This window comes from Microcebus murinus, chromosome 21 (genome assembly GCF_040939455.1).
Source record: "Microcebus murinus isolate Inina chromosome 21, M.murinus_Inina_mat1.0, whole genome shotgun sequence".
Classification (NCBI taxonomy): Eukaryota; Metazoa; Chordata; class Mammalia; order Primates; family Cheirogaleidae; genus Microcebus; species Microcebus murinus.
The window spans coordinates 37,625,841-37,747,736 of record NC_134124.1 but is presented as its reverse complement, the minus strand read 5'-3'; the positions used below and the strand labels follow the sequence as shown (position 1 = coordinate 37,747,736).

The following is a 121,896-nucleotide window of genomic DNA, read 5'->3' as shown; positions in this document are numbered from 1 at the left end:
CGGGGGCTGCGGGGGGCTGCGGGGGCTGCGGGGGGCTGCGGGGGGCTGCGGGCCTCGCCAGCGGCGACAGGAGCGCTTTCAGCAGCAGCCGCGTCCCGGTTTCCCGCGGCCTCAGCAGTCCCAGCAGCGCCAGGCAGCCGCCTCTCCCGTCTGACGCTCAGCGTCACCATCTCCCTGCGAAAGGGCGAACCTCTAGAGGAGTTTTTAGATCGCGCGGCACATTTTAGAGCTGCGTCCCTCCCGGCGCACAGCCCTACCCTGGCACCGCAGAGCAGGCCTCGGGGAGCTCTCGGGCGTCTGTGTCGCGGGTGTGCCTCTGTCCCTCAATTCTTGGGAACGGCGTAAATGCGAGCGAATGGCTGCCCGTCCGCGCCGGCCTCGCCCGCGCCGCCCTCCCCCGCGCCGGCCTCCCCCGCGCCGGCCTCCCCCGCGCCGGCCTCGCCCGCGCCGCCCTCGCCCGCGCCGCCCTCGCCCGCGCCGCCCTCGCCCGCGCCGCCGGGCCCTGACGCCCATTCCCGCAGCACGCCGTGGGGGCCGAGCACCTACTGTGCGCCAGGCGCTGTGCGGGCGCTGTCCCCCCGGCCCTCCCGGAGCACAGCAAGGCCGAGGCCCTTCTGGGCCGAGGGCATCGTTCGGCTTGCACCACGTGCCGGCCCCAGACCTTCGCGGCGTGAAGCAACAGGGCACCTACTGTTCACGACCCTGCGGATCAGCCAAGCGGCTCTGCTGTTCTGGGCAAGCGTGGCCGGTCTTGGCCGGGCTCGTTCAAGCACCTGTGGTCACCTGGCGGGCTGGGGACTGGCTGGCCCCTGTTGGCTGGGCGACGAGGGTGACTGGGCCATGGGCCTGTCAGCATCCAGCAGGGAGGGTAGGCTTGGTCACACGGCCATGTGAACATCATGGCATAGCATCACTCCCGCGATCAGTCAAAGCAAGTCACAAAGCCAGCTCAGATTTAGGGAATGTGGGGGAATTGCAAAGTTGCATTGCAAACGCGCACGGCTGTGGCGAGGAGGGCAAAATTGGAGCCAGTTGTGCATCAATTTAGCACACACAGAAGAAACACAAAGGGAAATGCCCGATACCAGCATATAGCCCGTTCCAAGAGCCATGGCGTGGTTGGACTGTGGGATTCAAGAGGGAAAGGGGCTCTGTAGGTCAGACTGAAGAGCTAAAACTTTCACCCAAGGGCAGTGGGGAGCCAAGAAGGGTGTTAGGCAGAGGAGTGAGGTCCAACTTCACTTTAGAACACTTTGATGGCCACAGCCTTTCTCAATCCAGACCTCTGGTGATAGTCGTCTGGGAGAATTCCAACAGTGGGGAGACTACATAGTGAAAACACAGGTCTGTTTAAAATGCACCCCTCTATGCCTTCCTCAGAGGTAAACATTGCTCTTGCCCTGGTAGGAGTCCTTCCAGACCTCTGGGCCTTCACACACACACACACACACACACACACACGCACGCACGCGCGCGCGCATGCGCGTTTTGTCTTCTCAGAAGTGGGAACATATTCTACAAACACATTCTGGTTTTTTCATTTTCATTGCTGCATACTATTCCACAGTGCAAAAGACCACAGTTTACTCACCTATTCTCCACCTGATGGGTATCTAGGCTGTTTTGAATTTTTCTGAGATTGCAGCGAACATTCCTGTATGTCAGTGTGAAAGCTTCTCTCAGATTTATACGGAGGGCGAAATGGGTGGTTGGTGGAGTGAGCGCGTCCTCAGCTGTATGAGGCGCTGCCGAAGCTCTGTCCACGGCGGCGGGACTCTGCCCGCAGCCAGCACCCTGCACCCTTGGCAGCCACGTCGGCAGCGACCGCAGTCTTTGTCATTCTGCGGGGCGTCAAATGCAGCCTCTTCCTTGTCTTGGTCCACGTTCCCGTTTAGATGGCTACAGAGAGTCTACAGAAAGGGACTATTCATTTAGGCCCTGGGAACTAACTTGGAAGTTCTATTTTTTTTTTTAATTTCAGAATATTATGGGAATACAAATATTTTGGTTACATATATTGCTTTTGTGCCACCTAAGCCAGAGCTACAAGCGTGCCCATCCCCCATTGTGCCCCTCACCCATTAGTTGTGAATTTACCATCCTCTTATCCCCTCCCTGCTGCCCGGAACCCGATGAATATCCCTTCCATGTGCGCACCTAAGCGTTAACCAGTTAGTACCAATTTGCTGGTGAGTGCACGTGGTGCGTGTTTTTCCATTCTTGTGATACTTCGCTTAGTAGAATGGGCTCCAGCTCTATCCAGGATAATACAAGGGGTGCTAGATCACCGTTGTTTTGCTGGCTGAGTAGAACTGCATGGCATACAAATACCACATTTTATTAATCTCATGTACTGATGGGCACTTGGGTTGTTTCCACATCTTTGCGATTGTGAATTGTGCTGCTATAAACATTCGAGTGCAGGTGTCTTTATTTTAGAATGTCTTTTTACCCTTGGGTAGATGTCTACTAGGATTGCTGGATCAAATGGTAGTTTTATTTTTAGTTCTTTGAGGTATCTCCATACTATTTCCACAGGGGCTAAACTAGGTTGCAGTCCCACCAGCAGTGTAGGAGTGTTCCTCTCTCTCCGCATCCACGCCAGCATTTGTTGTTTGGGGACTTTTTGGTAAAAGCCATTCTCACTGGAGTTAAGTGATATCTCATTGTGGTTTTGATTTGCGTTTCCCTACCGATTAGAGATGTTGAGCAATTTTTTATATGTTTGTGGCATATTTTTTTCTTTTCCAAATAACGCAGCCTGCTTCTAGACACAGAGGTGGAGCTGCTGGGCTCCAGGGAACCCAGCCCACAGTGGGCGCGCCCCAATTTCCCGCGCGGGGCAGTGGGGGCCTGGCTCCTGCATCATTGCCAACACTTCAATTTGTGTCAATTTGATGGGAAAAACTTCAGTATTTCATCATGGTTTCTGTTTGAATTTCCCTGATGTCTGGAAGTTAAGCATATTTTTTCCTGTATTTATTAGTCTTTAAGAGTGAATTGCCTATTTATATTCTTTGTTCATTTTCCCAGCGGACATTGCTCTTATTTGTGAAGACTTCTGCTAAACAATTTTATTTAAAAATTGATCTTTCGGAGGCGGGAGGATCGCTCAAGGTCAGGAGTTCAAAACCAGCCTGAGCGAGACCCTGTCTCTACAAATTAAAAAAATTAAAAAAAAAAAAATTGATCTTTCATCCCTTACTCACTTATTTCTCAAACAACAAAACAAAAGGAGGCCCAGGCCCAGAGAGCCGGGCTAAGCTGGGAGAAGCTGCCGCCCCACCCGGGCGTGCCTGCTCGCGGCCTGCCTTGGGAGAGACCCAGCCGGCAGCGGCCTGCGAACGGGAGCAGACCCGGGCCGCCCACCGGCTGGGGTCAGAGGCCTTGGCAGCCACAGGTGCCCCGATTCCCCATCAGCACCACCGGCCCTGGAGGATCAGGTGGCACGCCCCATCGTTTTGCTGTGGGGGCCAAGAGGTCACACAGGAGTGGGTGGCAGGGCTGGCGTGACCCGCCCTAACCCTGCGGCCCCAGCCCGCGGCTCTGGGCCCAGCCCAATCAGGGCTGATTGGAGCGGCGCGTGGCTGCGGGTATATAGCGAGCGGGCACGCGGCGGCGCCACGCCCGCCAGTCGGCACCGCTGCCAGGATGAGCGCTCCTGGGGGCATCGCCAGCGAAGCCGCGCCCTCCTCGACGTCCATGGCAGGGTCATCGGGGTCCCCTGGGTCTGAAAAGCCAGGTGAGCAAGAGGAGGCGGCCCCTCCCGCAGCCCTGCAGCCCATTCCTGGCGTCCGCGCCCTGCCCCCACCTGGCAGGCAGCCAGGCCCTGGCAGCTGCAGGTTCCACAGCCCAGCCCATCGGGCAGAAAAGCGGATGCCACAGGTGGCAGGGCCAGGCAGGGAAGAGGGTGCGCCGAGCAGGGCCTGGCAGCGGAGCCCGTTCCCTCCCGGCAGGGCTGCGGCCTGGCTGGAGGCCGGAGCCGCTCCAGGGCGGGCTCCCCCTGCACCCCCTTGGCGCTCACAGCCGTCCGGCTCTCTGGGCACGGGTGTCCGCCGGCTCGTCCCCTTGAAGAGCTCCCAGCCTGACCCGGAAGCCCGTTTAATAGCAGATGCCACTAAACGCGGCCTGCGCTGTAATGGCGGTAACCAGAGGGCTGTAGGAGCCCAGAGGGGCCTGGCCGCCCTGGGGGAGGCGAGCCCTGAAAGGGTGGGTAATCCTCGCCCAGGGAGGCGCTCTGAATATTTGCAAAGGCTCTGGGGTGGGGGAGGAGGGGTCCCAGTGCCAAGGGTACAAGGACAGACTTGCTCGCTCTTCATTGGGAAGGCGTCTGGATCAAGGTGCTTTTTGAGCCTTCAAGGACAATGAAAGCAGCGGGGGTGACCATGGGCAGAGGGCCGCCCCAGGCAGGGAGCGCAGCGCAGGCCAGGCGCAGGCGAGCCTGCTGGCCGCGGAGGGCCGGGCGGTCAGACCGGCCCCCAAGGCGCGCCGCAGGCCGGTCGGCTCTTACTGGGAAGGCCGCGGGGAGCCCTGGAGGGTCTCCAGCAGGGCCGGGCTGTGCAGTGCAGTGAGGAGAATGGTCGGAAGGGAAGGAGGTGGCAGGAGGAGGCTGGGGCTGTGGGGACAGAGAGAAGCTTATGGAGAGATGTGGAGTGGATGTGGTGGGGGAAGGGGCGAGAATGGCCCCTGGGTTCTTGCTTGGACGTCTGGGTAGGTAGGGGCAGTGGTGGGGCAGTCCTGGGACGGAAGATGGAGGGCAAGTTGGGGGAGGCAGGGGAGGACATACAGCTCCTGGTATATAGCAGGCACTGACTGACTGCTGAAGTGAGGGGCTAGGGAGGGAGGGGCAGGCCTGGGGCAGACCCTCGGGAGTGTCCCTCTGGGATGGACATGGTTTGGGGGAGGCAGGGGAGGGCTTGCAGCTGCCACCTGAGGTCAGGCCGAGGGCTCTTGGGAAACCGTGTAACACTGAGGCTGGGAGGGCTCAGATCTAGGCCCCTCCCCACTGTACAGATGGCAAGAACGAGGCCCAGAGGGGAGAGTGGAACTCCCGAGGTTCTGGGAGTGACCCAGGCCTCTGCCAACGCACAGGCTTTGGCCCCAAAATGTATGTTCCCAGGCACTTGGCTCTTCCTGGCCAGGTGGCGGAAGGTTGGCTTGAATTAGGTCTCTTCATAATTTCGCTCTAGATCTAGGGTTTCAGGTGGGTCTTTTTTGTATTTGAAAAAAAATTTAATATATTGCAACCAATTTTTCTTTTTAAGTCTTGAAATTCTGCAAATTGATCAGAAGCCACCATTTCCAATTACCACTTTTACATCCTGTTTCATATTTAAATCCCTTTTATGCACCTAGTGGTGACTAACACTTTCTCATACTTCTGCCCCCAACCTATTGGCCCTGTTCTCCCTGGAAACTTTTAAAAAATAACAACTCATTGAGAAATAATTCACATACCATACAATTTACCCATTTAAAGCATTTCACAGAGTTGTGTATCCGTCTTCACAATCAATTTTAGAATATTGTCATCACCTTTAAAAACACCTGCGCCCATCAGCAGTCTATAATCCCCACCTGTGGCCCTGGGACACCATGGATCTTTCTGCATCTGTGGATTTGCTCAGTCTGGACACTTCTTATAAATGCAACCACTCAATACATGGCTTTTGTGACTGGCTTTTTCCACTTTGTGTGCTTTTAGGGTTCATCCTGGTAGCATGTGTCAGTGCTTCATTCCTTTTTATGGCTAAATCCGTTGAATGGATACGTCACATTTTGTTTATAATTCATCTGTCATTCATCACGGACATTTCAGCTACCCCCATCTTTTGGTTATTACAGTTAATACTGCTGTGAACATTCATGTACAAATTTTTGTGTGGACATGTTTCCATTTCTCTCCGGTATATACCTAGGAGTGAAATTCTTTCATGAATTTTTATTATGAAAACTTTCAAACAGATGCAAAAGAATGTTATGTGGCTCCCACCCCCTGCACCCGTCACACAACTTCAACGATGCCATCAGTTCTAGGCTATTCTTGTTTCATCAACTGGGTTATTTCAAAGCAAACGCTGGGCTTATCTTTTCATCTGTAAATAGCCCAGTATTTATCTTTAACAGATAAGAATCTTTTAAAAAGTAGTTGCAATACCATTAGCACACCTGAAACAATTGATATTATCCTTAATACCATCCAATATTTCTTCCCAGTGTTAACATTTATCGGGTTCCCCCCCCCCCACTGGGTTGTCTAAATCCTGCTCTGAGTCTGAGCAGGGAGCCCCGCTGCACCTGGTGGAGGTTTCCGAAGTATCTCCCATCTATAGGGCACCTCCTACTCTCTTTCCTGCCTGTTTGTTCATAGAAAACACGAGGTGGTGTGCCGTCACAGGCCGGGTTCGGCTGAGACGGGCTCATAGAGCCCCTGCAGGTCCTGTAAACTGGCACTGAGATCTAGACCAGGGCTGGGACCTTTCCATGTTGGAAGGCCGCATTGACTTAGCTGTAATCAAATAAGGCCACATTCAAGAAACTTCAATTAGACACACTTAAAAATGTATATTATTTTGTAAAAATCTGGTTGCCTCTATGTACTATGTACTTAATATGTACTTAATAATTTCAAAAAATGAAAACTAATTTTAAAGTTAACCTTTTAATGACTTTGTTATATCTGCTTTTTGTTGGAAAGCACGTGAATATTTGGTTGCAGCATGGAGGTCCGCAGTTTCAGTTGATCCTCTGGATGGGGGTCAGTCATTGTGACCTTACCGGTGTCTTGACTCGGGTTGGGGTTGGGTAGGAGAATGTTGATTTGCAGCCATAAGTGGTTGAAAAGTGAGAAAGCATTTTTCAGGCATGTTGCCAACTCGTGGGTATTCTGCATTTTTCCGTATGTCACTTGGATCTTTCTTAGCATCAAACAATGACTTTAAAATGTCATCTGAGAGCTCAATCAACTCCACCTGTAGTTCTTCAGGTGCCTTGGTGCTATCAACTAGGTGAAGCTGAAATGTTGATTTGAGTGCGATGTCATGTTTCTCAAAGTGAAGCTTTCATTGTATTCTCCAATTAATAGGTAGATAACAGCTGTGTACTCTTCAAATGACTTGCATATCTCATCTTGCCCATCAATGACCTTTGCTAACTGGGAAAAATGTTCATCCAAGATTTCCTTTTGAAGTGTTTTGAAAGAAAGCTTTTCTGAAATACTTGGGTTTTTTGCCACATATCATATTTAGACTTAGTTTTACCTTGCAAAGAAATATTCAAGTCACTTTAATTTGACATGACATCACACAGAAATGCTGCATTCCTATAGAAATCTTCTTTCAATAATTCACATTGATTCTGTTATTCATAAAATGTATCTGTTCTCACAGAAATAAAATTGTGACTAACACCTGTCCCTGTGACAGCCAATGCAGTTTGTAGTGATATGGCAAGTCCACACTGAATACCTCATGGCTCAACTTTAGCTTGTCACAAAACTGACAATGTCTTTTTTGCATTTGCATGAATATAGTTAACAATGCTTTAACTTGTTGCAAAGTGTCCCTTAAAATAGTAGCTTCAGCACAGATTTTGCTGACACAAGATACAATGAAAAGAAATGAGAGCATCTGGATCTGTTAATACTTTTTAAAAAAATTGTGCAATAAACCCTTCATGTTTTCCTGTCATGGAAGGTGCACCCTCTATACGTACACTCACTAAATTTACCAAATTCAGTCCAACTTCACCACATTCATCTGGAAGGTTGTTGAAGATACCTGTTCCCTGTGTTCTATTTGCAGGAGTGCCCAAAGTGAGTAACCCTTCATAGCAAAGAAAATCTTCTGTTATGACCAGAATGAAGTTTGAAACCTGTGCTGAGTCAGTAGTATCAGTTGATTCATCCAAAGCAATTGAATAATTTATATTTTCCTTTTGAACTATTGCATGAAGTTCTTTAAGTTGAAGGCTGATTTATGCTGCCGATCAGTTATGGTTTTCCTTGAAAGAGGCAGTTATTTGTACTTGGAAATGTTATCTGGGTCTAAGCATCCTGCAATGTCAACAATGCATTCTTTCACGATTGCTACATCACTGAATGGCTTCATTTTTTTCCCCCTAAGTATATAAGCTACTTTATAAGTTGCATCAGTGGCATCATTTCCAGGTCTTATTGCTGCTTGAAAGAATTGTCTTTACTTTTACTTTTCATTTTTTAATTTCTATAGTATAAACTTTCATGCCTCTGCCTCTGATTTAAAATATTTGTGGTCCTTATGAATATATAAAGCTGATGAGCATTGAATTTCTTTAATGTTGGTATTGTAGTATCACAAAACAAGCAAATCATATCTTTGGCAGAAGCAAGATAATACTGCAATTCCCAATCCTCATTTAAAAATCCGTTTTCTTCATCGTTCTCTTGATCTTTGACATGGGCTATTAAGCAGACAGAATTAAAAAATACTGTCAAGCTATGCAGCTATTCACAAATTTCACTTCAAACAAACACAGTGCACTATTGTCAAAAGCTGGCAACAGACTGGTGTACTCGACCCCATAAACCACTGCCAGCCAGCCTCGTGCGGGAGTGGCGCCAGTCAGGCAGGGAAAGTGAGCACTAAATCATGAGCATAGCAGCCGTCCATTTAGCCCTTATGGCTTACTAATGTTCTAATTGAGCCGGTCAATCTGGGAGGATTATGTTGTTGAAACTTATTTTTTATTCTTTGGTATTTTAAATACATTCGTTTTCAAAATAAAAATGTAGAAGACAAACAAAAATGCATTAATAAAAATAAAAGGACTTGTTCTGTAAAATCTAGATTCGGTCAAGAAGCTGTGTTTAGGGACCTGGAGGGCCACAGTTCCCCCACTCTGTTCTGGACAATCGATCTGATGTAGGTTTGGTTTTGTTTTTTTAGGAAAATGTGTGTGTGTGTGTGTGTGTGTGTGTGTGTATGTTTTTATTTTTGTGTGTGTGAGACAGTCTCTGCTCTGTCACCCTGGCTAGAGTGCAGTGGCATCATCATAGCTCACTACAACCTCAAACTCCTGGGCTTGAGTGATCCTCCTGCCCCAGCCTCCTGAACAGCTGGGACTACAGGCACACACTGCCACACCCAGCTAACTTTTCTATTTTTAGTGAAGGTGTTAAAGGCTAGTCTTGCTCAGGCTGGTCTCAAACCTCCCGAGCTCAAGCAATTCTTCTTGGCCTCCCAGAGCGCTAGGATTATAGGTGTGAGCCATTGCGCCCGGCCGGGAGTATGTACCTCTTTACAAAGAGACTGGGCTTCATCAGGCAAGGTGGCCGTCCTTTTTGGGCCAACTGTCGGTGTGGGGATGGGGGTAGGCGTATCTATCTGGTCTTCGGAGCCCCCTCCCCCGGGCCTTGCCGGTGTCTGCTGAAGTGCTGGGCCCACGTTCTTGGCGACTGGGCCTGAGGGTGGTGGGGGCTCTGGTGACGTTGTTGTCTGCCCACAGGCCGGAGGACCTTCCAGGTGGGCCGCCGCAACCCGCCGACGCTGCACATGGTGCTAGAGGCGCTGCAGGCCGGGGAGCAGCGCCAGGGCATGTCGGTGGTGGCCATCAAACGCTACATCCTGCACAAGTACCCAACGGTGGACGTCACCCGCTTCAAGCACCTGCTGAAGCAGGCCCTGGCTACGGGCGAGCACCGCGGCCTCCTTGCCAGGCCGCTCCACTCCAAGGCCAAGGGGGCCACTGGCAGCTTCAGGGTGAGCGCGGGGGCGGAGTGTCGGCGCCTGTTCTCCGGCTCTGCCCGGAGCGCCTTTCTCCCCCTGTCCTCTCTTGCTCTTCCTGTGCCCTCCACAGGGATGCCCCTCCTCCGGGAAGGCCGGGGCTGCTCCTCTGAGCCCCCACCCTCCTGGGCCCCGAGGGTGTCAGGGAGTAGGGCCGGTCACTGTGCTTGCTTCTGGGTCCTGGTGTGCAGCCCCGGAACACCTCTCGAGGCCAGGAGCCTTCCTGAGCTGCCACGTCCTCCCCTTCTACGGCAGAGGGTCTCGTCCCGGCAAGGAAGCTCGGGAGGGACCTGTCCAGGGTCTCCCACAAGTGGGGGCAGGTTTGGGACAAAATGGAACCCTGGCATCATGACGGCCATTGGCCTCCAGGAAAACCTCGTTGCTGTGACCTGGAGCCTTGCTCAGCAACCGGCACACAGCTTCTCTGATGGTCGCTGTCGGTGGAGCACTCGGAACACTCCCGGCTTACCACGTGCTGGTCCCCTTGGTTACTGGGTGATGGATCACGGGAAGTCCCACCCCACGGGACCCCTGGGCATGGGTCAGCCTGGACTCAGGTCATGGCCAGGCCAGGTGGGGTGGAAAAGCAAGAGGGGCTGAGGGGGGAGGAGGCAGGGAGGGGACTCTGGGGTCCTGGTGTTGGGGGTGTGTGCTGGCGGGTGGGGCTGGGACTCGTTTCTGGTCTTGGTGGGTGATGGGGAGCCGCGAGGGTTTGGGGACAGAGTAGTGGCATCAGCTGGGCTCAGTGGGCAGGGACCACCCGTCTGCCAGGAGCCCTCACTCGCCCCTGACCCTCACACCCTGTGCCCTCGATGACAGCCCATGTACACATGAGACATGGCTGGAGGAAGTTGTGAGCTCAGAGCGCCCCTGAAGCCCGGTTCTGCTGGGCACGGGGCGGGGGCGGCCCAGAGCCGCAATCCTTGGGAAAGGCGAGCAGGTGCGTGGGGGTCGGGAGGCCCGTGGGCTATGTCTCCGGGGACAGGGTGGAAGAAGGGCCAGGCATTTAGGAGGTGGCTGTGACTCTTCACCCTTTGCCCTCGACCACCTTCTTAGCCCCCTCTTTTGGACTGGGGCCTCCCTGGAGTCTTGCAGAGGGCGTAGGGGCACAAGGAACCCAGAACAGCTGCCCTCGAGCCCACCCCGACACTGTCCTCCTCCAGTTAGTTCCTAAGCACAAGAGGAAAATCCGGCCCAGGAGGACAGCTGCCTCGGTGGCCCCCAGGGGAGCTGGGGAGGCCAAGGAGAAGGCCCCCAAGAAACCAAGGGCAGCAGAGAAGGGCCCTCCCAGCTTGGACAAGGTGGAAAAGGCAGCCGAGGAGCCTGGAGAAGTGAGGAAGGCGCCTCCCAAACCACGTGCAGCCAAGCAGAAGGCCCCCAAGAAAGGCAACAAGGCCAAGGACACCAAGGCAAAACTGGTTGAGGCTGGGAAGGCCCCCCCAAAGCCAGACAAGACCACACGGGCCCCTTCCAGTTCCAGCGGGCTCAGCGGGAAGTCAAAGGACGAAGGCAGCAGGAACGGCCAAGGTGGGTGTGGGGGTGGGAGTGGGGCACGCGGGCTGGCGTCTGCGGCAGCTGCGGTGGGACGGAGGGTCCGGCTCTGGGGCAGGGGGGTGTGCTTACCTAGCGAATGTGCTCTGAGCACTTGGCTTGACCTGGAGGGACAGAGGACTCATGACAGCTGGTCAGGAAATGGAGCAAACAGTTCAAGGACAGTGAAGAAGAAAACAGACCAGGAGCCTGGCTCATTCCTGAGGTGGCAGGGGTCAGAGAAGGCTTCCTGGAGGAGGTGTCCCAAGCAGGAGAAATGCCTGTGCAAAGGCCTGGAGCCATAAAGAAGTTAGAACTTTCAAGGAACCGCATGTGTTCTGTCTGCAGTGTCGGGAGGGAGAAGCTGCGAAGGGCAGCTGGAGCCTGGACCTTATCTGGGCAATGAGGAGCCATGGAAGGATTGGGACAGGGAGCAGCTGGGGTCAGAGCTAGTATTTAAAATGTATCCTGACTGCTGTGTGGAAGACAGACCAGAGGCTGACAGGCCTGATGGAGCTGTGGTGTGGGTGGGCGTGGAGCAGGGCTCTGCCTGTGCTTTGCGGGGAGCAAGGGGCCCAGGCCATCCCCACCCCCGGGAGGGGCCACTGTGATCTCCAGCTTGCGCACTAGGGCACCAGGGGCTCTGAGTGGCCAACTTGCCCCATGTTACACAGCCAAGTAAGGACCTGGGACCCAGGCAGGAAGGGGGCTCCGGAGCCCCTGAGCCTTCCTGCCCACGTGACACCCTGCCCCAACTTGCAGGAGATGCCGAGGTCCACGGGAAGATCAAATCTGAGAGCAAGAGTTCAAAACCCACAGCCAGCAAGGTAGGTGCCTGTGTGACTTCCTGGTCTGCTGCCCGCCCTGACCACGCCAGAGCTCGGGTGGCCCACGTCCAGCCCCCCGCAGAGGTCAGCAGGGGGAGGGGGAGATACCTTCTTTCTGGCCCTCCCGCACCCTGGGGGTCACCATCCCCCTTTCACTGAGGCTTAGAGAGGAGAGGCCAGGTGTCCAAAGCCACCGGGGCTGGGACTTCAAGCCTACCCCTGAGGGTGCTAGCTGTGTGCCCAGCCCTGCCCTGCCCAGTTCCACCTCCTTGCTCCACGTCTCTTGCTTATAGGTCAAGAATGGGGCTGTTCCCCCAACCAGGAAGAAGATAGTGGCCAAGGCCCCTCAAGGGGCAGCTGCCCAGGGGTCTAGGGAGGGGCCAAATGCCAGGGCAGATTTTCCTGCTAAGGGCAGTGGGTCCACGACGGCACCTGCAGCCCTGGCCACGAAGACGGAGGCCCCCATGGGCCCAAGAAAGCCCGGGCAGCCCGTTAGGGCCTTGGCGGCCAAGGCGCTTAGCAAGAGGGCCGAAGCCTAGACCCCAAAGTGCGGGCAGAGACTAAGAGCTCGAGTTTTTATTCCCCAGCGAACTGTTACCGTATTTATTTAACCTATAGTTTGTATCAATAAAGACTTTTGTTTTTCCTCACAAATTGGTGTGGCTGGAGCCTTGAGGTTCAAGGGTTTGGCCATTCGGTCTGTGTAAACACCCACTGAGTGCCTACTGTTTCCTGCGCTGGGGCAGACTGGGATGTGAAGGGCTGGGCGAGGTGGGCTCAGGCCCTGGGAGCTGCAGGAGGGGCTCTAACCCAGCCCCAGCCCCAGCCCCAGCCCGAGAGAGCCAGGACTGCCTCCGGAGGACGGAGATTTGATCTCGAATGTCTAGCAGTTGCAGAAAGGGGAGGAGAGGAAGTCGCAGGCAGAGGGTGCCGCATGAGGGGGGTGTGGTTGGAGGATGGGGGTTTGAGGCTTTGAGAGGAGCATTTTGGGGAGGTAGGCCTGAGCCACTGGGGTAGGGGATGGGAAGGCCTGCAGGGCAGAGGTGAGGGGCAGTGGGGAGCTAGGGAGGGTCGCAGGCAGGGGTGATGGTGCGTGTGTCCAGAAGCAGCACGTTGGCTGCGGAAAGGAGGGATGAGAGGAGCTGGAGACGACTCGGCGACTGCTCAGGAGCACGACTGGTGGCCAGGCACCGCTGTAGGAGACAGGCCCCATGGCCCAGCGCCCTCAGGGCGGGCGGGTCTGCAGAGGCAGACGGGCTGGCCGCTGTGTCAGGGAGGGGCGGGGAGGCCTGTCTGGAGGGGAGGCCCCGGCCAGCCCAGCCCTGGGCAGGGAAGGTGCGCGGCCCTGAGACGAGCGTGCTGGCGGGCTCAGGAGCGAGAGGATGGCCGTGTGGCCGGAGCCAGTGAGGACAGTAGCGGGCTGAGGTCTGGCGCTTGTGGACATCCCTGGCCCCCTCCCAGCAGGAGTTGGCGTCTGTGTCCCCGCCCCTTGAGTCTGGGCTCCACGACTGCCCCACCGACAGAATCCGGCGGCAACGACCCTGTCGACGTCTGCGCCCTGCCCTAAGGGACTGGCAGCTTCTACTCGCGTCTTTCGGGTTTTGGTCTTTGATACTCCTCGAACTCGGCCACCGTTCTTGGCTGAGCCCATGGCTCGTGGGGGGACTAGGCGCCCAGTTCTCGGCCCTGGCCCGGCTCACGCCCGCGGGCAGCAACGTGCCGCCAGGCGCACGCATCCGGGAGCTGGGGCTTTAGCCCCGCCTCCCTTCCAGGTCCTGCACAATTGCAGGTCCATGAGCAAAACAAGTGGTTGCTGCTGTTTTAAGCCATGGGTGCTGGGAGGTTTGTCACCAGAACAGGGCTGTAGGGTAGATAAGGGCCAGGTCACCAAGGGCCTTGTCCGCCAAGAGGAAATGTGTTGGGCTTTATCTCTGCTGTCGTAGGGAGCCATTGGAGGCCAGTGAGCAGCGGTCACTGCAGGGGGCATGGGGTGTTGGGCTTTATCTCTGCTGTCGTAGGGAGCCATTGGAGGCCAGTGAGCAGCGGTCACTGCAGGGGGCATGGGGTAGCCAGAGAGGCCGGTGACGAGGCTCCTGCCGCAGGCTGGGGAGGGAGGGTGGTGGCCGGCCGGGAGGAGGCTCATGGAGAGAGGGCTGGCTGGTGGGTCCTGGGTAGGAGCTGAAGGTAGTTTGGGATCAGCTGACACGCTGGATGTAGAAGGGGTTGAAGCCGAGCACAGAGTTTGGGTCTAGACAGCATCATTCGTGAGATGAGTAAGCTCGATGGGACTTGAGAAGGGTGCAGGGAAGGAAAGGGGTGGGGAGGGAAACTGAGGCTGCCAGCATGGGGCGTGAGCCTGCTCCCTCGTGCCCCTGCTTTGTTCCCTCCACCCTCTCCTCCCAGAGGCCCCAGGAGGCTTTGTCTAGCTTTGCTGGCAGCTTCCCTGGGCTGTCTGTGATGTGGCTGCCTCGGGAGCAGACGGGTGGGGGCTGGGCTGCTGCTTCCCCTGGGGGCTCTGCTTCTGCCTTGGTTCCTACGCGGCTTGGCTGGGGGCTCTGGGAGTCACCTCTAGGTGTCTCGCAAGTCACGTCCCTTATCAGCAATGGTTTCTCCCCTTCTTTGTGAGGGAGTTTAGCTCCAGGATGCTACAGCAGGGTCCCCAGCCCGCTGGGACCATCAGAGTCCTCAGACTGCCCACCAGTCCTCAGGGCCCCAGGCCAGGGTCGTAGACAGTGTGTGGAAGTTGGCCACCTTCTGTGCTGAGAAGCGACCTGGGAAACTAGAGATTTCCTTCATTTGCAAATGAATTTCTAAATTCCAGGAATGAATTGCATGTTAATCAGACATTAAGACAGTCTGTGGAATATTTAATGACACAGAAAGATGTCACTGACATATTGTTGGGAGGAAAATTCAGGTTGCAAAACGGTGTGTACCCCCAGCCCGAGTTTCCGTCTCACCCCTGGCCCCAACGCTCGCGAGGGGCGGGGCTGCAGACGCCACCAAGGTCAGGGCGGTGCGGCCTTTTTCTTCGTGCTTCTCGTGCTCCCTGCATTTCTCTGGGAAATGTGCATTCATTCTAGAATCACACCCTCCCCCTGCCCCCCTCAAACACTATCAAATGTGCCGATAACTTAGAAAATCTGCTGCTTAATAAAAAGGAACCGATGTTCAGAATAGAAAATTTGAAAGATATAAAGATCTCTCCACCCAGAAGCCACTATAGGAAAGAGCTATTTTTAAAGTGAAAGGTTGTTTACTTTTCTCACTTTTCTGTTCTCATTAATTCTAGAACTGGTATTTGTGGGATTTTGTTTAAATTTTGTGAATCTTTTGTCCAAGTTCTTGTTCTCGACCAATATGCATGTAACTATTTTTCCCTCACGAATGCAGAAAATGAAGCGGACTTTGTTCAGCCGGGGCCTGGGGTTGCTAGTGATCTCTTTCTGGGGTGCGGGACGAACTTCACCCCCAGCTCAGCCAGGAGCCAGAGTCAGGCCCCTGCCCTGCGGGCTGTGGGGAAGGGCCTGCCTGCCGGGAACACAGTCCAGGATTAAGCTAGGTTTGGGGAAACGGCCTGTTTCCTTGTCTGAAAAAGGGTTCACACATTTTTCACGCTGAGAAATTCAAGGCAAGTACGTAAATGTCAGTTCCCTTTCCAGGGTGGTCACCTTTGACCTCTCCACACAACTTGGGGCCGCCGTGGAGACTCTGACCGGAGGAGGGCTGGGACAGAGGAACAGTGTCCCCTCCTGGTTGTGTGACCTGGGAAGGTCCCCACCTTGCTGAGACTCAGTGGTGTCCGGTTGCCGAGTGGGAACTGTGCTCCCCGCAGGCTCGTGTGCACGTCAGCTGGGCCCAGCCTGGGCGGGGAGCACACGGCAGCCGCGCCACCCTCCCGGGTCCCCGGGGCGGTCACGGAGTCCAAGGAAGGTCAGCTCTGGGCTGGCCATGGCGCACGCACAGCCTGCGTGGCCTCACCCCACCGTCCCGCCCCTGGCTGCCTCCTCAGACCCCAGCAGGTGCCAGCCAAGCCTTGGCGTGGCTGGGGCAGGACGGGAGCCCGGCCCGCCCGCCTTCCTGCCACAGACGGGCAGAGCGGCTGCCCGTGCCCGCGTGGCCAGCTCCGGACAAAGGCTGGAGCCCACAGCAGGTTTTCCCGTCAGGCTTTTATTATAAAGAAGGTTCCAGAGGGTCCTGGCCACCCTCCCTCCAGCCCCAGTGGGCTCCGAGCCAGTCCCGGCGCTGGCTGGTGGCCACGAGGGGCACTGCGGGCGGGGCGGGCGGGCGGCACTCTCAGGGCGCCGAGGGGTCTCTGGCAGCCGCCTGCTCTCTGGGACAGTCATTCCAGTGTTGGTCGGGAGCCTTCGGGACCCTCCCGGTCCTCTGCTCAAGCGGCAGCTATTCACAGTCGGCGCATAAGTTTTTTAATATATAAAAGCTTTTTAAAAAACAACAAAAAGTGGTGCCATCTTTAGAAACACTTCCAGCAAGATGGAGTAGCCCAGCTACAGCCAGTCGCAAGCCGCCTTCCCCGGGGCCAGGAACCCTGAGCACCTGCCCCCCACCCCCGCGGCCAGCGGGCACTGCCCACTCTGCCAACGGCCGCTGCAGCAGCAAACACCAAACTGCTGGAAACCGTCGGTGGCCAAGGTCCTCTGGGTGAGGGGAGCAGAACCTTTCGGTGCTCGAAGCAGGAACCAGTCGAGGGCTGGTTCGAGGAGCCCCTGCGCCAGCTGGGTGAGGTAGCGTTTCTGGGCTGCGGCCTCGGGGCAGGTGGCCTCTCCCGCTTGTGCTGGGCCACCTGGACGGGCGGGCGCGCTCAGCAGGGCGAGTGGGTGGGCAGGGTCCAGGCTGCGCTGGGTGCACAGGGAGCCTTACCAGGCACTGGCTGCGGCATTCAAGCCCCCATCCATCCCTGAGGCAGTCTGGGGGTGGGTGGGAGGGGACGGAGGTGCCCAAGGGGCCAGGGCTCAGAGCGGCCCCTCCTCTTCTGCCCGCCCCAGCCACCCCTGCTCAGCGTGTCCCAGCCGAGGCAGGGACACCAGGCCCAGTGGGCAGCCTGTGTCTCCAGCAGCAGCTCCGACGGCTCTTTCCCGTGCGGTCAGGCCTCACTGTAGCACTCGTAGATGTTGTCCTCCATCAGAGCCACCACCTGCTCAAACTTGTGCTGCAGCTGTGTCCTCCGGGCCGTGGGGTTGGCCTCCAGGGCGGTCATGATCTGAGGGGAGCCACAGGGTCAGCTGGGGGTGAGGGGTGCCACCTTGGCTCTCGGGGGAGGACACATCCCCAAATGTCCACCACTAGTGGCCGGCATGAAGTGTGAACGTCCCAGGGTGCCTGTATGTGGGAAGGAAGCCCACCTGCCTGGGGCGGGTGCCTGGCCTGGGGCTTCGTACTCACCTGCGGGCGATACCTCTTGGCATATTTATAAATCTCTGCCATGGCCACGTTGGTGTTGAACTCGTTCTGGTATTTCTATAAGAAACGGGAAGGCAGGAAGTCTGGGTGGTGACCCAGTGGTCAAAGCAGGACGCACCCCAGCAGGGCTGGCTGCTGCATACCCCCCGCAACCTCCCAGTTGGGTAGACAGGCCCCTCAAGTCCTGTGCATGAAGATGGCTTCCTGGACCCCAAACTCTCCTCTCCTCTCTGGGAAGGACCCTCGCGCCCCAAGCTCTGGGGAAAATGAGCCGTGGAGTAGCAGGTGCACGAGAGGAAGCCGTGGCCCCCCAAGAAATGCCATCTGCGCCCCCGCTCTGGTCTGGGGGGCAGCGAGGCCCAGGCCACCGACTCGCAGCCCGTCAGCCCAAGTGCCGCACCCGCGACTCCTCGGCCAGGTGGGCGTTCATCTCCTGCTCGCTGAGCGGGGCCATGTCCTGGATCTGCTTGTAGTAGCGCTGCACGGTTTTCCGGTACTCGGGAATCTCCTTGGCGTACAGCAGCTTGTTGGTTGGCGAGTCCTGGGCAGCGGGGAGGGAGGGAGTCAGACAGCAGGTGGGGGCTGGACGGAGCTGCTCTGTTTCTGGACAAGCTCTCATCTCTCCTGCCACGTTAATGGCCGCATTGGGCGTGGTGTCACTGAGCGTCACCCTCTCTGCCAGCCTTGGAGCGGGGGCTCCTCACTCCCTCCCTCTGCCGCCCTATTCATGGGACCCCTGCCCTACTTTCCCGGGACTGTCAGGGCAATGGCCTAGAGTGGAACCTATTTCTTCCAGGGCAGGAGTGCGCTGGCTGGGCCAGCTCTTGGCCGCTCGCAGCCAGTTCGACATGACAAGGACGTGTCCTTGTTGGGCTGCAGGTCTCAGTGGCTACGGCCTCTGCAAGCCCGAGTGCTGGCTCGGTGGTGCGTTTCCCACCACGTGCTCCTGGCGCCTGCAGGCAAAGAGCGCCAGGACCTTCCCGGTTCTCAGCCATGGGTGTCCCGCCACTGAGATAGAACGTGAGAAGTGACAGCTTTCTCTCTGCCTCCCCCTCTCGTGCTGTCTCTGAGATGCACGCTAAACGACGGCTGTGCCGCCCTAGTCCTGCGGCCCAGCTCTGATCACACAATCCCAGCCCTGCCCACGCAACCAGGGCTCTCCGCCCGCCTGGGCTCGGGCCACTCCCCCTGCCTAGGGGGCTGTCCTCCTGCATCTCCACCCTCTCCCCTCAGACACCTGCGCCTCCCTCCTGCGTGTGTCACGGGTCCTGGCCACCTGTTTCCCCTTTGCCCGCCCTTCACGGAATGCCCTGCTCAAATGGCTCTGGGCCTTCAGGGGCCGCTGCCCGGAGCCTGGCCTGATCCTGACCATGTCGTGCCCAACCAAGCAGGTTGTCCCCGCGCGCGGGCAGCCCCACGCGCACGGGCTGCCCCACGCCTGGCTCTCTGGCTTAAATGCCAGAGCTGGTGCCAGGCACGCCTGAGGCGAGTGCCGTCGGTCTACAGTGATAGTTTCTGATGGCAGGTGCCCGTTTCCTCCCCTGCTGAATGGCCTGCATGACCCATCCATGCCACTCCCCAGACCTGGGCTCCTTCGGTTCCCTCCCAGAAGGGTCTCTCTGAGGCCCGGGCTGCCGACCTTGCCCAGCTGCAGGTCGGAGATGGAGCAGGCGTCAATGAAGGCCTGTGCGATGACCGAGAGGCAGGCGTCGATGTGGTCCGTCTTGTCGATGTCAAAGACAAACTGGGGGTTCTTCAGGATGTTCACCCAGAACCGGAGAGGAAGGCTGTGGGGCGGGTGGCAGGGCAGGGTGAGCCCACCCACCCCAGCGGGGGCAGGAGAGCCGGTGGCGAGGGAGGCAGGCCAGGTGGCCCTGGAGGAGGGAGGTGGCTCTGGCCCTTGAGGCCGGTGGAGCCCGGGCGCAAGACATGACCTTTGGGGCCTGAGTGTGCCCACCCTGGCCAGCAGGGCAGCAGCGGCCGAGAGCAGGGTTTTGTGGATCTCCCTCCGCGCCCCCGCCAGCCGCCTCAGCTCTCACGAGGGAGCCCATCCAGGCCCTGGTTCTCATTAGAAGCCCCCCCACCGCTGCGCTGCGGCCCTGGCTCCTCCCCCTCACCCCCGGCAGCAGCAGGAAGTCCAGCTTTAGCACAGGGGCCACCAAGGAGCGGTGGGGCAATGGGGTGCCTGCAGCCTCATCCTCGTCCTTGGGAGGCCAGAGAGGGCTGGTAACACCCCCACCCCACCCCAGGGCCACCCTGTGACTTGGCGTGCTGGGCGTGTGGATCCCCAGAGCTCGGAGAAGTTCCTGCAACTCCAGAAGTTCCGGAAACTTCTGGGCCGGTGGCATTGTTTTCTGAGGGTCAGACTGAGTTTCTAACAACCTCTTGGTTGTGTGTGTGGCAGGTGTGTGACCACGGAAAGCTAAGACGTGCCTCAAAGGAGGGTGGCTATGAACTGGACATGGAATTCAGATCATGGGGGCTGAGGCTGGTTCTGCCACCCAGGGCTGCGGAGCTTGGGCAGCTGCTGCTTCCCTGTGAGCCTCAGTGTTCTCATCTGTACGTTAATTCTTACAATTACAGTGGGTTTCTTTGATTGCTCTGGTTTTATAGCTAGGGGAAACTGAAGCACAGGGAGGTTAAGTCACTTGCCCAAGATCACACAGCTGGGAAATGGGAGAGGAGGGACTGACCCCAGCAGGTGGCGGGGACAGAGGCTGGGCTCTGAAGGCCCAGGCCACAGCCCTCCCCACCTGGCTGCCCGCCCCCCACCTGTTGGTCTTCCAGATGTGCAGGGTGTCGGGGTCTGAGATCCCCCTCTTCTCAGCCTGCTCCTCCAGGAAGTCGAAGAAGTACTTGACAGCCAGTGGGGGCTTGTCTTCACGAATGGTCAGGATGGCCTTGAACAGGTCATCCAGAAACTTCTGCAGCGTGCCCTGTGGGGAGCAGGGTGGCCCCATCAGCCCAGGCCCTTGCGCAGAGGGTGAGCGGGCACCCTGGTGGCTCTGGGGCACCCCTCTGCTCAGGCTGCCCCCCTGGGAAGCCACATGGCATCAGGCTGGTCACCTAACCTCTCTGGACCTGTTTTCTTGTCTGAGAAATGGGCAAGTGAAACCTGCCTTGGGGTGTTGCAAGGACTGATCAAGACACTCGGGCACGGAGCTGAGGATACGGGCTGTAGGGTGCTGGCTCCGCCACCGAGCCATGTGACCTTGGGGACATCACTGGCCGCCCGTGACGGGGCTAATACTGAATCGGTCAGGCATCTTTCCTGGCCGTGGGCAATGCCTCCTCAGGAGTGGCCCTAAGCCCTCAGCCGCTTGCCCCGAGAGCTCACCCGGCCCACGGAGACGATGGGGAGAGCTCGCACCCCTCCCCCAGGCCTGTGAGAAGCTGACCCTCTAGGATGCTGGCCGCCGGAGCTGGGCTGGGCCCTGCACCCACTGCACACCAGGGAGACTGAGGCTGGGCCCACCTTGGTAGACAGCAGGCGTGTCAGGTAGATCTCTGGTAGCACCTTCTTGCGGTGGCTTTGCCGGTGGGACTTCCTAGGCTCAGCCAGCTCGTCTGTAGGCAGCACCTGGGAGGCCAGGCGGCGTCAGCGCGGCACCAGGCACCTCCCTGGGAGGCCGTTCTGTGCCCACGGGCACCTGGCTCTGCCAGGCAGCTAGGCACACAGGGCTGTGGCTTCCTCCTGACTCTGGCCCATCCCCACCCCCACCCCCACCCCCAGCCTTTCCCAGGGCCTCGGAGAACTTTTCCCAGAGGCCCAGGGCTGCAAAGCCAAGGCCACACCCAGTGAGGGGCTGGATCCCCCAGGGCCCCAGGCCAGGCACTCACCAAATGGAAATACTTCTCCGTGTCCAAGTCCTTCACTGTAAGAGGAAAAACACACACGATAAATAAACAAGGGAGAGGAGCGGGGAGAGCAAGAAGCGGAGAGAAACAGAGGAAAATGGAGAGAGCCCAAGAGACACGTAGAGAGGATGAGACAGAGACAGAGATGCAGAGACACACAGAGACAGAGGGAAGAGCGAGGTCCGGGGAGACACGCAGAGAACGGGACAGAACGAGGCAGAGGGAGACACTCAGAGTGACGGAGAGACACAGGGAGGGAGAGAGATGGGAGAGACAGTCACAGAGGGAGAAGGGGGAGGCCCCGAGTGGGCAGGGCTGGCTGCCCTCAGCCGCAGCACAGCCCCCTGCTGCAGGGGGAGACCCAAACTCTGCCCTCGACCTCGGGAGGGGACCTGAGCCCAGAGGAGCTCAGGCTGTGGGCATGGCAGTGGTGGCCAGGCCTGGGGCATCTGATGGGGCACTTGGCCGCGGCCCGAAGCCCAGATGGGCATGCCAGCCTCCCCTCTGGCCTGGCGGCCGCCCAGACCTCCAAGAACCACATTCCGCCCTCCCGGGGCCTCTCCCCAGCTGCCGCAGGAAATCAGCGTGAGGAGGCCTGGCCGCAGGCCCTGCCCAGGCAGTACTGGAGCAGAGGAGGCTGGCCTGGTCCCCCCACCACAGCCCGGCCCAGCCCTATCCTCTTGGAGCCTCGGTTTCCCCACTGGGGTGTGGGACGGAAGCACCCCTGCTCCACGTGCGCCCTGCTACCTCTGCTCAGTGTGTTGTCCTTCTTGTCTATGAGGCTCATGGCCAGGGAGGCACCTTCCGGGATCTGATGGGAGGGGAGAGGCTGAGGTCAGAGGTCAGAGGTCAGAGTGGATGGGGCTGGAGGTGCGGGTGGGGAGGGGCCGCACCTTGTAGTGGGCGAGGGTGTTAAGCTTCTTGCGGCCGTCCTCCACCACCGAGGTGTCGTCCAGGTCCCGCAGGATGTAGCTCTGCGTGCTCGAGGCGAACCACTCTGCAGCGCAAGGAGCAGGCCGTCAGGGCCACGGCCTCGTAGGGAGTGGCCTCTGTTTCCCCACGTGTGAAATGGGGACTCGGAGAAAGAGCTGGGGGGCGGGTGTGGGGGTGCAAAGTGCCAGGGTGGTGGCACGGAGCAGGGGCTCTGAAACGACCTCACCCACAGGGTTCGCGAGTGCCAGTTCTGAACTGAGAAAAGGCACCAGGCACGGAAGCGGCCACACGCCTTCCACGGCACCCACTGCCCTTGGGACAAAGCCCACGTGCCCGGCTCTCCCTTCTGGGCTCCAGGGGGTGCAGCGCTGGCCCCAGTGGTCACCCCGACTTCCCTGCTCTATGCGGACAACTGCCATACCCGTCTCCTCACCGTAAGGGCCGGTGCTCAGAACAGGGCCCGGCACAGAGCGACTGCTGAGGAAAGGCCTACCTACGGCCTTGGGAACAAGTGGCCTCAGCCTCCTGGCTAACCAAGGCTCCGATGCACCCTTCAACACCCACTCTGACGTCCCTCCTCGGGGGGCCTTTCCCGCACGCGTTCCCGCGGTTGCCCGCGGCTTGCTCACGCTGCAGGACCTGTCTCCCATAGCATACAGGCAGCTCGCAGTGGACACCCGTCTGCTCGTGTGTCACCCGGGCCACGGTTAGTGCACACACGCCGAGTGAGAAGCGTGCTCTGGCCACGGCAGGGCCGTCCCGGCTGAAGCAGCCCAACACGGAGGCGCCCCCGCCACCCCCACCCACCGAGGTCGACGTCCTCTACGCGCGGCCACTGGGAGTAGGGCACGTTCTTGCAGAAGGCTTCCAGAATCTTCTCCTTCACCTGCGTCAGCGTGTCGGTGTCCATGGCCCGCACGCTCAGCGAGTCCATGCCGCAGCCCTGGAAGGACACGTTCAGGTTCTGCAGGAGGGAAGCAGGGGCAGCGTCAGCGAGTGGCGAGTGGCCTGCCTGGGGCTGGGTCAGGCGGAGGCCAGGCCTGCGGCCCCCTGCCCCCACCCGGCTCACCCGGGGCTTGGCCTCGATGTTCTCCCGCAGCAGCCACTCCTCGTTGAGCGTGTAGCGGGCCTTGCCCGTGATGGCGTCGATGGAGCCCTTGTTGACCTGCTGCTTGATGGCGCGCAGGAGCAGGAAGAACGGCTCCCCGACCGTTTCCTGGCGGCAGGGCAGGGGCTATCAGGGGCCAAGGCCCACCCCCCACAGGCCACCTCCCACAGCACGGGGCTATCAGGGGCCAAGGCCCACCCCCCACAGGCCACCTCCCACAGCACGGGGCTATCAGGGGCCAAGGCCAGCCCCTCCACGGCACAGGGCTATCAGGGTCCAAGGCCAGCCCCTCTGCCTCCTGGCCTGCCCCCCCCAGGCCACCCCCCACTGCACGGCACGGGGCTATGAGGGGCCAAGGCCAGCCCCTCCGCCTCCCGGACCGCCCCCCACGGGCCACCCCCCACGGCACAGGGCTATCAGGGGCCAAGGCCCGCCCCCCACAGGCCACCCCCCCACGGCATGGGGCTATCAGGGGCCAAGGCCAGCCCCTCCACGGCACAGGGCTATCAGGGTCCAAGGCCAGCCCCTCTGCCTCCCGGCCTGCCCCCCACAGGCCACCCCCCACTGCACTGCACGGGGCTATGAGGGGCCAAGGCCAGCCCCTCCGCCTCCCGGACTGCCCCCCACGGGCCACCCACCACGGCACAGGGCTATAAGGGGCCAAGGCTGGCCCCCCACAGGCCACCCCCCATGGCACAGGGCTATCAGGGGCCAAGGCCAGCCCCTCTGCCTCCCGGCCCGCCCTCCCGGCCCGCCCCCCACGGGCCACCCCCCATGGCATGGGGCTGACACCTTCACGGCCCTCTCACAGCACCCACGGCTGCCTGTTTAATGCCCTCCTGTTGAACTGATTCCTGTGCCAACACCACCCTGGGGTGTCTCCACGGACCCTAAGCTCGTGTGTATTAAACACCACCAGCTGGGGCAGGTGTGTTCACTTCGTCAGCCCAGCAACCCCTCCAGTGGGAGGCATCGTCCTCATTGTGCAGCTGAAAATGCCAAGGCTCAGAGAGGGCAAGCAAGTCGCCCAGGGTCACCCAGCTGGGAAGTGGTAGAGCTGGACTTGAACCCTGGACCAGCTGTCAAGCCTGTGACTCCTTCTACCTAGAGGGAGCCTCCCAGGGTGCGTTTAGGTGGAACCAGAACACAGATGTGGCCTTGACCCAGGTGGCGGCCTGGTGACTGTGGAGAGTCTCAGGCCAAGTGAGGGCTCCACCCCCTACTCTTGCCCACCTCCGAAAGCGCACTGCGCCAGAAAGGGGCTCGGCTGCCACCCACGCCGTGAGCTGATTCTCACAGTCCCTATTTAGTAAGTAACCCAGGTGTTGCGTTTGTGGTGGACACACAGGTAAGAACAGCGAGTTGTTTTGAAGAAAGGATTGAGTGCGTAACAGTATTACGCAGATCTGGCAAAGACTGAGGGCACTGTGCCAGCCCTGCTCCTGGGCCAAGCCTCTGGGTCTGGCGGCCGGGGGCCACCCTGCCCCATTTTCTAGAGGAGGAAATAAGCCCAGAGGGGAAGGCCTGGTTGAGGTCACGTGAAGAGGCCAGGGGAGCTAGGTCCAGAGCCCACGTGGCCCTTGTGGTCCCTGACACAGCCCCGATGGCCCAAATGAGGCAGCTGGCAGGACATTAGGTGCCCCAAGGGCCCTCCCCGGGCCCAGCCTGGCTCCACCCCTCTCCCCTTCCCTGGGAGGCTCCATGGGACGACCCGGCTGCCTGGCCCTCACCAGGCCCAGGGGCAGAGGCCCCATTTGACGGAAGGAAACCAAGGCCCAGAGATGGCAGTGACTTGCCCAGGGTCAACCAGCTGGGCTGTGCCGAAGACTGGACTCAAGCCCAGGACAGCTGACGCCCTGGATCTGGGCTCCAGCCAGGCCTTTGCCTTTCCCCCGAGACCCCCAGGTGACCCTCCAGCCTCTGCCACCACAGCACAGCTGGAGGTGGCACAGGACCAGTGGCCGAGCAACTCCTGCCTGCGGGCAGAACAGAGGCCCCGACGTCCTGGCCCCCCGCCCTGCCAGCCTGCCCTGCCCTCAGAAGAGCCACTGGGCTTCCTTTCACAGACACCTCCTCCCAGCCTTTGCCCATGCTGTTCCCAGGGCGCGGAGCTCCCTCCACACTCAGTTCTTCACCGGGCTCCTTCCCACTAAGCCCTCGGGCTCAGCACGGGCCACCTGCTCCAGGAACCCCCTCGACCCCCCGCTGGCTGAGACCTGCTGGGTGGCATTTATCACTCGTGTTTTCATTAATTTCCACATCTCTCCCCGATGGCGGGAGAACCTCAAGGTCTGGGCTGGTGTCTGATTTAGCTCCTAAATCCAGACCACTGGCCCAAGGCCACACCGGGAGGATTAAATGAGAAAACAACGTCCAGGCACAAGGCCCGACACCTCCTCTGCTCTGCTCCAAGCACACTCTGAGCCCCTGCAGCCAGCAGCCCGGCCCCCTCGGAGCCCAGGTTCCCCACCCGCGTAACAGGTCCTGTGCGCCTGTCCCTGTCCCGAGCCCTTCCGCGTCTGCACAGAGGCTGTGGTAAGCCCCCCGCAGTCGGCCTGAGGACCTCGTGATGGCGGATCTACCAAGGGACAGCTGAGGGGTGGTGGCCACCGCTGTGACGTGCCCCGTTATTTCCCCGCCTGGGTCCCCATGTCCCCGCCGGCCGCCTCACCCGCAGACAGCTGTACATGCAGATGGACATCCAGTTCGTGAGCATCTTCTCCACCACGGACTCGGTGCGCCGCAGCATGAGCTTGGGGTTCTTCGCGGCCGAGGCGTCGATGAGGTCCACCAGCAGCTCCTTCATGATGCTGGTGTAGTACTCCAGCTTGCCGTGCAGCGCGATCGTCAGCAGCGAGGCCAGGCTGCACCTGCGGTGGCGGGCGGCAGCGCCGTGTGGTCCCGGGGCCCCGGTGCTGCCTTGTCACTGCACCCAGGGACCAGGAGTGCCTGTGTGGGAGGCTCCTGCAGATGGCTGAGTGGGGCTGGAGAAGCGGCCGCCTTCGTAACGTCCACAGCGACCACTGCGCCCTGTGCTCCCACGTCTTGGGCGTCCAGGCCCAGGAGGGGCAGAGATATGGGGCTCAGGAGCCCCAGGACCCAGCGCTGATGCTGTGTGGGCTTGGCCAGACCCCCTCCCCACCGCCCAGACCTCTTGCAGCCTGACCTGTCGCGCACGGCGAAGTCCTTCTGCTGCTCCAGTGCGTGGACAAAGACGATGAGGAAATGCTTGTTGTTGAGCAGTGAGGAGAACAGGCTGATCCCCTCTTCCATGTTGGGCCGGCGGCTCTCAGGAATCTGCGGAAGCAATCGGTGACGGGGTGTCCAAAGGGACCCAGTGCCCCTGCCTGCCCTGGGTCCCCAGAGTATGGTGCCACAAAGGCTGCTCGTATGCCTCCTGGGATGGGGAGCTTACCACCTTCCAACAGAGGATGCCTCCTAACTCCCTGTAACTGGGAACAATGGCTCAGTTGAGTTGAAAAGTGGGGCCCAGAGAAGGGTGAGGGAGCCAAGAGGTAACCCAGCAACCCAGTGTGGGAGACTCTCACCTCCCGTTCTCTAAGCAGCGGGCAGAATGGAGCATTCAGGAGGACCCAATCCTCTGACCTCTCTACCTGGCCTGGGGGGTCAGCACTTATAACACCCTGAATGGCTCCTTGAATACCCTATGGGATGGAGGGCTCAGTATCTTACAATGGTAGATGACTCCCAGCTCCTCAAGACTGGGATTAATGGATGAGATGAGCAGGAAAGGGGGCCCCAGGAAGGCGCAGGGTTGCCAGAGCAGCCCGCACCGTGTGGGGAGGTACTCACCTTCCACTCTCCCAGCAGGGGGTGGGTCTCCTGCACCGGGGAGCCGCCCTGGGAGTTGAGGGTCTGGGTGGGCAGTACGTAGCGCTCTTCATAAAGGGAGGAACACTGTAGGGCAGACCCCCCGCGCCTCAGCAGGGTGGAGACCCCTGCCTGGCATGCAAGGGGCACTCACAAACGGAAAGAAAGGGCACTGGCCCCGGCGGGCCTCTGCTGGGGGAAACTGACACAGAAATAACCCCATATGAAGAGTGGGAGGCAGCGGGCCAGGCCTGGGGGCCAGGGATTTGATGGGGGGCAGTCAGTGTCCCAGAGGGCTCCCTGGAGGGGCCACACGCAAAGCATGAGCCATGAGCCATGAGCCACCAGCATGAGCCATGGCATGGCAATGCAAGAGGGCCTGAGGCTTAGGGGGAAGTGAAAGCAGCTCAGTGTGCCACGGGGAAACTGAGATAGACAGGCTGGTAGGGACCATGTCATGTAAGGGCTGCCGTGGGAGTTGAGCTTCACCCTGAGGCTGGGAAGAGCCACTGGGGGTGCATGAAAAGTGACGTAGTCAGACACAGGCTCACTGTGGCTGCTGCAGGGGCAGGGGTGTGGCCAGGGCAAGGGAGGTGCTGGCCACCGGCACAAACGCCTGGACAGGCCAGGGCAGTGAGGAGAGGGTAGTGGCCCGTGGAAGGGCACGGAGGAGTATTGGGGGCACGGAAGGGATGGGGTAGCGCCTAGAGGACAGGAGGCGGCGACATGGAGACCCAGAGAAGCCTGGCTGGGAAGGGGCCCAGAGATGAGATGGCTGGCGGGGGCAGTCCTGGCCACCCCTGTGCCCCCTCAGTGAGGGGAGAGGCAGAGCCAGCACCCCAGGACAGTGGGGCCGGCAGCTGGCTTCACAGTTAAACATCAAGTGAGCGGAGAATGAAAACGGGGGGGGGGGGGGGGGAGGGAGGCGGCCAGGACTGCTGTGGACAGCTGAGCATGTTCTGCACTGCTCGAGGGACCCTCTGGGTGGGCAGGGCCAGGGGGGCTGAGCTGCCCGAGGTGGCCAGCACGAGTTTGGGGGCGGGCTCGGGCTCGGGCTGACCTTGGGGAAGAAGGTGCGGGTCACGAAGTGCTTATACTCCAGGAAGGGGATGCCCTGGCTGCGGTTCAGCTCTTTGGTCAGGTCCGTCATATCCGTCTGCAGCTCGGCGAAGCCTGGCGGACACGCGGGCGGCCGTGAGCAGACAGGGACCCATCCCTCAGCTGGGAACGCCGAGGCCCGTCCTGCACAGTCCCCGCCCGCTACCTTTGCGGATTTCCTCGCGGATCTGAGACTCCATCTCCTCCATCTGCAGCAGCGTCTTCTGCCAGTAGCGCTCGGCGCGGCGGCTCTTGGTGCAGAAGACGAACAGGGCTGCGGGCGGTGGAGAGGGGGTCAGGCCTCCGAAGCCCTTTGGAAAGCCTTTATGGGCGCCTGCTGTATGCAGGGCCCCAGCCTGGAGGAAGAGGCCCTGCCCACTGGCCTGGGCTCCAGCTCCCTGGGCGGGGTGTGGGGCGGGAAATGGGCACCCTCAGCCCTGCAGGCCTCTCCTGGGCTCCACCTCCTACAGGGCACAGGGCTTGGGGAACGGCCGGCTCAGCAACGCTTCGTGACCGTTCTTAGAGACGGGGTGTGTGCGTGTGTGTGAGTGTGTAAAATAGTGGTTAACATGGCTCTTCCTGAGTGAGAGAATTATGAGCGATTTTTGTTTTCTTTCTGACTTTTAGCATTTTCTATTCCTTCTTCAATAGGAATTGAAGACCTAGGTGTTACTTATGAATTAACACACTTTCAAAAGCAGACTACAAAGGAGTATCACATTATAATGCTTTTTGAAGGCAAGGGGGTATGCATATATATATATATATATATATATATATACACACACACACACACATACTCACACACAATGTGTAAAATATTTTACATATGTACTATTTTTAGGAAAGAAACTGAAAGGAAATATATAAAAATACACATTAATGATGGCATTTTTTCCTTTTATGTTTTCCCAGCATTCTCTAGAATTTTTGCATTGACTATGCTCATTTTTTAAAAACAGCTGTATTGAGATGTAATGCACACATCATATAATCTATCCGTTTAAAGTGTGTAATTCAGGCTGGGCGTGGTGGCTCACGCTTGTAATCCTAGCACTCTGGGAGGCCGAGGCAGGCGGATCGCTCAAGGTCAGGAGTTCAAACCAGCCTGAGCGAGACCCTGTCTCTACTATAAAAATAGAAAGAAATTAATTGGCCAACTAATATATATATATAAAATTAGCCGGGCATGGTAGCACATGCCTGTAGTCCCAGCTACTCGGGAGGCTGAGGCAGGAGGATTGCTTGAGCCCAGGACTTTGAGGTTGCTGTGAGCTAGGCTGACGCCACGGCACTCACTCCAGCCTGGGCAACAAAGCGAGACTCTGTCTCAAAAATAAATAAATAAATAAATAAATAAATAAATAAATAAATAAATAAAGTGTGCAATTCAACAGTTTTTAGTATATGCACAGAGTCCTACAACCATCACCATTAATTTTAGGGCATTTTTACAGCGCCAGGCAGACCTGCATGCGTTAAGCCGTCACTCTGTGCCCCTCCCCCAGACCCTGCGACCCGAACCAGCTTGTGTCTCCGCGGCTTTGTGCATTCTGGACATTTCTAGCAGGGGAGTCACACGGCATGTAGTGGCTTCCTTCATTTAGCATCCTGCTCTCAAGGCTCACTGAGGATGTGGCATGTCAGCACCCCACCCCTGCTCTCCGCTGAGTAATATTCTAGCATGTACTTGTATCCCCTTGCATCCACTTATCAGCTGATGGGCATTTGGGTTGTTTTGACTTCTTGGTTATAAATAACAATGCTATAAACATTTGTGGACATGTTTTCGTTTCTCTTGAGCAGACACCTAGGAGTGAAGTTGCTGAGTCACGGCGAAACTCTGTGTTAACATTTCGAGGAACTGCCAAAGTGGTTTCCAACTTGGCTATACCATTTTACATCCCCTCCCGCAGTGAGTGAGGGTAGCAACTTCTCTGCTGCATTGAGTGTGTTTCCTTTGTAACCATGTTAACGCTGGCATTGCCCACCAGACACTTAGATTAACCTTCCCTGAACACCCTCTCTTAAGTACCTTCAGTAGCTCCCTATTGACTGGAGAACACGGTTCCAAATGCCTCTAACTGGCATTCAGGGCCCATGGCTAGGGCCCAGCACATCTCCCCAACTTCTACCGTCCACCAGCCAGTGGTGCTGTCACCAGGGCACACCTGTCCCCACCTGTGGGTGCCTAACCTGTTCCCACCTCCAAGCCTTTGTTCAAGCTATGCCCCCGGCTCATCCTGCCTCCTCCTGTCTGCAGTCTTCAGAGGGGCCGGGGAAGGCGGGCAGGTCTGTCCCCCACGGCCCGAGGGCGGGGCTCCTTACCCACCACGGAGAGCAGCAGTAGGACGCTGCAGATGACGATGGACACGATGATGGCCGTCTCACTGCCCCCCAGCTGCAGCGTGGCGATGGTCTGGTTGAAGTTCCCTACCTGGATCTGCACAGAGGGGGGGCAAGTTACACCTCAGCTCCTCTCCTCCCTTGCTGTGTGGCCTTGGGCCAGTCCAACCTCTCTGAGCCTCAGATGTCACACAGGTAACACAGAGATAACCATGTCCACCTCCTGGGAACCCTACGAAGGGTAAATGAGGTGATGCTTGTCAGGCCCTTGGTCCTGGGCCTGGCACAAAAGTGAGACTCAATACGGTCGGCTGTGATTATTGCTACAGGCCGGAAGCAGTAGCAGAGGAGCCAGAGGAGGCTGGTTCATGGGGCCTGGATGCGGTCCCCAAGTATCTGTAGGGCTGTCCTGGGACCAGGGGGCAGGTAGGGTGTGAGGACTCACAGGGCAGGGATGGCACTGAGGTGTGGGTAAAAAGGGAGCTGTCCTGGGTGGCATGTGCTGCCTTGGAGGGAGTGAGCTCCCCATCCCAGGAGGCATGCAAGTAGATATAATGCAGAAAAGAGCCCACTTTCTGGGCCCTCTCTGTTCCTCCTGCTTCCCTTCTCTCCGTGCTTTACATAATGACTGGAAGCCCAGTCTCTAAGTGGGACACTAAGAAGGGACAGAGGCAACCTCTGGCTTCTGAAAGTCCAGCCCCACCAGGCCCAGATGGGGCTGATCACTGGCCTTGAGCAGGTCACTAAGTTCATGGGTCTCAGTTTCCTCATCTGTCAAGTGGGGATGAAAAGCTCTGCTTTGCTTCACGTGCCTAAGCTACTGAGTGTGCAAATGCTCAGCGAGCGCTGGGCTGGGCGCAGCCGCTCGGCAGATGGGGCAGGTCTGGGGGCCGGGTCCACCTCCACCCCCAGCGCCCCGAGCTCACCGTGATGGGCAGCTGCCCCTCGGCCGTGCCCAGGGACTCGTTGACTGAGCAGTGGATGACTCTATCCGAGACAATCTGGATGTCGCAGGCCACCTGGCCGATCTTGACGTGGTACTCGTGGGTCTGGAGCCCCAGGCCATCCTGCTCCTTCTGGGGGTGCAGAGGGGTGCCCGTGGGAGATGCTGGCCGGGGCCCAGGGCCGAGCCCCGCCGCTCTATCCCGCCCACCTGGCACCTGCCACTCACGTGGATGACGAGGGTGAGAGGCTCCCCGGGGTGGTGCTTGATCCACTTCTCGCGCTTGGCCGTGGAGAACCGCGGGTCGGGGAGGTACTCCAGGCGGAACCCGCTGCCCCGCTGCGCCTCCTCGGGAGCCAGCAGCTCCTCGGCCGCGGCCACCTCGTCCGCGTAGGCCCGGCCGTTGATGAAGAAGTCCACGGGCACGGATGCGTTGCTCAGGGCCCCAGGGGACGGGCAAGTGATGAGGGTGGAGTTGAGAACCTTGCAGAGCTGGTGCAGGAGCACCGGGACAAGGCCAGGATGCGGGATGGACAGATGGACACGGAGGAGAGACAGGAGAGACTGAGGTTTGTGGAGGCAGAGGGACGAGGGGCAGGGAGGGGCCCGAGACGGAGACAGGGCAGGCACAGGAGGCAGAGGGACGAGGGGCAGGGAGGGGCCCAAGACGGAGAGACGGAGACAGGGCAGGCACAGGAGGCAGAGGGACAAGGGGCAGGGAGGGGCCCGAGACGGAGACAGGGCAGGCACAGGAGGCAGAGGGACGAGGGGCAGGGAGGGGCCCGAGACGGAGACAGGGCAGGCACAGGAGGCAGAGGGACGAGGAGATGCAGCCCGAGGCGCGGGGAGGGCAGGGCAGGGCCTCACCGTGGGCTCCCGGCCGATGTGGTGCGCGGCCATGGACACGTTCTGCACCATGTGGAAGCGCTCGCCAGCCACTGTGATGGTCCTGCCGCCGCTGCAGGGGCAGCGAGACCCGTCAGCCCACCTGCTGCCCCAGAGACCGAGGCTGGCGGGGGACGGGCGGGGTCCTCACCTGACGGGGCTGCGGCGGGGGCTGATGGCCGTGATGACCGGGTTCTGCATGTACCAGAAGGTCAGGTTGCCGTGCACGCAGCCGCGGTGCTCGAAGCGCACGCACACGGGCACGGCGGCCGGCAGGGCCCCCCCGGGCATCGTGCAGGTGATGCTGCTGTCCGTGCGCCTGCGGGCCGGCGGGCGCCGTCAGCGGGGCCTGCCACCCACTGCCTCACTCCGATGCCCCGTGCCCCGGAGCACAGGCCCAAGTGCTTGGCCCAGGCGGAAGGTCCCCCGAGGTCCCAACTTCATCTCTGCCCCGCCTGACAGAGGCCGGTTAACGCCCAGCCACTTCCTCATCCTCACTGCCGCGCCCAAGCTCACCCTCCCTTGTCCTCTGGGACCCTGCCCGACGTCCTAATTCCGCCTCAGCCACCTCCTCCAGGAGGCCTCGGACCCCCTCTCCCACCCGCTGCCCCCCGGGAGAGGGCTGTCCCTCGGAGCCCTGGAAGCACTTTTCTTCCAGCCCCAGCCCCACGGGGTGTTCTTATTTCCTGTGGGTGTGCCCACTTTTCCCTCTTTGGGGCTCATCTTGGTGTCCCCAGCAATGCCTACTGGTGGGCTGGGCACACGGTAAGCACGTAATAAAGACAAAGGTGTTTCACCAAAAGGCTCTAGATGATGCCCCTGCCACTAACCACACCCCTGGGCCAGCCAAGGGATCTCAGAGTGTGTGCGGTCATCACCACTTCCATTGCAGCTGCCCCTTATGGGGCACCTACTGCATGCTGGGCACAGAGCACACGCCACGGCTCACTGGTACTGTCCTTACCAGATGAGGAAACTCGAGCTCAGAGAAGGAAGGGGCTTGCCTAAGGGGACGCAGCCAACGAAGACCTGGGTGATACCTGGCACAAGGACGTCACCCTAGCCTGCCGGCCCCCAACCCCACGGGTCTCCCGGGCGGGCCGGGCGCTTACAGGAGCTCTGTGCAGGGCTCTGTGTCGTTCACCAGGACCTGGAGCTCGGAGCCCACATGGAGGTCACTCCCGAGGATGGTGATCCTGGTGCCGCCCGCCTTGGGGCCCATGGCAGGCTCCAGGGAGTGGACCAGGGGCAGCTGTGGGGAGGAAGGCAGGCGGTCAGGCCTCGGGCCAGGCCGCAGGGGTGTGCGTGGGGGGTAGGCCAGGCGGAGGGCTGCGGCCTCCCTTACCACGTATGAGAAACGCTCCCGTGACCTGCCGTCCTTGGAGGCATTCACCGTCACCACGTCCGAGAACGGCCCTGGGGCTGGCCCCGTGGCACACACGATCCTGAGTGGAGGCAGCAGGGTCAGTGGCAGCAGCCGGCGGGTCCGAGGCCCCCCAAGGGCCACCCTGGTGCCAGGCTCAGGGCCTCGCCCCCACCCCACGAGTTTCCCACAGTTGCGCAGTCGTGAGACAAGGCGGGGCGAGATGGCGTCTGATCGCGAGCTTGCTTACTGGCTGGTAGACTGAGGGCTTATCTACAGGCCTGACCATGGAAGTCCAGCTCCCTCCTGCTCACGAACATCTCCTGGGGCCCCTTGGGCCAGGCCCAGCAGCTGCAGACCCCCACCCTCAGCCCCGCCTGACGCCCCCAAGCCTCCTGACGCTGTCGTCACCAGGCTGTGTGCAAGGCAGGCTGGGCTGGGGCCACAGAGGGCTTCCCAGAGGGGTGGACACCGCAGCGGGGTCTGGAGGGACCAAGAGGACCATCCCGAGCAGAGGCGGGCAGGGCGCGTGGTGGGAACGGCCAGGCAAAGCCGCGGGGCCCGTGCAAGAGGTCCTGGAGGAGCAGAGCGGCGGGCACTCGCTACTCACTCCTCTGACACCGTGTATCTGCCGGCCAGCGGCTCACAGGCCACGCCACCAATCCACACGCCGTGGGCCACGTCGCTGAGCCGCCGGCCCAGGTTCCTGCCGCGGATGGTCAGCAAGGTCCCCCCATCCAGGGGGCCACTCAGGGGCTCAATCTGCCAGGTGACAAGAGGGGCGGATGGGCTGTGAGGCTGGGCGCCCCAGATCCCTGCCCACGGCCCCACGCGCCCAGGGCGGTGCCCAGGGCGTGCTGGCTGAGGGCCCACTCAGCCTCCTAGGGGACACCGAGGGCAGCCCCGTGGCCGTGCCTAACCGTGCGGCCCACCCACAGCTGAGCAGGCCTGAGGTGGGCACCTGACCAATCAGAGTCCTTCCTAGGTCTTTTTCTTAATTAAAATGGAGGCTGGGGAGTCACTGGTGGCCTCAATTGTTATCACATGGCCAAGGTTTCCTGGCTTTGTTACAAAGACTAGTGACAGTCAGCCCCGACAGTCAGCCCGGGAGCCTCTCCCACCCCACCCTCCGACCGCCCTGCCCTGCAGTTTTCCTCCACAGCACTCACCGCGTCCTAAGCATAATTTAATTTACCTGCCCCTCCCCCACCCCTCCCCATGGGCGGGCACTTCACGGCTGCAGGTGACAGCACAGGCCTGGGCCTGGGTCCTGCGGGCACTGCGCCTGCGCCTCCCGCAAGCTTACCGCGCGGATCTCAGGGGCGGGGCAGGGGCCGGGCTGGGGCTGCAGGGGCCCCCGCAGGCGGCAGCCCTCGCTCCACATGCACAGGTGACCCAGGTCCTCGCGGCCCAGGCACTGGGAACAGTCGGGGCTGCCCATGGCGCAGTTGTAGACCTCGACTGGGGAGACACGGGGGTGAGTCAGCCGCATCAGCAGCCCGCCCACCCCGCCGTCCCTCCACCCCCCGAATGTCCCGTGGCGCGCTCTGACCGCGCCCACCCAGGGCAGGTCCTGGTTCTGAGGTTCCCCAAGACCCGTGAGGCTCTCAGCACCTTCTCAGCCCCTGGGTCTGTGCCAAGCACAGCGTAGCCGAGCCTCTCTGGCCTCCCTCCTCACTGCGATTCCACTGCGTGGGGCTATCGCTTAGCCCCGTTTTACAGACAAGAGACTGAGGCTCAGAGCGGAGCGACTCGGCCAGGCTCACACAGCCGGGGAGCGGGGAGCTGGGATTCACAGCCAGGCCGTATGGTCGGATCCACCCCAGCACGGCCCCGGGACGCTGGGGAACCCCTTCGCAACGCAGGCCCTGAGGGCACCGGGGCCTCAAACCCTCGAGGTGCCCAAGAGGAGGGCAGGGAGGGTTCTCTGGGGTCTGAGGTGTGCAGGAATGTTCTGGGGTCTCTCTGTGGCCGTCACGGTGGGACTTGGAGGGCCCAGGTCCACCAGGGACGTCTCAGACTCCCCATGAGCAGTCAGGCCCTGGAGTGCTGACTGACACATGCTGTGACAGCAGCGGCACCGCCCGCCCTTGGGCACAGGCGGGCCCTTGGGGCGCAGGCGGGCCCTTGAGGTGCCACCAACACTGTTCCCAAGGCTGCCGTGCATCAGCTCAGCAAACCCACCACGCCCTCTGTGAAGTGACCATGCCCGTTTCACACAGGACACAGAAAGGTCAGGGCCAGCACAGTGTGCAGACGCTCCAGGGCCTGGGCCTGGCAGGGCTGGGACCCCAGTCTGCGCAAGTGCGGGGCCCTCAGGGGAGGACCCCGCACTATGGCAACCACCAAAATGAGTCCCCCAGGGCACAGCCCCACCCACTGTGCTGAGTCCCCCGTGGCCATGTGGATGGGGTGCCCACCTGTCATGGGGTCAGGGCTGTCCAGGAATCGGGCCGGCCACCCCTTTAGTTGGAGGCTGAGCGGAAACACCTGGCTCTTCTGGGTCGCGTGCAGCTGCAAAAGCACGGGGAAAGCATGAGAGGCCTGGGTGGTGTCCCGGTCGCTGCTGTGGGTGGCCATGGAGACAGACGAGGCCAGGACTGTTGCGATGGGGGACCAAAGGGTGGTAGGGTAGGGTGGGCAGGAAAGGGCGCAGCACCCAAACTTACACAGGCCTCCACCTGCCACCCCCTGCTGGAGCCACACCACTCACCACCACTTGGTTGCAGCGTACAGCCGACTCATTCACCCACACAGCCTCGAAGGTGTCCTCCAGCCCAAAGCTACACTCTAGGGCTGTACCCTGTGGGGCAAAGGGGGTTTGAGGAGAGCCAATCCTGCACTCACTGCCCCCTAAATCCCACAGGACAGCACAGATTGTTGCCCTAAAACAATCTGTCCTGCTGTCAGGCTCTTCCCTGGGCGGCACTGTGGCCCAGAATTCCCTTCCTGACCATCATGTCCAATGCTTGAGGGAGTACAGGGGCGCAAACACTCAGAACTGTGGCCTTGTGCTCTCTGTGCCACTAAAAGCCTCTCAGCCGGGCACGGTCACTCACGCCTGTAATCCTAGCACTTTGGGAGGCCGAGGTGGGAGGATCATTGAGCCAGGAGTTCGAGGCTGCAGTGAGCTTTCATGACGCCACTGCACTCTAGGCTGGGCAACAGACTGAGACCCTGTCTTGGGGGTAAAAACAGCCTCTCCAATATCCCCCAGCGGCCTAAGGCAGGGCCTCCCCACCTCTGCCCTGCAAGGCCATGCCCTAGACAGGCCGACACCCTTCCACACGGCCCAACCCCCCCGCCCACCCCGCCCCCACCCAAACAGCCCGTCTCCCTTTTCACCACCAGCAAACTCAGCCTTTAAGATCCAGCTCAAACAGCCCATGCTCTGAGGCCTCCCCAGACGCTCCCCTCAACTCAGGGCACCCCTCATTTGGTCGTGCCTTCACTCACTCAGCAGCAACTATCTGAGTGTGTGCTGGGGGCTCCAGGAAGCTCCTAAAGCCTGCGCCCCTGCCCTGTGGCAGGCACCGCCCTTAGCCCCTTACCCTGGCTCTGTTTACACCTGTCTCCTCAACTGGTCGGGAGGGGCCCCTCTGACACCCACCCCCAAGGGCAGCAGATGGAAAAGCTCAGGTTCTACTTCAGTTAGGCCTGGGTTCAAATCCCACCTCTGCTACTTTCTAGCTGTGTGACCTTATGCAAGTTGCTCTACTGCTCTGAGCTTTGGTTTTCTTAAATGAACAACAGGAATAGGCTTCTCTACCTTGCAGGGTCGCTGAGATCATGTATCTTAGTGGGCTACACACTGTAGGTGCCTAATACGTGCTTGCTATCATTAGTATGCTGGAGGTGTTCAAGAAATACTTGTTGAATGAAAGAACAGGGCTCCATTCCCGTCTCATCTTGCTGTCGAGCAGCATCGGTGTTTGCTGAGTGAACCGACTCGGGCTTCCCGGGCTGAGCCCCGCCCCACCGGCTGCGGGGCAGGGCTCCCGTCTCTGTGCCTGTCCTTGGGAGATGGGACCCCGAGCAGATAGCAAGTTACCCTTCCCTTTCTGGGACCCACTCCGGAAGCTAATACCGGAAAGTGGCTGTGGACAGGGCCAAAAACCCGTTTATGCCCTGCCGTGCTGAGTGGGAAGAGGGTCCGTCCTCGGGGTCCTTGGCTATCTGGAGGCAGCAGATGCAGCCTGTCCCCGGCTCCCAGGGTGCAGGCTCAGCACACAGGCCCGCCCCCGGGCCTGCCCGCAGTGTCCCAGAGCAGGAGGGTAGGATCCCTGCGGCTCAGTGAGAGCAGCCTACCCTCCACACAGCTGGAAAGAATCAGCCAGGACTCAGCTCAGGGCTGGGGCCTCCCTGTCCCGGGCTCCTGTAGCCCGGGGGGCCGCAGAACTGTCCTTCGCCCTGCCCAGGCCCCTTGATGCTCCTGGAGGCTCTTGCCCCAAGCCTTGCAGGGCGGGGCTTGAGGGCTGAGGGCAGGCTCCTCCCTGGCGCTCCCAGGGCTCCCGCCCCTGCCACAAGGCTCCAGGACACTTCCCAGATGCCTGGCACGTGGCCCCCACGTGTGACAGCCCTCACGGGCCTCAGCTCCTCCGTGGGAGCGACAGATGGCGAGTCCCAGGGAGCTGGGGAGGGGCGGCTGGCAGGCTTCCAGGACTTGTCAACGCTTCCCGCCCAGGACGCTCCTCCAGGAGGGGCCCCGAAAGGGGCTGTGCACCCTCCCCCACTGAGATGGGGGTGGGGCGGTGCAGGGCTGAACAGAGCACTGGATCGGGAGTCCAGGGTAAGTGCAGTCCAGCCCTACACTGCGTGACCCAAAGTCGTCTGCTCCCCGTCCTGGGCCTCACTGGACAATGGGGAATGGTGTGGTCATTCTCCAGGGAAGACACGGAAGCCACCAACTGAGCAGGCAGGCTCAGCCTAGGGGCAGGGCAGGGTGGGGCCCATGCATGGCCTGGCCCTCTCGCCACTTCCCTTTCCAGGCCAAGCAGCCAGAGCGGGCCTTTCTCACAGGAACCTGCACACTCAGGGAAAACCAGAGCCCACGCAGGCGCCAGAGCAGGGTCACCATCCCGGCACGGCCATGGTGGGTGGCCTGGTGCTCCCGGCCCCTCCGCCCCAGCCGGGTCTGGCCAGCCCTACTTACTTGGAAATGGGCGGCGTTGGCCAGAGGCACCAGGATGTCCTGGGAGCCGCCGGTGGACACGGGCGCCAGGGGCGCGGGCAGGGTCCGGGGGCAGTCCCTGGGGCTCTGCGGGAACACGAGAGGGTCACACGGCGGCCAGAGCAGAGGCGGGAGGCTCAGTGCGGGCAGCTGCGTGCTGAGAGCGCTGGTGACAGAGGCCGGACCTCCTGGCCCCTCCTCTTTATTCTGAAGCAGACAGGGGGCTCCTGAGGGCAGGCCAGGCCGGCCCGGGACCCCAGCTCAAGGCCGGCCTGGAGGGGATGCCAGCGCCACGCACAGGTGAGGACGCCAAGCCCTCCCCCCAGCACCCTGCGCGGCGACGCCAGCCCAGGCCGGGAAGGAAGCGCAGTGGTTGCCTGAGGTGGCACGGGCGGCGCGGGGACGCTGTGGCCGCCCAGCAGTTCGCTGACCACGGGGACAGTGTGAGTCTCCTAGGGACAGCGCCTGGTGCACACTGCAGGGCCTCGGCTAGGTGGGGCCTCCGAGCTGGCCTCGAGGGGTGGGTGGCGGCAGTGGTGCCCAGCTCCTGCACAGGCACGCGCAGGGCCTCCCTCTCTGGGCCTCCGTGTCCTCACCCCCATCGAGGGCTTTTCGAGCAAACCCCGGGCAGAGCCACCCCCAGGCTCCCGGTGGACCCCAGGCTGCCGCGCCGCGTGAACCCTGTGGGACCCCAGGGAACGGAACCCACGCGTCTCCAGTTTCCCAGGCAGACTGGAGGGGCCGCGGCCGAGGTCGGGGCAGGAGTGAATGGCAGTGGGACTGCCCTGCGTGCCACTCATTCCCTGTGACTGCCTGTAACCTGCGGCCACTTGGTGCTTGTGCCCATGCTACAGAGCGGAACCAAGGCTTGCGGTCCTGACGTGCTTTTGCCCTCCTGAGGTGCCTGTCCCCGCCTCACCCCGGGGTCTGCTGTGCCTCCATGGGGCCAGCCATGCGGCCTCCAGCCCCCACCGTCTGCCCCAAAGTCTGTCTGCCGTGGACAGACCCCCCCCCCCGCCTGTGGTTGGGAAGACTGGCCTTACTCCCAGCCCAGGGACAGGCAGGTGCTCCCGGCCCACCCTGGCCTCAGCAAATGGCTTAGGAGGTGCATGTGACCCCAGTTCAGCCACCGAGCCTCAACTATAGGACTTCTGCAGAACTGGGGAGGGAGAGAAGGTCTTCTGGGGTCCTAGGGCTGTGGGGCTGGGTGGTGTCAGGAGCCAGTCCTGAGCTTTGACGCCTCCTTGCTGCCCAGAGGGCAGGGCCAGCCTGAGCACGGAGCCCACCCAGAGGGGTGGGAGGTCCTTGCTGGCATTGTTGGAACCCCTGGATCCAGCTGTGCCTGAAGGTGATGCCAAGCCTAGAGTTTTCACTGGCATAAGCCGATTAATTCTGTGGGACTGAAGCCAGTCTGGGCCAGCTTTTCCTGCTTGCAACCACAGGCCCCGGGCCCCCATCTCCTATCCCAGCCCCAGCCATCAGTGCCCCGGAATGGGCCAGTGGCTGCTCTCCTTTGCTGGAGTGTGGGACAGGGCTTGTCTGCAGGCTCGGGAGCCTGTGGCTTCGGGCTGTGCTCCAGGCAGGGCCAAGAAGGCAGGACAATGGGTGAGGGGACAGGGCCACCGTGAGCCCTGATGTGGGCATGCTCCACGGAGGGCCTCACCTGCCACTGGCTGGAGCCCACAGAAAGCAGAGTGGGGCGGGCATGGGTCCCTCGTGGGCCAGCTGGAACTCTCACACGGTCCCTCCCAAGCTCGAGGGGCGAGAGCTGGTGTCCCAATCCCGAGGAGCACTGACTGACCCAGGGACCCTGAACCCACCCGACCCGGTCCCTCCCTACCTTTCTACCCCCCAGGGCCCCTCCCATGTTCCTCCCGAGCCACTCTCTGCACTGGCTCCTGATGGCCACCCACTGCAGTGCGGCCCACGCTGGGTCCCCACCGGGGAGCCCACCCCCATCTGCCCAGACCCTCCCTGCTTCCAAGGCCCAACGTCACGCTGCCACGAGGAGCCGCCCCAGGAGCCGGCATCATCCCTGCTCCGCCTCGGGAGCAGCCATGCTCCCCGGAAATGGAGCCCACGCCCACCCTCTCTTGCCCCCAAAGCCAGAGCCCTCCCCCAGCTGCATCCCCACTTCCTTCATGGGAGGCGCTCGAGGGACAGTGGGAAAGCGACAGGAGACTCAGCTCCAAGCACCCCTCGCAGGGACACCTCTGTGCCCGGCTCCCAAGGGGCGCAGGGCGTGTGCAGACCCGCTGCCCGCCGGCCTGGAGAGGCACGGCGCCTGTCCGGGTAACTGGCACTTAATTACATGCCAAATCAAGCGCCGGTCCAGAGCCTCCTGCAGGCCCAGGCCCAGGCCGCCTCTTCTGCTGCTAGATGCTGGCAACCCTCTAAGACGGCTCCCCGGCGCGGCCCGCCCCACCCAGCTCCTGGCCTGAAGGGCCGCAGACCCGGGCCGGCGCTCTGACGGGGCTGCCACGGAGCAGCGCCAGCTGGTGCGCTCCCAGGCATGTCCAGGCCGGACACCCAGGCCCCTCTCAGGAGAAGCCCTCCCGGCCCGCCCACGCACAGTGGCCATCGGCGCCCAGGGTGCGTGGTGGCCCTTTAGTGAGCGCCTACTGCGTGCCAAGCACAGAGTTGGCGCCTTACGGGTGTCATTCCAGACCTCACCATGGCCCTCGAGGCGGCCCCGTTTTACAGATGGGGAAACAGAGGCAGAGCGAAGTTTGGTAGGTCACCTAGGATGGTACAGGCACAACTCACTCCACAGGCTTGGCTCATGATGGGAGGGCAGGGCTACGTCTGACTGGGTTCTTTCCCAGGGCCTAGTATAGACTCAGGCATACAGAAGGCGCTTAATGTATGCTGAATGGATGGTGACGAGACTGGGTCCTTCTCGCCCTACCACCCCTCTGGGTTAGAGCACAAGGAGGCGGGATGCCAGCACAGATGCTCCACAGTGACGTCCCTGAGTCCCTACTGTGTCCCCAGCCCTGGGCGGGGGGCTGGAAGGAAGAGGAGTGATTGAGATGGGGTCCCCACACCAGAGCAGGAGTCCTGGGTGGTCTCTGACTGCGGAATCCTGAGGTCCAGGACTGAGGGCTCCTTCTGGTTCAGCCACAAGCCCACACCGGGGCTCTCCCCCAGTGCTGGAAGCCACATTACTGCGCCCTCTCATTTTGAGACACAGTTTCACTCTGTCACCCTGGGTAGACTGCAGTGACATTGTCATAGGTCACTGCAGCCTCGAACTCCTGGGCTCAAGCAATCCTCCTGCTTCAGCCTCCTGGCTAGCTGGGACTACAGGCAAGGACCACAGTGCCTGGCTAATTTTTTTTCTAGTTTTGATAGAGATGGAGTCTTGCTCTTGCTCAGGCTGGTCTTGAACTCATGGCCTAAAGTGATCCTCCCACCTCGACCTCGCAGAGTGCTAGGATTACAGGCGCGAGCCACCACGCCCAGTCGTGCGCCCCTTTGAGTGAAGCATTGCTCCTGCCGACTCTCCTTCAAAGCAGTTACATGGGTCAGGCGGGAGGTGCCGATAGCAGAGCCCTGGCTGAGGCCACGTGGCCCCTCCTGAGCACCCGCTGGGGCGGACAGGCTTCGAGGATTCCTGGTGAAATTCTCTGAGCCCGGTGCCAGGAGGCTGGGACTTCAGACGCTCTGGGGCTGGGGCTGCTTCCCCAGGGCGGGGCCCCAGTATCTTCTTTCTGCGGGGAGCCAGGGCCCAGGCCTCAGGTCGGCTGCCTGAGTCGTGCCATCGGAAAATGGGCGGGAGCATCCCCTTCCTGGAGAGATGAGCTGCAGGCAGGGCCTTGGGCCTCACCCAGCCCCTCGCAGCCCTGATAGGGAACAGGGCCCAGCTGCCAGCTCTGAGAGGGCTGAGCTGTGATCTCAGGACCTTGGCACATCCCACCTGGCCCAAGTCCCAGGAATCCCATTTGGTCATCCCTGGCACAGGCTGGGCGGCCTAGAGGCTCTTTGGGGAAAGGTGAGAGGCCACCAGGCAAGTGAACACATCCCAGAAACCAACCAGGGGCAGGTGTGTGGCATGTCCATTTTTACATTTCGTGCTCCCTGACCCTGCTCCTGTTTCATTGATTAAATCCAGCCGTCCTGCAGTGCCAGGGCGGTCTGGCCCCCGCCAGCACGCAGCCGGCTCGCAGAGCCCGGGGACGAGCATGGGCTCGGGGAGCTGGGAGCGCATGTGTGCTGCAGCCGCCGCCTCCCTGCCCAGGGAGGCCCGCAGCACTGCTTGCCCCCGGGGCCCCACGGGGAGGCCAAGGCCAGGGGCCTTGCCACCCAGTTCCTGACTTTCAGAAGAGCGGAGAACAGGGGCTCCAGAGCCAAAGGGACTTGAGATTAAGGCCCAAGTCTGATGCTTCCTGGCTGGTGGCCTTAAGTAAATCACCTCCCTAGGCCTCAGGGACAACTGTCTGGGGTTGATGAATACATCGAAGGTAAACTGAACACTAAGCCGTGCTGGCGTGATGGGTGGCAGCGGGTGCTCGTTTGTGGGCGGGAGCATGAACTGCTCAGGCTTTCTGGAGGCCAGCTGAGTGAAAGACGTAAAAGTATGGCCACATTCTCACCCCAAAATGTCATTTCTAAGGTTTGGTCTTCAGGGAATAATGAAGCATCTGCATGGTGTCCTGCATGGCTGTATTAAAATGCAGAAAAGAGGCCGAGCACAGGGACTCATGCCCAGCAGTTTGGGAGGCTGAGGCGGGAGGATGGCTTGAGCCCAGGAGTTCGAGGCTGCAGTAAGCTGTGGTCATGCCACTGCACTCCAGCCTGGGTGACCGGGCAAGACCCTGTCTCCTAAAAAGAATGTAAAAAGGAGACGTGAAGTGAGCAGTGTGTCCAGCAACAGGGGCGAGTTAAATGTGCAGTGGTGTGTGATGAGCCCCACACGCTGTTAGATCCAAAACCAGCGAAGAATATGCCAAGACGTGGAAATATTCTCAGCACAGGAATAGTTTTTAAAAGGCAATCAAACAGTGGAGGTGGAGAGGGCCCCTCCTGGCTTACCGTGGGGGGTGGTGAGGCCTCGCAGCGAGAGCGGTTGGAGACACAGGTGTGCTGCTGCGTGCACCAGAAGCAGGGCCACTGTGCGGACAGGCAGCTGGTGCAGCTGCAAGACAAGGGGCCTCTCAGACTCGGCTCCCCACCCTCCCCTTGTCCCTGCTCCCAGGAACGGGGACCCAGAAGGCAGATCCCAGCACAAGGAAAGGTCTTTCTTATCATCAGAGCCGCCTGGGAGGGGTTGGGCACTGTGTAAGGCAGTGAGCTCCCCGCTGCAAGAGGCATACAAAGAGGAGTTAGATTGGCAGAGCCTTTAGGAGCCTAAATTAAGTGTAATTAGAGCACTTCTCTCTGCCCCTACCAGCCTGGGTGTTGGCAGAGGCCAGGTACTGGGCAGTAAGAGTTTGTTGCATGAATAAATGAGCTGGTGAGTGAATGCCCAAGAGTCCTGTAAAACACCATGCTTTTTCCTCCCGAGGGCAAAGACTCTTCCCTGGGGATGCAGTGCCCCCGCCACCACCCGCAGATGAGCCCCACCCACTCACGCTGTGTGGGGGTACACTTGTCCCACGCGGCTGCAGTCGTAGATGGTGAAATTGGCCCTGACGATGTTCTGCCCATTGACCCTCAAAGACATCTCCACGGTCACGTGGTCTGGAATGGAGGGGAGGGGGAGACGGCATGGGGGCGGTGATCTGTACCAACAGCAGAGGCGGTATGTCGGGAGCCCCTGCTGTCCCTGTGCCCATCATGGCCCTCAGGGACTGTGCCCACAGCTCAAAGGTGCTTACCCTGGTGGGGTGGGAAGGGCGGGAACCGGTCCCTGGGCAGGAGGTTGCAGTAGGCGATCTGGTGGCCGAAGGCAGGGCCGGGCACCCGGGCCACAGTGCGGATGTTGTTCCCGTAGTCACAGGCCATCTCCATGCCACTGAGGCTGGGCAGGCTGCCCGAGATCTGCAGGATCATGCCCTGGGGGCGATGGGCACTCAGCTCTGGCCATGCGCCCCTCACAGCCCTGCCCGTCCTGGGGCCGAGCACCTGACCAGGGTCTGGCCCTGCCTGAGGGTCCTCTGCGGGAAGGGGTGGGGTGGCCAGGACCTGAGGCCAGAGGGCTGCACCCCACGTGTGACCCTCTGAGCCCGTCTCCTCACCTGCAAAATGAAACTCTTCATCTTACAGCGGTCAAGATGGCTCTGTGTGATCTGGCCCCTGTGACCTCTCTGCTCCCATCCCCTAATACTCTCCTAAACGCATGACCTTGTTCCCACCCCAGGGCCTTTGTGCTGGCAGTTCCCTCTGCCTGGAATACTGTTTTCCAAACACTCACCTTGACTTTGCATCTTGTTACAGTGAGCACCCCCACCCCCAAACTGCTCTAAACAGCACCCCACTCGCCTCCCAGCCCCTCTCTGTGCTGGTTTTCTTCCTGTCTTCTTTGAGACAGGGTCTTGCTCTGTTGCCCAGGCTGGAGTGCGGTGGTGTCATCATAGCTCATTGCAGCCTCGAACTCCTGGCCTCCAGCCATCCTCCTGCCTCGGCCTCCCCAAGTGCTGGGACTACAGGCAGAGTCCCCGTGCCAGCCATGTGCTTTCTTTCTCTGCAGAGCACTTACCAGCACCCTGACACTGTGTCTTGCTATTCTCCCTCCCCAATGAGCATGTCAGCTCCTCAAGGGCCAGGGGGTTATCGTGGGCACTGGTGTGTCCCCAGAGTCTAGAACTGTGCCTGGCACACACAACAGTATCTGATGAAAGACTGAATGAACAGATGAGCCTATGCCCAGTCTGCCTGAGGAGACACGGTGAAGGAAGGGCTCTGTGACATGTGATGACGGGGACAGGGCACAGGAGCCCCGGACGCGGAGCAGACCCAGGCCGGCTGGGCCGCCAGACCCCCAGGTGACAGGTGAGGACTCCCATCCTCAGAGAGGGCACAGAGAGCAGGCTGGTGGGGCCCAGGCCTGTCTGACCCTCAGCCCCACCCCTCGCCAAGGCCGGGGCTCCCCCAACCCCGCTGCCAAGGCTGACTGCCACAGCCCTGCTGGCCCCACCTGCAGGTTTATCTGTTTCTGAGGACAAGACACAGCAGCGGGGCCCCCGCCCCTCCCGCGTGTAGGAGCTGGGGGAGGTGGGGGAGGGGGAGGGGATGACTCCCTCTCCTCCCAGCGCCAAACCCCCCTCCCTCCTGGGACTCTGAAACCCGCACGTTTGAGTTCAAATTCTAACCCTACCACGCCCTGGCCCTGTGACCTCCAGCAAGTCCTTTCACCTCTGTGCCTCAGCTTCCTCGTCTGCAAAATGGGGCTGTCGAGGGCATCTACTTCGTAGGGTCGTGCAAGGCCTCACAGGAGGACACGATGCACACACGCATGCGCCTGGCACTTCCTAGGTGCTCGGGGAGCCCAGTTGTTGCCACTGTTCTCATCCTTTGCCCCAGGTCCCCGCACTGTGGCAGGAGTCTCCATGCCCTGGGCTTTGGGTGCTGGGTGCGGGGAGGGCCCACATGTCCTGAGGCCGGTCCTGCCTCCTGGAGACTCACCGGGTACTCTTGGCGCACATCGATCTCAGCAGGCAGGACAGTCATGGAGGGACAGCGGCCAGGGCCCGCACTGGCGCTGGTCCAGAAGTGCTGCTGGCTGGAGTTGGCGCAGTCCCGCCGCAGGGTGCACCTGCAGCACCACAGGGTCAGGACCCAGTCGGCTCCTCCCTCCCGCCGCCCCGCCCAGCCCCGCTGGCCCCTCACCGCGTCTCCAGGGCGCACCAGCCGCAGTAGGCGTCCGCCGCGCCCACGCAGTCCCCACAGGTGGAGTAGGCGCTGCAGGCCGCAACCTTCACCCTGGCCATCTGGGCGCAGAGGGAGGGCCCGGCTCAGTGGGGCTGCCGGCTCAGTGGGGCTGCCGGCCCCCCTTGGGGAGGCAGTATGGTCAGCATGGCGAGGCCATGAGGGCTGGGGAAACTGAGGCGTGACGCTCTAAGGGGGACACGGGAGCCGAGGCTTCCCTGCAGAGGTGAAGTCTGTGCTGGGAGGCGGAGGGCAAGGAGGGCAAGGCGGAGTCGGCAGTTACGGGGGATGGGGACGGAGGGTGCTCCAGCAGAGGAGCACGGAGAGCGTGTGCGAGGGCCGGCAAGCGGGGGAGCTCAGCCTGTGAGGGCCGCTGGCAGGCGGGGCTCTGGCCTTACCTGGTGGGACGTCATCAGATAGAGGTAGCCGGGGTCTGCCGGGTCGAACTGCATGACGTGGTGCACGGGCTCCCCGTAGGCCACGGTCACCACCCGCCGGCTCACCACCCGCATGCTCTCGTCCAGGTTGATCTGTGGGGGGCAGAAGTCGGGCTGACAGTGCTGGGAGGTGCTCACCGCAGGGGAGGCAGGACACAGGAGACCCCGGGGCCTCAGCCTCCCCAGCCTGTCTCGGGCCTGTCCTGGACTGGCAGGAAATGGAGGCCTGGAAGGGAGGACAGGGGGTGCAGCCTCCAGGCTTTTGCCTCTGCCGTGCCCCACCAGGAACGACTCCAGCTCCTCTGCGGCACAGCCACCCTAGAATGTGCACAGGCATCCTCTGGGAGACGTTTGGTGCCATGGCTAAGAGCAGGGACTTGGGTCTGAATTCTGGTTTTGACGTTTACCACTGTCCAGATGTCTGAGTTGTACATGTGACTTCCCCTCTGAGCCTGTCTCCTGAGCTAACGGGGTAACGAAGGCACCTGCCCTGCAGGACTGTGGGGAGTGTGGCAGGAGAAGCTACAGGCAAAAACCCGACAGGGCCAGGCCCAACGGAGCTGCTGGGCCACACTCCTCATTCTTCTCCTCCCACACTGATTTCACAGAGAGAAAAATGAGGCCCAGGAAGGCCAAGGGACTTGGCAAAAGTCACAAAACGAGGAAGTCTCAGGGCTACGATGCAAACCCAGGCCTGTCGGACCCGAGTCCAAGGCTGAGGGAGAGAGGTGTGGATGCCCCAGGTCCAAGGAGGAGAAAGACCAGGACTAGCTGGGGCCTGGAAGCTTCTCCGGCTCTGAGGCCCCTCTGCATGACCTCCCAAGGTCTGCCAATGCCCACCAAACTCTGCTCCTTGTCACCTGGCTCCACTTGTTTCCAGCCTTGTCCTCCCCTGGGACCTCGTCCCCAACTCCCCACCTGTTCTGCTGCCTTGTCGAGGCTCTGCCAGGCCCTCAGCTGAGAGTCTCAAAGTGGGGCCAGTGGCCCAGACACCTCCCTGGGCCGGCTTCCTGGGGCCTCCTGCCGCCAGCCTTCGTCTCTGGGCTCCAAAACCCTCAGTGGCTCCCTCTGCTTCTGGAATAAGCTTGTTCCGGCCCTTGAGCCCTGACGGTCTGACCCTGACTTAGCCCTAACCCTTCTCTCGCTCCAGCTCACTCATGCATTCCAGCCTCCAGGGCTTGTGCAGTGCTGGCTCTGGAACATTCCTCCCCATCCCCATCTACCAACAAGCAAACGCGGCCCTGTCTCTCTGCACCCTCTCTCCAGGCTTCCTCCCAGCCTGAGACATGCTCCTCCCAGGTGGCCTCTTGGCCAGGCCTCCAGGGGATCAGGCCACTGTCCCCACCTCACCTCCCCCCTCCAGGCATCCAGCGGACACTCAATTCATTTCTACTCTTTCAAACGTTTATTAGGCACCAACTGTGCTCCAGGGCCTGGGCTGAGTGTTGCCATTTAAGCGCCAGGCAGAAGAGGAAGTGGGATGGCATGCTGGGCTGGGCAGGGCGAGAAGGGGTTCTGGCTGCAGCGAGAAGGGGTTCTGGCTGCAGCGTAGGGTGGGCTCTGGGCCGGCCAGACCTACACTCAACTCCGCCTCTGGCTGTGTGACTTTGGGGCTGTCACTTTCCCGCTCAGAGCCTCATGTCCCTGTTTGTGACCAGGGAATCATGCCCTTGCCTCCCTCGAAGGGAGCGAGAATTAACTGTGATGATGCCCGAGATGTGCTCTTTGAGACGCCGGGCAGACACCTGGTACCTGACACCTGCAGCTTCCCAGTGGGGGTGGGGAGACCCTAAAAGCCCCAGAAGGCCCAGCTCACCTCCCCCAGGACAGACAAGGCTCAGAGGACAGAAGCCACCGCCGCTGGGTCACATGGCTGGAGACCATTCAAGTATCCGGTCCCAAAACACGAGCCCCACTGACCACTGCCGCCTCCATCTGGGGACCCTGAACCCTGACCCCCACCTCCCTGCGCCGCCCGCCGCTGCTGTGGGGTCCCAGCGCCAGGCCGGCCAGGACCCCGATCCCCTCACCCAGCCAGCCGTGGTGTCTGGCCAGGCAGCGGGGGGGAACTGGATTATCAGATCTGAGTCACTGAGGCCGGCCTGGGCAGGACGCCACGCTGACTTCCCCAGCAAGGAGGGTGGGAGCAGGTGAGGCTGAGGCTGGGGCAGGGGCAGGGCTTCGCTGGGGCCATCCCAGGCCCCGCGTGTCCGTCCTGCCCCAGAGTAGGGAGCCCAGATTCTGCGCACCCCGCCCAGCTTGGGGACCGCAGGCAGGCCAGGGGCATGTGGCGAACTCCAGACACTAGTCGCCTGGGGGCGGGGGGGTGGGGTGGGCAGGGTTGGGAGGAGACATGAGCGAGAGATCCTGCTTGCCACAACAGCTTACAGCTCTTAACAGATGGGGAAACTGAGGCCCAGAGAGAGAATGTGCACTGTCCAAGGTCAAAGAGCTGGCAAGTGGCAGAGCCCAGACACTTGAACTCAGATCCGTCTGGCTTCACAGCCCAGTCCTAGAGACCCCAAAGAAGGGCCCTCTCTGAGCCCTGGACTCCCTGGTTTCCGCACGACAGGTCGCTCAGCGCTATGAGCAACAGCGGGGAACACAGACGTGCAAATGCCCTGTGAACGCAGGCGCCGGGCAGACGGGGGACAGCAGATCCCACCGGACCTGCAGAGGCCACATGTGCAGAGCGGCCAGCCGGCCCTGGCCCGGCCCACCCTACCTTGAGGAGCCTCCCGCTGACGGTGCCCAGGAAGACTGCGGTGTAGTTGTTGGCCACGGCCACGGCCACGGAGGTGAGGCCCAGGGCGCGGAACACCGGCGCGGCCTTCAGGGGCTGCAGGATGGACAGCGGGTGCTGCAGGTGGGCAGCGCCACAGTCCAGCTGCTCCGGCTGCAGCTGGAAGAGGAACGCACATCAGACCCTGGCTCTGGACCTTCTGCGGCCCCTGTCCGCACAGCGGCCGGTGTCTCAGGCCTCGGCGTCGGAGTGCTCTCGGCTTGTGAGTTGCTTCATGCCCCCAGCCCTGGCAGAGGCCCAGGCACAACCGGACCCTGTCCCCAACCCCAGGCCTGGCCCTGACCTCGGGTTAGTCACACACTGTCCTGCAGCGATGCCGTCTAAGGCACGCGGGAAGCAGCCGGCTGCGTGAGGGAGGCCAGAACAGCCGGCGTGGGGACAAGGTCAGCCTCGACTTTTAAGAGGCCAGGGAGGTCGGAGAGTGTAAGATCTACACCCCACGCCCTTGGGGCTGACCCTCCTGGCTGGTCACAGAGGAGTCCACACAGATCACTCGAGGCCATCATCTGCCTCAACCTACCTGCTGACACCCAAGACGTGCCCCCTCCTGCCGCGGCTGTTTGCCTACAGCCCTGCCTGGCTCTGTGCCTCCACAGCCGCCACGCGCTCCCCGCCAGGGCCCCGCCCTGGGCTCAGGCCCCCGCCCCCCGCCCCCACAGCTCCCAAGACTCCAGGATGGGGCCTCCCTAAACTGAGGCCCTCCTTCCCTCCCCAAGCACCCATCCCTCATGTGCCCACATTACAGGGGTCAAACTGAGGCTGGGTGTGCCCGAATGCACAGTCTTGTGTCCATGCCGGCCCGTACCACCCACACCCCTCCGGCCCCGGCTCACAGGAGCTGGACAGCTGTGGGAGGGGACCCCAGGCCCTGGCTATTTCCTGGACTTGCTCCGGGCTTCCCTGCCTTTCTGTGGGTCTTGTTGGCGCTTTACCATTTCCTTATGCCATTTGCACAAAAATGTAAAACAGGCCAGCAAGTGCCCTTGAGATATGTGTGCAAATCCACAAGGCGCAGGCACAAGGGGTGTGAAGAGTGAGCAGCCCCGTGTCTGTGGGATTGAGCATGAATATGATGGCTCACAGCCCAGGAGAGCAGCCCCCACGTTTTAGTGACACTATATGTCTACATTGATTATCAGAAAAGTAGCAGGATGTCATAAGGCCATTTTGGTAAAACTGGTGCATAAATAATTATCAGGACAGTAAACATAGTAATAGGCCACGCTTACTGGGAACTGACACTGTGCCAGGCCCATGCACCAACTCCCGGAATCCTGGCAGACCTATTAGATCTCATCTGGCAGATGGGGAAACTGAGGCTCAGAGGGGAAGACTGTTAGCTGGGAGGCCCTGCCACCAGCACTGCACCTGGCAGCAGACTTGAGCCCACACCTCAGCTGCACCTGTCCAAGCAGAAACTCAGGGAAGTCACCAGAATGTAGTATCAGAACCATCTTGATGGCGAAGCATCAGAGATTTTTCTTTTTAACTTCCTTGTCTGTGCTTTTGTAAGCCTTAACCAGTGCCATGCCCGCCTGGTTTCTGTACACATGCTCAGCTACTTTTCAAAAGAAAACAATAATGGACCCTTCTGTCCTTGGGCAATAAACACAGTTGAGGCCCAACAGGCTTCCAGGCTGAGGCTGTTTCCCAGCATGTCCCTGGAGGACCAAGCCCTGAGCCGGGGTGGGGCTGGGAGCACCCTGGACCAAAATCCACGAGTGAATTCTCTTCCGGGGGATGACTGTGGGTGACCTGGGCAAGGCACTTCACTTTTCTGAGCTTTGGCTTACGTGACTATAAAATGAGTACATCTATGGTACTCTTAGGAGCTGGGATGAGATCATTTGTTTTTGTTTTGTTTTGTTTTTTAGAGATGGGGTCTTGCTCTATTGCCCAGGATGAAATGCAGTGGCCCTATCATAGCTCACTGAAGCCTCAAATTCCTGGGCTCAAGATATCCTCCTATCTCAGCCTCCCAAGTAAGCAGGACTACAGGTGTGTACCCCCACACCCGACTAATATTATTTTATTTTTTGTAGAGATGTGGTCTCACTGTGTTGCCCAGGCTGGTCTCAGACTCTTGGCCTCAAGCAATTCTCCCACCTCTCTCATCCCAGTGAGCCGAGTCACTGGGACGAGAGAGTTGGCTGTACAGCACACGCACAGCGCATGGTCCACGGTAAGCGCCCGGGAGCGTTAACTGCCAATATCGTGTTCCCACACGATTGTTGCCAATGCTATTATTATAAAATAAAATGCCTTGAGGCGGCCGTGCTCTCACCTGATGGCTCCCCGAGGCCCCCTTGTGATCTGGGTCCACTCTTGCCCCTAACATTTCCCATCCCCAACACAGCTGCCAGATGAGCCCTTCAAACACGCACAGCGGGTGTCCCGAGCACAGCCCTCCAAGCGCACTCAGTCCGAATTCTGAACCCTGACTCCTCCCCCCCACACCCTCCCTCCTCCCCGTGTGTCTGAGTGGGACAGCCCTGCAAAGCTGGGCCGTGTGTCTGAGTGGGACAGCCCTGCAAAGCTGGGCCGGGTGTCTGAGTGGGACAGCCCTGCAAACCTGCCCCTCCAGCTGCTGCTCCCATGCTTGTGGGGTGAGGCGGCTCCTCACAGCGGAAGGGGCTTTTCCTGGGGGTCACATCACTTCTTTTTCACTGAACAGGATAACTTGCACCACTAAAAAATAAGTTGCTTTAAAATTAAAATTTGAGCCCTGGGGGGAGACTGGGAGGCCCTAGATGACAACTTCGGGGTTTTCTGCCCTGGGCCATGTGATGAGAAGCAGGGGAAGGCTGGAAAAAGCTGGGCCCGCTGGGGTGATCCCCAGGCCAGGGTGGCGGGGAGGGGTGAGCGCGCCAGGAACCAGCACCCCCTCCCCGCCTGCCCTGATGCTCACAAGCCATTAATTCTGCACTGAAGGAATTTTCTAAAAAGCCTTTCCCCCAACTTTTTTTTTCTAATCCTAAAAATAAAATTAAAAAAAAAATTTTAAAGGAGAAGTACACCGTCAGCCGCTGCGGATGATCTGTGCCCAGATGGGGAAGCTGACTCTCCAACTGCCCGGGAGATCACAAGGCTGCAGAGACCCCAGGAGCGGAAGCCTGGCCGGAGACGCCCCCTTTGGGGGAGGGGGCCGGGGCGGGCGGCAGCTGTCCTGAGCGTGGCCTTAGCCGAACTCCAACTCACTCTCCAGGGGCAGTTAGCTCCACGGGTCCAAAATACCACCCGAGCCCATGCACCGCCCGAGATTCCTCCGTGAGCACCGCCCTCCTCCAAGTCTCAGGAGGCCTGGGCTTTCAAAACCCAGATTCTTCCCCAGGGCAGGGGAGGGCGACTACCCACAGCCCTCCCGTCCCGCGCCCTCTTTCCCAAGAGCAAAGCTGGGCAGCCCCTCCCTGACAGAAACCCAGGCCTTTGTGCTCCAGCCCCGGCCCACTGCCCAGGCCTCCAACCCTACCCGGTTCTTCCCTCCACCCCTCCTCCTGCCACACCCGTCTCTGCAGGTCCTCAAACGCCCCACACAGTCCTGCCCCGGCTCCAGCACCTTTGTAAATGCTGCTCCCCAGCAGCCAATGGCCACTCCACCCCTCTGAGCCACTGGAACTTCCCTGCACACTTCGTCCCACACTGTTCCCTTTCCAGGAGTGCCTAGACAGCAGTTTCAGATAGCTTTCAAGATGTGGTTCAAAAAATCCCCCTCTCCCCCTGAGGGCACTGTGCTGGCCATCACTTCCACATTTATCATGGCAGCATATGCGTGAGCTTCTCCAGGGTGGAGACTGCTCTGGAGTGAGTGCTCACTAAAGAAAGGGAACTAAGTTTCACTAAAGTGTGAATGACTGTATTAAGCTGCTTCGTTTGCAAACTGAGTAACTGAGAACAACACGGCCATGCTGGGTGCTGGAGAACTGAGAGGAAAGTGTGGGTCATGTGTATGCCTACTGCATGTTTGGCAACACAGGGGAGGCGGGTATTCAGGCCTAGCAAACACCTGGCTACTAGTTTTGATTCCTCTAAGAACATCATCGGTTTATCCCTCTCTAAAATGAGATGAACAATGGCCGCTGGTTTCAACTCTTTTCTGAGAGTGGGAGGCCCCTCCCTCTCCAGCTGACTGCCTCCTGGGGCCAAAGCTCAGCTCTGCCCACTCTCCCATTACAACTCTGACATATTGATTTTACTACCAACTGTAATTGTGTTGATTTTCTCTCCCCAGGAAGCCAGGTGGAGGGAGAGCTCCAAGAGCCCAGATTCTTGGGCCTCACATCCTGCCCACAGACGCCACAAAGCCTCAGTCCCCCCGCAGGTGGCACTCTGAACAGGATGGGGCAGTAATGGTGGGCACTTTGGCAGGTTGCAGAATCCAGAGGTTCCGTCCAGGTATAGACTACACAACTGCTACACCGGCTGCTGAGGCTTGTACTTGAGAAGTGAGGGCACCTTCCTGCCTGAAGTTTCTGATTGTTTACAGTCCTGGCAAAGGCAGGTTTCCTTGCCAGGGAGCTGAACGGGCACAATCGCTTTTGGGTATTAAGACTGCAGGTATTAAGACTGCAGCTCACCACACCCTGGCTGGGGCGGGGCTGCCTGGAGCCCCCAACCCCTCTTGAGGCTGGGTCTCCTCCCACATACGTTCCGCAGCTACAGGGAGCTCTTAAAACTGCAACGCGTGCATGCGACATGGCATGCTGAGAAAGAAAGGGGACATTTGCAGAGTAGAGAACCAGTGGTGGTTTCTTAGTTTTGACAACTGTACCATGGTTATGGTGGGATGTTAACAAAGGAAGAAACTGGGGAAAGGTATATAGGAAGTGTCTGAACTGTTTTTATAACTTTTTGTGAATCTACAACTATTCCAAAGGTAAAAGTTTATTTTTTAAAAACCCTGTAAAGGCCGGGCATGGTGACTCACGCCTATAATCCTAGCACTCTGGGAGGCCGAGGCGGGAGGATTGCTTGAGCTTAGGAGTTCTAGAGCAGCCTGAGCAAGAGTGAGACCCCAACTCTACTAAAAATAGAAAAAACTAGCTAGGCATGGTAGCACACGTCTGTAGTCCCAGCTACTTGGGAGGCTGAGGCAGGAGGATCGGTTGAGTCCAGGAGTTGGAGGTTGCTGTGGGCTAGGCTGATGCCACGGTACTCTTGCCCAGCTGACAGAGCAAGAATTTGTCTCAAAAAAAAAACACAAAAGAAAAAAAAAGAAACCTTGTAAAGCAAGTCATGTCCCCTCTGCAGCTGAACAGTCTTCAATGGCTCCCTAGTGCTCTCAACATAAACCCAAATTTTGCCCCTGGGCCCTCAGGGGCTGCTGCAACAGGCCCTGACCGCTGTGGCCTCTCTCCACCCCTGCTGCAGCCAACTCCTCCCTCGCTTGGACAGCCCGGCGGAGCCAGTGTCTCCTGGGCTCCCTGAGTGGGGCAACTTGCATTTGCTCAGCCGTTGCCCTTGAAGCCCAGTCCCGTGTCCGGTCTCAGGAGCACAGCCGGAGAGTGCACGCCTGGCCTGCCCAGGCCAGGCCGCAGCCACGCCTGAAGCTCCCAGAGCCCCGCTGCTGCCCACACTTCCGCACGCGCCTCGGAACACCGCGCTCCACCCGCTGACACCGCCACTGAGGGTAAACCGAGGCGTGGAGCGAGCCAGGGGCCCACCGTGTGCCAGTCCTGGGAGGGGGCAGTGTGGCCTTGGTTCTGGGTGGCCTCGGCGACAGCCCCCATGCCAGGAAGGAAACTGCCTGCCGCTGAGAAAGGAAATACCCGAGCCTCCCAGGGGCTGCCCAAGACGCTTCCTGGAGGGCGGCATGGCCACACAGGCCAAAGAGCAGCAGTCAGGAGGCCTGGCCCTGAGCCACACAGGAAAAGCAGCATGGAGGAGCCCTCTGGGGAAACAAAGGCACGGAAGGGGCAGAGGCTTCCTCAGAACACACAGGGCAGCAATCCCGGCCCCGGCCTCAGGCTGCCTGGACCAGGCAGGATGCACAGACAAATGGCGAAGGCCAGAGCTCTAGCAGACCCTTCCAGAAAGACAGGAAGGACTGCCTCAGTTTCCCTGACCCCTCTGGAGGAGATGGGTCACCCAGCTCCAGGGCTTTGAGGTCATCCAGGACAGCTGAGTGCCATCTGGAAGGGCTATGTGGACCGGCCAGCCAGGCTGCCCTGAGGCCCCCACACTGGGGCTCCAGATCCCAGCCCACCTGCAACAGGCACGGCTGGGGACAAGCCCCAGGCTGAGGCAGAGCCTGGCGGGACAGGGCTCCTGTGTGCACCGTGCACATGCCCTGGGGCAGTGTCTCCACCTCATAGATGAGGAAACTGAGGCCGCGAGGTGCCGCAGCTCATGGCTCTTACCTAGCTGTGGCTGCCCCTTCCCTCTGAACCCGGCCTGCTGGCCTGCAGGACAGGCACAGCACGGGCACCCCATGCAGGGCCGCTGGGAAGGGCTGGGCTCGCAGTGGCTTCAGTACCGAGCACTGCAGGTGCTCCACACATGCTCCCAGCCAGCAGCCTGGGCTACCGGGGACAGGGACAAGCCACTCCACTGTTTCCCGAAGTCAAGCACCGAGGCCCTGACTCACCGCCCTGGCCGGGACCGGTGGTGGGAGCCCGGGCCAAGGCCTGCTCTGCTGGGCTGCCTGGGAACCCCCGCCACAGCCGCTGACTCAAGCAGCCATTGTTTGGTTAGCTGGACGCCCCGGACACCCAGCCCCCCTTCTTGAAGCTGTTTCTCATTCCGGCCCAGCCTGGCCCCATCTCCAGCTCCCCTCCCCCCCGTCCCAGAGGAGCACAGTGTGGGCCTGGCAGCCAGCGCTCTCCCCTGCCCTCCCACCAGCTCCATGGGGGCGGGGCGGCAGAGTGCTGTGACACCCGTCCCTCCTCACCCCCGCCGGTTTCTGTCCCAGCTTCCTCTTCTGAAGGGATCGGGCCAGGAGCTGAGGGACAGCTGCCTCTCCTGGGGACCTTGGTTGTCCCTCCCTGGCCTGGAGGGACTAGGGGTCCTGCTCACACCCCTCCCTACATCCTCATCTCCTGGGCCTGTGGCCTCGGTCTGGCCCCGAGCCGCCACAGGCGCGCCCTCCCCCGGGAGCCGCCCAGCGGGCCCAGAGTGCCCACCCCGTGTTGTGGGCACAGCTAGGACAGGCAGCTCTGGGCCCCCGGTGAGCATCTCTGAGCTGGGTCCCACGTCCTGGGGACATGGAGGTGACACGGGCCCCTCTCTGCAGCTGCCTACATCCCAGCTCAGAGGCCCAGCCCAGATGGGAGGCGGCAGCTTTGTCCTAACAGGACAACAGCACCGACACCAAGCAGCGGTGGCTGGCACACGCATACGGCGCGCCTTGCGCCGGCCTCTGCCTGTACTGCCTCACGTAGCCCCGCTGCACCGACGAGTCGACGCTACTTTACAGTACAGGAAACTGAGGCACAGAGACGGCAGTGACTTGCCTGGGCATGCACCGCCAAAACGGCCAGATCCAAGCCTTCAACGCAGGCAGGCTGGCTCTGGCGTCCTCGCCTCAACCACAGCTCCCTGCCCGCCGTCGGTGGCCACCAACGGCCGCCAGAACCAGCCTCTCGGAGCTGGAAAGGGTCTGGGTTGCAAGCTGGGGAAACTGAGGCCTTCAGGGTGATGGCCAGTTCTGGAGGGCTCAACGCCCTCCAACACAGACGGTGGCAGAGGCTGGGGAGGGCGCGGGGTGGCGGCCCAGCCCTGCCAGGCTCTTCTCCCGCCGCCTCCACGCCAGGGCCTCCACGCCAGGGCCTCCGCCCGCCCCATTATTTACCGATCAGGCACAAAGTGCTCGTGATTAACGCCCCACTGGGGCCTTGCAGGGCCTCGTAATGGAGCCGCCAGCTTCCTCCCTCCTCCGGCAGAGATTTATCGAGTTTCAGGGGGGAGGACAGTGGATGGGGGAGGCCTCGCCGGCCGGCAGATCCTGGCAGCATCGAGTGTCAGCGAGTGGGCGGCGCACGCCCGTCTGGACGGCCTGTTGGTTCGGCCGGGCCCAAACATGGCCTTTGGAAGGAAGAAAACAGCAGCACTCGGGGTAGCCAGGATCCAAGTCCACGTGGCTGGCACTCGGAGACTTTCTGGGCCTGTCCTTACTTGGGGACCGGCTGGTTTCCATGGCAATCCCCACACCGTTGTCAGAGCCGGAGAGGCCCTCGGGAGGCACCTGGCCCAGCCTCCATGGGGGCTCTGGGTGAGAGCCTCTGTCTGTGGGTCCTGCTGGGACCTGGCAGGACTAATTCGGGACAGCAGCCACGGGGTCCCTTCCAGAACAAGATCAGCGATGTCTGCTCCTCCCCAAACGCCTTGCTGGCTGCTCGCAGCTCACAGGACAGCGTCCAAACCCTTGGCCTGCAGCAAGGCCCGGCACACGCTCGGCTTCATCCCTGTCTGCTGCCCAAGCCACGTCCCAACATCTCCGGGCCTGGGCCCCCGCCGTGTCCTTTGCCTAGAATGCTGTCCCCAGACCCATCAGTCAAATTTCTGCTCCAACATCCCCTCCTCCAGGAAGCCTTCCCGGACTCCCTCTGACGAGGCTGCCAGAGTGCAGCACTAGGTGTAGCATGTCTGCTGCCACGACTTCCTCCCTGATCGTTCTGGGGGCTCCTGGAGGGTAGGGGCAGGGTCTGACTGGTCCTTATTGGGGCCTGTCGTGAACACAGCTCAGTCCTCCACCCCCGCCTCTGCACAGCCCTACACCCTACAGAACCCTCCGGCAGGACTCTGCTAGAAGCCCAGACAGGCAACAGATGTTGCCAAGGAGGTGCTGGACTCCGGTGTGCGAGGGTGGAGACAGCTGCAGGCCCAGGGGCAGGAGCTCACACCTGGGGGCCCGACCCCAGCTCAGGACCATGCTGAGAAGCCCTCAGTGCCCACAGCAGCCCCAGCAGGGGCAGAAATTCCCTGGGCATCAGTTTCCCCACCTTTAAAATGGGTCCATTCACCCCATCCCAGCCCCTTTGGCTCATGCCCCTTCAATCAGTGTTTCTGGGGGACCCAGGGAGCAGAGGTGACAAGGAGCCAGATGACCACTCCGATCTTTACCCGCTGTGTGACTTCAGGCAAGCCACGTAACCTCTCTGGGCCTTCATTTCCCCTTCTGTAGACTGGGAATAACACTCATCTCATTCCCTTTCTGGGGGATTAAAAGACATACTATATGCAAAGTGCCTTTGCAAAGGGCTGACACAGGGTAAGTTCTCAAGAAACAACAGTAACAGTAGCAACGGTGCAACTGGGGCAGTTCTGGTGCCAGAGTGAGGGCTTCCTGGCCACTCCACAGCCCAACTCAACGCAGGTCGGGAAACTGAGGCCCAGAGAGAGGAAGGGAGCACCTGCCATTTGCCCCGTCTCACTGTGTTCCTGTTCTCACTGCAGCAATCAGGAACCCGCCCGTTCCTTAATCTCCACGGAAACGGTACCCGCGGGTGTGCAACGCAGACTCTGCAGACGGTGATGGTGCGGGAGCCGACTCAACCGGCCTGTGCCGACCCACCGTGCAGATGGGGAAATGGAGGCCCAGAGAAGCGAAGAGACTTGCCCCCGGCCACATGCGCCAGGTGCTTCCTGCCTGCCCGACTTGCTCAGGAGGCTGCCCCAGCCAGCCCCGGACCCCACATTATGGCTCGGCCTCTGCAGACGCCCCGCCGGCCTCAGCCATTCCGGGGCTGAGCCACCGCAGGGGCGTTGGTGCGAAGGGCCCAGCGGAGAGGGACCGCGGGACTCCCGGCAGAGCTCACAGCCAGCCAGCCGGGCTGCGCACCGCGCTCCCGCCAGCCAGCTGTGTGGCTCAGGGCGAGTAACATCCGCCCCCAGAGCTCAGTTTCCCCATGCGTCACCTGGAACAGCGACAGCGCCTGACGAGGGGCGTCCACGAGACCCAACGCGCAGGGGCCTGCGCAGTGCCCCCAGCGCGCTGCCCAGCTGGCGCGCGCAGCGCTGGTGTCTACTGGGCCGGAGCCGGCCTGCTCGCTCCTCACGCCACTCACGGTTGCCAGACACCCGCGGGCCGGACCCCTCAGCCCGACCCCAGGCCCCTCTGCCATCTCAGCCCGCCGTCCCGCCTCTGAGCACTGCCGGGCGGGCGGGCAGCCCCAGACGCACCCTCGCCGCTGCCCTGTGCATCTGCTCTCCTCCAAGGGCCGGCGCTCCTCTCCCAGGGCTCCCTGCCGGGCGGCCGGGCCAGAGACTGAGCACACTTCTCCCTCCTCGCTTCACCTCCACCTGCCACTCCCTGGGCACTGCATGTAAGGCTTCAGCCTCCCCGCGTCCCTGGAGGGAGGCACTGGCCCTGCTTTCTAATGAGAAAGCACAAGGCCCAGAGAGGGCAGATGGCTGGTCTTGGGTCACTCAGCCCATAAGCAGAACAGGACTCAGCGTCACCCCTGGGAGACAGGCTGACACCGTCTCCTGGCCCAAGCCCCATCTGTCTCTCCCGGCTAGAAGGTCATCCCGGCCAGCCTTGCCGGGACCGCCCCTCCTAAATCCCACCGAACGAGCGTCCCTGCTGGCACCCTTGGCTGTGGGGAGTTCACTCCCTGTCCCCAGCCCAAACCCGAATGTAAACTCCTTCTCGAAAGCTCTCTCCCTCCACCCCCACCTGGCATCTAAGCCCTTAAATTGGTACAAAAAATGCCTTCTTGACGACGTGCACCCACCCACCGCATGCCAGTTAAAAACTGCTTTTTTTCTACCTTTACTATAAAAAGATACCTAGAAAAAGCAGCATTGACATTTGCCTGTCACTTTTCCTTTTGTTTTAGAAATATAAATATTGGCCAGGTGGCAGTGGCTCACACTTGTAATCTGGCACTTTGAGAGGCCAAAGAGGGAGGACTGCTCGAGGCTGGGAGCTCAAGACCAGCCCGGGCAACATAGTGAGACCTTGTCTCTAAACACATGAACGAACTCAGCTGGGCATGGTGGCGTGCTACCTGGGAGGCTGAGGCGGGAGGATCGCTTGAGCCTACGAGTTGCACATCACAATGAGCTAGGATCGAGACACCACATTCCAGCCTGGGACCTTCTCTCCTTCTCTCGCAAAAATGTAAAAATGCGCATATTGTGGTCTTTCAAAGGTTGAGGAGACAGATCTGGGTAAGGAAGTTAGACTCAGCCTTCTCGGACCTTGCTGGGTGACCACGTCCCTCAGTTTCCCCCATCGATAGCATGTGCTGGCTTCCCGATTTGCTCGCACCCCAGACGGGCTGTGGGCTGTGAGCTGGGCAAAGGGAGCCCAGTGACGCGCGATGCAGCCGGGGCCTTCGCTCCTTTCTCTCAGTTTCCAACAGCCCCAAGTGTGCTGAGCAGGCGGGGCAAAGCTGGGGCCCTGTAGGGCGGGGCGAGGAGCTCCGGCCTCGAACTGGCACCTCAGCAGCAACTCCCCTGCATGCTGGGGGGTCTCACTGCCCTACAGGTGGAGGGCAGAGGGCACATCCTGCCAGGTGCATGGACCGTTGGAGGCCACCCAGACTGAGCCCTGCATCCGTGGGCGGCTTGAGGGATCCTGGCTGGCCCGGGGGTCATTAAGAGCTCCTCCTGGCAGGAGCAGGAGGCTGGGTTTCCAGGGCCTGGCTGAGCCTCCTGCTGGCAGGTCGGGCAGCCCTGGGGCCAGAGGGAAAGGCAGGGTCCTGTCACCATGTGCAGCCCCACACAGACCGCCCAGTGCCAAGAGCGCAGGCAAGATGGGGGGGGGGGCGAAGGATTCTAGGCTCCTGGCACCCTCAGACCAAACTCATGCTCTCCCCAGAGGCACCCCCCCCCATTCCTCACCCCAGGGGCGCCGACCTCTATCCTGTTGCTGGGCCCAACTCTGGCAGACTTCGGCCCCTCCCGCTGTCGGTCCCCCACCGCTGGGGCTGCGTCCAGCCCCTGAACCTGCCCAGAGCCCGCCTGCTACCCTCTGTGCCCTCAGGGAACAAGGCCAGCCCGGCCCCCAGCACAGGAAGTGCTCAAGAAGTGCCTGCAACCAAGCCCAAGCGACTGCATCGCTTCCTGAAGGTGGCACCAGACTCCCCCAACCGCCCTCCCTGTCTCCGTATTTCCTTCTTACTGGCTACCTAGGGACTTCCCAAAAATCATATTAAAATAACTGCAGTAATTACAAACACGCGTGCAGAGCACTCTACTAAGAGCTTCCCATGTATCATCTCATCTAATCCCCACAGGGCTCTATGAGGTAGAACTTACTAGCATTCCCATTCTGCAGAGGAGGAAACTGAGGTGCTCACTGAGAACCCGTCACTCCTCGGCCTAAAAGCCTTCGTGGCGCCGCGTCCCCAGGATAAAGTCCAGACGCCGCAGTACAGCCCACCCGCGCCCGCCTTCTCCTGCTCCAGCGGCCGGGCCGCGCCAGCCTCCACTTCCTCCTGCCTGCCTCGCTGCACGCCGCCTCCAGGCCTTGGCGCGGGCTGTTCCCTGCCCAGACCCTTTCCTCTTCTCCTGCCGGCTTCCCCGGCTACCCGCTGCTCGCCCACCAGCTTCCCCGGATGCCTCGGGCGGCCTCCAGACCCGCTCTGCCCGCGCTCCCTCACGGCGCAGCACCGTGCTGGACAGGCCAGCACATGCTGGCCACACATCCGTCGTCCTCTGCTCACCTGCAGCCAACAGGAGCAGAAGCAAAGTGAGTGACCATCGGGCCCCAGCACACAGCATGGGGCTGGGCGCACAGCAGGGCTTAGTCTTCGGAGGTATCCAACTGGGGCTAGGGGTAGGAGACGGTGGGGTCTTCACTGCTGCAGAACAAGCCAAGTTGGGTCCCTGTTCGCTATCTGGGACCAAGCCCAGAACCATGCTAGTACTGTCCCCTAGAGTAGCAACAACAAGAACAGCTGACAGCTACCTGGTCCTGACTGTGCACCAGGTACCAGTGCTTTGCAATGACGAATTCGTTTGGTCCCTAAAACAACCCTTTGCATAAGTATTGATTTTCATTGGCCCCACTTCACAGATGAAGAAACTGAGGCCCAGAGAAGTTACTTGCTCAAGGGCACACAGCTGGGAAATGACACAGTAGGACTTGAACCAGGCAGTCTGATGCGAAGTCTAAGTTTTTAACCTGTAGCTGGGCAGCTGGCAACAGCCTGCAGCAAGAATAAAGGTCACTGCCTCACACGCCCCCGTGCTACCGGCCCAGACCCCAGGGCCTCGGCACTTCTGGGGACACCGCCAAGCGGAACTGGCCCTGTCCCCAGCATGGGAGGAACACAAGTGTGGAGCACACATGGAAGGTGACTGGCGAGGCCTCAGAGGATGGCCTCAGCTGGGAATCTGCCTGGCCTTGGGGCCACTCTGCCGCTGGGGCTGCATCCCTGGAGAGGCCCTGCTGCCACAGGGAGAGGGGAGCCCAGCCTCCTCAGCAGGGTGAGTCACTGCACCAGGCCAGGCTGGGGACAAGGGACCGTGGGAACCAGGATGGCTCTTGGCAGAGGGGGAGGGGGAGCCTGGCCTGGCCTGACGCATGGCACAGATCAGCTGACACCTGGGGCCTACACGGGGCCTGGAACTGCTCGAGGACGGCCACGGGGTGCCCAGGCCTGCGCCCGGCCCCGCAGGACCGTCCCTCCACTGGGCGGGGGCTGCAGCGCGGAGGCCGACTCCGCTCTTCTCCTGAGCTCCCCGCGCCCAGCCAGCCTTGCTGGGGATGTGGCTCTGGAGGGGAGTGGCGGACGCCCGGGCCCTGCCTGGGCAGCCGGCCGACCGGGGCCCTGGGGGGCTGCTCCCTTGGGCAGTCTGCCCTGCGCACCCACTGCCGCCCATTTTCGGCAGTGCGGCCCGCAGGGCGGTGGGCAGTCCTGGGAGCCCAACCTTGGGAGAAGCAATCTGGTTTTCTCAAAGCCCCCAGTCGGGCACGCCCCTGGGGAGTGTTCATCTCCTGGGGGTCTCGCACAGCCTGAGGACCAGGACCCAGCCTCGGGAAGGCTCCGTGGTCACAGGAGGAGGCTGAGTCCGGCATCTGGCTGAGGGAGAACCGGGCTCCCGAGGGGAATGGCAAGTTGTGGAGTTGAAATGGGCCCCCCAGACGCAGGCCAGCGTGGAGAGCGGGCAAAAGCCCAGGGTATTTCAGAACCTCATTCCTCAAGGTGACAATTGGGGACCAACAGACCCACCTGCCAGGGCCGATGCTCCCATGATCCTTTCCTGGTGGACTCCCTTGAGGGGAACTGTACCCTATCCCCTCTGCACCCCTGTGTCATGCCACCCAAGATCAACACACACACTCACCCCCCAACTGGGTCCTCTTGCCTCTGCCCAACCCAGCCTCAGACACCTGGCCCCAGCCTTTCTGGCCACTCCGTGGGCCTCCCTGAGCCCCACAGTCCTCTCCTGCCCCATAACCCATGTCCACCTTCTCCCATTCTCTGGCAATCTGCCCACCTCAGCTGCCAGGGGCTCCTGCACCGCCCTCCCCCCACAGTAAGCTCCGTGTCCAGAAGGCAGCAAAGGCTCGGCATTAAGGACACAGATGCTGAGGCCAGACAGCCTGGGTTCAAAGCCCACTTCTGCCAGTTCTCAGCTGTGTGATCTTGAGCAAGTTACTTAACCTCTCTGTGCCTATTTCTTCATCTGTATAATGCAGATGAGAATAGAGCCTACGTTGGAGGATTATTCTGAGAACTGAGTCATGAATTTAGCAGGTACTCCACAGTTTCTGTTTACGGACCCCCCCCCCCCCATCCCCATGCCTGGTACCTGCTAAGTGCTCAGGAAATATTTGTTGAACAAGTGAATGAAAGTTGGCCTCAGGGAAACACCTGTTTGCCAACCATGCAGCCTCCCCAGAGTACCTAGTGGTTCCCAAATATCTGTGTCCCCTGCCACAGACCTCCAGCTGCACACCCCGGCCGCCCGTGGCAGCAGCACTGCCACAGCACCCGTCTGGCCTGCGCTCCCGCAGGCCCCAGCTTGCTGGCACACGGGTGGGGAACACATGCCCCGCTACGTCCACTCCGCTGCCCCTCTGCATCTGCAGGACCCAGGTGCACACCTGTGTGCCTCCCTGCACACCCGCCACACCCATGCACACATCTGCCAGTGTGCAGTGGTAGCTCTGACAGGCTGACACGGCCGTCCCCGACACACCCTTTGTTAGGCATGCATGAACTTCCCGTGCACTCAGCATGCACCTGCAACCCGCGTGCGCACACCTGGGCTGTATGCCCACCTTCGAGGCTCTTCAGCTAACGCCCACGTATTTGGGCAACTTGGACCCCTCCCAGTATACCTAGGTATGTGCACCTGTAACGCAGCACTCACTGAGTCCCCAAAAGTACCCACCTGGGGTATACAGGCGCCAGTAGTACCCCTTGGGGTAAACTTGTATCCTCGTGTGCACACCTGGGTCCTTGCACACGCACATCTGGGCCCACTCACGCTCACACCTGTGACCTCCTCAGCTCACAATCCACCTGGTTACCTGCACTCTGCGGGTGCCTGGGCCAGTCCCCCGCGCCCCACCATCAAAGCGTACCTGGATGTTGCGCTTGCGCTCGCAGGCCGGCCCGGTGCCCTGCACCACACTGTCGAGCACCGCGACCACGTCGGGTGCCGGCTCCACGAAGCAGGCGGTGCGCGCGGCGCGGATGGCGGCTCGCACGTCGGCGAAGCGGAAGGCGCAGAGCGCGGCCGGAGCCGCGCGGCCCCCGGGGGCCACCTGGGGCCGCTCGAAGACCGCAAAGAGGAGCTCTCGCGCCGGGAAGACGGACACCAGGCGGCTGTAGAGGTCGCCGCGGCCCGCGCCGCCCGCGCACTGCAAGCCCAGCTGGATGTAGGACTCGGTGAGCTTCTTGGCGTCGCCGCCGGCGCCGCGGGGCAAGCAGATGCGCGCCAGCAGGCTCCGCGCCTGGCTCTCCTTGTCGCCCGCGCGCGCCTCGCTGTTGAGCGCCAGGTACGCGTAGGACGGCGCGCCGGGCGGCGGGGCTGCCGGGTGCAGGAAGGCGCGCACGAAGCCCAGCTTGTGCTGCTCCTTGGCGCCCTGCTTGATCTTGAGGATGTTGTCGTCGGAGGGGTTGAGGTCGAAGGTGAAGAGCTTGGCCAGGTCGCCGCGCGCATCCAGAGAGCGGATGGCGATCTCGGGCGTGTTCTCGAAGCGGTGGTCCTCCAGGCTGCGGTTGCGCGGGAAGTAGGCGCTGCCGTAGCCGGTGTACGTGGCGCCCACGAGCAGGCGGCTGCCCCGCGCGCCGGCGGCCGGCGGCAGCACCAGCCCCACGGTGGACGCGTTCGGGTGGTTGGCCGCCACGTTCAGCATGCTGGGGAACACGGTGACAGGCTCGGCGGGCGGCGCGGCGGGCGGGAAGCGCACGGCCACGGCAGAGATGTTGCCCCGGCGCCGCAGCTGGCAGAAGCCCTGGTAGATGGAGCCGCACACGACCACCAGGTCCTGGCCCGGGTCCAGCTGCAGGATCTTGTTGTAGTTGTCCGTGAGGCGCCGCGGGTGCTCGCACGAGGCCTGGGGCAGCTGCGGCGCGTGACACAGAGGGCTGTCGGCCACCGGGCCCACGGCCGCCTCGGCCTCCAGGCTCAGGTTGGCCCCCGACAGCTGGTACAGGCGGTTGACGGCCGCCAGGTACACCGTCCCCGCCGCGCCGTCCAGGGCGAAGTTGTTGGTGGGCGTGGGCGAGGGGAACCGGCGCTGCACCTCCAGGGCGCCGACCCGCGCCGCCCCCAGCAGCAGCAGCAGCAGCGGCAGCGGCCGCCGGCCCCGCGGGGGCACGGGCGGGCGCGGCGGGGTCCGGAATGGCGGGCGCGGCGGCAGGGGGCTGGCCGCGGCGGCCCGGGCGCTACGGGGTGCGCCGCCCGCGGCGCGACGAGCCATCCGGGCGTGCGCGGGCTGCGCGGCGCGGCGAGTGCATGGGGCGCGGCGCGGCCGGGAGCCGGAGCCGGGAGCCCGGAGGCCGCAGGAGGCGGGGGCGGGCCCGGGCCGCGAGGCGCTTCCTGCCCGCGCCAGCCGCCCCCAGCCTCGGCGCCCCGGCCGGGCTCGGCAGCGCCGCGCAGCCCGGGGGCGGGGCGGGGGCGGCCCCGCGGCGGACACGCCCTCGCGCCCCGCCCCCGCGCGCCCGCCCGCCGCCGCATCCCCGGCCCTCCCCAGCTCCCGCCCCGCACGGCCCGCACGGCCCGCGCCCTCCAGCGCCTCCTGCGCGGCCCGCGCTCCCCCGGGCCTGCCTGCGCCTCGGTCCCCAGTTCTGGCTCTTTCCTCTCACTTGGCCGCTCGGCCTGCCTCACTCCCGCTTGTTTGCTCTCCTCCGTTTCTCTCCTGTCTGTGTCTCTGTGCGTCTCTGCACCCTTCCGTGGGTTGAGTCTCTCCTTTTCTCGGTCTCTAGTTCTAGTTCTCCTTCCCTCCCTCTGACTCCCAGTTGCCTTCTGTCTCCACCGCAGCCCTCATTCTCTCTCTCACTTCCCCTTGCTGTCCCCGGCACCCTGTCCCTCCGTCCATGGTCCATGGCTCCGGCCTCCTCCCCTCACACCCTGTATCTCTCCTGTCCCTCCCTGGCGCTGCCCATCTCGTGCTCACCGTCTCTCACCCTCCACCCCTGGCCAAGGCACCCCCAGGGCCAGCCAGGCCCCCTAGACCTGGCCTTGATCTGCGCCTCATGCCCCAGTCCCATAAAAGGGGTTTACAAGTGGAGGGACTGCAGGACCAGTGCTCAGGGCTCAGACACAGAAGTCAGGAAAACGGAGAGAGGACATGGCTCTGGCACCTGCCAGCTCACAGGGGCAGAGCTACAGAGTTTGAAAGCCAGTCTTTCAAACGGGGTCTCCCAGGAGGCCCTCAGCTGCCACATGGTGCCTGGTGGCTGGCAGTCTGAGAATGGTCTCACCTCACTTTCCACTTTCCCACCTGACAAGGAAGGAAGGGCCAGGGGCATGTGCGCCATGGGGCAGGCAGAGAAGGCTGGGCCTGCAGCCGCCCCACTTCCTTTACCCATGACGCCCTCCTCTTCCTGCCCTCCGTCCTGCCGGTTCCTACCCCTCATCCCTGGGTCTGGCCAGGGCTTTGATGGCCAGGGGTGCTCAGCTGCAGGAAATTGGAGGCCCGCTTCCTGGTGCCCCATCCACCCAGGCCCAGGGCTGCTCAGGGGACTGTCCGATAGGACTCATGTCCCTGCCTCCATCTCCAGGTAGGGAGGGCCCATGTCCTGCCAGCAGACTGGGGAGCCCAGCAGGGGTGCCTGGGGCCTGCCTTAACGCTCCTCCTCCCAGCCCTCCTCAGCGCCCCTTCCCTGTGTCCACCCATCTGTCTGTCTCCTGCCCATCTTGTCTTTCTCTGGCCTTCCCCCACCCTGCCACTGCTTCTGTCTGGCTGCTTGTTCTCCTGCTTTCTCTCTCTGTCTCCTTCTCTCCCAGTCTCCTCGCCCTCCCTGTCCACTTTCTGTCTGTGTGTGTGTCTCTCTCTGTCCCCCTCCCTCTCTCTCTCCCTCCCTATCCCCACCCCTTCCCTCTCTCACCCCTCCCTCCCTCCTTCCTTCCTTCCTTCCTCTCTCCAGCTCATCTTGCCACATCCTGCAGCTCCCCCCACCGAGCCTTGAGGATACTGCTCTGTGTCAGCTCAACTCAGACCTGCACGTGGCTGGTTCTGGGCACTGGGGACACAAACTCCCTGCCAAGCTGAACAGGCAGGCTCGGGAGCTGCCTCCGGCTAGGGACCTTTGGGGTCAGGTAAGGATCCAGAGTCCAAGTTTTCCAAAATAAAAGGGATGTGAGCAGTGCTGTGTGGCCTTGGGCAAGGCACTCATCCTCTCTGAGCCTCAGTTTCCTTAGTTGTAAAACAAGGACAGTCATAATAGCACACCTGCCGCTGGTGGGTTGAGATTGGAGAATACAGCATAAGGTAACATAGCAAGCGCTTCACAGGCACTTGGCAAACACTGGTTTCTCTCCCCTTGTGGAGAGAAATGTCCCCTGCAGCCCATGCTCGAGCTGGAGGGGGTGGAGGGTTGCAACAGACCAGGGCCCACTTCCTGGCCTGAGCCCCATGGTGGCTAGCGGAGCCAGTGTCCACAGGGCTAAGTCCCGTGCCCAGCCGCGGCCCACAGGACCCTACGCCGTCCTTGCTGCCAGGCTGGGTCCTCAGGCCCATTTCACAGACAAGGTGAGGACTCGAACCCAGGTCTTTCTCCAGATCCTGTGCTTTCTTCCCTCTATACATTATCTGGGACGCAACTGGGCCACGTGGGTCACGGTGGCAACCGCCACACACCCCTGGCTGGGCGGGGAGATGCTGACAACTAGGGGTAGAATGAACAAATGAAGGAACAAATAATCCCACAGCTCCCTGGCCTTGCCACGATGCGATGGGGTGTGCTCCCAGACGGGATTTTGGAGGGAACCAAGAGGAGATGGGTGACAGCAAGGAGCAGGGGTGGGTGGTATTATAGCTCAGGATCGGCCAACCAGCCTGGAACATCAGCCACCCATCTCACCAGAGCCCCGCCCTTTCCGTTTTCCTTCCCGTCTTCTGATTTTATCACAGAAAAGGTCTGGGTTTGGGGCTAACATGTCCTTAATGACTCTGTAACATTTGTTATTGTCCCTTTTTAATAGAGAGAAGGTCGCAAGCTCCGTCTCAAGCTCGGGGCTGTTGGCATCAGCATTCTAGAACTTACCCAGCACTTCTTTCTTTTCTATTTGCAGTTGCTTTCAGGTTTGACAAGTGGGACTGGTTTTCCAGTACAACAAAGGTGTGAAGCTCCCTCCATCAGTGCATTTAATGAAGGCTTAAAAATGTACATTAAAGGCAAATATGAGATAGGTCATAATCCAGGTGGTATAAAAATGCCCGGAATTTGGGAAAGTTGGGAAGTGTTGAAGGTTTCCCAAATTTCCAGGCAGGGGCAGGTCCTTGGTGCGAACGCCCAGTGGTCAGTGGCTAGGCGGGCCCAGGGAGGGTGGGCCTGGGCTCCCCACCCCGCCCCGTCCTGTCTCAGGCTCTGCTGCCCAGGCAGAGCTGGGAGGAGGAGGAGGAAATGTTTTTCTTCTTCAATTGGAAAAAACAACAGTGGGGCCAGGGCTGCACTGGGAGGAAGGGGCTCCTGCCCCCCCCAGCCTGGGCCTGGCCTCGAGCACGTTTGCCCTGCAGGAAATGCTGCTGATGGCTGCCTCCTTGAGCACTGCCTTATCGCAAGGAAGGTGCTGGAAACAGCTTAGCAGGCCAGCCACCGGCCTGGTTAGTGCCAGGAGCTGTCACTGCAGCTCTGGGCTTGACCCTCATTTCCCCTGGGAGCAACCCTGAGAGGCAGGTTTTGGAGTTGAGACACCTGAGTTCCTGGCCCAGCTCTGACCCTATCCTTCTGCATGACCACGTGGCACCACTGCTCCTTTATGCCTCAGTTTCCATATCTGGAAAAGGGGAACATACTCCATCTCCTGGGGCTGCTGTGCTGGTGGAGACAGCCACGCGTCACAGTGCCGGCGCGTCATGGATGTGGTAGCTGCTGACCCTCCGGCTCTGGAACCGGGGGCTCCTCTCCCCAGACTCCCTGAGAGGAGCCATGTGGGCTCCAGACTCGCTCATCCGGACCCCAGGACAGCCCCCCCGCCAGGTACCCTGTCCCCTTCCCCCCCACACTGGATCTCCTGTCACTGCCACCACATCCCACTGGTGTGGCCCAAGGGGGGTGACCCTCCGGTGGCAGCGCTGGCAGGCGACATGGCAGCCCCCACGCCAGTGTGCTCACGTTACGGACAGCTGGGCTGGAGCCACAGGTTCTCTGTTGCCGTTTCCCCACGGGCCGCGCCACACTACCGGCGTCGTGGAGCAAGGGGGTCCTCCCCCTTTGCATTCTAGGGGCGTCCTTCTGGGCTCTGGGCGTTCCCACTGCCACCTCCCCTGGCTGCCACCCCGGGGGCGGCCTTCAGGGTCTGGTTTCGGGGCCAGGAGTAGCGGCCTGTGCTCGCCTGTGGGAGTCCAGCCCCTGGGTCGTTTCTGTCCTCTTTGTGTCCCTGTGTGCCTGGAGGAAATGGTTCTCATTCCTGCATGTCAGCGATGCCCTTTGCCGACTCCGCGGGTCCTTGCCCTCTGTGGTCAGCGGCCTGGCCGGCGGGGAGGGGACCGCAGTCCCGTGCACTCATGGCGGGCGCCGCCCCCGCGCGGCGTGGCCCTTTGTGCTGTGTGGGCCGGATAATGGGCGGCATTCCCAGACGGCCAGTCATGGGTTGGGCCAAGAAAGGCCCCGGGCAGCTCCACACTGAGGCCTCTGTCCAGCAGCGGTGGCAGAGGGGCAGGGCGGCCCCACCCACATTCCCCGCTGCCCAGCGCCCAGCGGGCGGGGAGGCAGGCGCTCCCTGAGCACACAGCAGGTGCACCACAATCGCGTCCCCAGTGACAGGGTGTCCTCAGTGACAGGAGCCGCAGGGAGGCAGGGCAAGTGCAGAGCTGATGAGGACCAGCATCGTGTGGTTGAGTACCTACTGTGCGCTAGAGCTTTGCTGGCTGGTCCTTACAAAAGCTACCCAGCGGCTGTGCTGTTGGCCCCATTTGATGGATGAGTAAACTGAGGCTCAGAGAGGTGAGGCTCTGGTCCTGGATTTGAACCCATGTGTGTCTGGCCATGTGTCTTGCATCAGATGTCGAGTGAGCACCGACTGCTTGTCCTGGGGGCGCAGCAGTGAGTGCGACCTGAGGCGGCCGGGCTGAGGGGATGGCCAGGGAGCCGCCAGCCCACCAGGCGGACGGGAGCCAGCAGGGCGGCTTCCTGGGGAAGTGTGGCCCGAGCGGCTTTGTGCAGCACACACCATTAGTGTGTGTCCAGCATTAGCCTTCACAAGGCAGGGGCTGTGAGGCCCATGGACGAGGAGGAGACCGAGGCCCTCGGGCTGCCCAGGGCGGAGCTGGGATTTTCACCCAGGCCTGGCTGTTCCCTTTGCTCCAGGGCTGGGGCCCAGTGAGGGGAGGTGGGACCCTGTGAAGTTGTCATCCTGTGGTCCTGGGCCTGGGTTCCAATGCCAGCCCTGTGCTGCCTGTGTGAACCAGAGTAAGTCCCTTTATCTCTCTGGGCCTCAGTTTCCACACCTGTGATATGGGTATGAGGGTCACTATCTCTGCAGCTGTGGAGACATTTAGCCAGCACCTGGTCCATGGTTAATACTCTATCAGTGACATTTATTATTAAATCATTGGTGGGAGAAGGTGTCGCTCCTCCCACCCTTCCTCCTGACTCTGACTTTGGGAGGTCAAAGTCAGACCTGCCCTGCCCTAGGGCTGGATGGAGCTCAGAGCCGGCTCTGGAGTTTTGTTGGGTGTGCACAGGGCAGTTTCCCTCCACGCCCCCTCCTACACCCTGCCCCCACCGCCCGCCGGCCCGCCCGCAGGGCTTCAGACCCACACCCTCCTGTAGGCCTGCGTCCTCGTCTCTGGCTCGGGACGCAGCGTGTGCCCGAGCACCCGGCCAGTGTTTGGTCTTTGCCCACAGCAGGGGCCGGGGCTGTCCCCAGCGGCTCCTGCAGCCTGGTGCTTAGTGGCTGCTCCTGCGGCACCTCCTCCTCCGCCGTGCCCCTCACCCCACCTGGCAGAGCAAGCACGTTAGCTTCTTTCACCTTATTGCAGATAACAAAACAACAATATAGCTACTCGGGAGGCTGAAGTGGGAGGATTGCTTGAGCCCAGGAGTTCGAGTCCAACCTGGGCAACATAGTGGGACCCCATCTCTTCAAGACAATAGTGGACACTTATACAGCCCTGCTGTGGTCTAGGCCCAGTTCCAAGTACCTTGCATATATCAATGTATTTAAACCTTACAACAGCTCTACAAAAAAGGTGCTATCCATTTACAGTAGGGAAACAGGCGAAGGCGTGCAGTGACTTGTCCGAAGTCGGCAGCTAGCGCATGGTGGAGCCTGGATTCCAGAGTCCTCATTCTCAATGAGCTTGAGTCTCCGTTGCCCCAGACCCAATGCCAGTGGGCCAGCGGGTTCTCTAAGTGCTGGCCTGGCACACACACCCCTCGCCAGATCAATTCCCACCCTATAATGTCTCCTGCCCCCCTCAATGCCCCAGTAAACTTATAAGAACCTTTTCTCAGCTTTGATGCTTTCCGGGAGACTGGGTAGAATAAAGCCGTCCCTGGAGGCTGGGCTGGGCAGGTATGGGCTGAAATGTAGGCAGCCTCTTCCCCATCAGGCCTCTCCCAGCCCCCCAAACCTGACTGCTTGGTTTAGTCCCAGCCAATGTAGTGGGACTGACAAGGCCCCAGTCATCTTCTGAAACCACTGCTGGGTCTGGAAGGGCTAAGAGCTACCTGCAAGGGAGTGAGTGCCTGTCACTGGGGGTATGCAAGCAGGAGGCCCTAAGGAGAGATGTCCTGCCCTAGGCGTGGCCCCAAATTGGACTAACTGCATGAATCTGAGATCCCACTCGGCTGAGCACTTGCTATGTGCTGAGCACACACACCCACTGGGACAATTCGCATCGCTTCAGAACAGGGCAACTGAGGGGCTCTCTTGCATTCAGTCACAAACTGGGTGATAGGAGAGGCCGGCATGGACAAGCGGGGCCCAGGTGTACTTGGTCTTACTGGCATGATGGCCTACAGGAGCCCCTAGAGAGAACCCAGTGTCCAGAAAAGATGTTTCCACTCTTGCCTTCTTGGGGAGTTTTTTGCATCCCTCATGACACGGCCCAAATGTCACCTCTTCTGGAAATCTTTTAGCGAACTCCTAGGCATCCTTCAAGGCCTAGTCTAAATGGCCCTTCTTTGGAGAAGACTTCTTTGAACATTAAAGCAGTATTAGGGGTTCTTCCACCCCCTTAGAGCTCCTCCCCTGAACTCACTCACACCAGCGAAGGCATGTCTTTCCCAGGGGAGCATGCCTGGTCACTGCTACTAAATGTGGGACGGATGAATGGCTGCAGCACCACCCAGGACACATCTGCCTCGCAGACACAGGACGGTCACGTTGGCCTCTCCCTGGGCAGTGCCAGACAGACTCTGCGAAGCTGCCTCCCGGCCCCCGCTGTGCACCGCCATGCTGACTGCCACACTCACCAGACCAGGCCCAGCAGAGCAGCGTGCTCTGCCCGCTTTTACCTGGGAGACCCGCTGCCCTGAAGGCAACCCTCGCCCTGATTCCCGGCAGAGTTCTGAATGTCCTGTGCCCTCGCCTCGCCTCCACGTGCCGGCAGAATGTGGGGTGGACCGTCTGTCCTTCCTTCCGCGACCTGTGACTAAGCGCCTGCCGTGTGCCCGGCACTGGGGGTGCCATGTGAACCCACGGGCACGGTTCGTCCTCAGCCCTGCCTTGGACGCGGGCTTCCATCAGGTAACTCAGAACTGCCTAACCACAAAAGGCCGCACGCCGAGAAGGGCGATACCAGCTGGTTCTAGAAGAGTCCCTCACAGGGACACTTGAGCCCATCTTCCTTGGCCTGAGACCCGCAAGACGCACAGCAGTTAGACGATGAAGAGAGAGCTGTCCCCATGGGGCGCAAGGGCAAAGGCTCAGCGGTGGGTGGCAGCGGGACCCTGGAGGGCAGAAAGGCGCCCTTGGGGGTGGAGCAGAGGCAGCACAGGGCCTCTGCTTGAGGCTGGGGGCAGGCTGCTGGCCGATCCAGAGCTCTGTTGCGGGGTGCTACCTTTCAGGGGTCCCACACCCCAGCCTGGCCTCTGGGCCACAGGGGCCTCCAGGGTCACTGGGTGCAGGCTCCACTGCAGCCACCGCACGGAGCTCCCTGACAGCGCCGCGGCGGGAAGGGCCCTCTCAGGGAGCTGCCCAGGCGTGGTGGGGGAGGGCTGTGCAGCCTGTGGGAGCCCGTGTGTGCACGTGTGCGGGGAGGGGTGACCATGCACACACGGGAGGGTGCACAGGTGAGCAGGGCTGCACGGTGGGGGCGGGGCGCGCGGGGGGCCGTGCACACAGACGGGCGTCCAGGTCCGAGTGGGGGACGAGTGTGCACGCAGGGGTCTGCAGCGCCGTGGAGGCGGGGCGCGCGGGGGGCCGTGCACACAGACAGGCGTCCAGGTCCGAGTGGGGGATGAGTGTGCACGCGAGGTCTGCAGCGCCGTGGGGGCGGGGCGCGCGGGGGGCCGTGCACACAGACGGGCGTCCAGGTCTGAGTGGGGGACGAGTGTGCACGCGAGGTCTGCAGTGCCGCAGGCCGAGGGGGGCGCGTGCACCAGGGCTAGTGCCTACAGCTGCCAGGGACGCAGGGTCAGCGGGATCCGGCCTGGGGACTCCAGCCCTTGGAGGCCATCCGGACCTTCTCTGTCAAGGGCCCTGGCTGGTCCTGCTGCCCCTGGGCTGAAGGACAGTTTCCACGTAAAACGCCACAATTTTCATGGTCACCCTTCAATAGCCTGATGTCTGCTTTGGAGGGTCCAGCCTGGCCTTGGATGGGGAAGTGTCCGACCTTGAGTGGTCGGGCCCTGGCCTTGGCAGCCCAGCCTGCCAGCAGCTAGCCAGCCTGCGTTCCCCTGACCGAACAGTCCTCTCTGTTGAGGAACTTAAATCTGGTTCTTTAGGGAATTTGGGGTGACGTCATCCCTCTTACTCCAGAGCAGCCTCCGCGAACCACAGCTGGTGTCTCAGGATGAGCCGCCAGCCTTCCCTGTAACTTCCCCCGGACTTCCCCACCCCTGCCTGGCCTCTGAGCCCCTAGTGACCCAGCGAGATTAAGTCCCACCATGAACTTCCCTCCTGCCTTCTCTCCCTGCTTGGGTTTCCAGGGAGTCTCCGAGACTCAGCTCTGGCCTCACTTCTTCCAGGCCGCCTTCCGGGACCTCCTCCTCGGACTCCCATGGAGCCCCAAACTCCCTACCTCCAAGCACCCACACCAGGTGACAATTTCTCTGTTGCTCCAGCTTCTCTGCCAACCAGGGGGCGCCTCAAGAGCTAGAACTTTTGGAGGCACACCCGTGTCCCTGATGTCACCAGGCAGGTCTCGCAGGGCCTTGCGGGCCACTGTGAGGACTTGAGTGTTTGCCCTCGTGAGGGGCAGGGGGGAGGGTGCCGGGCAGAGGAGGGGTGTTCTCCAGGTGCGGGTGGAGTGGGTGCCGTGCGGGAGTGTCGGAGGCAGGGAGAGCCCTGCAGACGGCACGGGCAGTGAGGGTGGCGGGGAGAAGGATCCTCCCTCTCACCAGCAAGTCCTAGGGCTTCAGTGGTGGCAGCACATTGAGGCCAAGGCCAGCAGAGGACCCAGGCCTGTGACTCCCAGTGTCCTCCCTGACCTTGTCTAACTCATAGGTGGGGTGCCGTGCCCGCAGCCTGCCTCCTGAGTGTGTGTCCCCTGAGCGTTCATGGGAGGGAATGGTGCCAGTGGCAGGCCAGAGGCTCAGGTGTCCTAAACCAAGGTGAGTATCCCCACCCACACAGCTGCCTGAGGCCACCCCTGCAGGTGCTGCCAGAAGCCCTTGTCCCTTCCTGCCCCCATCAGGGTCAGGAAAAGGTCACCTCCCATCACCCCCATCAGTCTGTCTCCTCTAGCCCCCAGAAGCCAGCACTAGTCCGAGCTCCAACCCCTCTCTACTTGGGGCCCCTCCTGCTCCCTCTCCCTGCTGCCCTCCTCCCTTCTCCCCAAATCTCTTTTCCTGAGGGATATTTGCAAATTGCATATCTGTTAGTGCTGTTTTTCTACAACTTCAAACCCTGTAAAAGCTGCCTGGGTTAAGCGCTGTCCCCCTTCCTGGGTCCACGGCCTCCTTGGCCGGTCCCGCCCCACCCCCATCAGGTCAGCCATGTGCTCTAACTAGATTCCCTGCCACCTTGGCTACTGCTGTCACCTCCCTGCTGCCCCCACCCTCCAGCACGCATCCCTCTGCCCATTAGCACTCCCAAGCAGCCCCAATCCTTTCAGGGGTGCACGTGCTGCCCCTGCCCGGTGGCTCAGCTGCCCTCACAAGCTCTCTGCACAGCAGTTGTGCGAGATTTGATGCTGCTCGAGGGCAGGGTCCCCATCTGTGTGCCAGCTGCGGGGACCCCAGGGCCACACACTCCAGTAGTTGCTCCTACTTCTGCAAATGAGCAATGACCAGGTCCTTGGGCTGGTGCAGAACAGAACAAAGCTTGGGCTATGTGCCAACCTGGGTGGGGGCACAGCCTGGAGCCCCCTGCACCTTCCCCACCGTCCCCGGGAAGCTATTTGCAGCTCCCAGAAACAGGAAGTGAGTCATGGTGCGAGAGGCCAGCGGATGCTGGGCACCTAGGGCGCGACTGATGGGCGCCTGCAGGAAGGCCGGGCCACCACCAGGGCAGCAGGAAGGAGGCCTGGAGGAGGACGACGGGGGAGACCCTCTCCCCAGGAAAGCATGCAGCCTGTGGGGCACCTGCGGAAGCTGGTGAGGTCATCGCAGACGTGGCCCTGGGCCCATTGTCTGGCCACACCTGGGGCCGCCCAGGGGACAGGAAAGGCTGGGAGACCAAACCCCCACTTGAAACCCCTCCTGGGCCCCTGCGTGGGCTGGGCCTGCAGTTATCTCATTCACTCTGCACGTGGGCGCAAGGGCTCACGGGCTCCATTTACAGACGGCCAAAGAGAGGCCAGGGCTCGCGAGGCCCGTCGCCAGGGAGGGGCGGCTCGGGCTTGAACCCAGCTCTGTGCGGCCACGGCGCTCTCTGGCTTCCGACCCTCAGGGAGTACAGGAGACTCGGGGTCGAAATTGCTCCCGAGGCGGCCACCAAGAAGTCTAGGCAGGTTCTGGGCAGGGAGCTACGGACCTGCCAGGCCAGGGTTCTGGGCCCGAGCATCCTCTGCCTGACAACAGGGCCTCGACTTCCCCACCCTCACTCAAGAGGCTTCGTCGGCGAGGCTGGGTGAAAGCCAGGGCTCTGCAGCTGGGAAGGTCCCCCAAGCTGGGGCTCCTGAGCTGGGAGCTCAGCGTGGTCTCTGCGAGCCAGGGGCCTCTTCCCTGCATCACAGCCCAGGGTCGGGACGCCACGGTTGGCGCTGGCTGGGTTGGCGCTGGCTGGGTGGCAGGGGCACCACCCGGGAGCCCATGCGGACCAGGGCCCCACAGGCCCGCGGGGGCAGCCCTGTCAGGGGTGGGAGGACTCGGGCACTTTCGCTTCCTCAGCTGGACCTGTGTCACCCCACCCGCCACATCTCACTTCCCCCTCAGGGCCAGAGCTGGGGCTGCCTGTCCAGACGGAGCCGGGCGGGCTGCGCAGTGCAGCTGCACATGCGCTGTGAGCCTGGCCACTGAGGCGCGGGCCCTGGGCCCGGGACCGAGGAGAGGAGGAACCAGGCAGGGCAGACCCCCAGACACATTGTCGGGTCGCGACTCCTGGGCGGGAGCTTTGAAGTTTTTGTCTTCGTGTCTGAATTTTCTAAGTCTTGCTCAGAGGACATGTGTTGTTTGTGTCAAAGAAGAACACGGGGCGGGGGGGGGGGGCATCCCAGCCACATGCTGTGCCTGCGCTGCCAGCCTGACCCCTGGCACCCCATCTGAGTGTGACTCTGTCCTCTCCCTTCTCCCCCACGGCCCCGACACCCCACCCCAGATCGAGACCCCTCAGCAGACAGTGAGGACCAGGAGCAGAGACCAGTGTCCCTTTCCATGCTCGGCTCTGCTGGTGTCCACCAGGACCATTTTTAGGCCCAGTGCCGGGTGCAGGCTCCTGCAAAAGAGACAGCCGCAGACCAGCACAGTCCGCAGTGGGAGACGGAGTGCAGCCTCCTGAGAGCAGGAAGGTGCTGACACCAGTTTAGCCTTGGCTGGGGGGTGGGAGGGGGTGGTCAGGGAAGGCTTCCTGGAGGAGGCGATGCCTCATCTCAAAGCGGCACAGGAGCTGCTAAGGGAGGCCGGAGTTGGAGGAGCTCATCACATCAGCCTTCCCCTACTGCTCCCCCCCAGGCCCTCCACCTCCCCAGCACTCCCTTTCCTGACCTCCTCTGCTCACATCCGCCCTCTCCTGCCACCCCCCTGCAGCCCGGATGGGGAGGGTGAGGAGGGAATGCAACCCCACAGGCTCTGGGACAAGGACAAAGTGCTTGGAAGGAAAAGAAATAACACGAATTTCATTGTCTTCACTCCCAGATCCTGCCTGAAAAATGAAAACAAAATCCAACTCCAGCTGGGGCGGGTTTAGCTGGCAGAGCTTTCAACTAGAGGGACCCAAGGTGGACTTGGGCCCGGAGCCCTGTGGGCAGTGGAGAAGGCCGGCCCTGTCCCCGCAGCAGAGCCGTGGGCAAACACAGTCCCGGTGTGGGTGCTGCGGCGGGGCTGTGCCGCCCACAGTGACCCGGGGCTCCGTGCGTGTGGGTGCTGGTCCCCAGCCTTCTCTCCTGTTCCCGACAGCCCAGGGGCAGGGCGAGCCCCTTTCCGCACAAAACTGAGGGGCGTGGCCACCAGTCCCGGGTTACACAGCAGAGCTGGGACTGAACCTGGGGCTGCCTGACCCCAGAGCCCATTCGCTAGCCTGGCCCGGGCCACAGTTCACAGGGCTGCAGGAGCAGTTCATGAGGAGGAAAGGCAGGCAGGGGCACCCCTGGAGCTACCTTGCTCACACCTCCAGGGACGGGGAGCTCACTGCTCACAGTCAACCACTTCCATGCGTTTCCATCGTTAGAAGTGCCCAGTGCTGCCTCCACCTCTGGCCTGGTCCCTAATCTCTGCCCAGGAGACTAGGAGGCTTGGAATGATGGGACAGGACTGGAGCCACAGCCCATGGGACACTTCAGCCCCCACATCCTCAAGCAGACTTTCCATAAAGAACCTTCCAGCCCCCAGTCAGGTTGGGATGGGGCGCTGTCTGCTCCACAAGTCCCCTGGAGCAGCCTCCTTGGTATAACCGCCTCCATGCCCAGGTGTCCGCGGGCAGCGCCCCTCCCTCCTCCCGCCTGGTCTTGTGCTGGCTCCCTTGGGCCTGGGCTTTGCCCCTGACACAGCCCCAGCTGAGACCAGTATCCGTGAAGGACACTTGGGGTGTGAAGCCAGGGCCTGCGCCAGCCAGCACCGTGCCTGGTCCCCGTGAGGGCCACACCTGGTCTGTCGGCCCTGGGAGGGCCCTAAATGGAAGTGGACATGGCAAGAGGACTGGGAAGGCCGCAGAAGGGGGAGGGTCTGGCCCCCTCCAGCACTATGGTGCCTTCAGGGGGTCCCTTGGGGTCCCTACTGGACCTCGGAGACCCCTGCTCCCCAAGCCAATCACAGCCCTGGGCACAATGTCAGCCCCTGTGGTTGCCAGGCTGATGGGGGCGTCCCCTCTGCCCACAGTGCTGCCAGGAGGGAGCAGCTAGGCCCGACAGAGGGACTCTGAAGCCCCAGGCACTGAGCTGTGGCTGCAGACGGAGGCCAGCCAGGCTGCCCACCCGCGCAGGGACCTGGGTGCCTCCTTCTTCCCACTTCCCTCTGGGTTTCACCTCAGCAGCCCCTGGTTGGGCCTTTTCCAGAGCCAGGGCCGGAAGCAGGAGCCCGAGTGTTTGCTCAGGCTGGGCTGCCTCAGGCAGGCGAGGCAGAAACAGCCCCAGACGCCTGTGCAAGTGGGGTCAGGCCCCTCCTGGGGAGGAAGGTGCAGGCTGGGGAGCAGGTCTGACTCAGCACATGGGCAGGCTCAGAGGATAAGGAATGGTGCCTGAAGGGCTGCTCGCACTTCCCTCCCCTGGGGCTCAGGCCCAAACCCATCCCCCTCCCCCACTCCCCTTCCTTTTCCAAGGTCACCCCCTCCCCTTGGAAATTGATCCTTGGGAAACCTGCTGGCTCCACCTCCCACACACCCTCCCCTCCCCTGCCCCACCACAGCCCCAGCTGCCGGGACACCCAGCAGTGTCCTCAGGGCTCCCTCACCCCTGCAGCCTGTCCTTGTCCTGGCGGCCCTGGGGTTCCTACTGTCCTCACTCAGGCCCGGTCCCTCTGGCCCAGCGCCCACCCAGGCCCCGCCGCCCGCCCTCAGCAGAATCAGCCTGTCACGGCTGAACTGTGCCCCCAGCTCAAAACACCCCAGTAATGTGACTGTATCTGGAGACGGGGCCTTACAGGAGTGACTAAGTCAAAAGGAGGTGACTCGGGTGAGCACAGGAACAGATCGGGCACAGACGTGGGCACATCCGGGCCAGAACACGGCCGGGCGGCAGCCCGCTGCAAACCAAGCAGAGAAGCCTCGGAAGCAACCACCCCTGCGACACTGGCTCTTGGACTTCCAGGCTCCGGGACTGTGAGAAAACACATTTCTTGTTAAGCCACCAGGTCTGTGGTCTTTTGTTACGAAAGCCTAGCAAAGCAATACTCCGCCCTGACCCGGAGACGTCTCCAACGTGGGCTCTTTCTACGCCGCCATGTGCTCTCTGCTCCCTCGACACTGGCCTTCGGGCTGTGGCTTGTGCGCCGAGCGTGCCCCTGCGCCAGGACTTCAGGGCTCCGCACCACTGCTCCCTCCACCTGAGGTGCCTTCTCCCGGGTCCAGGCTGCTGCCTTCAGACCACTCAGGTCTCTCCTCAAATGTCCCTCTTCAAAGAGACCCTCCCTCCCTGACCAAAGCGCTCCTAAGGGTTATCCTCCATCTCTCCCACCGGACAGTGACCTTCCCCGGCTTAGGGGCCGTGTCCCTGTGCTGGAGCAGGCCCCGGCAGGCAGCAGGTGCACGACGAAGATCTGTCGAAGACAGGTAGGTGTCTGTCTTCGAGGTGATGACAGACTCCTGTCCTGTCATCACCTCCCCCATCTTCCAAACCCAGGCCACGGGGGCTTAGAGGCAGAGCAGGGCCCCAGGTACCCTGTGCTTTCAGGCGGTCCAGCCGTGGGACCCACCTGCCTGCCAGGCTGCAGCCACCGTACCCTCGGCTGCCGCACAGCACCTGGCTTCTCTCCCCTCCCCCGCCCACCTGGCGATGATCCTCCCAGGCGCTCCTGATATGGGAGGGAGGCCGTGTGGCCTAGCAGGAGGACCAGGCTGAAACCCAGCCCCGTCACTGTTGACGTGGGGGCTCTGTGCCAGCTCCTATCCCCTCAGGGCTGGACATCTGGGGAGGACCTGAGCACAGGAAGGTTCCTGCATGCTCAGCCTGGGGCTGGTGGCCGGGGCGTCCGAGCCACCCTGTCTCGTGCAGGCTGGCTCTGGGCGGAGGCCCCTGCCTGCACCTCAGCATGGGCAGCAGGACGAGGAAGGGCTGGGAAGCCACCAGGCTCCCGGGGAGAGAGGGTGTCTCTGGCACTTGCTCTTTCCTTTCCCAACACTCTCGTGGGACAACTCCACTCCCACTTGAATGGCTAAAATAAAAAAGACAACACGAAGCCTCGGTGAGGACGTGGAGCAACAGGACTCTCCTACACTAGGGGTGGGGAGAGTGAAATGGTGCAGCCACTCTGGAAAACCATTTAGCAGTTTCTTTTAGAAAAGTTCCACATTGAGCCACCCAGCAATCCCACAGCGAGGTGCTACAGTGAGATGCAAACCCAGGCCCATATGAACCTGTACACGAATGTTTGTCAAAGCTCCAATCGCGATTGCCTAAACTGGAGAGAGCCAAGTTCCCTTGGCGGAGGAGCAGTAGGCAATGGAGGCACGTCCATACGGTGGGCTCCAGAGGACCAGCTGTTGTACACAAAACACCGTGGACGAATCGCAAAGCCACATTCAGAAGGCGCCACACAGTGTGATTCTGTTTATATGACATTCTGGAAGACGCAAAGCTATAGGGACAAGAAACAGTCAGTGGTTGTCAGGGGCTGGGGCTGGGTGCAGGAGACTGCGAAGGGGACCTAGTTTCCAGAAACTAGGGAAGTTTCTAGAAGCTGGGAATATTCCATGTCTTTTATTTTTTGCAGAGATGGGGTCTCGCTATGTTGTTCGGACTGGTCTCAGTCGAACTCCTGAGCCCGTCTTGGGGACATTAGAGGCCTGAGCCACCACGCTGGCTGTCCGTGTTTTGTTCAGAGTTTGCAGAGTATAATCGTGTAAAAAGTCATCAGACTTCATATTTGAGATCTGTCCATTTCCCTTGATATGAATTATATCAATATCTCAATGAAGAAGAGTCTTTATTAAGGCACACCAGTCCCTGCACTAGCCAGCCTGTTCCAAGCCCCAAGGCAACAGCACCAGGACAGAGGTGGGTCACGGCGGACCCCTGGCCTCTAGGACAGCCAGGGTGGGATGCACCCAGGGCATGGGTGCTCCAGACACGACCCAGGGAGGGTACCTGGGCCTGGCCCAGGCTCCAGACTCCCCCGCCTCGTCTTATCGAGAAAGGCCTGAAAGGGGGCAGGAAAAGCCCCCTGTCTGTCCTGCTCTGCTCTGGCTCCACTTGCTGTCCCCGGGTCCATGGAGGTAGGAGACTCTGATGTGGGAGGGAGGTGAGGGGGCCCTTGGGTGGCGTGGCGGAGTCCTCCAGCCAGTGCGTGGGGGGCTCCGAGGCTGGCTTACCTGGGCTCAGGTCCTGGGCCTCGGCTGCCCCTGCTGTGCGGACCCCTGCCCCTTGGCCCTGGCCCTGTTCTGCAGGGTAGTGACTGGCCAGCATGCTTTCCTCTGGTCCCGCTCAACCTGCGCAGCAGGCAGCCCCCAGAGTGCAGGGCCACCGCAGTCCCCGCCTTTCCCCACCTTGGGGCCTCAAGCACCCCGGAAACTGCGGATGCCTTGGGAGGGGGCATTTTCTCGTGCACGGTCACTAGGAGCAACGCTGGGGACTAAAAGAACCATGTGCAACAGAGGGAAGGGCCTGAGAAAGGGTGCAATGTTTTAAAAATTTTCTCTTGAAAATCACCCCCACTCTTTTTGAGAACTAAAACCTGCATTCCTGCCCAAGGCCAGTGATCAGAGGGCAGGGCAGTGCCCTTTGTTCTTGGTACCACAGGAGAACGCTCAAGGGATTTGTCTGGTTGGTTGGATGTCTCGATTTCTCACTGTGACAGAGATGGGACAGATCAGGACCAACAGCTATAATTAAACAGCAATAGCCTGAAGCGCTCCGTTCAAAAGCTCTGTATTTCTGCTTCCAGATAGGAAAATGATACACCCCCTCATCTGCCAGCAAATTAATAAACCTCCCTTTCCGTCTCCTAAAACCACTTGTCCTCGTTCTTCTGGTGGGGCTCTGGGGACAAGCGCAGAACTCTCGGTAACACAAGGACAAACACTCCTGCCCTTGCCAAAGACCCCGCTCTGTGCCAGGCACTGGGACACACCGGGAAGCAGGTGGCCAGGTGGTCCTCGGGAGCCCCATGCCAGAGGGGGAAGGGGCAAGTCAATGGCAGTCACTGAATGTTCGGTGGCACAGATGGGGAGACCAGTGCGGGGAGAGCTCGTGTCCCTTGAAGTCTCTCTGGGAGGTGACGCCCTGAGGAATCGCAGGGTGAAGAGGCGGCCCTGTGGGGAGCCGGGGCAGAGGAGGCGCGGGTGCTGTGCTCCGGGGTTTGAGGCCAGTGGGTGGAGGCCCGGGGCAAGCGGGCGCGAGGTCCGAGAGCGGCCTGGGGGAGGCCACAGGAGAAGGCCGGGGCCACATTCGAGAGTCAGCGGTGGGCTTGCACCAGCTGCTTGCTGGGAGAAAAGGAAGTCAGCAAGGCTTTGGCTCTAGTCATGCTCCTTCACTTACGTCTCGGGGCCTCAGTTTCCCTTGTGGAAAGCATCTGGGTTGGAGGCTCTGAAATTTGGGCTCATCTCAAACCAAGATTACTATGACTTCACTTTGGTTGTACAAGAAATGGGTCTGCAGTGGCTCAAAGATGCAGACAGACCCAGTGTGGAGGGAAACGGGACTGGCACAGGCAGGGACACCCAGGGACTCAGAGCTTCCGCCCCAGGCTCGGAGTTGCAAGGTCGCAGACATGAAAGGGGGCGTGTCCCAAAGAAGCCACCAGGAGGCGACAGAGACCAGCGTTTCTTATTGTCTGGAAATAATAATTTTCAAGTTACAGAAAAGTTGTGAGAATAGTACCAAGAACTCCTGGATCCCCTTCTCGACTCAAATTCACCAAGTTTGGACACCTGCTCCCCACCCTTGCATATTTGAGCCTCCTCCAAGCATTGGACAGTAAGCCGCAGACGTGATGCCCTGAACCCTACGCCCCCTGGCGTGTGCGTCCCAGGAGCAGCAGAGTCTGCGAGAGCGAGCGACTTGCCCCTAATGCCATGCTATTCTGTAATCTGCAAACCTTACTCAAATGTTGCCAGTTGTCCCAACCGGGTCTGTTAGAGCATCCTCCGACCCCTTCCGGGCAGGGTCTACTCCAGGATCACGTTCAGTTGTTCACCTTAATTTTAATTGCAGTTTATTCACTCAGCTTTCTCTGGCTGAAGTCATTTGACAAAGATGGACATGATGGGCCATAGCCTCCTCCTTCTTAACGGCATGACCCTGGGCAGGCCCCAGGTCGCCCCAGGTCCCCCCAGCGAGAAGGGGCAGGACCTGGCCAGGCCACGTGGGCGGAGCGGGCGGGGGCAGAGGACGCGCCCGCATCCACCCTTCCTGGCGGGCTGTCTCCCCAGGCCTTGGCCATCCTGACTCACCTGTCACTTCAAATGCAGCGTCAAAGTTGCCCCTATGGGCACCCACTTCTTGAGAAACAGCTCTGGGAGAGGAAAGCAAACATGTCCCCATCCTGAGACAGACAAAAACCAGCTATAAGTCTTGCTGAGGGCCTGGAGAGGGAGAAGGGCTGAAGACTGTGATTATGGTCACAGAAAACTTAAAAGTTTTGACATTTCAGTTTACATCCATAGTCTTTGCTGTGGAGAAGTAGGATGGGGTGACCAATAAGAGACTTCAGGCATGACAATACATTACACTGGGCTCAAACTTCACAAGGACAGTGGAGATGAATACAAGTTTCAGAGAGAAAGAAAATGAGGTGAAACTTCACGAAAGCAGCAGCGCTTGTGCGTGTAGTTTTTATACTGGAAGTGGTGTGCATCCAACTGCTGTGATCTGCAGATGCCACTGAAGTATCACACAAGAGATGGAACCGTTAATTTTTTTTTATTCTTTTTTTTTGGCATATTATGGGGGTACAGATTTTAAGGTTTCAATAAATGCCCATTTCCCCCTCCCCCCACAAGTCTGAGTCTCCAGCATGACCATCCCCCAGATGGTGCACATCTCACTCATTATGTATGTATATACCCGCCCCCCGCCCCCCTCCCACCTGCCCCATACCCTATTACTGTAGTACCTATGTGTCCACCTAGGTGCTGCTCAGTTAATACCAATTTGCTGGTGAGTATATGTGGTGCTTGTTTTTCCATTCTTGGGAAACTTCACTTACTAGTATGGGTTCCAGCTCTAACCAGGAAAATATAAGATGTGCTATATCACCGTTGTTTCTTAGAGCTGAATAGTACTCCATGGTATACATATACCACATTTTATTAATCCATTCTTGGATTGATGGGCACTTGGGCTGTTTCCACAGCCTTGCAATTATGAATTGTGCTGCTATAAACATTCGAGTGCAGGTGTCTTTTTTGTAGAATGTCATTGGATCTTTTGGGTAGATGCTCAGCAATGGGATTGCTGGATCAAATGGTAGTTTCACTTGTATTGCTTTAAGGTATCTCCATATTGCTCTCCACAGAGGTTGAACTAGTTTGCAGTCCCACCAGCAGTGTAGGAGTGTTCCTCTCTCTCTGCATCTATGCCAGCATCTATTGTTTGGAGACTTTTTGATAAAGGCCATTCTCACTGGGGTTAAGTGATATCTCATTGTGGTTTTGATTTGCATTTCCCTGATGATTAGAGATGTTGAGCATTTTTTCATATGTTTGTTGGCCATTCTCCTGTCTTCTTTAGAAAAGTTTCTGTTCAAATCCTTTGCCCACTTTTTAATAGGGTTATTTGATTTTTTTCTTGCTGATTTTCGTGAGTTCTAAGTATATTCTAGTTATCAGTCCCTTATCGGATGCATAGGATGCAAAACTTTTCTCCCATTCTGTAGGTTGTCTGTTTACTTTCATGACTATTTCTTTGGCTGTGCAGAAGCTTTTTAGTTTGATCATGTCCCATTTATTTATTTTTGTTGCTGCTGTGATTGACTTTGGGGACTTCTTCATAAACTCTTTGCCTAGGCCGATGTCTAGGTGAGTTTCCAACATTTTCCTCTAGACTTCTAATAGTTTCATACCTTAGGTTTAAGTCTGTTATCCAGCGTGAGTTGATTTTTATGAGAGGTGAAAGGTGTGGGTCCTGTTTTAGCCTTCTATAGGTGGCTATCCAGTTTTCCCAGCACCATTTATTGAAAAGGGATTCTTTTCCTCAGCATATGTTTTTGTCTGCTTTCTCAAAGATTAGATGGCTCTATGAGGATGGTTTTATATCAGGATTCTCACATCTGTTCCACTGGTCAATATTCCTATTTTTGTGGCAATACCAGATTGATTTAATTACTACAGCTTTGTAGTATAGTTTGATATCTGGCATATTAATGCCTCCCATTTTGTTTTTGTTGCCTAGAATTGGTCTTGATATTCGGGGTCTTCTTTAGTTCCATATGAAGCGTAAAATTATTTTTTCCATATCTGTGAAGAATGCTGATGGGATTTTAATAGGTATTGCATTAAATCTGTAGATCAGTTTGGGTAGTATAGACATTTTAATGATGTTGAGTCTGCTGACCCACAAGCATGCAATGGATTTCCATCTGTTTACATCCTTTACTATTTACTACCTCAGTGTTTCATAGTTCTCCCTGTAGAGGTCTTTGACCTCCTTGGTTAAGTATATTCCTAGGTACTTTAATTTCTTTGTTGCTATTGTGAAGGGAATTGAGTCTTTGATTTGGTTCTCAATTAGATTGTTGTTGGCGTATATGAATGCCTCTGATTTCTGTGTATTGATTTTGTATCCTGAGACTTTACTAAATTCATTGATCAGTTCCAGGAGTTTCTTGGTTGAATCTTTGGGGTTTTCTAGATATGATATCATATCATCAGCAAACAGTGAAAGTTTTATCTCCTCTGCCCCTATTTGGATACGTTTAATTCCATTTTCCTGTCTGATTGCTGTAGCCAAGACTTCCAGCACTATGTTGAACAGAAGTGGAGATAGTGGGCAGCCTTGTCTGGTTCCAGTTCTAAGTGGGAATGATTTCAATCTTTCCCCATTCAGTATGATGTTGGCTATGGGTCTGTCATATTTGGCTTGTATCATTTTTAGGTATGTTCCTTCTATGCCTATTTTATTAAGTGTTTGTATCATGAAAGGGTGTTGAACTTTGTCAAAAGCTTTTTCTGCATCTATTGAAAGAATCTTTGTTTTTGCTTCTGTGATCTTTGTTTTTGCTTCTGTTTATGTGGTGAATTGCATTTATAGATTTACGTATGTTGAACCATACCTGCATCCCTGGGATGAAGCCAACTTGGTCTGGTGGATTATTTTTTTGATAAGCGTCTGGATTCGGTTAGCTAAGATTTTGTTGAAAATTTTTGCATCTATATTCATTAGGGATATTGGTTTGTAGTTTTCTTTTTTTGTTGCATCCTTTCCTGGTTTTGCTATCAGAGTTATATTCGCTTCATAAAAGGTGTCCGGGAGGTTTCTGTTCTTCTCGATGTTGTGGAATAGTTTCTGCAAGATAGGTACTAGTTCTTCTTTGTAAGTGTGGTAAAATTCGGGTGTGAAGCCATCTGGACCGGGAGTTTTCTTTTTAGGGAGATTTTTAATTGCTGTTTCTATTTCAGCTCTTGAGATTGGTCTGTTCAGGGAATCTATTTCTTCCTGGTTGAGCCTAGGGAGGCTGTGTGTTTCTAGAAATTTGTCCATTTCCTCCACATTTTCCAGTTTGTGTGCATAAAGATTTTTGTAGTATTCATAAATTGTATCTTGTATCTCTTTGGGATCAGTTGTGATATCTCCTTTTTTGTTCCTGATGGAGCTTATTAGAGATTTCTCTTTTCTGCTTTTCATTAGCTTAGCCAATGGCGTGTCAATTTTGTTTATTTTTTCAAAGAACCAACTTTTTGTTTTATTAATCTCCTGCATAGCTTTCCTGTTTTCAATTTCATTTAGTTCTGATTTGATCTTGTTGATTTCACTTCTTCTGCTGGGTTTGGGGTTGGTCTGTTCTTCTTTTTCCAGCTCTTTGAGTCGTTTCGTTAGATTGTCTATTTGTGATCTTTTTGACTTTTGGTTATAGGCATTTATGGAGATAAACTTTCCTCTCAGAACTGCTTTAGCTGTGTCCCAGAGGATTTGATAACTTGTCTCTCCATTGTCATTTTCTTCATAGAATTTTTTTTTATTTCCATCTTGATTTCTTCATTTATGAAGTAATCATTTAGTAGGAGGTTGTTTAATTTCCACGTTTTTGTGTAGAAATGTGAGTTTCTCTTAGGGTTGATTTATACCTTTATTCCACTGTGATCCGAGAAGGTACATGGTATAATTTCTATTTTTTTAAATTTCTTGAGATTTAATTTGTCCTAGGATATGGTCAATCTTAGAGAATGTCCCATGAGCCCATGAGAAGAACGTATATTCAGTGGATTTTGGGTAGAATGTCCTGTAAATGTCAGTCAGACCCAATTGTTGCAGAGTTTTGTTTAAATCCATTATTTCTTTATTAATTTTCTGTTTGGAGAATCTGTCTTGGCCCGGTAGTGGGGTGTTGAAATCTCCAGTGATTATGGAGTTGCTATTAATCCATTTGCTTAGATCCAGTAAGGTTTGCTTTATGAAACTGGGTGCACCTAAGTTGGGTGCATATATATATATATATTTTTTTTAATTTTTTTTTTTATTGAAGATAACACCTTCCAAATGGGTGCATATATATTTAAAATTGTTATCTCTTCTTGTTGAAATGTACCCTTCACCATTATATAATGACCCTCTTTGTCTTTCACTACTTTTGTTGGTTTAAAAACTAAATCGTCTGAAATTAGAACTGCCACACCAGGCTTCTTTTGGCTTCCACTTGCCTGGAATACCGATCTCCACCCTTTTACTTTTAGTCTATATGCATCCTTGCAGGTTAGATGTGTTTCCTGAAGAAAGCATATACTTGGCCTGTATTTTCGTATCCATTCAGCCAGCCTATGTCTCTTGAGTGGAGAGTTTAAGCCATTCACATTTATTGAGAGAACTGATAGGTAAGGTAGATTACTGTTCATTCTGTTGGGTTGGATGTTGTTGCTTTGATTTCTCTCTTGAGCCATTGTATTATCTGGCCTTTAATCTTTGGGTTTTGGTTGTTTTTATATTCGTGAGTTTTTATTATGGTGTTCTGTGCGTAACACTGTTTTGAGTACTTCTTGTAGGGCTGGTCTTGTCTTGGTGAATTCTCTGAGACTTTGCTTGTCTGAGAATGTCTTTATTTCTCCTTCATATATGAAGCTTAGTTTTGCAGGGAATAAGATTCTAGGGTGGGCATTGTTTTGTTTCAGAAGAGTGAGAATGGGGCCCCAGTCTCTCCTTGCTTGTAAAGTCTCATTAGAGAAGTCTGGTGTTATTCGAATTGGCTTTCCCTTGTATGTCACTTGCTTCGCTCGTCTTACAGCTCTTAGAAGGGCCTCTTTAGTTGATATTTTGGTCAGTCTGATGACTGCATGTCGTGACGTCTTCCTGTTTGCATTGAATCTCCCAGGGGTCCTCTGAGCTTCTTGAACTTGTATATCGAGATTTTGAGCAAGGCCTGGGAAATTTTCCTCTATTATATCTTCAAATAGCTTGTCCAACCCTTGAGTGTTGTCTTCTTCCCCTTCTGGTAACCCTATGACCCTCACATTAGGTTTCTTCACATAATCCCACATCTCTTGTAGGCTTTGCTCTTTTCTCTTGTTTCTCTGCTCTATTTCTGTGACGGTTTTATTTAGTTGGAGGATGTTATCTTCAATCTTTGAGATTCTTTCTTCTGTTTGATCTACCCTGTTCTTGAGACTTTCCACTGTATTTTGTAGTTCCATGAATTGATTCTTCATTTCCAGGAGTTCGGTTAAACTTTTCTTCATTGTGTCTATTTCTTTAGTGAACTTTTGTTCTAGGTCCTGGAGGCTTTTTGTGGTTTCTTTGTGTTGGTGTTTGAGTTGTTCTTGCAGGTCGGTAAGTATTCTTATGATCCACATACGAAATTCCTCTTCTGTCATTTTGGTTGCCTGATTTCGGTTGGTGTCCGTTTCTAGGGTGCTAGGGCTCCTCTTTGGGGTGTGTTTTCCGTTTGGTTCTTCATATTTGCTGAGTTCCTTTGCTGATTTCTTCCCATGTCGCTCAGTTGTTGTTTCTTTCCTTTAGGCTTCTGTTTGGATATTCACATGCCTTGTTTAGTTTCTGAGCCAGTAGGTGGTGTCTGTGGGTGAGATTCGACCTCTCCCTGTATGATGAGTCAGTAGGTGCCGTGAAGAGGGTGTGCAGGGTGTCTTCCCTGTCAGTAGGTGGCGTTTGCTTGGAGGAACAGGCTAGGCTGTTGTTTTTGTGTCCTGTTATCAGCTCTTGTTCCTGTAGGGAGGCACTCTAGTGCCTCAGGTGGTCGGTGGGGCCCTGGGCCTTCCAGGTGTGTCCTTTTCTCCCCCTCAGTGAGGGCTGGTCTAGGAGAGAGTCTGGGCAGAGCTGGGTTGGGTAAGCCTGCCCTCAGGCACCACCAATGCTGTTAGCAGGGGTCAAAGTTCTATTCTCTGCTTCCAGGAAAAGCTGTCAGGGAGGGGCTGGAATGGTCCCGCTCAGCCAGAAAGTCTGCGTGTGGGGAAGGGGCTGTCTGAGACCCGCAGTCTGGAGCGGGCTCCGCTTCTTTCCACCCTCCCCAACTCCGCAGCTACTCCTGGGCCTCTGCCAGCAGGCCAGACCACACACTACAAGGCCTCCCCTGACTGTGATGCCGTCAGGGAGGTTCCCTGCACAGGAACACCACCTGGGTTGGGCGCACGGCCTCCCTTTGGGAGGAAGGTTGCCCTCTAGGACGCTGATCTGCCCCTGGAGGCACACACACCTCAGTAGGCTGTTCACGTATAACCCTTCTGTGCCCCGGGCAATGCGAGACCTCGGTGCAGGGGATCTGGTCTGCAGGTCCGACCTCTGGGTCCCAGAGTTCAAACTGTATCCCCACCAGGGAGAGGAGTTCCAGTCCCAATTCACCCATAGGGAGCCCAAGCTGGGTCTATGTCTCTCAGCCTCAGGGTCTGCACCATTCTCCTGGGATCACCGTGCCAGCAGCACCTGGGAGGGCTGGCGGGTAGGGAGCTCACAGTCTGAGTTCCCCTTAGTCAGCTGTAGGGTCCCAAAAGGGAGGGTCCCGTTCCCTGGAGGTGCCTCTGGCTGGTGGCTGTATTGTCTCTCTGGGCAGCCGCAGGTAGGGTCGGCGGAGGGGAGAAGGAGACAATATGGCGCCTGCCGCGCGGCTCGGGTTTGTGCACACGGAGGTGCCCCGAGGGATTTGGGAGCCTGTTGCTGCGTCCGCTACAGGCTCACCACTCGCTGGCAGCGGCAGTCTCTGGGCTGGTGTCCGCAGGTCTCTCCACCCGCTGGGGAGCCCACCAGCAGTCCCAGATGCAGGGGAGGGGACTTATCCACCCACCCTTCCCGCTGGTCTCCGGGCTGCTCCGGCGGTCTCAGCTTCCAGTTCTCCTCCGCAGCCTCCTCCCGGGGAGTCTCCCATGGTCTCAGGTACCCCTCCTTCCGGCCCTCGTCCACTGTATGCTCGTCTTCTTGCTTCTTTTTTCTAATTTCTGCTAGAATCTGTCTTTTCTACAGAGACACTTTGTCTGGCGGTGTTCCTTGTCCGCCATCTTAATCCTCCCCCTTGGAACCATTAACTTTTAAGTGTCAACATTTACCATGTGTAGGAATGCACACCTTTGCTCCTGTTTACACTCTAAGGCGTGGATGTCAGTTGTTAAATGTGTGAGAGGGTGCAGAGTGTTTCCATGTTCTTTTGAGGGCCCCCCACTAACACGCCACTGGGCAGTGCCCAGGAGCTGTGCCTGGAGTGGGAGCCCCTGGCACCGGGCCCCTTCCGGACCGAGTTCCTCTGTGCTGGTGCTGTGCCCGGGAGCTTCTGTGTTGATCACTGACTGCTCCAGGCCTGGTCCCTCCCTTCCAAGCTGGGATTCTCCTGGGGTGCCCATGTGGGCCGGGTGCTCCGGGGCCCAGCCACCGCCCACCCATGAGCAGCCATGGGGTCCCCGAGGAGGGGCCTGGCCCTCCCTGAGCCTGTCCCCAGTGGGCAGCAGTGTGAACGTGCACGGCACGTGGCTGAGCTGCAGGCCGCTGGTGCACGTGGAGAGGAGAGTGGAGACGTCACGCGGTACCTGTTTGGTGAGGGCAGAATTGTTGGTCAAGGAACACTTCCAAGAAGACGTGCTCTTTGAAGGAAGAACGGAAATTTCCTCAGCAGACACGGGGGTGGGGAGGGGGCATGGGCAGGGCACGTGCGAAGGTGCGCAGCCGGCAGCCGGCGTGGGGGCCCAGGCCATGGGCCTGTAGCAGGCACGCTGGGGAAGGGCCTCCAAGTCACAGCGGCACGAGTTCACATTAACCGGGCACTCGCTGTGTGCCCGGTGCTGCTCTAGATCCAATACCTGGAATAACTCATGAACTCCTCTGAGCAACTCCACGAGACTGGTGCTGTGTTCTCTCCATTTTTCAGCTGAGGTGAAGCGGCTGTGAGAGGTGAAGTGGGTTTCTGAGGTCACAGGGCTCCAGTCGCCGGCACTGCCCCTCGGAGGGTGCTTTACAGACACGTTGCCCAGAGGCCCTGCAGGACAAGGCCAGCCCCTGCTCCACTGCTGTGTCCAGTGGTTCCGGGTGCCCAGGGGTGGCAGAGACGCTGTGGCCTGTCTGTGGCGGGTCTGGGCTGGGCCTGTGGAAGGCGGCAGGTGGCCGAGCTGTGAGCTGGGCTCTTCCCGCAGACCCCGTGTCCTGGCCACGCCAGGGCCCTGCATCGGGCAGTGCTCGGGCCTTCTCTGCTCTCAGCCGCCCACTGGGCACACGGCGGATGGCAGAGATGGCGGCTCTGCCTCAAGACCTTCCTCTTCCATGTCCCTTGTCTCACTCATGCATGGCACGCAAAGATCAAGGTGTCACCTTCCCTGTCAACTCAAACCACCAATTTCTACCTGGTTTACCATGGACAAGACCCCCACCTCACTGGATTCATCAGCAAAAATTTCATGTTAGTGTGTCATGAAGTTGCTTTGGATACCAAACAGGTGGCTATCAGGAATTCCACATGGCTCCACCTAACAGCATCCAGCGGGGACACGGGAGGCCCGGGCAAGCTGATGCACATGCTGACTGAGCACCGTCCCAGGCGTGGTGGCACCGCACGGACAGTCCCTAGGTCCCTGCCAGCTCTCTGTCAGGGCCTCCAGGGGCCTCGAGAGGGTGCAGGACGCAGAAGCGAGTAGAGGTGCGGGCGTGCGGGAGACACCGGTTGCTGGCACGCAGCTTGAATTGGACGGGGCCAGAAAGGGGATTAGTGAGAAGCAGCCTGGCTCGCCCTACATGAGCAGGGACGCAGGAGGCCCAGCCCAGCCCCCCGCGCTGCGCCTCCGCTCCCTGCCCGCCTGGGCCTCTGTCTGCCCACAGCCCTCGCCTCCCTGTGGCACCCGCACCTGCTCCTCGGGCACAGGAACTAGCCCTGCCTCGCTCTGGTCCCTAGCTCCACAGCGCCAGGCTGGGCCCGCGGCCGATGTGAGGGCGGCCTGGCCCTGGCAGGGAGGGCTGTCGGCAGACGGTACCTCACATGTCCACCATCACGTGTGTCACTCGGCTGCAAGTGACAAACCCCAACTAAACCAGCTCCAACAATAATGTGACTTTACAGGCTCAGGACACTGGGAGGGTCAAAAGCTGAAACTGGCTTCGAGCAGGGCTGTACCCCGGAGCCAGACGGATTTCATTAGAAACCCGACTCTTTTCTCTGTTTCTCACCTTTGCCTCCATCCCTCCCTCATGGCCTCGTGCTTAGGCGGCTGCACTCCTGGCACCTCTGGGGACACGGCGTCCCTGCAGGGAGTGGGACCCGGGAGAGAGCCACTGTCTCAGCACCGACTGCAATCAGCCTGACTCGGACCCTCGCCCATATGCCAGCAGAGGTCGTGCTGGGATTGGTTCCGTGTGGACTGTGGGCGGCGAGAAGTAAGTTCCCTGAACAGGAATTAGGAGGAAAGGGACTTTATTCCAGTGAACAGAGATCATCAGGGAAAAGTCCTAATGGAAATTACTGCCTCTGTAACAAATCCGCAGGCGGGATTTGCATAGAACTGTCAGGATGACATGTGGCACAGCGTATGCACACACCCAGCATGACATTTTTAGCAAAGCCTTGTGACGATGGACAGGGATTATTATGCCTATTCTGGGGGTCATTAGAGGCTTAATTGGGGGTTTGGAAATCTTATATATCCCTAAAAGAACTAAAAGGTAGTCTTAAAGTGCTAGTCTGAAATGACGTCTATAAAGTGCAGGGAGATTGTGAGAGCTACCCTGCCAGTTACAGCTTCAAGATACTGGCTAAACACACACACACACACACACACACACACACACTCACACACTCACTCTCTTTTGTTTCTAATGCATAGACTAGTAGAAAGTTTTCAGACTGACAAACTTGTCATTGGGAACGGAATATGCAAAAATAAAGAGCAAAATAAACCCAAGGCCGGCTGACAACATGCTAATAGCTGAGGTCTTTATTTCAATTTACATATACAGTAAAAGTGCTGCTGAGAATCTGCAGCAACCAGACAGAACATAAATTTAATTCTGTCTCAACAATTAGCAGCTTAAGATCCATCAACTACAGTGTTAACATTCACACATTCACAAGTGACATTTACTTTTCAATTCGTGCAATATAATCTTTATTCTTACACACTTTGATAAAGCACACGTACAGTCCAGTAGCCAGTCCCTCCTGAGGGTGTCACCTAGCACACACAACACACAAACAGACAGAAATGTTAACCCTTAGAGCCACATTCAAAATCCCAGGTTTCATTTGGGGTGGGGTTATGGGAACCATAATTTTGCCTGTGTCAGTTTGTTGATTATAACAATGCTTTGTTTTGTTTTAGACGCATATTTTCCAAAACTGAAAGGCAGCTACTCATTGGAACTCACTCAGAACTCAGCATTTCATCTGATCATACCTCAAAGGAACACGAAAGCAAACAAAATCAAATGTAATAAAGACCACATGGAAACATGCTTATTATTAGGACATGGCTACCAAGGAAGGCTTGATCCTAGGGTTTTTCTTAGCATCATATTTTTACCTCACTTGGGACAGGGGACAGAGAAGATCCCAGTTAGTGAAGTATAAACTTTAGCCGACTCTTGCTCCTTAAGGAGCGGGCACAGTAGAAAGCTTTTCTTGCTAGATGTACTGAGACTCTCCAGGAATCAAAATGGCGGCTGACAGAGTGATTGTCATAAACAGTGGAAAATGACGGTCATTCTACAACCTGAAGAGTCAGCCATGCCAACACGGCCATCCTCACTCATCACGAACACATAATCCAGGAGTGCTTCATTTAAAAGGGAATGCACATTGTTTTTAAAGAGAAGCATTCAAGTGAGGGTAAGTTTCCACCCAGAACAACTGTTAAACCATTAGAGTGAGGTCATGGAAGAGCTTTGAAAAGATAAGAGAACATAAAAACAACCACAATGCAAAGAAACTAAAAAGCAACAGGGATGGGCAGCAAAAAGTACAGGAAAGAGTGAAACAGACATGGGTACAAACGGCACTAAATGCCACAACTGTGGGGCCTGGCGAATGTCCAAGGGACAAGGGAGCTAGAAACTGTTATTGTGCCTGATCTGGACTGAAGTTCCTTCCTGAGACAGTTTGAGAAAGGGCGATGGAGAGTCAGCATGGGCCTGTTTGGCTGGAGCTCGGGGCGCTTTCCAGAGGTGCAAATCTTCCTCCAATAGAAACTGTCCCGAGGCAAATGGGAACAATTTCAATCCATTTATCACAATGTCTTCCAGGGCCCACAACACTGATTAGCTTCCATGCAGTTTAGGGGACTCAAAGGTCCCGGCCTAGAGAAACCAGAGGATGCTGCCAGAGCATCTTTCCAGCCGCCCTGTGGGGCCCTCTTCTCTACTCTGAGCAATTAAGCTAAAGCAGAAAGTCGGAAGAAAGCGCTGGTTTGACAAGGTCACGGTATCTTTTGGCACTCCTGCCTAAAGTCCTTGTGACATTTTAGGCAAAGTTAACATTTGAAGTATATAGGCTTGCGGACAATTTGTTTTTGGCAGGAACATGATTGGTTCTAATTATTTTCTAAAAGAAAAGTCACCCCTGTGGCCCCTGCTCTAGGTGTGCTTTGAGGGAGTAAGAGCCAGCAGGTGAACCGCCACCATCTGGGGGTGGGGTGAAGACGGGCTACCTGAGTTAAACGCCAAAGTGCTTATGGAAACAATGAGCCGGCCGAGAAGGCCGGCTGGCCAAAGCGAAGGAGGCCGGAGCTGTTATGTAGCCGTCCTTTCAGACAGGCAGGGCCGTGCTGATCTGGTTCCCAAAGAATTTCCTGGCACGGGGGAAACAGGCGAAACATGCTTTGTCACTCTTCAGTGACAGGGAAAGCCGTGGGCGGCGCTGCGTGGCCAGCCGAGGCCGGGCGGGTGCATGCGGCTGGGCCGCCTCGCCGAAGCCGCTGTCCGGGCTACACTCGCGCTCGCCAGGCTGCCCGGCCTCTCCCCCGGCTGCACAATCTTGATTGGATACTTTTTGAATCCCACTGTTGCTGATTGGATGTTAAAGCTTGTTTATTGGATGTTAAAGCTTGTTGCTGATTGGATGTTTTTCAAGTCCTACCAAGAGTATAAAAACAGGAGGAGAACAAGGAAGGGGGTCAGAAGTTGGCTGAGCCTGCTGGAAGGATAGACTGTTCTCCGACTCTCCCGTGTGCCCCGGCTCTTTCCCTGGTCAAGCCTGCAGCAAGAGCTGTCGCGCTAGCTGCACGCCTTGCCGGGACATCAGGGCATGTCACAGCCTCGCTCCTCATCACTTGGTTGAACAGCATGAGCCCAAAAGGGAACAGCATTTGTGACACAGCACTACGAATGATACAAAAAGATTAACCAGGCTGTCTGGGTAAGCTCTGAAAGGTCAAGTTCCACCAGGAGATGGCACTGGTTATAAGAGAGGGAAGAAGGCTCAGTCCATTTCTCTATGTTGTCTATAAAAGTCCACTGAGCATAGTTAGGTTAGTAAGTCCATCTAGATTAACAGGAAGCTGGTCACATTTTACACCCAGAACATGGTCCTTCTAACATGACATTTCCTTTTCTGCTCTTCAGGAGAATCACCTTCAGTTGACTCTCTTGGGCAGAAAGAATAAAGCTTTGAAACTAAGGATGCTGGGGCCAAAATGCAAACAGAAGACTCCACACACGTTGGTTTCAGTAATTAAGGGATGTTAAAAAATAAACACAAGGAATTATTTATGACTCTCATAACACAAGCCCAATTTTTCCTAAAGACTACCCCAGCCCAGAGTCACTGGGCGAGCATTTTCTTGGGGTCAAAACCATCCCATCCTACCTGGTTTGTGGAAACAGACTCCCCCTCTCCCTGCACACCCCTTCCCTCTCCAACCAAACCGCGCCCGAGGCGGCGGCGGGACACGGCGGCGGGACACAGCGGCGGGACACAGGGGCGGGACACAGGGGCGGGACACAGGGGCGGGACACAAGCGGCGGGACACAGCGGCGGGACACAGGGGCGGGACACCAGCGGCGGGACACAGGGGCGGGACACAGGGGCGGGACACGGCGGCGGGACACAGGGGCGGGTCACGGCGGCGGGACACTGGGGCGGGACACGGCGGCGGGACACGGCGGCGGGAAACAGGGGCGGGACACCAGCGGCGGGACACAGGGGCGGGACACAGGGGCGGGACACAGGGGCGGGACACGGCGGCGGGACACGGCGGCGGGACACAGGGGCGGGTCACGGCGGCGGGACACTGGGGCGGGACACAGGGGCGGGACACAAGCGGCGGGACACGGCGGCGGGACACAAGCGGGACACAGGGGCGGGACACGGCGGCGGGACACGGCGGCGGGACACAGGGGCGGGACACGGCTGCGGGACACGGCTGCGGGACACAGGGGCGGGACACGGCGGCGGGACACGGCGGCGGGCAGCCCGCAGTTCAGATCGCACCTCACGGGCAGCAGAGGGCAGCCTCGACAGCACGCCTTTCTTGCTCAGACCGTTCAGGACGACAGGGAGCAGAGGCAGGCACAAATAGCACGCGTTTCTTCATTTAAAAACATCACTTCTTTATTTCAAAGGAAAAATAAAAGACCTTTCCGACCCTTTGCAAACAAACCCAAGAATAATGATAACAATAATAAAAAATCCTGTTAGAAATCCTACGTTTGAGTGTTACATTCTTCAAGTATGCTGTTTGGAATTTTATTTCTAAGTTGGTTTAACTATTCACATATTTTAAAAAAACAGATGTAAGACTCAGTCTCCTGCCTCCCCCGTGTGTACTCGCGATCTTGCCTCGCGGAGGGCTACACACAAACAGGACCCATGCAGCAGACAGAAGCGTTAGCAATGCAAGGGCCCGCACGAGCCTGCGCGCCCGCCCGGTCCGCCCGGCGCGGCCTCGCTCCCGACGGCGCCCCCTGCCGGCGGCGCGCGCTCCCCTGCGCGGCCTCGCTCCCGACGGCGCCCCCTGCCGGCGGCGCTGGCTGCGCGGTCACGCACACGGCTGTGTTGAAACGTGCGGCGACTGCTCTCTCGGTGTCGCCCGAAACACCCGCTCCTGGGATTGTTGAGGCGACTTCTAAGCGTGACAGCCCCATACCCTGATGGGAGCGGCCGCGGCGCTGGCGTCCCCGAGGCGAGGGCGCCCGACAGAGCCTAAGAGCCGTGAGCACGCAGCAAACCGCGCAGATGGCGCAATTGGCACGGAAGTCCAGGACAATTCCACCGAATTTAAGAAAACAGCTTTTACAAAACTAAAAAGTTGTTACTTAGATTAAAAAAAAAAGTAAAAAAAGTAACCACAAACAGAAGCGAACACCGCCCGACCGCGCTCACTCGACGCACCTGCGCCCTCTGCGCCCACGGACACGCCCCCGCCCACGGACACGCCCCCGCCTAGGGAGACAGCCCCCATGGACACGCCCCCTGCCCACGGACACGCGCCCACGGACACGGCCCCACGGACACGCCCCGCCCACGGACACGCCCCGCCCACAGACACGCCCCACGGACACGCCCCGCCCACAGACACGCCCCACGGACACGCCCCGCCCACAGACACGCCCCACGGACACGCCCCGCCCACAGACACGCCCCGCCCACAGACACGCCCCACGGACACGCCCCGCCCACAGACATGCCCCCGCCTAGGGAGACGGCCCCCATGGACACGCCCCCTCCCACGGACACGCCCACGGACACGCCCCCACCCACGGACACGCCCCGCCCACGGACACGCCCCCACGGACACGCCCCCGCCTAGGGAGACAGCCCCCCATGGACACGCCCCCCGCCCACGGACACGGCCCCACGGACACGCGCCCACGGACACGGCCCTATGCCCCCGCCCACGCCCCCACGGACATGCCCCGCCCACAGACACGCCCATGGACACGCCCCGCCCACAGACACGCCCCGCCCACGGACACGCCCCCGCCCACGGACACGCCCCCACGGACACGCCCGCCCACAGGCTGACCGGCCGGCGGTCTCTCGCCTGCGGGCCCAGGGCGGCGGAGCTCAGGACGGTCCCTCTGACGCCGCTGGGCGGCGGGCTCAGAGTTTCGCGGCTGCACTTCGCCCGCCGCCGGTCCCGAGAGCTCTGGCGCCCAGAACGCCGCCCGCCCGGGCAGCGGGTGCTGGGGCGCAGCGTGGCGGGGAGGCCACGGCCCTCCATGGGACTTCGGCGGCAGGGTCCGCCTGGAACTGCGGGTTCAATGCCACCCAGGGTGCGCCGCCCTCCCGCACCGCGGGCTGGCGGGAACAGGTCTGCAGCCGGCTGTCTGGCCCTCTCGGCTGCTCAGGGCACTCGGGACACCTGGGGACGGTCGCCCGCCTGGAGGCAGGGCAGGGGAGCACGGGACCCTTACGAGGAGTGTCGGGCTGGCCGCCCGCCCTGGCCCCGCCGCCCGGGAGGCACAGGCCAGACGCCGCCCCTTGCGCACTGCTGTCGTCTGACCCGACAGTCGCCCTCCCGCGGCCGCAGCTGCGCGGTCACCGCCTGCTGCCCTCGCGCTCGGTCCATCCCTGGGCCGCGCCTGTCCTGGGCCACCGCTGCGGCTCAGCTGCGTCCTGCGCAGGTCAGACCTTCCTCTTGGCTTCGGTTTCTTCAGCTGTCAGTGAAGACGAGGGAAGACCTCTCCTCCTGACCCCAGCCCTCTCCTGAGAAAGTGTTACTGCTGTCATCAATTACGATGAAGAACTGTAAAAGCTCAAGTATTCGGGGCCACTTTCTCACACCCAGCTCTCAGCTAAGTGGGTCGCCATTGTCAATTCTTTCTGATCCTCTCAACCACCCCAAGAAAGCGGGTACTGTTGTCACCTCATTTTACAGTGGAGGAACTGAAGCAGAGAGGTCAGGCAACTCACCCAAGGTCACACGGCTGGAAAGCAGTGGAACACAGACGTCCCTCCGCTCTCCAGCTGGTTGTTGTTTTTGCCCGTGTCCTTGAGGATGCCATCTTGTCCTTGGCTCTCTCCCCGGTGTTTTGTTTTCTTGTGCGGTGGATACTCTGGCACGTGAGCTGGTGCCCGGGCTGGGGGGCCTTTCTCTCTGCTGCTCTGCGGTCTCGGAAATCACTAGACTGGGGTGAGGCTTCCCGCTTGCCTGGAGCCTTGGAGCACGCGGGGGGCGGGGGGAGGGTGGTAAACTCGAGCCTCCAATCTGCGCAAAGGCAGGAGCGTGGCTACCGGTTTCCAGAAGGTCCTGGATGCCCCCGCAGCCCCCAGCTCCTGCTCTGGCTGGGACAGACCTGCTTGCTTGCCGTCTGGCTTTGCTGGGAGGGCGGGTGCAGGTTCTCATCTGCCCTCTCCCTGGGGTCTGTCCACCCCAGGGAGAGGGCAGTCAGGCAGAGGGGACAGCAAGTGCAAAGGCTCTGAGGCGGGGACGTGGCCCGTGTGGGTGGGACAGTGAGCGAAGGGGAAGGGCAAGGAGCATCCCCCCACCGGGCCATCCCACAAACGCCAGGGCCTCCCGTACCACCTCCCGCAGGTGGCGGCTGGGAAATCCAGGTACCAGCGGCCTGGGCGTCCCCGCCTGTGGCTGGCAGGATCGCCCACTTCCATGCCCCAAAGTACCCTAATCGTGTCCCCTACAACTCATCTCCTCTGCCCCAGGTCCCCATCCCAGTGAGAGCCCCCTTACACCCCAGCACACCCCAAGCTGGGCCCTGCCCGGTCTGTTTCCTAAGCTGCCTCCCCCACACCCCACCCCGGTCCCTGTGGGGTTCAGGGCCCGATCGTGGCCATGGCTCCTTCACTCTGCCTTCCGCTCTGGCCCAGACAGGCCCAGAACCTGCCCGCACACTCCTCACCAACGCCCCTCTGGGCACCTCAGCGGAAGAGGAAGTCTCGCTCCTGGCCTGGCACTCAAGGCCTTGCCCTCTCTGCGGCCTCGTGGCCCTCGGCCCCCGCCCTCGGCCGTCCGGGGCCCCCACGCCGTGCTGTGTTGGCGCTTCGCGTTTCTGTCCACGCCTGCTTCTGCCAGGCTGCCCTCTTCGTTCTCGCTGCCTTGGCCTTCTGGAGGACTCCCGTCGCCCTTAGAGCCCTGCCTGAGGTCCCTTCTTCCCCTGGGCAGCCCGCGCACCTCTGTGGGAGGAAGCCACTCCTGCTCTGACCTGCTCTCTGCTCCTGCAGGGTCGTGGTCTCCCCACTGTGCCGCCTGAGTGGCAGCCTGTGCCGCCTGAGTGGCAGCCTGTGCCGCTCCCGCCCGACTCCCTGCGAGGCTGAGCGTCTGTCTCCAGGGCAGGACCGTGGCTCGCTCCTCTCCGCGCCGCGCAAAAGCCTGGAAAGAGCTGATTCCACGCCAGCAAGATTCTGCCACCCAAGGGCTTCGACACATGCTGCTCTCCCTCCTCACCAAGGAGGCTACGATGCCCAGCCCGCGTGCCGCGATGTGACACTAATGCTCCACGGCCCGGCCTGACCACCCTGTGCTTTCAACCCAGGAGTACTACGGCCTTAAAATGCCAGTCGGGGAAGCCACGATTCCAGAATCACCTCTCCAGAACATGTTTGCAGCCTGCACCGCTCTCTTCTGACCTGACCGTTTCGCGATGTGCCCCTGCACGGGACAAGGAGGGACCGGGAAAGCCCAGCCGGCGCAGGGACGCCGCCGCTCCCCACCCCAGGGCCCGCACCACCGGCCAGGGCCTGGCTGTGCCTGGGCTGGGACCGTGTAGACCTGTGAGGCCAAGACACCCCGAGGCCTTGATTCTCCCTGGTCCGACAGGTGAGGCGCTGGGCTCGCCTGCAGCCTGGGGACAGTCCCTCGCCGGGCCTGCAGGAGGCAGGGTGCACCTGCCCTGGCTTCCCCGCCCCTTTGCTCTCGCACCTGCTGCCAAGGAGCCGCAGGGCCTGTGGCCAGGTCGGGTCTTGTCTCCGCACGCAGGAGTGAGGAGCGGGTGGTCAGCACGCCCGCGAGCCTTTCCAAGACGCCATTCTCCTGTCACATCCCACCTCCGCGTGGGGCAGGCCCCTGCAGCCTGTTTTATTTTCGTTTTTGTGGGGGCCGGGGGGGGGAGGGTCTGGGATGGGGCCCCATGCCTCCAAATACACGTCACACTGCAGGAGCTGACTGGCACCTGGCCACGCAGAGCAAGGCCAGGGGCGTAGTCCCAAGTGACAGATGCAGAAACTGAGGTCCTAAGCGGGGCTGGATCCCCCAGCAGCTGGGGCTGTCTTCGCTCCTGCCTTGCCTGGGTCTTCGGGTTCCCCGCGGCAGGGAGGGCCTGGCCACCTGGGGCTAGGCTGCTGAGCCCTGCCGCCGCTGCCCTGAGTCCCCGAGGGCCAGCTGGTCCCCTCTCTGGGCCGCCACATCCAGCCCCGTCGCACAAAGGGCCGCACTGGTGGTTGCCAGCCTTCCCTGGCACTGACGGGTGCCCTGTCCCACCCCGAGGCGCAGGAAAGCTCCCAGTGCGCGTGGAGCTGCGTTCGCGGGAAGCCGCCCCCACGGGTGCTCCCTCACAGAGGGGAGCTGGGCCGGCAGCCAGCGTGTGTCCCTCCACTGGCTGTCCCCGAGCTGGAGAGCTGTTTCTGCTCACAGACACCAGCTCAGGCCGCCCCGCCCTGCCCGGCCCCCTCCGCCGACCCTGCTCAGCGCCTCCCCCTCGCCCAGGCTCTGTCTCTATGACCTCTGCCCGCTCCGGCTCCAGAACCGCCCGCGGTTGGTCCCTTCACCCCGGCCGTGTGTATGGAGGGGCCGACGTGGGCTGCCGTGGAGCGCAGCTGGGACCGAGACACCAGGTCCCTGTCCTCAGCAAGCTTGCAGTCGAGCGAGGAGAAGGCCGCGGAACAAGGCACCCTCCGAGCAAGGCCTAGGAAGGAAGGGAAGGGGAGCTCCTCTGGGTCGGGGACACCACGGCTGAAACGTGGATGGTAAGAAGGCGCAGGGTGGTCTGGGGACAGAACACAGGCTCTCACTCCTGTGTCTCCTGCGAGGCCACCCCAGCTGTGGTTACCCTGCCAGGGCCCCCGAGATGAGCCAGTTGGGCCCCTGACCTGGTCCCCTGACCCACCTCTGGGCCTTTGTCCACTCCCAGACCGCAGACCAGGCTGGCCTTCACCTGTCTCCTCTGCCTGCCACACCTCACTCATCTTTTGGGGCCCACCTCCTCCAGGAAGCCCACTGAGGTTGGTCCAAGGAGGGAGCTTTCAAATTAAAGCCAGGAGGGGACAGGACACCAGGCCTTGAGCCTGCTGAGCCAAGACATTGAAAGCGGTAGAACTTGGTGGACAGACCCCAGGGAGAGGGCAGATGAGAACCTGCACCCGCCCTCCCAGCAAAGCCAGACGGCAAGCAAGCAGGTCTGTCCCAGCCAGAGCAGGAGCTGGGGGCTGCGGGGGGATCCAGGACCTTCTGGAAACCGGTAGCCACGCTCCTGCCTTTGCGCAGATTGGAGGCTCGAGTTTACCACCCTCCCCCCGCCCCCCGCGTGCTCCAAGGCTCCAGGCAAGCGGGAAGCCTCACCCCAGTCTAGTGATTTCCGAGACCGCAGAGCAGCAGAGAGAAAGGCCCCCCAGCCCGGGCACCAGCTCACGTGCCAGAGTATCCACCGCACAAGAAAACAAAACACCGGGGAGAGAGCCAAGGACAAGATGGCATCCTCAAGGACACGGGCAAAAAGAACAACCAGCTGGAGAGCGGGGGGACGTCTCTGTTCCACTGCTTTCCAGCCGTGTGACCTTGGGTGAGTTGCCTGACCTCTCTGCTTCAGTTCCTCCACTGTAAAATGAGGTGACAACAGTACCCGCTTTCTTGGGGTGGTTGAGAGGATCAGAAAGAATTGACAATGGCGACCCACTTAGCTGAGAGCTGGGTGTGAGAAAGTGGCCCCGAATACTTGAGCTTTTACAGTTCTTCATCGTAATTGATGACAGCAGTAACACTTTCTCAGGAGAGGGCTGGGGTCAGGAGGAGAGGTCTTCCCTCGTCTTCACTGACAGTTGAAGAAACCGAAGCCAAGAGGAAGCTCTGACCTGCGCAGGACACAGAGCTGAGCTGCCATCCATGATGGTTATTTCTGGGCTCCGTGTTCCGCTCCATTGCTCTGCAAGTCTGTCCGTGCCAGGGCTACCCTGTTTGGAGTACCAAGCCTGGAGAGTTTTGAAAACAGGAAGTGTAAAGACCTCCAAATGTGTTCTTTTTCAAGATTGTTTTGTTTTCTTTATTTGGGGTCTTCTGAGATTGCATTGCCTGATACTTTGCTAACTTCCTTTAACTCTTAGAGTTCTTCTTGGGAATCTCGTGTTTTGTACATACAGGATCATGTCCTTTGCAACCTGGTAACTTTACATCTTCCTTTTCAATTTGAGTGTCTCGTATTTCTTTGTCTTGCCTAATTGTTCTTTCAGTTGTTGGCATCACCACATTACGTGCGTCTGCATTGTGTGTGCAAAAACATCAACTAATCATAGTATTTTTTGACACATTAGTGTATTAGATCATGTCCCAAACAAAAATAACACTAGCTTTTATAACTGTCCATGTATTTAGCTTTACAGAGGGCTTTATTTCTTCATAACGCTTTGAGTCCCCGTCTAGTGCCCTTTCTTTTCAAGCGGGAGGACTCCCTTCACGGCAGGCAGGGCTGGTGATGCTCAGCTTCTGGTTAGGCGGTGTCTTAATTTCTCCGTCATTTTGAAGCACAGTTCGTGGGATTTGGGCTCTTGGTTGATAAGCGTTTTTTTTTTTTCTTCTAAGGCTTTGAATATTTCAACTCCCTGACTGCTGGCCTCTAAAGTCTTTGGTGACGTATCTGATGATGATCGTGGGGGAAATTATGACAACATTTGTCTTTCTGGCAGCTCTACAGATGTTAACAATGGACTTTATTGTGTATCACACAGCACAGAACCCGTTTTTATATTATGATGATGTCTGCTGTGTTGTGGCATCACCTTGACACCAATCAGAATTTAACGAAAAGAAATTGAATATTTCCAGGATGCATACACACGATGAGGTCTTTCACAGCCTAAGTTATTATAGATTTTCAAACTCTAAATGGGAAGTTCCCGGAAGCATTGTACGGATTTAAATTTTTCGTTTTCTTTTTTTTTTTTTGAGACAGAGTCTCTCTTTGTTGCCCAGGCTAGAGTGAGTGCCATGGCGTCAGCCTAGCTCACAGCAACCTCAAACTCATGGGCTCAAGCAATCCTACTGCCTCAGCCTCCCGAGTAGCTGGGATTACAGGCATGCGCCACCATGCCTGGCTAATTTTTTCTCTATACATTAGTTGTCCAATTAATTTCTTTCTATTTATAGTAGAGACGGGGTCTCGCTCTTGCTCAGGCTGGTTTCGAACTCCTGACCTCGAGCAATCCTCCCACCTCGGCCTCCCAGAGTGCTAGGATTACAGGCGTGAGCCACCGTGCCCCGCCCGGATTTAAATTTCTAATAACATACCTATCAATGTCTATAACCATGGAAACAAAAAGAGTTGTTTTCTTTAAAGAGGAAAATGTTCTTGCCACCAAAAAATGAAAAAGCTACTGTAGGATTTACCCAGCTGTGATTGGCCCATTTCTTGCTCTGACCTCATAAAGAGCCATTGTTCCCAAATTCCCAGCACCTATATAAGCCCCTGGCTGGGCCTAGGATTTCGGTCCTTGTTTCCCGGAAATCTGTTTTTTGGTGACCCGTGGAATGTGACTGTAGTGCTATTGCATTTTCTTCGTTAGTGAGTACTGTCAGTGTATTTAGTATAGTTAGCATTGTTGGTTAGTTGTGTTAGCGTTTGTTCATTTTGTTACCATGCTATAGTTAGTGTTGTTTATTAGTAGCGTAGCATAGTTAATATTGTTTTTATTAAGATAGTGCACTTAGTATTGTTCTTTTGTAGTGTTAATTAGTATTCTTTACCTATTTAGCATTATTTACTAATATCATTAGTGTAGTTCATATAGTTAGTTAGTTCTGTTAGTACCCTTAACCCAGTTAGTGTAGCTGGGAGCATTCATTAGATAGTAAGCACAGTTAGTGCATACTTAGCGTAGGCGGGACCATGGCGCAGGCCTTGGCCCCCAGTCTACGCGGGGACATGATCGGCAATTATAAGCTCATCAGGCAAATCGGCTCTGGCAGGCACAGCCAGGTGTTCAAGGGCGTGCACACTCCCACGCTGACCAAGGTGGCGGTGAAAATCATCTCCAGGAAGAGCCACCCCAGGCCGGAAAGTCTCCACACAGAGGCCGACGCCATGAGGGGCCTGGCTCATGAGAACGTCACCATGCTTCTCTATATCATCGAGGATGAAGACAGGTTCTGCTTGGTGACGGGATACTCCAACGGTGGGAACCTTTCCGAGTACATAAGGAGTCGTCAGCGCCTGAGCGAGGAGGAGGCCCGTCCCATGTTCCGCCAGCTGCTGTCCGCCGTGCGGTACTGCCACGCACAGCACATCGCCCACCGCGACCTGCAGCCCGACAACATCCTACTGGACAAGCTCGGGAACGTCAAATTAGCCGACTTCGGGGACGCGACAACTTTTAATGAGGGGGATTACCTGGACACATATTGTGGAAGCCCCGCGTTTATGGCCCCGGAACTATTACTGCAGGAGAAATACGTGGGACCGGAAGCAGACGTCTGGAGTTTGGGCATCGTCCTGTACAATATGGTGGCTGGGCGTGTTCCGTTTGCTGGTGACAACTGGGAAGAACTGAAAACGAATGTCACCCAGGGTACCTATGAGACACCTGATTACTTTTCTGCAGAATTAACAGCACTTCTGGGGAAGTTTCTCACCACTGATAGCCGGTTGAGGCCCACCATCCCGGAACTCCTTGAAGACCCTTGGTTCCAGGGCCAGGAGACACCGAAGCCAAAAAGGAAGCCCACAGTGCCCGTGAGTCCTGTGCGCACCTGGTGGTTGAGTCCTGGTATTCCCATGCTCCCCAAGCCCAGCCCCTTGACGACCGTGTCCACCACGGCCACCGGCAGCAGCAGCAGCGATGTGCGGGACTTCGGAGGGGACAGCTCTCTCGAGTCTGTGCCGCCTCATGGGAAGAGCTCGGCCTCGCCGGCAGAAGGGGGCCAGGGCCTGACGGGGCTCGCTAGGAGGCTGGGAAGCTTCCTCTTGAGAGTGTGCTGCATCCGGCCGGCCAGAAACCTCTGCCACAGAGGAAGACGGCTGAACAAGGTGGTGCCGGTGACTCGGGACCCGTGAGGCAGCAGGGACAGGTATGTGGGGCCGTCCAGCCACGCTTTCTGCACCTTCGGTTATTTCATACGGTCTTGCCGACGTTATTTTTGACGGACAAGTCATAGATGTACGCACGTCTACAGTACAGTGTGAAGTTTAGGTATACGTGCACTCTGTGGAATGGTGACATGAAGCTAATTCACGTTTCCGTCACCTCAGATGGGCAAATGCAGCGTGATGTCACGTGCTGAGTCTGCACAGCTGACCTCACAGAAGTAGAGCGGCTGGATGGTGATGAGGGGCTGGGGGTGGCAGAGGGAGGGCACGGGGAGTTGGTCACGGGGACAGAGTTTCAGACAGACGGGAGCAAGAAGCCCTGATGTGTAACAGCAGGGTGCGAGAGTCCATGAGAATGGACTGTCAAAACACAAGCAAAACCTGGGCCTCGCACCTTGCCCGTCCTTCTCTCCGTTTGTCTTCTGTGTCATCTCTCTACCAGACAGGCCGGTGAGGGAGAGTCTGGTTGTCAACTCCCATTCCAGTGTCTTACTGCTGTTAAATTGTCTTCTTTATGAATATTCAAAAAATTAGAGTAAGTAAAGCTTGATTTATTCTCTCTCTGGGGGACCGTATACCTCCCTCTTTTTGTTTAAATAACTTATTTTTTAAGGTTTGATGAATACTTTCTGTAATGCCTTGTCCTTGAGGATTATAAGGAATGCCAGTCACGTGTTTGCGATTCCACTTAGCGCAAAAGGTTGCAAAAGAGTGACTAGTATTAGCACAGCTGTTGTCAGTTTTGATGGTGGCTGGGACTCCCATGTATGTAAAACAGAAGTATAAGTGTGAAAGTACATGTCTAACAGCTTCTCCAGGGGATAGAGTAGCCATAATAAGACCAGAATAAGTGTCTACGGTAACATGTACAATGCCTAATTTTTCAAATTCAGGAATGTGTGTAACATCCATTTGCCATAATTCATTTGGTGAGAGGCCTCAGGGATTAACCCCTGCGGGAAGACTAGGTGGATTAATTGTTTGGCAAGTGGGACAGTGGGAAACAATATGCTTAGCTTGATTATTTGTTATGTGAGATTTTTTAATTAAACCTTTAGTATTAATATGAGTTAATTGATGAAACTGATTGCCTTTCAAACAGAACCAATAAATAATCAATGTACTTTTTCATTGCCAGCCACCAAGCGCCCCAGAAGATTAGTATGAGATCTGATATGAGTAATAAAAAGTGGAAACTGACGATTCTGTATCATCCACTGAAGTTGGTGAAACAGCTTGGAAACTTCATTAGTTTCTGTAACAGTAACTGTTTCCAAGGCTAGAACTGCCTGCACAACATATTGTGAATCAGAAACAATATTTAAAGGTGAAGTAACATCTTGTAAAAGCTGAGTAACAGCTTGCAGTTCCACTTTTTGTGCTGAATTATAATGTGTGGTCCACGCTTTAGTTAAAAGACTGGAAGAACCCGCCTGACCATTGTTGCTAGCATCAGTAAGAAAAGTAGGGACATGAGATACAGGCGTGGATGTTACTAATTTAGGTAATATGCATTGAGTTAACTTTAGATATTGGAACAATTTGTTTTTTGGATAATGATTGTCAATTGTTCCTACAAAGTCAGATATACCTGATTGCCAATCCAGGTTTTGTTGATAAGCCGTTTGAATTTGTGGATTAGTAAGAGGAATAACAAGTTTCTCAGGATCCTGGCCACTTAGTTGTTTTAGTCTCGAAAGGACTCTGACCAATTTTGTCCAAATATGTCATAAGACGTTTCTGTTGCTTATGTGGGTGAAAAGTCCATTCAGTTATACCTTCTTCTTGAATTAAGGTAGCAGAGGGAGAATGTTCTGATGGGTAAACAACTAAATGCACTCTTTTTTCAAGATTCACTCTAGAAAGTTGAGCTTGGTGAATATGAGATTGAATCCATGCCAATTCCTCTTGTGCTGCCTGAGTTAACTTATGAGGACTATTAAGATCAGAGTTACCCTTCAGTATATCAAACAAGTTGCTTAAAGTGTAACTAGGAATTCCTAACGTAGATGTAAGCCAATTTACATCTCCTAGTAACTTTTCAAAATCATTTAGAGTTTGTAATTTGTCCATACATATTTGAACTTCTTGAGGAGGTATTTTATTTCTATAAATGGGAGACCCTAGCTAAGTAAATGGATAATCCTGTTGTACTTTATCTTCAGCAATTAATTATTAAACCAAATTGAGGCAATATTTGTCTGGCTTGCTGGTATGGTAGTTTCAATTTTTGTGTAGATGAACATGCAAATAAAAGGGCATCCATATAATGAATAATGTAACTGTGAGGAAAACAGTTTCGTAGTATTTCCAAAGGCTGATTGACAAAATGTTGGCACAAGGTTGGGCTATTAAACATGCCCTGAGACAAGACTTTCCATTGGTACCATTTACTTGGGTGTTGATTGTTTAAAGCAGGAATGGTAAAGGCAAATTTTTCTCAATCAGATATTAGAAAAGGAAGTGTAAAAAGCGTTCTTTTAAATTTGCTATTACAATATGCCAACCTTTAGGCATTATAGTCAGAGATTCCGGGAGTCCCAGGTGAAGAGTCCCCATGGGTTGTATAATTACATTGATCTTTCTTAAATCAATTAACATTCACCATTTACCAGACTTCTTTTTAATAACAAATACAGGAGAGTTCCACGGACTGGGGGCACTCCTCTATATGTACTGCTTGTGATTGTTCTTCTACTAACATTTGAAGAGCACCCAATTTGTCCTGGTTCAGTGGCCACTGCTCTGTCTATATAGGCTTTTGTGGTGTGCATTTTAAAGCCAGTGCGTAGTGGTGCCCTTCAACAGCGGTGGCTGCTATCCAAAGTTTTGGTAGCTGAAACCATGTCGGGAAGAGTGCTATCTTGGTGCCACGAAAGTCTTCACTCCTTGGCCTTTCTTACACAAACCAAAACAAGGATTTTCATTCATTTTCAAAACAAGGATTTCATTAAGCAGTATTTTCTTAGCGGGAGCATAAATATAGTAGGTATACTTATGTAAGCTCCCCAGTGTTGTAAGAAATCTCTTCCCTGTAGATTAATAGCTATGTCAGCCACGTAAGGTTTTAAGGTGGCTGTCTGTTTATCAGGGCCACGACAATTTAATATTTGGTGACTTTGAGCTAAATTATGTCATGGTTCCTATTCCAGTAAGTACCGTGGGGACCTGTTGTAAAAGCCTTTAGAAATAATAGTAACATCAGCTGCTGTATCTACAAGTCCAACAAAAGATTTGCCATTTAGTCTGATTTTTAGTTGAGGTCTCTGGTCATTAACAAAAGTTTGCCAATATACTTTGGTTCCAGTACTTCCAAAACTTCTTTGTCTTTGAACAGTAGATTTTTCAATTTGCATGTAAGGTAATAACAGATGTTGCACAATACAGTCTCCAGCCTGGATAGGACAATCAGAAATGGAACTCATCATGACTGGAATTTCTCTTGAATAGTCTGAATCAATTACACCTAGATGCACTGAAATTCCTTTCATAGTAGAACTGTGGCCAATGATGAATCCTACTGTGGCTGGGGGAATTGGGCCAAATATACCCGTAGGACTCCACATGTGCCAGCAGATGGCGATAGAAGACCATTATCATGAGATGGCAGCTTTAATGCCACACTTCCCATCCTGGCAGGCATTAAGTCCGCCACCTTTAATTTTGAGACTCCCAGGTTTGAAATTGCGGTGGGGGTTGCTGGCCGGGGCTATCACCACGTGTTCTCCTGAGTCTATAGCTGCCAAATCAGGAACTGTTGGACAAGGCCATTTCCTGTATTGTTTTTTCTGGGGCCCCAGGCAGCCCCCCTTACCCCCCGTTTCTGTGGACCTTAACATAAGGGAGTGGCTGTCTGAAATTTAGAATGGCGATCATTAGTCCAATGGTATCCTTTACTACAGCAGGTGCAAAGTCCTGGAGCAGGACCAGCCGGCTGGCTATTTTAGCTGCTCCAGGGGGTTCTTTACAATCTTTTATCAAATGACCTTTTCAGCCACAATTAAAACAATTTAGAGGCTGTCCTTTGTCCCAGGGCTTTTCCCCTGATGGTCTCAGCCAAGGGCTGCATTTTATAAGTGTCTGAACCGACATCCCGACAGGCCTTTGCATGTTCCTCCAGAGGAGCGCTGTCGCACTGTAAGGGCACGAAAGCCGCTGACGCTCTGAATCAGCATAATCAAAAGCCAACATGTGAACATCATATTCCCTAAATTGGGAGGCCTAACCATTTTTTGCACAACATCTTGCAATCTAGTAATCAAATCCACATGAGTTTCACTAGCAGTTTGTTTAACCTTTGCACAAGAAGGCACCGTTTGTCCAGGTGGGCTTATCTTCTCCCATGCTCTGAAACAGCATTGCTGGACTTGAGCGATAGCCTGATTCTCATATTTCAATTGAGCATCTTTGCCAAACCATTTTCCTTGTCCCGTAATTTGTACCACCAAAATATCTATTGGCGGATCTTGGGACTGGTTAAGCCACACCTGCTGATGGGCCTCATCCTCCACCCCCAGGTGGTAAACTGAAGAAACTTGGAGGGGGATAAAACTGAGCCAAGAATTCCCAGTCCCAAGGAATTAATCGTTCTGCTTAAGCCAATCTCTCAAGCAAACTCTTGGTGTAAGGAGAGTTTGTGCCATATGAGACATAGGCTTGATTTAATTCTTTGAGAGTTTTATTTTTATTGTCTTTAATTTATTTTATTTATTTTTTGAGAGAGTCTCACTCTGTTGCCTGGCTAGAGTGCCATGGCGTCAGCTTAGTTCACGGCAACCTCAAACTCCTGGGCTCAAGCGATCCTCCTGCCTCAGCCTCCCCAGTAGCTGGGACTACTGGCATGTGCCACCATGCCTGAGTAATTTTTTCGATGTATTTTAGTTGGCCAATTAATTTCTTTCTATTTTTTAGTAGAGATGGGGTCTAGCTCTTGCTCAGGCTGGTTTTGAACTCCTGACCTTGAGGGATCCACCCGCCTCCACCTCTCAGAGTGCTAGGATTACAGGTATGAGCCACCTCGCCAGGCCGAGAGTTTTAAATGGAATAGGCTCATGCACACAGGGAGGCTCCGAGGTGCTCACGCTACCCCGAGCTGATCATCAGAATCCGAGCTGGGCTGGACTATAGCAACTGGAAAAGATAAGCCGCCAGGTCTCCTTTTAACTGTGCTTCTCTAATACCTCCTAGAAATTGTGTTTGTGTTTTAGGAGCCTTCTTTAAAGCCTCTGTCAAGAGAGGATCATGTTTCAGGGAAACATCTGCACGAGAAAGCAGTGGTGCCAGTGGCCAGGGCTTCCACTGCTAAGGGAGAGAGAGCTAGGGAAATCTCTAGCTGGGGTTTCATCCCACTTTCAGGCTCATAAGGAGAAAGGGAGCGGGAAGCGCAAGTTCATCTTCAGAATTTTTCTGCTCCTCCATTCATTCTGCGGACCCGTATTGAGGGCAAGCAACCAAATGTAATGGCTTTCTCTCATCCTGGCCTGATGCAAATGGGAAGCTGTAAATAACCTCCTCCTCCATGCTAAAAGCAGGCTCCAGATCTTTCACTGTGTTTTTTTTTTTAGGATGGGAGAGAGCCGTCTCCGAGTCTGACTGAAATGGTTGCAGAGCTTGAGTAATTAAGGAGCAGAGTTGCCACACAGGGACCTTCTGTCCTCTCCTCTACGCCCACCACGAAGCTCTGACGGCCAGCTGCCACTGCCACAGCCTGAATGCATCCGGAGCAGCGAACCAACCACAGTGTTTGGAAATTAAATGAAACAGTTTGGCAACTACCCCAGAACTCTGTAATAGAGTCTGCAACAGTTCAGTGTACTCACTAAATTTAAATAAAATCTCCCGCATATTTCCCTGACTATACTGATCCCTGGAGTTTCACTCATCCTCCCCGGGCACCGTGGGTCGCAGCCTTCTCCCGGTCTCTTGAGATGCTGTACGGGAATCTCCTTCACTCCAGTGCAGCCTTCTGCCTTTAGGGCCCGCTTGCTGTGCCAGCTGCAGGGACTTCGCTACACTCCCAGCAAATCAGGTCCCAAGCAAGATCGTCACAAGAGATTTGGAAAGAATAGAAATAGAGAAATAACTGACACAGAGACAAATTAGAATTTAAAGTGATGGGGAAGTCAAGGGCCCTACAGCATTCCTGGGAGCTGTGAGCCCCTGAGTGAAGTCTCACATAAGTATTTATTGGTGCAGCAATTCCTTGCCAGTAGTTACAGATTTATATGTACAGATAATTTGTTTAGGTTTTAAGGCTCCCCCCAAATTTCTAGAGATCCCTTAATTAACTCTGTCTACATGAGCAAATGGTTACAACATTTTTCTAAGATAAATTTCTAAGCCCTAAGTTAAGAATAGACTTAGCCGAGTATATAAGTTAAAGATAAAATTGTCAATTAGAAGAAAAGCTAAACAGAAATATGGAGGATAGATATTTCTTTATCTAGTTTCTTATTCACTGAGACAAGTGGTCAGGAGAGAAGCAGGAACTGTCTTTGAGGCTACCTGGCTTTGGTTGCAGGTGTCTGCTGGGCTGCCAGTCATTGATCAGTCCTCAACCTGTGACCCCATGCCAAGCTCTGTTGGAGCTCTTTCTGTGTAAGTACATATGATCTACCTTGTTCTTTTTCACTGGCATATTGCAGTCACGAGTGTGAATCCATCATGGCGTATTTGTGTATTCCTCTACTGAGGCATTCAGGTAATTCCAGGTTTCTTCTATTACAAACAATGCCACCTTAAAAATCCCTCTTACTTGCTTCTTGGTGCACAGGTGAGGTAGCTCCTTTAGGGAAGATGCCAAGGGGAGCTGCTGGTCATCGGGTGTGCACATTTTTGTCTCTCTCGATGCTGTCAAATTGCTCTCCTGAGGGGCGGTTGGAAATTACACTCCCAGCCACAGTTTCCAGGAGCCCCCCTTTCCCCACACCCTCACCAACACTCCATAGTGGCAAACTCCCTTTAGACGGGTGTCGCCTTCATTTCTGCCGTCCCAGCTGCTAGTGAGCCTGAGCACTTTTATTATCATGCTCATGTGCGTCCCCTATATGTAAATTGCTTAATATCCTTAGCACATTTTCCCACTGGGCTATTTGACTTTTCTTCCAACACTATTTAAAAAGAAATTAAAGCACTTGAGCCCTGCATAGCACTTGAGCTATGAAGTGAATCATAGCTCAGAAATCTCACGCTGCATGAAAGAACGATTTGAAATGTTATTTTGAAAGGGTGGGGTGGCGAGGCTTGGTGGAGAAATGGGGATGACAGGCAGATCCAAAGTGAAAAGAGGCTTCATGGAAACTGGGAGCCTTGAGTAAAATGTGCAAATCCCTCCGCTGATTTCCGCACGCTGGTCCTAAGCCACCAGGACGGGGGGGGGGGGGTTAGCGACCCTTGTCCACACAACAGTGGGAAATATTTCATTAATCACTTTTATATTGATTACATGTTGGATATATTAGGTTAAATAAAATATATTACTAAAATTAATTTTGCCTGGGTTTTTTGGCCTTTCTAATGTGGCTGCCAAAAAATTTGAAATCATGTATGTGGCTCATGTTATACTTCTGTTGGATGGTGGTGATCTGAGAGACGGAGACAGTTAAGTTTCCAGTTCCAGCACTTCAATAAGAAATGCCATGTGTCCTTGGGTGGTATGAAGAGGAGTCACATGCACTCGTTTCTTTCTCTGTGGAAACTCAAATACTTACAAGGGTGATACCAGCCAGGGCCTCCCTCTGCCTCTCACGCCCCATTGTTACGTCCATGGAGGTCGAGATGTCTCTTCCTGGGTTCGTCACACAGCGGTTCATATGAGAACAGGAGCTGGGATGTTTGCACCCAGAGCCCCTCATTCCCAGGACGCTCACTCTTGGACTGCGAGGGCGAAGGAGCTGGGCTGGAGGATCCACCTCCCCGTCACCCGGGGCCCTGAGGGTTCCTCACGACGGGCCTTGCTGCTCGCTGTCATCGCCCAGATCATTGGTTTTATTTGTCAAACACAATTGCTCTGGACTCCACCAGCTTACCAATTAGGCTTCCTACAAGGGCCAGGAAAAACCACTCAGAATAGCCGAAAGAAAACAAAATGGGGGAAGGATATTTATGGGATATTTATTGGCTCCAGTATGGGTTTTCTAGGGCTGCCGTAAGAAATTGATCCTCTCCCAATTTCAGAGGCCAGAAGTCCAAAATCAACGTGTCAACTGGCCACGCTCCCTCCGAGGGCCCTATAGAAGGGCCATTCCTTGCCTCTTCCAGCTTCCAGTGGACCAGGGTGCTTGGTTTGTGAGGCCGTCATGCCAGTTTCTGTGTCCGTCCATAAATGGCTTGCTCCTCCCCGTCTCTGTGTCCTCTGTCTCTTAGCAGGGCAGAATAGGCCTGCTGGCCTGCCAACGTGCTCACTGCTTCGAGGGTCTGCCCTATTCCAGTGTGATCTCGTCTTGATCCTGACCTGCATTAAGTCTGCAGAAACCCTATTTCCAAATGAGATTCGACCCATTACCTGTCTGTTTTCTGGAAAGCCCAGGGACAAGCCGAGCAGGGGTCAGCTCTCACCTTCTCTGCACCTGTGTGCTCAGCTCTGCTCCCTTCCAGAAATCACTGTCACTCGTGGGTTCCTTGTGGTGGTGACGATGTGACAGCAGCCCCAGACTTGCATCTTTCTCTGGTTCAGGTCCCGCAGGAAAGAGAGTTTTCTTAAAAGATGAAAAGAACATGACCGGGGACGGAGTGACTCACACAAGTCCACACAACGTGAGGTGCCAACCGGCTTAGCTCGGGCCTGAGTGTGCTGCCCGGGAGAGCCGCAGCGCCGACGGGAGGGCTGGATGCCCCAGACAGCAGCACCTGCGGTGGCCCGAGGAGGAGCGCTTGCAAGGAGGCAGACCCTAGCTTTCAGCACGACCAGGGTGAGTAGTGAACATCCACTGGTCCTTCTTTCTGCCTTCCTTTCCCCATCACGGGAGCGTGGCAATTTTCTGGGACCAGGAACCGGGCGGATTAGAGATGCAAACGCGAGTGTGGCCAAGGCCCTGCCCTGAGGTGCCCTGTGGGAGTCGGCGCGTCAGCATCAGCGCCTGTGGCCGGTGCGACGGGAGAAGCCAACATGGGCAGACTGGAGACCAAGAGGAGGGAGAGGAAGGCCTTCCTGGGAGCTGGAAAGACTTCCCCAGAGAGGAGGTGTCTGGCTGAGCCTTGAAAAGCGAAGGGCGCTCCCCGCAGAGAAGGGGCCATGATGGCGTGGAGGGCCGTGGGCAGCCTGGCGGGCGCAGCCCGGCACAGCGAGGGGAAAGCGGCAGGGGTGTGGGGCCGTGCCAGGGCAGCGCGGGGCTCCGGGAAGATCACCGGGAAGAGTCTCCAGGGACGTCTGCAGAGGAACCTACCGTGCAGAGGGACACTAGAGACGGACACGGGCGGCCTTCCCTGAGGGGAGAACAGCAGCGATGGGCTGACAGCGGATTTGAGGACATGGATGGCGTTGGATGGCGGGGCTTGGGGCTGATTAAATGCGGGGGAGGGCTGAGGGACAGGAAGGAGGCTGGCATGGGGACGGTTTTCAGACTGGGTCTCCAAGCTCGGGAACACGGGGAGGCAGAGTGGCTTTGGCGCAGATGGAAAAGTCAGTTTTGGACACACGGATGTCGAGAGGCCTGCGCAGCACCCGGCGGTGCCGGCCCCAGCAGGTAGGAAGATTAGACGGCGGAACACAGGGCTGGAGGCGAAGAGCAGCGAAGGGCCCGGCGTGCGCTGGGGCTGTGGGCGAGAGGAGGGAAGAGGGTGGGGACAGACGAGGCAAGCCCTGCGCAGTGCCGGGCACGTCAGGGCGAGAGCCAGCGAGGCGCCCAGGCCCGGGCGGCCTCTGAGCGCAGGCCCTCAGACCCGCGGGAGAGCAGCGGCCCATGTCCTGCTCCTCCTCCAGCTTCGCTCCTCCCCCAGCTCCTCCCTATGCGCCTGCCTCCGCCTCCTGTCCGCCAGGCTGAGGAAGGACAGCGGCCAGCACAGCCCGTGGGCGCAGGCTCTCCCAGCTCCCGCCATCAGGGCTGGCGCTGAGGGAGCAGGAAGGCGCCAAGATGCGCGCTGGGGAGGAGGGCCCGGGCCCAGCACGGCTGACCAGTCTGTCTGTCCGCCAGCACCGGAGGCCGCCGGGCCCCGCCTGGCCTTACTCGGCCAGGCTGCCAACCCCTCGTCACCTCTTCGCCCGCAGCCACGGCCCCAGGAGGGGGAGAGGCCACAGCGCGCTCCCTCCCCCACAGGATCTGGGGCTCCCGAGGCCATCCGTCCTTCACTCCCGCCCCCTGCGGCGGCTCTGCCGTCCACTGTCCCTGCAGGGCTCCAAGTCCAAGCCAGACGCCAGCCCACCGAGGGCCACCAGCCTCTTCTCACCTCCCCAACTGGTGCTTTCCCAAATAGACCACTGTTTTCTGATCAAAGATCACTACGCTCATTGCAGAATATTTGGAAAACTGAAGTAGTGAAAGACACTTCAATTTATAACCATTCCTCAGGAATGACTGATTCTAAGGAACAAAAGCTCAGGCAACCTTCAAAGCAAGGAAGTTTGTGAAAGGCCATGTCGGAGTGTCTGTCGGGAACCTGGCTCCTCTCTGGCTCTGCTCCTGGGAGTCTGGAGCCAATACTCTCTGAATTCCTCAGTCCCAAGGTGCACTTAGCGAATTACCTTTGCCCTTTGGGGCCCTCTCAGGCCTAAACTGAATTTTCTGACTTTGTCCCCAAGCCACTCTGCCCCCTCTGCTCCAGGCTCAGGCTGGGGGACGCAAATCTTTTCCGTCACTAACTCCAGGGTAAGGGACAGATGCATCTTGTCTCTTCATTGCACCCCGAGGAGCCATTAAAGTGCAGAGAAGAATTAGGACTGAGCTCCCCTCTCAAGGAGCTTGCAGTCTGCTGCGGGCAACTCTCCAGCCTGGGCAGTGCCCTGGTGGGTGTTAGGAACAGGGCTCCAAGGTCACCTCGGAAGGGGCAAGTGGGCCTTCCTCAGAGGAGGTCACAGTTAAGTCCGTTGGAGAGGACTTACGGGCAGGAGAAAGGGAGGGGTGGCAAATGAGGCAGAGGCAGCGGCGTGTCCAGTGGCTCGAAGGCACGGCAGTGGTGAAACGCGGGACATGGGAGGAAGGTGGGCCCTGCCGAGGGGAGGGCGGCTCGGCCGTGGGGTCAGGAGGGGCTGGCGACAGCCCTTAAATCCTGTCGTACCGTAGGAGCTGGACTGGACGCTGAGGAAGTGAATGTTTTTGTCCAACAGAGTAAAGAAGATGGAAAGGGAAAAGTCTCCCTAGAAATTAAAGAGAAGTCGGCCCCATAGCTGACATGCAGGGGGCAGAAAGGGGTGGGCTTCGGGTCGGAAGGCCTGGCTCCATGGCCGGGCCCCTGGGAGTAACTGGACCTCTCTTCTCTGAGCCTTGGTTTCCTCCCAAGTGAGAAATGCAGTGACTCGAAGGTTGACTTTGGCTCTATGATTATGATTTCTACATGCCCAGAGCTAACCATGTCCTCAGAAAGAGAACTCAGAAGCCAGCTACAAGATGGTGAACCTAGCATTTTTTTGTTCAATCACATCTTATTAAAGAGCTTTTCCTGAACTGCAGTGGCCCCTAAGCCCATACGTACTAAAGGATCATTAACACTCCCCCCCCTCCCCCCGATTTTGGCAGTAGAGGAAGAATCCTCTATTTCCATTCTAACTCTAACTCTATGGTCAAAAACGGGCATTTTCCTCTGGGACCAGAAAAAGGATATTTGCTGTGCAGTGATGGGGAACTCTGGGGACAGGAAAGAAACTGTTTCTATCTGACACGGGTTCCGTTAACACCCTCTGTCCTTTCCAGATAGAAATGCTTCATCATCATTACTGAAGAAATTTCCTGTTTGGTCAGGCAGGCTCATGCCTTTTCCTCTGTGCAAGTTTGCAGTTTGCTGTAAATGACTCAAGATGCATGACGGTGAAAGACACAAATGACGGCACATCCCCGTTCCCATCTACTCGTGAAGCTTTCCTGGAGGCCCGGTGAGGAGAGCTCCCTGGGGCGCTCGGAGTTTGTACAGGAAGGCGGAAGCCGCACTAGGTATTTTGTGTAGGAGGTGATCTAATACAGGGATTCGAAGCTTACCAACCACTGGAAGGGCTGGAGAGGAGAGCTCAAGAAGGCCAGTGTGTTTGTTTCCCAGGGCTGTCACAACAAAGTGCCACAAACTGGGTGGCCTAAAACAATAGTTGCAGAGGTGCAGAGGCTAGAAGTCTGAAGTCAAGGTCTCAGAGAGGCCATGCTCCCTCGGAAACCTTCATTGTCTCCTCCCAGCTTCTGGTGGTGGCTAAAAGGCCTTGCCTGTCTAGGCCTATAGCTGCAACACTTCAATCTCTACCTCGGCCATCACATAATGTTCTCCCCTGGCGTGTGTCTCCCTGCTTATAAGCATATTGGCCACATTGGATTAGAGGTCCACCCTACTCCAGTATTCACTAATTATATCTGCAAAGACCCTCTTTCTAAATAAGGTCACATTCTGAGGTACTAGGTGTAGAACTTTCACACATCTTTTTGGGGAACACAATTCAACCCATAACAGGCGGTTTCAGGAAACCTGAACATGCAGGAAGCCCAGAGACGCCATCAGCAATGGCCTCAGCTGCCCGAAGCACCAAAATCAGTGATTCTCGGGGGCACAAGGGGACACCTAGAAGTCACTGACCGATCCCATGGCTATTGTTCACTCTCATCTGAGCACTTGCCCACAGCTCCCACCAGGACATCATGGCTTCTGTCTTTTACCCTTCAGATCTCACACGGGTGCTCCTCATCAGCAGGATCTAACTAGGACCCTGCTGACCTGGTGACCCAGGAGAAGTCATCCCCGAGAGCTGTATCTTTCTGCTATGAACTGAACGCTGCGTTCCCCCAAACTTCTGTTGAAGCCCTAATCCCCAATTGATGGCATTCGGAAGTGCGGCCTTTGGGTGGTAACTAGGTCCTGTGGGTGGAGCCCGCATAAAAGGGATGAGTTCTCTTGTAAAAAGAGACCAGTGAGAGG

At 58.1% G+C, this 121,896-nt stretch overlaps 3 protein-coding genes across 4 annotated transcripts; 2 read left to right on the top strand and 1 right to left on the bottom strand.

Moving 5' to 3' along the window:
• The first annotated feature begins 345 nt into the window (after positions 1 to 345).
• On the top strand, positions 346 to 12,657 carry H1-8 (H1.8 linker histone). The gene is made up of 8 exons (XM_075996004.1): positions 346 to 868; positions 3,566 to 3,742; positions 3,819 to 3,910; positions 4,027 to 4,144; positions 9,484 to 9,737; positions 10,925 to 11,288; positions 12,054 to 12,118; positions 12,412 to 12,657. The coding sequence occupies exons 1-8, from the start codon at positions 346 to 348 to the stop codon at positions 12,655 to 12,657; spliced, it is 1,839 nt and encodes a 612-aa protein (XP_075852119.1).
• A 3,612-nt stretch (positions 12,658 to 16,269) lies between these two features.
• On the bottom strand, positions 16,270 to 66,985 carry PLXND1 (plexin D1). Its single transcript, XM_012785307.3, has 36 exons — positions 65,605 to 66,985; positions 50,046 to 50,222; positions 47,282 to 47,413; positions 46,845 to 46,945; positions 46,641 to 46,770; positions 44,894 to 45,071; positions 44,648 to 44,756; positions 44,109 to 44,211; positions 39,057 to 39,161; positions 36,618 to 36,707; positions 36,325 to 36,418; positions 35,211 to 35,365; positions 34,515 to 34,666; positions 33,887 to 33,986; positions 33,654 to 33,793; positions 32,693 to 32,860; positions 32,524 to 32,614; positions 31,885 to 32,148; positions 31,640 to 31,789; positions 30,696 to 30,810; positions 28,534 to 28,641; positions 28,330 to 28,442; positions 27,252 to 27,356; positions 26,605 to 26,735; positions 26,110 to 26,308; positions 23,400 to 23,546; positions 23,138 to 23,294; positions 22,291 to 22,394; positions 22,145 to 22,208; positions 21,380 to 21,414; positions 21,015 to 21,119; positions 20,312 to 20,475; positions 19,179 to 19,326; positions 17,940 to 18,080; positions 17,522 to 17,596; positions 16,270 to 17,339 (listed from the first exon to the last, which is right to left on the bottom strand). The coding sequence occupies exons 1-36, from the start codon at positions 66,946 to 66,948 to the stop codon at positions 17,223 to 17,225; spliced, it is 5,811 nt and encodes a 1,936-aa protein (XP_012640761.3). The 5' UTR covers positions 66,949 to 66,985; the 3' UTR covers positions 16,270 to 17,222.
• Positions 66,986 to 107,255: 40,270 nt separating this feature from the next.
• LOC142863116 (MAP/microtubule affinity-regulating kinase 4-like) lies at positions 107,256 to 114,706 on the top strand. 2 transcript variants are annotated; one of them, XM_075996303.1, is made up of 3 exons: positions 107,256 to 107,331; positions 107,736 to 108,833; positions 114,417 to 114,706. In XM_075996303.1, the coding sequence occupies exon 2, from the start codon at positions 107,851 to 107,853 to the stop codon at positions 108,817 to 108,819; it is 969 nt and encodes a 322-aa protein (XP_075852418.1). In that variant the 5' UTR covers positions 107,256 to 107,331; positions 107,736 to 107,850; the 3' UTR covers positions 108,820 to 108,833; positions 114,417 to 114,706. The 2 variants fall into 2 exon arrangements, with proteins under 2 accessions (XP_075852418.1, XP_075852417.1); XM_075996302.1 differs by lacking the exon at positions 107,256 to 107,331 and having other exon boundaries at positions 107,392 to 108,833.
• Positions 114,707 to 121,896: the final 7,190 nt, after the last annotated feature.

Bases quoted from the DNA above. Each gene is read 5' to 3' on its own strand.
- H1-8 (XM_075996004.1), top strand. From the start codon at position 346: ATGCGAGCGAATGGCTGCCCGTCCGCGCCGGCCTCGCCCGCGCCGCCC. The intron at 869-3,565 runs GTAGGCTTGGTC...CAGCCCAATCAG, and splicing joins GTCAGCATCCAGCAGGGAGG to GGCTGATTGGAGCGGCGCGT. The intron at 4,145-9,483 runs GTAACCAGAGGG...GTCTGCCCACAG, and splicing joins CGGCCTGCGCTGTAATGGCG to GCCGGAGGACCTTCCAGGTG.
- PLXND1 (XM_012785307.3), bottom strand. From the start codon at position 66,948: ATGGCTCGTCGCGCCGCGGGCGGCGCACCCCGTAGCGCCCGGGCCGCC. The intron at 32,615-32,692 runs GTGAGGACCCCG...CTGCCCCTGCAG, and splicing joins CCCCGCCGCAGCCCCGTCAG to CGGCGGCAGGACCATCACAG. The intron at 17,597-17,939 runs GTGCGGCACTTG...CGTTTCTTATAG, and splicing joins ACCTGGCCGAGGAGTCGCGG to AAATACCAGAACGAGTTCAA.
- LOC142863116 (XM_075996302.1), top strand. From the start codon at position 107,656: ATGGCGCAGGCCTTGGCCCCCAGTCTACGCGGGGACATGATCGGCAAT.